General features: G+C 47.9%; 20 protein-coding genes, 1 non-coding gene and 1 pseudogene across 28 annotated transcripts in view; 11 read left to right on the top strand and 11 right to left on the bottom strand.

Moving 5' to 3' along the window:
* LOC112901041 (protein EI24 homolog) overlaps positions 1 to 5242 on the bottom strand; it is a 5307-nt gene extending 65 nt beyond the window's left edge. Inside the window, exons 1-11 of one of the 2 annotated variants that reach the window (XM_025969858.1) lie at positions 5047 to 5238; positions 4828 to 4893; positions 4179 to 4329; positions 3445 to 3497; positions 2565 to 2684; positions 2433 to 2496; positions 2212 to 2297; positions 2011 to 2093; positions 1386 to 1462; positions 499 to 611; positions 1 to 229 (exon numbers count right to left, since the gene is read on the bottom strand). The exon at positions 1 to 229 is cut by the window's left edge and continues 65 nt beyond it. In XM_025969858.1, coding sequence (XP_025825643.1) covers positions 184 to 229; positions 499 to 611; positions 1386 to 1462; positions 2011 to 2093; positions 2212 to 2297; positions 2433 to 2496; positions 2565 to 2684; positions 3445 to 3497; positions 4179 to 4329; positions 4828 to 4893; positions 5047 to 5219 — 1032 coding nt within the window. In that variant the 5' untranslated portion in view covers positions 5220 to 5238 and the 3' untranslated portion in view covers positions 1 to 183. Of the gene's footprint in view, positions 230 to 494; positions 612 to 1385; positions 1463 to 2010; positions 2094 to 2211; positions 2298 to 2432; positions 2497 to 2564; positions 2685 to 3444; positions 3498 to 4178; positions 4330 to 4827; positions 4894 to 5046 lie in introns of those variants that run through there. The other variant, XM_025969859.1, reaches the window with a different exon arrangement.
* Positions 5243 to 5409: 167 nt separating this feature from the next.
* LOC112898982 lies at positions 5410 to 7402 on the top strand. The gene is made up of 2 exons (XM_025967312.1): positions 5410 to 5597; positions 6951 to 7402. Exons 1-2 carry the CDS (start codon positions 5522 to 5524, stop codon positions 7163 to 7165), a joined length of 291 nt encoding a protein of 96 aa, XP_025823097.1. The 5' UTR covers positions 5410 to 5521; the 3' UTR covers positions 7166 to 7402.
* A 529-nt stretch (positions 7403 to 7931) lies between these two features.
* LOC112898981 (protein disulfide isomerase-like 5-2) lies at positions 7932 to 10634 on the top strand. Its single transcript, XM_025967311.1, has 5 exons — positions 7932 to 8230; positions 8755 to 8858; positions 8943 to 9313; positions 9479 to 9786; positions 10009 to 10634. Exons 1-5 carry the CDS (start codon positions 8006 to 8008, stop codon positions 10255 to 10257), a joined length of 1257 nt encoding a protein of 418 aa, XP_025823096.1. The 5' UTR covers positions 7932 to 8005; the 3' UTR covers positions 10258 to 10634.
* Positions 10635 to 14719: 4085 nt separating this feature from the next.
* On the top strand, positions 14720 to 17585 carry LOC112898980 (cytosolic invertase 1-like). The gene is made up of 4 exons (XM_025967309.1): positions 14720 to 15587; positions 15839 to 16270; positions 16378 to 16936; positions 17016 to 17585. The coding sequence occupies exons 1-4, from the start codon at positions 14865 to 14867 to the stop codon at positions 17309 to 17311; spliced, it is 2010 nt and encodes a 669-aa protein (XP_025823094.1). The 5' UTR covers positions 14720 to 14864; the 3' UTR covers positions 17312 to 17585.
* A 659-nt stretch (positions 17586 to 18244) lies between these two features.
* LOC112899332 (DExH-box ATP-dependent RNA helicase DExH7, chloroplastic) lies at positions 18245 to 33144 on the top strand. 2 transcript variants are annotated; one of them, XM_025967764.1, is made up of 34 exons: positions 18245 to 18703; positions 18803 to 18914; positions 19161 to 19360; positions 19840 to 19939; positions 20072 to 20445; positions 20550 to 20768; positions 20996 to 21107; positions 21198 to 21398; positions 21931 to 22010; positions 22111 to 22233; positions 23212 to 23298; positions 23595 to 23695; positions 23984 to 24041; positions 24239 to 24304; positions 24399 to 24481; positions 24589 to 24772; positions 25236 to 25394; positions 25483 to 25584; positions 25673 to 25825; positions 25886 to 25990; positions 26378 to 26518; positions 26919 to 27008; positions 27234 to 27290; positions 27412 to 27495; positions 28313 to 28411; positions 28486 to 28623; positions 28767 to 28837; positions 29694 to 29763; positions 30155 to 30253; positions 30720 to 30932; positions 31305 to 31397; positions 31767 to 31889; positions 32159 to 32245; positions 32716 to 33144. In XM_025967764.1, the coding sequence occupies exons 1-33, from the start codon at positions 18386 to 18388 to the stop codon at positions 32237 to 32239; spliced, it is 4296 nt and encodes a 1431-aa protein (XP_025823549.1). In that variant the 5' UTR covers positions 18245 to 18385; the 3' UTR covers positions 32240 to 32245; positions 32716 to 33144. The 2 variants fall into 2 exon arrangements, with proteins under 2 accessions (XP_025823549.1, XP_025823550.1); XM_025967765.1 differs by having other exon boundaries at positions 18386 to 18703; positions 32778 to 33144.
* A 189-nt stretch (positions 33145 to 33333) lies between these two features.
* On the top strand, positions 33334 to 36427 carry LOC112899333 (scarecrow-like protein 23). Its single transcript, XM_025967766.1, has one exon. It carries the CDS (start codon positions 34863 to 34865, stop codon positions 36315 to 36317), a length of 1455 nt encoding a protein of 484 aa, XP_025823551.1. The 5' UTR covers positions 33334 to 34862; the 3' UTR covers positions 36318 to 36427.
* Positions 36428 to 39631: 3204 nt separating this feature from the next.
* LOC112900225 (phosphoribosylglycinamide formyltransferase, chloroplastic) lies at positions 39632 to 41572 on the top strand. The gene is made up of 5 exons (XM_025969009.1): positions 39632 to 40104; positions 40189 to 40300; positions 40522 to 40698; positions 40995 to 41121; positions 41234 to 41572. Exons 1-5 carry the CDS (start codon positions 39765 to 39767, stop codon positions 41345 to 41347), a joined length of 870 nt encoding a protein of 289 aa, XP_025824794.1. The 5' UTR covers positions 39632 to 39764; the 3' UTR covers positions 41348 to 41572.
* A 385-nt stretch (positions 41573 to 41957) lies between these two features.
* Positions 41958 to 46978, bottom strand: LOC112900099 (serine/threonine-protein kinase SAPK7). Its single transcript, XM_025968834.1, has 9 exons — positions 46675 to 46978; positions 46508 to 46582; positions 46322 to 46423; positions 46142 to 46195; positions 45953 to 46045; positions 45640 to 45732; positions 42798 to 42902; positions 42609 to 42707; positions 41958 to 42533 (listed from the first exon to the last, which is right to left on the bottom strand). The coding sequence occupies exons 1-9, from the start codon at positions 46792 to 46794 to the stop codon at positions 42198 to 42200; spliced, it is 1077 nt and encodes a 358-aa protein (XP_025824619.1). The 5' UTR covers positions 46795 to 46978; the 3' UTR covers positions 41958 to 42197.
* Positions 46979 to 53206: 6228 nt separating this feature from the next.
* Positions 53207 to 56280, top strand: LOC112899731 (nucleoprotein TPR). The gene is made up of 4 exons (XM_025968315.1): positions 53207 to 53471; positions 53626 to 53832; positions 55365 to 55475; positions 55814 to 56280. Exons 2-4 carry the CDS (start codon positions 53716 to 53718, stop codon positions 56051 to 56053), a joined length of 468 nt encoding a protein of 155 aa, XP_025824100.1. The 5' UTR covers positions 53207 to 53471; positions 53626 to 53715; the 3' UTR covers positions 56054 to 56280.
* A 172-nt stretch (positions 56281 to 56452) lies between these two features.
* TRNAQ-UUG lies at positions 56453 to 56524 on the top strand. The gene has a single exon. It is a non-coding gene; the product is annotated as a tRNA-Gln (tRNA).
* Positions 56525 to 57034: 510 nt separating this feature from the next.
* Positions 57035 to 60778, bottom strand: LOC112900701 (annotated as a pseudogene).
* A 2893-nt stretch (positions 60779 to 63671) lies between these two features.
* On the bottom strand, positions 63672 to 67727 carry LOC112899730 (U-box domain-containing protein 33-like). The gene is made up of 7 exons (XM_025968314.1): positions 67367 to 67727; positions 67002 to 67230; positions 66477 to 66909; positions 66269 to 66391; positions 65633 to 66178; positions 64223 to 64948; positions 63672 to 64117 (listed from the first exon to the last, which is right to left on the bottom strand). The coding sequence occupies exons 1-7, from the start codon at positions 67587 to 67589 to the stop codon at positions 63917 to 63919; spliced, it is 2481 nt and encodes an 826-aa protein (XP_025824099.1). The 5' UTR covers positions 67590 to 67727; the 3' UTR covers positions 63672 to 63916.
* A 710-nt stretch (positions 67728 to 68437) lies between these two features.
* Positions 68438 to 69500, top strand: LOC112900372 (acetyltransferase At1g77540-like). 2 transcript variants are annotated; one of them, XM_025969201.1, is made up of 2 exons: positions 68438 to 68894; positions 69156 to 69500. In XM_025969201.1, the coding sequence occupies exon 1, from the start codon at positions 68512 to 68514 to the stop codon at positions 68875 to 68877; it is 366 nt and encodes a 121-aa protein (XP_025824986.1). In that variant the 5' UTR covers positions 68438 to 68511; the 3' UTR covers positions 68878 to 68894; positions 69156 to 69500. The 2 variants fall into 2 exon arrangements, with proteins under 2 accessions (XP_025824986.1, XP_025824985.1); XM_025969200.1 differs by having other exon boundaries at positions 68442 to 68829; positions 69156 to 69478.
* Positions 69501 to 69662: 162 nt separating this feature from the next.
* LOC112900371 (F-box protein 7) lies at positions 69663 to 75034 on the bottom strand. 2 transcript variants are annotated; one of them, XM_025969199.1, is made up of 11 exons: positions 74668 to 75034; positions 73361 to 73447; positions 73096 to 73202; positions 71917 to 72033; positions 71743 to 71839; positions 71050 to 71123; positions 70840 to 70893; positions 70645 to 70749; positions 70494 to 70552; positions 70199 to 70409; positions 69663 to 70051 (listed from the first exon to the last, which is right to left on the bottom strand). In XM_025969199.1, the coding sequence occupies exons 1-11, from the start codon at positions 74678 to 74680 to the stop codon at positions 69992 to 69994; spliced, it is 984 nt and encodes a 327-aa protein (XP_025824984.1). In that variant the 5' UTR covers positions 74681 to 75034; the 3' UTR covers positions 69663 to 69991. The 2 variants fall into 2 exon arrangements, with proteins under 2 accessions (XP_025824984.1, XP_025824983.1); XM_025969198.1 differs by lacking the exon at positions 74668 to 75034 and having other exon boundaries at positions 73361 to 73478.
* A 221-nt stretch (positions 75035 to 75255) lies between these two features.
* Positions 75256 to 77562, top strand: LOC112898806 (protein GrpE-like). The gene is made up of 3 exons (XM_025967104.1): positions 75256 to 75511; positions 76253 to 76714; positions 77112 to 77562. Exons 1-3 carry the CDS (start codon positions 75302 to 75304, stop codon positions 77298 to 77300), a joined length of 861 nt encoding a protein of 286 aa, XP_025822889.1. The 5' UTR covers positions 75256 to 75301; the 3' UTR covers positions 77301 to 77562.
* Positions 77563 to 77790: 228 nt separating this feature from the next.
* On the bottom strand, positions 77791 to 82238 carry LOC112899719 (uncharacterized protein At4g26450-like). The gene is made up of 4 exons (XM_025968292.1): positions 79984 to 82238; positions 79098 to 79278; positions 78921 to 78969; positions 77791 to 78222 (listed from the first exon to the last, which is right to left on the bottom strand). Exons 1-4 carry the CDS (start codon positions 81927 to 81929, stop codon positions 78170 to 78172), a joined length of 2229 nt encoding a protein of 742 aa, XP_025824077.1. The 5' UTR covers positions 81930 to 82238; the 3' UTR covers positions 77791 to 78169.
* A 609-nt stretch (positions 82239 to 82847) lies between these two features.
* Positions 82848 to 84983, bottom strand: LOC112901218 (putative magnesium transporter MRS2-D). Its single transcript, XM_025970077.1, has 6 exons — positions 84511 to 84983; positions 84230 to 84391; positions 84004 to 84132; positions 83698 to 83843; positions 83437 to 83590; positions 82848 to 83332 (listed from the first exon to the last, which is right to left on the bottom strand). The coding sequence occupies exons 1-6, from the start codon at positions 84874 to 84876 to the stop codon at positions 83051 to 83053; spliced, it is 1239 nt and encodes a 412-aa protein (XP_025825862.1). The 5' UTR covers positions 84877 to 84983; the 3' UTR covers positions 82848 to 83050.
* Positions 84984 to 86689: 1706 nt separating this feature from the next.
* Positions 86690 to 91190, bottom strand: LOC112900051 (uncharacterized protein At4g26450-like). Of its 4 annotated transcripts, none has more exons than XM_025968773.1 (5): positions 91084 to 91190; positions 88962 to 90892; positions 87737 to 87917; positions 87559 to 87607; positions 86690 to 86857 (listed from the first exon to the last, which is right to left on the bottom strand). In XM_025968773.1, exons 2-5 carry the CDS (start codon positions 90839 to 90841, stop codon positions 86805 to 86807), a joined length of 2163 nt encoding a protein of 720 aa, XP_025824558.1. In that variant the 5' UTR covers positions 90842 to 90892; positions 91084 to 91190; the 3' UTR covers positions 86690 to 86804. The 4 variants fall into 4 exon arrangements, with proteins under 4 accessions (XP_025824558.1, XP_025824560.1, XP_025824561.1 ...); XM_025968775.1 differs by having other exon boundaries at positions 88962 to 90889; positions 91084 to 91188; XM_025968776.1 differs by lacking the exon at positions 91084 to 91190 and having other exon boundaries at positions 88962 to 89148; positions 89233 to 91064.
* Positions 91191 to 92748: 1558 nt separating this feature from the next.
* On the top strand, positions 92749 to 94498 carry LOC112899851 (thioredoxin M3, chloroplastic-like). Its single transcript, XM_025968488.1, has 2 exons — positions 92749 to 93082; positions 93950 to 94498. Exons 1-2 carry the CDS (start codon positions 92833 to 92835, stop codon positions 94282 to 94284), a joined length of 585 nt encoding a protein of 194 aa, XP_025824273.1. The 5' UTR covers positions 92749 to 92832; the 3' UTR covers positions 94285 to 94498.
* Positions 94499 to 97411: 2913 nt separating this feature from the next.
* On the bottom strand, positions 97412 to 100191 carry LOC112899850 (subtilisin-like protease SBT1.5). Its single transcript, XM_025968487.1, has one exon. It carries the CDS (start codon positions 99938 to 99940, stop codon positions 97625 to 97627), a length of 2316 nt encoding a protein of 771 aa, XP_025824272.1. The 5' UTR covers positions 99941 to 100191; the 3' UTR covers positions 97412 to 97624.
* A 6452-nt stretch (positions 100192 to 106643) lies between these two features.
* LOC112899910 lies at positions 106644 to 109194 on the bottom strand. Its single transcript, XM_025968569.1, has 2 exons — positions 108176 to 109194; positions 106644 to 107311 (listed from the first exon to the last, which is right to left on the bottom strand). Exons 1-2 carry the CDS (start codon positions 108926 to 108928, stop codon positions 106985 to 106987), a joined length of 1080 nt encoding a protein of 359 aa, XP_025824354.1. The 5' UTR covers positions 108929 to 109194; the 3' UTR covers positions 106644 to 106984.
* A 1609-nt stretch (positions 109195 to 110803) lies between these two features.
* LOC112899909 (probable receptor-like protein kinase At1g49730) lies at positions 110804 to 116608 on the bottom strand. Its single transcript, XM_025968568.1, has 9 exons — positions 116430 to 116608; positions 114717 to 115265; positions 113715 to 113990; positions 112727 to 112985; positions 112605 to 112657; positions 112459 to 112526; positions 112153 to 112242; positions 111987 to 112080; positions 110804 to 111863 (listed from the first exon to the last, which is right to left on the bottom strand). The coding sequence occupies exons 1-9, from the start codon at positions 116512 to 116514 to the stop codon at positions 111271 to 111273; spliced, it is 2067 nt and encodes a 688-aa protein (XP_025824353.1). The 5' UTR covers positions 116515 to 116608; the 3' UTR covers positions 110804 to 111270.
* Between the last annotated feature and the right edge of the window lie 17108 nt (positions 116609 to 133716).

Genomic DNA, 133716 nt, shown 5'->3' with positions numbered 1-133716 from the left:
CAATGTTACAGGGTATTTACAGTGTGGCGAAGATATACACAGCCCATTCCGCATTATGGAGAGGCATGCAGCTTATCGACAAGCGGTGTTGTGACAAGCACAACGCAGTGTCTTCTTTGAAACCGCGGCGTTGTGATAAGCACAACGCAGTGTCATCTTTCCTTGACTATTCCTGTGGATCTTTCATTCTTCTTTCTGCACCGCTGGAAACAGCTGCAGTACCTGTGTCCTGTAGGCACCACAATTTCAGACATGTTTTGAACTGTTGATATCAGGCCCTTACGGTACCAACCAAAGTAACAGTGATGGAGAAAACCATGAGGCTCAAAACTAGGAAAAGGATTGAACATCAACTATGCATGTAACAGTGCTTGAGAAAACCATGAGGCTCAAAACTTGGAAAAAGATTGAACATCAATTAGGCATGACTTGCTTATGCAACTCGCTACTTGAAAGGGAACTGAACACCCACTGATGAAGGGAAAGTTGGGAGCTCACGTTAGTCGCTTTGCCACGAAGAACACAGGTATTCTTTGTAGTTTCCCTTCGTGTGTAGGTTTCAGTTCATCAATCACTTGCTCAGCTTGAGTGCCTGCAGCAGTCAAGACAAACTGGAAAAGCAATGCTGTCAAGTTGGACTCCTGAAATTTGGTGCATATATGTTCGATCATAAAACAGATAGTGAGCACTCTTATCCAAAGCATATATAATCTATGAGGCAAGAACTTCACCCTGGAAAGAGGAAATTTCAATATCTCAAAGCTCCTCCTCCAGGGCAACAAGTGGAAAACAGAGAGAACATCAAAACAAGGAACATACAATTGATAACAAGTGTACATTGCTGTTCTATTTATTCTTCCCATACACACAAATCTGATGTGCCATGAAGTTCAGTACTGATATTCAAGGAAGGTATGGTGTAATTCAGTGGCGGAACGTGAGCCATATTAAAGGGGGGCCAATTTGAAACAACAGTGTGAAATAGCTAAGAAATAAAGAGCATTTGCATGTGTACATCATGTATGGAGGCATGCAAGAGAGAAATTTTCATTGGAAGGGGGGCCGGGGCCCAGCTTGGCCTCCACTGTGTTCCGCCAGTGGTGTAATTACTATATGATCATACTTTCAAAATGGAGGCTGCAAGGTCTCATCCAGTACAGGTTTCCAGCTAAATATAGACCACACACAGACTTATGAATTCTTCTTTTTAAGGGAAAAACAGCAACGAAGGAACATGCTGTGGTATATAAAAAATAAAAAAAATGTACAGACTGAAAAAAAATCTTGAAGATTGGAAACTCTTAAAGTTATCAAATGTAATGTACCAAAAGAGAACATATAAACGTCAAAAGTAAGAACTGCAACTGAAAAGTGTTTAACCTTACCAACGGGTAAAGTATGGCCATAAGTCCATAACTTGTAAGAGGAGAGAAGAAGAAAATTGGAAGGACACATGGAGCCCCTACATAGGAACAACAAACAATATGTCAAGATTACACAAAGACCAGCTAGAGCATATAAATTATTTAAGAATATGAAGAAACAACATGATGCCGATAAAGCAAAAAAAATTACATAAAAAGGTAAGGGAAAGCAAAACAATGCTCATTTACATGAGGTATTTGACTAAAACCTAAAGTACAATGAAAGCTTACCAAATTACAGCAACAAAATGGTTCTGAATGGTTTGGAACCTATTAGACGAATGGTTGTCAAATCACATTTGCAACTTATAATGAACATCTTGTGTGGGAGCTTTCAGCACTGGGTACGCCCTTTTAATGAAATGGTTTCAACTTGGTGCAAAAAGTAGCGCCTATCGTTTTAATGTATGAATAAGCTGAACAGCTAAAAAGATTTAGTAATCCATAATCATGGAAACACTTCAGTAACAACCTAAAAGCGCCCCAAACATACATACCCAAACACATGTAAAATGGATTAAGTCATTTCAAACAGACAAAATGCGTACAAAATATGTAGTTGTCAGATAATGAATTGTCGACATACCAAATCCAGCAAAGAAGGCCCAATTTGATTCAAAGAACTCAAGCCTGTTATTCAGACTCACTGCAAAGAAGTTCCACTTGTACCTGGCAAAAAGTTTACCAAAGTTGAAGGTAACAGAACTATGGAAGTAACCCTGCAAATGCATAACACACTGAAAAAGAATAATTGGAAGAATGCTGAACAAGATTCAGACATACTTACTCGAAGCAGTAGTAGGCATACATTAATGACAGGAGCAGGAAGTTCATTGCCTTGCCAAAGTACGGTACATAACCAATCACTGAAACCTGCATGGCATTTCATGCAAATATATGAAAAACAGCAAATGACAAACCACGAAGACCAGGAGAAATGAAGTTCAAATAGATATCATCTGTGGAATTGTGTGTCCAATAATACATGAAGGGAACATAGAATCATACCTCAACAAAGAAAATGGTCAAAAGGAGGATTGAATAGACCTGTTCCCCTATACCAAGGGCAACCCTAATACCAAAATATCAGCAACAAAACAAGCAATCAGGCACCACCCAGTTCCACATGAACACACCTACCTGTCAAATCCTTCAGGTTGGTCTCCTGGTTCAGTTATGTTGTGAGCATTCAACGCTCGAGTCGAATCTAGGCTCTTCCTTTTCACAACATCCAAAGCATGCTTGGCAATGTCATTATACCTGACATAAGATGGTCCGCATCACAAAAGGGATAACAGGGTGTTCCCTTGTTTAGTCTCTGAAATATGCATAATTCGAGGATAACAAAATGACAATCCATACCTGTAACAACAAGTGAGTTCATTAAATACAAGAATAAGTTTCCACATAATCAAAATTTGAAACTTCAAAGACCAAATCCAGGTCTGTTTTCATGTGCTGTGGAAAGCTAACTAAGAATGCAGCAACAGACAACACTTTTTTTTATTTTGAGAAAACATAGACTGAGAAAATTTGCCTGCCTGTTGCAAATATATAAATGATTCCAATGTTTGCTAAATACATATCTCCGAAAGCAAATAAAAAACTTACGCATAGAAAGACCTATTCTGATCATGTTACTCCCAGATACTGCAAAACAGTAGATCTACCTATTGACGAGGTGATCAAAAATTGGCTGCAACTTATCGTGTCACGGTGCACCCAAAAAACAAATTTTCAATTGGCTACAACAAGGTGCTTGCATGGTTAGCTGGAATATTGAACCATAGTTGCTATAGTGAACAAATTACTGCATTAGAGAGAAAATGGGCAATTTTTTTTATGGTCGCAAAAAAAGGGGCAATTTTTAAACCATAAACTTTAAGCATATTAGCTTATATAATGTTTGATGATCCCATTATCGACTGAAACCAACAGCGTACTCACAGAAAGAAGAAAACAATTTTTCTGGCAGTATAAGAGAAGTTAGAGAACATGTATTGAAAAGGACTAAACATACCAAAGCGTACTTAATATGAAGCTGAAGACGTAAAGTGGATAAAACCAAAATACCTGAAATAGATATTTAGTTATGTGAAACCAAAATGTAATAATAAACAATAAGCAATGCATAAATATTTAAAGAAAGGAATGTAATAAGAAGAATATGGAGATTACAGTGCCAATAAAAAAAAAGAGATCACAGTGCCAATGCCACACATATTATAAAGTAGTAAATGGCATGATAGTAACAGTAAGCATTATTCTTAGGGAAGATAGTAACAGTAAACATTATTTTTAGGGAGATAGTAACAGTAAGTTGATATGGACTTGATAGTTTGTCCCAAGGGATCCTGCAAACTAGTGGTGTATGCCATACAAAACTTTGCAGCATATGAAGAGCCAAGCATGTCACTAGGAAAACATGAGTGATGCTTTAACAAAATAATATGTATTATGATTCGTTCCTATCTCACGTTCTACTTACATGAATCATTGCAAAGGTAAGCATCCACCGACATATTATTTTTATGCCAGTATCTGTAATTCCACACATGTTTCTTAAAATAAAAATAATCCAAATACTAAATTTCACATTAGCCAGATAGCATCAATAAATCGTGTGTTGTTCAATGCAAATTAAATAACTAGTGCACCAGAATGGACTTGAAATTTGAGTGTTAATGTGAACAGAAGCATGAGCAGTAACATTTTTTTTAAAAAAAATGCCAGCATATAAAAGGTAGCACTTACATAAAAAATCTCAACAAGGCCCGAGCGTAAGAATGAATAAATAGCTATAGCTGCCTTGTGATCACAAAGATGTTGTCCACCCATTTGATTGCATTGCTCAGGTAGAATCCACAATAGAGTTGGAATGACCACCGATTTCAGGGTTAGCAAGCTATGAATCACAGAATTATTTAGAAGGTTGAGAAACAACAGAAAAATAGGCTAGGCAGGAACATTGAAAACAATATCATGAGACAAGTGCTGAGAAGTCACAACTGACTTGATTAAAAATAATATATTTTCCTTATGTTTAACACAGAGTAATTGAATTGAAGTGACAGAGAACTAGGAGAAGTCAATGTCCACTATTCCCTGCATAACTCCAAACAGCCCATCAAACTCCACCCTGTTCACTTTGCTAGTTCATTGGGCAAACCGGCAGAGGCAAATGCATAACACCATTCCAACCACACAACATTCTGATGTTATTTGCTATGCTACCCTAGTAGCCGCAGCACAAAGGACAACTATAACTTGTACAAAACAACACTTAGCACAAAACTGTACAATCTACTCAAAAGTTCTAATAACCTTAGGTCTTACCACACTCCAAAGCTACAAAAGACACATAATTTAGTCGAGATTCAAACTCAATCACCAACCACCGTACCTCCCCAGGAAGATGAGGCCGTTCAGCAGGAAGCACTGTGCGATCCTGATGGATAGTGCCCTCGAGCTGCACCCAAACAAAAATCGACAAAGTTATACTAACGGAGCAAGTAATCGATGCTTCGAGCGGGGTCAATTAGCTCTAATTCTTACCCAAAAAAATCAAATAAAATTGTAAAAAAATGGATAGAGAAGGGGGTGTTGAACAGAGGCGGAGGACCTGGCGCAGAAGGAGACAACCCGGTGGAGGCGCGCGGCCTGGAGGAAGCCGGCGAGCCAGAGCACCGCCGCCGGCCTCGCTTGCGACGCAAGCGACTCCATCTGCGAGGGGAAGGGGAAGCGTCTCTCGTTCGGATTTGCTTCTCGAGCATGATTTATTTGATCGGCAATCATCGGACGATTCGATTCGAAGTCATCTGAGGCGGAAGGCGGACTCCAATAATACGTGTTCCACTGTCGAAAGCGTTTTTGTTTGAGCACCGGAGGCGTACGTGTTCTTTGCTCTCTGGGCCGGGCCTCTTCGCTAGGAAACACAAGCGGCCCAAACTGGCTCTCTAAGCTCTCTCTCGGTCTCTCCACGCAACGCAACCCCCCACGAAGCCCAACCGCAACGAATCATCACAGTGAGTCACTCTCTCGCCCACCACAACACACCTCCGGCGGCGGCGGCGACCCCAGTCGAGAACACGAAGGCGATGGCGACGGCGCTCAACCGCGGCCTCCGCTCCGGGATCCGCCTCCTCGCCGCCGGCGCCGAGGCGTCCAAGCCAGGCAAGTGCCCCTCCCATCCCGCGTCCCCTGGCCTTGACCTCCCACCGCGGGCCGATTTAGGGTTGCTGCGGCACGATTCGCTTGGGTTGGTTGTTAGTTTTCCGTTGGTCGTGGTGGTATGGATGCGAGCGGTGGTAGATCCGTGGGTTACTTGGAGGATAGTTCTGGTCGCGTGATGAAGTGGTTGGGGTAGATAATGCGTATTTGGGGGCCAAGATTTGTCTGCGCTCCCGCTGTGACTATGCTTTCGATCGGCGTTATAAGATCATCAGTCGGTGCGTTTATTTTGGTGAATGAATCAGGCGATGCACTGAATTAGGTTTCGCTGCCCTTTCGGTCTTACATGTGGTGATTGGGAAACGCCTGGCCTTTGGGCTTTGGCCTTTTCGATCGAGGCTTGCCGAATTTACAGCATCTGATCACTCAGAAATCAGTAAGCATAACAGTGAACAATGCAGCAATAACAACTCTGTTTATCCTTTTGTATTGTTCCAATTTACCCGAGAAGAGAGTGATGGAGCAGTACCCTTGTACCCTTGTGTTTTATATTTCTTCTTGTGTGCTTACCGTTCCTCTTATCAAAGTTTGTTCATTTATGTGTTTTAAAGGAGGTAGTATCAATTTGTTTGATGTCTTTGGGTCCAATTCCATTTTGTTGTCGTGGACTGACAGGTCTTTGAGGGCTTACAACTTAGAAATAACGGTCTGAAACTATTGACGGTTAAACAGGGGTGCTGGTTATTCTTTTGCTGTGCTATGTTATTATTTATCCTTTGAAACAAAGGAGGCTTATGCTATTTACGACGATCTCACACCTTTTATCTGGAACCCAGCTGGTTGTAATCAGTGTGCTGGTCCCATGGTTTAATCAATAGGATTATGCAAACTATTTTACTCAGAAAGAAACCAATCATAGCTTCGTTTATACATTTCATTTGTATCAATTGTATCAATGCCCACAGGCTAAAATTCCTGTGTTTCTTGACCACATGTTTTAGAGGTGAAAAAGCGGCTTGGATATTGGACTTGTGGAGAACTGGAGATGATGGTAGTTGTGAATGAATATTAGTGCATTTTAGTTTTTTGGTTTAATCATTGTATTTCTGATATCGGACCATTACTATTAGTACCTTTTAGTGGTTTGGCTTGATCATTATATTTCTAACGTCAAATGCATTTGTGAACTTTATATTGTTTAGATCACTTCAAATTGCTGATTAGTAGATATCTGTGGATGCATTGATCTATCCATTATACTTTTGATTGTTCCTTTACTGTGAAATGAAGTTGTGAACTCGTTTGTTTTCTCGCTCCCGTAATAACCCTGATTACTGATATTCTTGGACTCGCCAGCTTCTCGTGGATTCCATGCCACTGGTGTGAAGAGAATGGGAGGGCACGGCCATGATGAGCCATACTATCTCCATGCCAAGCACATGTACAACTTGCACAGGATGAAGCACCAGGGTTTGAAGGTGACTCTTTCCGTGCTGGGAGCAGTTAGCATCGGCGTTGGAGTCCCCGTGTACGCAGTCATTTTCCAGCAGAAGAAGACCGCCTCAGGTTGAGCGATCATGGTCTCAAGGCCTACATATCGGAGACTTATTTTCAACAACATTTTGTGAAGTTAGAAGCTTGGACTTCATTCTACCTTGGTTGTTGCTTATTACCGCGTTTTCTTACGAGAAGTTGTAACCTCGTTTCTTGCCATCATCAGTAGGACCCAACTTTCTGTTAATAATATCGTGGCTTGAACTTTCCAGGCTGTGGAGAAACCTCAGCAGTGATATCATTTGTTGTTGTGCTGTTTCTTGTCAGTTGTCACGCTACTTTGTGCTGAGCACGGGTAGCCGGCGTTACCTTTTGAGGTGTCCCTTGCTTACCTATGTAGATGGCTAGATGCTATGGATTAGAGTATTGATTCTGGATATGAGATTCCGTGGTGATCCTCGTCACATTACCGGACCAAAGTCTCGGTGACGGTGACAGTGCAGTTTTTAGCTGCAGAAATATTGCTGAACTTGTAGATTTGGAAGACGAGGCAAATTTACCTTTATTGTCAGGTTTTTAGGAGCTTTTCAGAAATATAGAAATAAAAATTGGTGTTCTTAAGTTTATTTTCAGAATTTTCATTTAGTAGAATCAATAAAAAGATGCTAGACATCAAACCGTTCGAAAGTAAGGCGTTGATGTAATCTTAAATTAATGTAGGGCTTAAATTCAGAAGAAAAAAAAATCAGAAAAAAAGTAGTACTGTCTCCCAAAAAAAAGTGATAAAAAAATATCAGATTCGGGAGAAGGATAAATCTGAACTTATTCCCCAATAAACCCCTCCCCTAGGAAGCTGGTCGAGTCCCGTGCCCCTCCTTCCGACGCGGCGGTGATCGAATCGAGCGCCCGCCACGGCGATGGCGACTCGAGTCCTGCCGCCGGCGCTGCTTCCTCTCCTCCTCCTGCTGCTGCTCCCGCTCTCAGCCCGCGCCACCGCCGCCGCGGGCGAGGAGTTCCCGCGCGACGGACGGGTGATCGACCTGGACGAGAGCAACTTCGAGGCGGCGCTGGGCGCCATCGACTTCCTCTTCGTCGACTTCTACGCCCCGTGGTGCGGCCACTGCAAGCGCCTCGCGCCCGAGGTACGACCGCTGACCCTGTCCACTGGGCCTGCCGACCTTGCAACTTGCTGTGGTGCTAGCCCTGCGAGATGCGATGCGAATTAGGATGTGCTGGGAGTTGGGATGCCGTGGGGTTGTCTCTGTGGATCTTGTTGCCTCTTTAGTGCTGTGGCAGCCGGTCCATTGGGATTCTGGGATCGCGTGTTCTTTGCGTGGTCCCATGAACTCAAGCAGGCGAAGTTGGGAGTTGGGACAGTGCAGAACTTACTATTTTTCAGAATATTTGCTCGATTTTTAAACAAAGCCTGTTATTATCCAGTTATTAAATAAACAGTGAGATAGGAGTGTGACATCACCTGAATTCAGGTAGATTAGCTTATATGGAAGAAAAGAAACTAAGCGCAAGTACAGTATGTTTGTGGCCAATTAATAGATTCTCAAACGATATGTCTTGCACTTCTATAAAAGACAGGAACTGCCAGTGGGTTATCGTGCTGAGGACTTCTATCTTGGAGAAACTGAAAAATTCTATTTTGTTAATGCAGTTAGATGAAGCTGCGCCGGTGTTGGCAGGGTTGAGTGAGCCCATCGTAGTTGCCAAAGTAAACGCTGACAAATACAGGAAACTTGGATCAAAATATGGAGTAGAGTAAGCTCGTGTCCCTAAGTATTTTGGTTTCACTGTGGAGTATAGATTTTTAGATTGCTGATGCTTCTTAGTTTGTAAATGCAGTGGGTTCCCTACCCTGATGCTTTTTATCCACGGTGTCCCAATTGAATACACTGGTTCAAGGAAAGCTGACCAGCTTGTCCGCAATCTGAAGAAGTTTGTTGCGCCAGATGTTTCTATCCTTGAGTCAGATGCTGCGATAAAGAACTTTGTTGAGAATGCTGGTACAAGCTTTCCTATGTTCCTTGGTTTTGGGGTGAATGAGTCGTTGATTGCTGAATATGGAAGGAAATACAAGAAAAGAGCTTGGTTTGCTGTTGCAAAAGATTTCTCCGAGGACATGATGGTAGCCTATGATTTTGATAAGGTTCCAGCACTAGTTGCAATACATCCAAAGTATAAGGAACAAAGTTTATTCTATGGCCCATTTGAAGGTATTTGTTATCCCTTTCTTGTGGTCAGGACTGGATTTTTTCTGTTATGATGCTTTGTTTGCGAAGTAATTCGGAGTACCATATATCATCTTATGTCCAGTTGAATATACAATACAAAGACATTTTGCTTTCCCAATAACTGATGATATTGTTTTTTGGACTTAGGAAATTTCTTGGAAGATTTTGTACGACAATCCCTGCTCCCTTTGGTTGTCCCAATCAATACGGAGACACTAAAAATGCTGAATGATGATGAGAGGAAAGTTGTTCTCACAATTTTGGAGGATGATTCAGATGAAAACTCTACACAACTGGTACGAGTCTTGAGATCTGCTGCTAATGCGAACCGTGATTTGGTGTTTGGATATGTTGGAATCAAGCAATGGGATGAGTTTGTGGAGACTTTTGACGTTTCCAAGAGCTCACAGCTGCCAAAGCTGCTGGTGTGGGATAGAAACGAGGAGTATGAGCTAGTAAGTAAATCTTCCTCAGTAATCAATATCTACTCTGTGTTACTGGTTGTGCACAATTCAATAAAAAGCATAATTTTATTCTTTCCTGTTTGTTGACCTTCTTAAATTCCATGAAAATGTTAATGCTTGATTAAGATAGAAACTGCTATTGTTTCTCTGCTCATCATCAAATGGAGAATTCACTATGTTCCGGGGTTGAATTAAAAATGCTTCTTGGTGAAGGTGGATGGTTCAGAGAGATTAGAAGAAGGTGACCAAGCATCCCAAATAAGCCAATTCCTGGAGGGATACAGAGCAGGAAGAACCACAAAGAAGAAAGTCAGCGGCCCTTCTTTCATGGGTTTCCTGAACTCTCTGGTCAGCATGAATTCGCTGTACATCCTTATATTTGTCATTGCCCTTCTGGTTATCATGGTGTACTTTGCTGGGCAAGATGATACTCCTCAGCCAAGACGAGTTCATGAAGAGTGATGGAAGCTTGGGGTGCTTCTTGCTACTAAAGATGGCAGATCTACCGGGAGATGTAGCTCAGAGGTTAAATCTCAAACTTTCAACTGACGTGATTCCTGAAGAAGTGTGGTTTCGGAAAATGATGCTGACATTCTTCAATTTCTATTGGCAATCAACTTCTACATTTTGCCTGTTTGCAGTTCTGCTTTCTGTCCTTCGATTTGTTTGTTGTTTAGAGCTTAGAAACTAGCCTCTGCTTGTGTATTTTAGAAACTGCCATTTCTGAGTTCATCCTGTGCATTAAATATTTACTGTGAAAATATATTTGTCATCATACTCGGCTACTAAGCTTTTGTAAAATTAATACAGGATATATAGAAGTGTGTGCTATTATGCTATGCTCCTTACTGGTTGTCAGTTTGTCACTAAAACACTGAAACGAGCCATTTTGTTGAGGAAGGTTTTTTCAGGGGTTCAGCTGTATAGCCATTTCACCGACAGAATATTTTTTTTCCAAAAACAGGAGCTCTGCCAGCCTTGATCAATAAAGGTTTTGTGTTCGGTTTTGGTTTTTCTTTGATTGGTTCATTGGAAAACAAACCCAAAAAACAGAGGAGAGTTTAGTACAACAGACATCCGTGTTACCAAGAATTAAATCTTGGAGCTTACCAAATTTTGGTAGCGCCAAATTTCATTTTTATGGCATATTATGATTTGAAAGGACAAACTTTGTTATTTTGACAGCCACTTAGTCAAATTATATGCATGCTTAGAGCAACTCCAGCAAACCCTCTAAATAGCTCCCTACCTCAAGTTTAGCTCAAGTTTAGAGGGTTAGAAAAAGATGTATTCCAGTAGATTCTCTATTCGGCTCTCTATTTTGGGGAGGATTCCAAATCCCATCCTCCAACCTCCATTCGTAGGGCCTCTCTAGATAGCTCTCTATTGCTGGAGTTGAATGACATTTAGAAGCCCCTAAAACATAGAGGCAACCCCCATTTAGTATTTAGAGGGTTTGATTTAAAGACGCAGCCCCCATTTAGCATTTAGAGGGTTTGATTTAAAGCCCCCATTTAGCATTTTTAGAGGGTTTGATTTAAAGGCTATTGCTGGAGTTGCTCTAATGAAATTTGTGCCGGTAGATCCGTACTTGACAAATCTTTTAATACGACATCGATTTTGTAGCAGCTGATTCATGATATATTGTCAAAAAATTGACAGTTAATGTGTACAAAGATTTGTCCAAATTGTAAGATGCCTTACAAAAAACGTCCTTGTTGAAGAAGGGTGGTAAAGTCGTGTGATTCTGTGTCCGTTCGTGCATGAATCGGTCACCTGCTGTTCTGCCCAATGTCTATTTCCTTTGGGTCGTCTTGCGAAGTCCTGGGCAGTACATCTCGTTAGAACTCCGGGAACGTACTCCTCTTGGTTCAAAATGGAAGTTCTTTCCTAGCATACAAGGCGAAGCCGTGAGCATCTCGCCGAGATAGTTGAAGCCCTTCTCGACCGTACACAGAAAGGAGTTCTCACGTCCTCCCGCAAACCTCACCCGTCCTTCTCGTCAGTCTTCTCCGTGAAGTTGAAGCTCTACCTTGAACCCAAACGCGGCCGTGCTCCTACACCCATCTGGCCAACTCCTGCTGCTCGATCGACCGGACCGATTAGCCATCGCATCCGCCGTACCGCGTGATTAGACCCGACGTGACCGTGATCTGTGCGTGCCGGGGTCCCGATCCAAGCGAGCGAGAGGATGCAGAGCACCGAATGAATGAACGAACGAACACACGCACTGAATACTGATCCGGGCGGAAGTGCCCGTGCCCCGGTGGTAAGGGCACCGGCCGCGCGGCGCCGGCGCCATCCTGCGGAAAGTGCGCGCGGATGCATGCATGTACCTTCTACTCAAACCGTGCCCCGAGAACCCCAGAGAGGCAGAGACACTGGCAAGCCACCAGTCAGCGAAGCTGCCAGCCGAGGTGCCCTGCGCCGCGGGACGCCGGTGGCGGCGTCGGCGGCGAGTGTACGTACGCGGACCGGCGGCGGGTGTGGCCGTGTTGGTGGACGCGTCGGCTGCTGCCCGATTCATCATCGTGCGTGCGGTGCGGGGGCGAGATTAGCCGTAGCTTCGCGGTTGCGCCGCCGGCGCCCGGCCGGTCTCGTCGTCGGCGCGCGGTCACCGTGCCTTGAGTGCGCGCGCACGTGCGGCCGGCCGGCGCGCCGCGAGCCTAGACGACCTGGTCACCGACCTCCTCCGCACGTGAGTTCGGTTAGGCCCTGCGTCACAGCAGGCTGTGCGCAGTGATCCGCAGCAGGGGGTCGCCATCGCGTAGGCTGGGCACTGCTGGTTCTGCTCCATGGCTTCCATGGCCTGCAGGCAATGCTCCTTATCTTCCTGTGAGGCCACCAGATACTCCTGCCCTCGCGAAGGTACTGGAAGGCCCACGGCCCTTTGACCACGAACCATGATCACGAGGAGTAATCAACGCAGAGGTCCATGATTCTAGTAGCAAGGTTGTGACTTGTGACATCCGGCTTGATGGCTAATCATGCTCGTCGAATCATGCACTGCTTGTGCCGGACGAACGGCCACGTTCAACGGTGCCGAGCGGCCATCATTCCGCCGATCGCCGTCGTGACATTTGCGGGGAGGCAGACGGCCGGGCGAGGGACCGCGGGTTCCCGGATAATAAGGCAAGGCTGGTCAAAAGGGACGCCGCGGCCAGCGGCAGCAACCAGCCAGCTCCCCGCGCGGCTCCACCTGGCCGCTCCACCTCCGCGCGCGCCGTCGGCGTCGCCATCTCGCCGCGCCCGCTCGCGGTGGCCCGTCCAGCTGCCGGTGCGGAACTCGTGCTTGGCCTGGGACCAGCGTTCGCGCGCGGTATGAGATACAACAGTGGCCCGGCCTTCTGATCTTGATACCGGAGCACAACACCCGGTTTTCAAGCAGCGACGTCAAGGCAAAAAAACAAAAAACAAAAAAACAACAAACGTGAAGGGCATGGCAGGCGTTGTGGTCGCACTCACAATTGGCTCGGCGACAACCACCGCAGGAGACGATGTGCGCAGCCGACGGCCTCTCGCTAGCTCCGCTCACGATTCCGCGGTCAAGTAATCAGGCCAAACCACACGGCAGGAGGACATCCGTATGCCTGCTCCACGAGACTCTTGTTTTGTGTTCTTCTGTATCTGAAACTCCTAGGTGTTAACTGTCAAGCTTCCGTACCAAACACAGGGCTTGTTTCGCGGTTCCTGACCGTCGTCTTCCCCGTGATTCCGTCTCACGCATCCACGGACCTACCCAAGACGACATTCCCTGGCCTCCATGCGGTACTTGGTTCCTTACTAGATTTCAAGTGTCATGCTCTGACAGTTGAGACAGGGAGCCTGTGTTCGCGTGGCCTACTTTAATCTTTCTCCCACGGTTCCGTCCCGTACCTACGTGCCTGATGACAGGATGACTGACTGAAGGCATCGACCATTCTGCGTGCTTATCAAATTTTCTTCAAATGGTTCACTCGGTTTCCTTTTCAGCAATGATACATTCGCTAGCCGTTTCATCTCCCCTTCTGTGGAGAATGCTAGCCCGGAACCAACACGACGTGACTCGCATTAAATTTACTCGCTTCTGAACATGTGAAGCTGATGAAACGAGCAAATTGTCTTTGTGGGGACTGATGGCCTCGGCCATGCTGGTATTACCGCAGAAAAGCACTAGATTTCTTGAACGCGAATCATTCGGTTCGAGATATTTTCCCGTTCTACCTGATGGCAACGCGAGAAGCGAAGAAGTTAAAAGAAGATCGTGTCCGAGCCGTCAAGTAAACGTACAGAAGCGAAGCGCCTGTGCTAGCAGAAACCTCTGTTCTGTTTCCTGTAGAAGGTTGTTTTTGTGCCGTTGCGGATGGGTAATCTACGGCTACAAGCCTCAGGGACAGGTATTCAATGCAACTTCAATCAATGGAAAATGTGCAAAAACGAGGCTTTCAACTGACGCTATGGAGCCTTGAGGATCCATGGCTCTTAGTCAGAAACCGCCACGGTGTCGCATTATGTCATGACGATAGAAACCCTAGCTACACTAGTTCCTGAAGCAGAATCACGAAGCATCTTAAAGAAGAACCCAGCAGCAGTGAGAAGACACCCTCTGGCGTGGGAGAGAAAAAATATCGAATCCTTTTTAATAGAGATCGTATGAAGTTATTGCATGAGTCTAACACCGATCTGAAGGCGCATTCAGAGCATAAAAAGCATCCTCGGAAGAATTTCTCTTTTCCCGCTGAGTGGTTTTGCACCGTGAGAGAAGTTGGTAATTTTGTGTAAGACCACAAACGCTGCTCAAACAGAAATAGCCCCAGAACTATATGCATGCTTGCTTCTATGTTCATCCATAACCTGTTGAGAACCCTCGAAGAGAAATCCGTTGAGAAACCGAGGCATCCCCTGGTCATTCGGCACTACCCCCAGAACTACATGCATGCACACGCAAACGGCGAGCGGAGCCGAGCCAGTCCCACTCTGACGCCGCGCCACCCCAGCGGCGGCCCCACAAAATCCGACGCCGACCACCACCAGCTGCTCCCCGCCGGTTGCCCGTCCCCGCAGGTCATCCCCCGGGCGCCGGGGCCTTTATGTACCCGCCCCAGTCCACAACCCCCTTCCCGCGCCGGAGCAGAGCCAGACTCCGCAGCGCGACGCGGCTCCGACCGCGACCACGACTCGCCGGGAAAAAGCGCACCCAGCTCCGGCGAGCCATATACGAGCTCGGCCTATCCCTCTCTCCGCCAAGCTTTCCGCCCCCACTTCCTCTTAGCCGTCGTCTCGCCGCGCGGCTAGTGGTCGAGACCGTCGAGTCGCTCCTATCCTCGTCGCGCGCGGGGGCAGGCAGGGGCGCAACGACGGCGGCGGCGTGCGAGATGGAGCCGGCGGCGGCGGCGGCGGCGATGCGGAAGGCGTCGTCGCAGGCGTCGCTGGCGGACCCGGACGACTTCGACCTGACGCGGCTGCTGAACCACAAGCCGCGGATCAACGTGGAGCGGCAGCGCTCGTTCGACGACCGCTCCCTCAGCGAGCTCTCGCTCTCCGGCGCGGGCGCGGGCGGCCGCGGGGGCTGGGGCGGGTGCGGGTACAGCGCGGGGGCGGAGAGCTACGAGAGCATGTACTCCCCCGGCGGCGGGCTGCGGTCCTACTGCGGCACGCCGGCCTCCTCCACGCGGCTCTCGTTCGAGCCCCACCCGCTCGTGGGCGAGGCCTGGGACGCGCTGCGCCGCTCCCTCGTGTCCTTCCGCGGCCAGCCCCTCGGCACCATCGCCGCCGTCGACCACTCCGCCGGCGAGGTGCTCAACTACGACCAGGTAGGTATGCGCACGGCACGACAACGGCATGCTGCCTTGCGCGACCACACTTTCCTGCTCGTGCAGGGTAGTTGTTGGATTCTGTTATGTCGATCGAGATCTTTTCCTCTCTTTTTTTTTTGGTTTGGAAAATAGTAATTTAGGCTTAATGATGTTTTATGATAGCAGAACAAACAGCTCTGGAAGAATCTCAATTTGTTGTATCTTAATTTCGGCATGTGCTCATTTCCTTCCTGGATGCGTGTATGCAGGTGTTCGTGCGTGACTTCGTGCCGAGCGCGCTGGCGTTCCTGATGAACGGGGAGCCGGAGGTGGTGCGGAACTTCCTGCTGAAGACGCTGCTGCTGCAGGGGTGGGAGAAGCGGATAGACCGGTTCAAGCTGGGCGAGGGCGCCATGCCGGCGAGCTTCAAGGTGCTCAAGGACCCCAAGCGCGGCGTGGACAAGCTGGTGGCGGACTTCGGCGAGAGCGCCATCGGCCGCGTGGCGCCCGTCGACTCGGGCTTCTGGTGGATTATCATCCTGAGGGCCTACACCAAGTCCACCGGCGACATGACGCTCGCCGAGGCGCCCATGTGCCAGAAGGGCATCCGCCTCATCATGAACCAGTGCCTCGCCGAGGGCTTCGACACCTTCCCCACCCTGCTCTGCGCCGACGGCTGCTGCATGATCGACCGCCGGATGGTACGTAGGCGGCCGTAAGCAGCGTGGAGACATGATCGGCCGTCATGCGCCGCCGCCGGGAATCGCCAGCTTCTTGATCCGCCGTGTTTTGCTGGCTGCTGCTGCAGGGCGTGTACGGGTACCCGATCGAGATCCAGGCCCTGTTCTTCATGGCGCTGCGGTGCGCGCTGCTGATGCTGAAGCCGGACGCGGAGGGGAAGGAGATCATGGAGCGGATCGTGACGCGGCTGGCGGCGCTGAGCTACCACGTGCGGAGCTACTTCTGGCTGGACTTCCAGCAGCTCAACGACATCTACCGGTTCAAGACGGAGGAGTACTCGCACACGGCCGTCAACAAGTTCAACGTCAACCCGGAGTCCATCCCGGACTGGCTGTTCGACTTCATGCCCACCCGCGGCGGCTACTTCGTCGGCAACGTCAGCCCGGCCCGGATGGACTTCCGCTGGTTCGCGCTCGGGAACTGCGTCGCCATCCTCGCCTCGCTCGCCACGCCCGACCAGGCCGCCGCCATCATGGACCTCATCGAGGAGCGATGGGAGGACCTCGTCGGCGAGATGCCCGTCAAGATTTGCTACCCGGCCATCGAGGGCCACGAGTGGCAGACGGTCACGGGGTGCGACCCCAAGAACACGAGGTGGAGCTACCACAACGGCGGGTCCTGGCCAGGTCAGTCATCTCATCTTCCTGCAGTGGTTTTCATTTTTTCCCCCCTCCACTGATTGATTGTACTATTCAATTCCTGCAGTGCTGCTCTGGCTGCTCACCGCGGCGTGCATCAAGACCGGGCGGCTCAAGATCGCCAGGCGCGCGATCGAGCTGGCGGAGGCGAGGCTGGCGAGGGACGGCTGGCCGGAGTACTACGACGGCAAGCTGGGGCGGTACGTCGGGAAGCAGGCGAGGAAGTTCCAGACGTGGTCCATCGCGGGGTACCTGGTGGCCAAGATGATGCTGGAGGACCCGTCCCACCTCGGCATGATCTCCCTCGAGGAGGACAAGGCCATGAAGCCGGTGCTCAGGAGGTCGGCCTCGTGGACGGTGTGAGGTGGCGGCGGCCGGCGGTGACAACTCGTGCGGTGCTGGTCAGATAAAGAAGACACATTCCCTTCAGAAGTGTTTCTTTGGGCTGGCAGCCGGCGTGCATTTCCGCTCTTCAACTCCATCCTTGTTTTTTCCCTATGGGGGAAGCGCGCGTGTTCAGTGTTTAATTTTGGTGGGCTCCCATGTATGAATCTCCCATGTACAATTATGTAAGTCTCGTCGAAAATAAGAAAGGCGTCGTCGAAAAGATTTTTTAATATATATTTCATTTCCATGACAAGAACAAGAAGATGATAAAATTTAGGTGAACCTATAGGGCTTCTATCCTCACAGTTTAACTAAGCCTTTTCGCTGAATTGCTGTATGAACGGAAATGCTGAATATACGCAGTAGCTCAATTCGGTGTTTCCCAGCGAGAAACACAATTCTATTTTTGCAAGAATAATGAAGATAATTTTCTACATGTCCACTTCTGTACTGTTCGCCCTCTTGATAGCCTGATAGGTAATCAGTTCCAATATTCATGAAATGATTCTAGAAATTAAGCTCTATTCATGGAACTGTGACAATAGCCAATCAAGAAACTGAATGCTAGTATTTCCAGGAAATTTGCATGCGACCATGCAACCCATGGTCGCATTAAGAACAAGAAGATGAGGAACGTTGCTACGCAGCTTGATCCGATCAAAATTTCCCCGAGGGGACGATCTGATCAAATTTGCAAAAGGCTTGGGAATTGAGACACGAGTTCCTAAAAGCTCTCAAATTGTGGCTTCAGCATCGTCTCACGTCGAAATGAACGTTGAAAAGTTGAAACGTCGAATTTGCCGGCGTGTCTACGCGAGAACAATTTGCGAAAAAGGCCGGTAGCAAGGCCCAAACCCAATCGCCCACGAAGGTACGGATGCGGGTCCCACAGTCATATCGGCAACAACAGACCGCTTGTCGCCGTCTTCCCAGCTAAGCGCTAAACCCAGCAGCAGGCAGCAGCCCCCCGCGATTCCGGAATTCCGAAAGCCCGCCGTCGCCGGAGACGATCGGGGGCAGCGCCCCCACACTCCGCGCGGCCGAGGCCAAATGGCGCCGAAGAAGAAGCAGCCGGCATCGAAGCAGAAGCAGAAGCCCAAACCCTCCTCCTCCTCGTCGTCGTCCTCCTCATCCGCCGCCGCCGCGGCCCCGCGCCTCCAGATCTCGTCGGAGAACGAGCGCCGCCTCCGCCGCCTGCTCCTCAACTCCTCCGCCTCCGCCGCCCCCTCCCCGGCGCCCACGGACGGCCCCGGGGCCCGCGGGGAGTCGAGGGAGCAGAAGGCGCGGCGGCTGCGTGGCGTGTACGACAAGCTCGCGCTCGAGGGCTTCTCCTCCGCGCAAATCGAGCAGGCGCTCTCCGCTATACCCGTGAGTATCCCCCAGCGCCCCTGGAACCTCACCGTGTGTTGGGACTTCGAATTGGCTGTGAGCTGATGATTTTTGTGCTCTTTTTTTTTTCGGGGGCAGGATTCGGCGACATTTGAGTCGGCGTTGGACTGGCTGTGCTTTAATCTGCCAGGCGACGAGCTTCCCCTTAAGTTCTCCAGCGGTGGCACCAGCACCACCTCCTCTCGCGCAGGTACGAAATTTGAAGGGTTTATGGTTCAGTGCTTCCAGGCGGTGAATACTGAGTAGTACAGCATGTGTAGACATACATTTCTCTGTGCGTGGGCTTGTGTCCTCATCAGTCTGCGTGCGTGCTCTTGAACATGCATTTGTGATGTGTGAGTGTTCTCCTGCATGTGCACACAGAATACACGTTACATTACATCATTGATCATTTGCTAGAATCGTGCGCTGATTGCATTGATGGTGTGTGTTGCAGGAGCTGAAGGTTCTGTTAAAGTACTGTCCACAGCCAAGGAAAATTGGGTGCCACAGAGTCGCGAACCTGAGGATGTGAAGGCTAGCACTGAGCAGTTGGAAATCAGAATTGGTGGGCGGAGAGAGGAGAATGTATCATTGGATGATGGGCGGTCGTCGCAAGCTGCTTGGATTCGGCAATATATGGAGCAACAAGAGGAGGTATTGATGTACGAACAAGTAATTTATCACTTGAGTTGAGTCATCGAGTCTTTGTACTTTTTGAGCATTAGTTGGAGTTTGTTAACCTTATGTTTAATACAGCTTTGACTATTACCTGTAATAGCTCCATTCTAGTTAAATTGGGGAATATAATGGAAGTACTTGTGATGACACGTTATTTATGTTATTTTCTTGTTGTTAATGTAAATGATCATTTTACACATTAGTGGGAAAAATATTAAAACTTGACGGCATCAATGTTGTATCATATGGATTTTTGTATGACATTTTTAACTGATGCTGGGATTTAATGTACACAACATCGGAATACCCTACACATATGAATTCACGACGAATTAAATTATTCGTCTACCAAGTTTTTTCAGATCTTCCTCTATCAAGGCTTTCTGTTCTTCCATTTATTTCTTTTTATGTCTTGTTTTATGGTATAATTTTTTTTGTGGCTGCCATTGATATAGGAGGAGGATGCAAATTCTAATGATTCCTCCACATGGGAAGATCACTGCTTACAAAGTTTTGAAGTTGTTGATGCAAAACCAAGTAGGCGGAAGAGCAAGGGTAACTTAATTATTGTATTATTATATTCATGTTATAACTCATCTACTATCTTAATATCATGGTCGTGATAAGTTTTTGAGATTTTTACGTAGTTCAGACAGATCTATCTTATGATTTCGTCCCACTTTACAGCTGCAAAAAAGAATTCCAAGCATGGAAGCTTGAAGGAAGATACAAGCCATTCTGCACATTCTGTCTCTTCAAATTCTGAAACTGCAAATGTTGAGGCTGGTCAGAATGATTTAGGGGTAGCTGAAAATAATTCTGACAGTCTAGGAAATATTGATGAAGGATCTGATTTGAAAAAGGGAACTCCTAAGGATGCCGTCGAAACTTGCACAATGGAGATAGAAGAAGAGGAGGTAGAGCTTGGTAGCATGTTTTTTGAAGACTCATCTGCTTGGGACGCAGTGGCTCCAGAAATATTGAAACAGCAAAAAATAGAGAAATTATCACATGATGGTTATGGGCATCTTCTTGGGAACATAGATGATATATGGAAGAAGGTCCAAGTGCTTTTCCTTTTTCTTCATATTGATGGAACATGTTTCATGCTTGACTTGTGCTTCTGCTCTGCACTTTTCTAACTGTTCACTTTTTCCAACTACAGGGAGATTCTGGTAAAATGCCAAAAGCTGTTCTACAAAAGTTTTGTCAGAGACTTGGTTGGGAAGCCCCCAGATATAGTAAAATATCTGAGAAAGGTGGTAAATTTGTGTATGCTGTTAACGTGTTGCGGGGTGCTACTGGCCGTGGTAAGAGTCGGAAGGCTGGAGGCTTAACCAAAATTCAGTTACCTGAAATAGATGAAGAATATGGATCTGTTGAGGTCACTTTTCTGTTACTTTGTATGATAACGCTTCTTATAAATATTTTATGTCAGCTAATTATTATTCTGATACATATGTTTATGGTTGTCAACTTGTCATGCTTCGTGATAATAGCTATCATTATACCTGCATGATACAGTGAGATGTCAATTCATAACTACTCACAATAGAATAACCTTATTTGTCCTTATCTAAATTTGCATTATTAAACTGAACTTGTGAACAGGAAGCACAAAGTCGAGTTGCAGCTTTTGCTCTATATCAATTCTTTGCTGACCTTCCCTTACGTCAGCTGCTTACTGAGCCATACTCGTCACTTGTTTTAAGATGGCAAGAAGGTTGAAGCTATTGATTCATATTTTCTTCTTTACTGACTTTTGAATCATAATGGGTCTTTGTGTTACACATTGCATGTTTCCATAAAACAGGTGAATTATTGTCAACATCAAGGGTGCTGGATACTGAAGATAGTCGAAGAGCTGGCTTTGTAGATATGTTATTGAATATGGATGCAGATACATCTCATATCGAAGATTCTTCTGCTGGTGGAATATTTGTAGATTCTGGGGATACTGAAGACAACAAATCTGTACATGAGAAGAGAGAGACTGCCATGATGAGTTGTACGGGTAAGCTGTCAATACAAATCATCAATTCAACTACTTGTTTCTGAAACATATTTCTGAATAATGTCATAAACAATCTTGCTTGTGGATGATTATCATCCCCCCCTCCGACACTTGCTTGGTTGTCACTGATGGCAGACATATTACTTACATTTGGCATATTGAGTAATTGCATTCACCTTCATTTCCTTGTACTTTCTGGGCAGTGTGCACCATCAAGGTTGCTATCATATGGAATTTCTTTCCTTGCCACTTTTTAGGATGAATCATATGGAACAGTGTCTTATCTATTAACATGCACGACATAAGCTTTGATTCCCTACCACATATACATTCCTTGAGTTAATATTTTTTCTCTTCTAAACGAAATGGTCCATAAATCAAAACTATACTTCATTATTGTATCTCTATTTCTTCTATCTGCTACCCTTATAATTAAAATGGTCAAATGTGAAAGCTATAATCTCATTATTGCAGTTCTAATTCTTCTATCTGCTAATAATTAAAGTGTGATTTGTTGTTCTTCCACAATCAGGAGTGAAATCCCCAGAGCATGCAGAGAGTGCAATTTTGAAAAAGCAGTTGGAAGAAAAAAGGAAGCTACCAAATTACTTGGTATGCAATGAACATGCAATCTAATAATAGTATTTTTCGGAGTTACGTGCTGTTTCTTTGTCTTGTTAATGATGAATTCTTGTGTTTACATGGAATTTAGAAAATGCTGGAAGCGAGAGCTTCTCTACCAATAGCTAAACAGAAGCAACATTTCCTACAATTGCTGAAAGAGAACGATGTAATTGTTGTTAGTGGAGAAACTGGATGTGGGAAAACAACTCAGGTACCTGTGCTTCCTTTTCATTCAAATTCTTTTACATATCAAATATCAATTATGTTCTGTGCCAATAGTTCCGAGTGGAAGACAACATTTCATGCATCATATCATACAACCATTCGCTCCCTTTGTAGATGAGTCTGTTATGTCAATAATTCGTTACAGTCTCATTTGTCTCCTTTTTCTTCTCAAACACGCAGGAGAGTAGTGTGTCATTTTACTAAGAAAGATAACCCAGCTGTCCTAAACTACTCACACATCACACACACCCACATCCCTTGATACATAAATACATGCACCACTGAAATAAAAGGAACGGCCCAAACAAATGCAGCAGTAAGGCCCAAACAAATGCCCTGGTAGCTGTGTAAATGGGCAAAGCTCTGTTTAATTTTAGTTCTCTCAAAAGTTTCTTAATATTTGCTAACAACATGACGCAGCAGCTAGTGTAGCAGTAACGCTCTTGCCAGTCCTGGGCAACGTCCTCTGGTCCTGGGTTCAATTCTCACATAACAATTCAATATTCCTTCAAAGTTACAGCAACCACATTGCAGGTGCCCACTTAAAATGGTAAAGTTTGCAATACACGGTGGGAGTGAGCCCGGCCTTCATACTGTTCTTTGCAAGTGCACATTGTACAAACCAGGCTAGTGAATTTCTGTATCAAAGTTAGGATCAACAAAAACTGAATCGGCAAGGCTGGTAACCGGGCTCAAGCCCTTAACAGTGGCCAGCGATATTTTTCTGGAAATAGTAGTATCAACAATGTTAATTAACTAATCTTATTATTAATCTCCCTTTCTCAGTAAACGATTTTTATATTTTGTTTCATGATATGTACAGCAGTGTTTCTTGATACGATGTTTATATTTGTATATACGCTCTTCTCAATACTTTGTACTGAATATGATGCAACTTGAACTTGTGTAGGCTAATTATAAATTTCCAGAATTATGAATTCGTGAATATTTTTCATATTTGCAGGTGCCACAGTTTATTTTGGATGACATGATTGATTCTGAACGTGGAGGTTATTGCAATATAATTTGCACGCAACCCCGTAGGATAGCGGTAAGATCAAGATGCAGATCTTTATCTTTTCTTCGAGGACAGCATCATAACATTAGCAGTGGTATTATGCAAAAGTTGCATGCCTTATTCATGAAATCACTTGCAAGGCTATATATTAATTGAATCTCCCATCACAACTGATTTGCATTATCAGGAGATCATTTGTTGTGGTGATCGCTCTTTTCATATTTGCTAAAGCTCCAAACTTTACTTTACATAATCACAAACTACCTATACCTTTAATTTATCAAACAGATATAATCGAACGTAACTTGGATTAGTCTACATATGTATAGGCCATTTCTGTTGCGGAGAGAGTGTCTGATGAAAGGTGCGAATCTTCACCTGGATTGAATGATTCACTGGTCGGATACCAAGTTCGTCTTGACAGCGCACGGTGCGTTTCTTTCTCATGCACATGCTCAATGTGCACAGTGCTTACAATTTGGCACATGATTCCTGAAGGTTTATTAGTATAACTTGTAATTTGTACATAATATGTCTGATGTTTTCTCTTGGGTAGAAAATCCTTTCTTATGTGTTAACCCTCCCTCTTTCTCCCCTTGTACTTTTCCTTCCTTCCTTTTTTACCTCTTTGTTTTCCTTTCCCTTGGGCTCTGTACCATTTAGTTTTATATATATATACCACATGTCTTTCAAAAATATAATGCTTTTTTTGTTTTAGGAATGAGAGGACAAAACTTTTGTTCTGCACTACTGGTATCCTTCTCAGGAAATTATCTGTGAGTAGTGTCCTCATATGCATAATAATTATTGTTTCATGCATTTTTCTTAATCAAAGATGATATCTGTTTTTTCATTTGGTCTGGTCTAGTTAAACTTGAAGCTGCCTTTCAGCTAATAAAAGGAGGAATCTAATTTTGTATCATGTCCTGATGGTTGCTAAAATATAATCTGTTATCCATGCTATATATTTCAGGGAAACAGAGACTTAAGTGATGTTACTCATGTTGTCGTAGACGAAGTACATGAACGTACTATTTTGGTATATACTCATGTGTTTTATCCTTTTTCATGTTACAAAATGTCGTGTGTGTTCATATGCTAATGAGGTAAACAATCTTTATTTTCCCCTTCAGAGTGACTTCTTGCTTATTGTTCTTAAGAACCTTGTTGAGAAACGCTCCAATGAACAAGGAAGGAAGTTGAAAGTGATTCTCATGTAAAATCCATCCCCTTTACTTCTTTTAATTTTTGCATTCTCTTTCTTACTGTTTGCATTTGTTGTCTTGCTAATCTTGTTTTTATTCTAATGTTCTTTATACTCAGGTCTGCGACGGTAGATTCAAGCCTATTTGCACGATATTTTGGAGAATGCCCTGTGATTAATGTTGAAGGAAGAACACATCCGGTGTCAACTCACTTTCTTGAGGATGTTTATGAGAAGATGGAGTACTGTCTTGAATTGGATTCTCCTGCATCAGGAGCATACTTCGCACAACATGGGGAAAAGGTTTTGTATTCCGAATTCTCACACCTGATAGTGTGCACATTCTTCATCTGTTGGAGCCATGACTATTACTGTTTATTTTGTATGGCTAGAACCTGTATATATTTCTGTTGCTCATTGTATTTGTAGATATAGGGTTGTTCTGTTAGTCTTCTGTGTCCGTTACAACAGTATGGAAAATCTTGTTGGTCATGCAACTTCTTTTGCAATAATGTATAACACAGTTTACCAGCCCAACATGAACCAAGTATTTGATGTGTTGCCTGTAATAAAGCTGGGAATTCCCTGTTTGGTACTTATAGGACTACTTTATGGGTAAGAGTATGGTATGTGTTTCCGCAACTGTATGTTCTGTCACTGCCCATGAGATCCTCAGGGCTAACCAATTGAAATCCATTATACTTGGTGTGTGTGTTTTACCATTAGTGCTATACTTACATTTATTGTTTTTTTGACTCTTTTCCAGTGGAAGCATTCTAGCAGCTCAGTGAATAACCGACGAGGCAAAAAGAACCTTGTCTTATCCTCATGGGGAGATGAGTCAACTCTTTCTGAAGGCTATGTTAACCCTCATTATGTTTCTGATTACTATAAGTCATACAGTGAGAGAACCAACCAAAATCTAGTGAGTTTCTTTATCTGAACCATACTTTGCACCCTTCTGTTTTTAAAATATTTTGGTTCCGACTGAATATTTTCTGTTGATAACACAGAAACGGTTGAATGAAGATGTGATTGATTTTGATCTGTTGGAAGACTTGATATGCTATATTGATGAGAACTGCCCTCCTGGCGCTCTTCTAGTTTTTCTTCCTGTAAGGGATTTACATCAGCTAAATGCTTTGTTTGCTAATATGTATCTTACATTAAAGGGCATATCCTTTCCCACCATTAATGCTGCAGGGAGTTGCAGAGATTGACATGTTGATTGATAGATTATCTGCTTCAGTTAGATTTGGAGGGGCATCATCTGATTGGATCCTTCCTTTACATTCACTACTTGGACCCTCTGATCAAAGAAAAGTGTTCCAGTCTCCACCAGATAACTTCCGCAAGGTGATTACGCCCACTCCTGTCCTCACAGATATACTGTGTACTTACTACATGATGTTGCAGGTTATTGTTGCCACAGACATAGCAGAGACCAGCATTACAATTGATGATGTAATATATGTAGTTGATACTGGAAAGCACAAGCAGAACCGTTTTAACCCACGGAAGGTCAGATTTCTCTTATTTTCACCTGTAAACATGGAAAAAGTAGAAGATTATCTGTTATAAATGAGTTTGAAGAAATGTTGTAAATGAACACTTGGGCTAGTGCTTGACATCTTGGCGCTAATACTGGAATCAATGCCAGATTGTGTTCATCTCATGGTTTGCTTGCACACTTAGACTTTTAAATTCATTAGCCAACGAGTCCTAAAGCAAAACTCAAATGGTGCTCAATATGGCTGTTTGGTTAGCCGACAGTTCTAGTGTTTGTGCATGAGCTCTCTTTACTTCATTATGTGTCACTGTTGACAGAAAGAAATTCCTATGAAACAGTATAATCTTAGAAGGTGGAACAAAAATATTTAAAAATTCTTTTATCTTGTATGTTTGCAGAAAATGTCAAGCATAGTAGAAGATTGGATTTCTCGTGCAAATGCAAAGCAGAGACGCGGAAGGGCTGGTCGTGTGAAGCCTGGTTTATGTTTCTGTTTGTATACCAGGCATCGGTTTGAAAACATTATGCGTCCATTTCAGGTTATCACTGGCCCTAGTTATGTTTTTCTAATGGTTTCCTGGTCTGCCTCTCATATAAGCCAGTTATCTCTCCTGGTGTCTTTACCTTTTCGTTATTCCCTATATGGTGACCATTCTTTCTGATAGGCTTTCCCTGTTCCCTGTTTGCTACCTCATCCTTCTAATCCGTCTCCAATATATCAATCAATTCTAGGGTAGTTATATTAATTAATTGCAAACCCACATCCTGCACAGAAGCGAGGAGGCTGTATTGTTCATTTGTAATATGTAGAAAAGATGTTTCTTTGACACAAATGAGTTATGTTTTATGTTGTTGTTAATACCATTGCCAAAGGCTATCAAAAGTTTCCTAAATAGCACATGCAGTCTTTGGGAATTTATATTCAGTCTATGCTTGAAGGTGCCTGAGATGTTACGGATGCCTTTGACTGAGCTGTGCCTGCAAATAAAATCACTTCATCTCGGAGACATCAAATCCTTCCTGCTAAAGGTACATTTCCCTCTGTTTTTCGCAATCACTCTTTCTTTCGATTTCATCACATTCTATGCAGTATCTGCAAGTTTTATGAAACTTCTGCCCAAGAGGTTGAGTTTCTGTACACCTTTTTATAGAGTTGTCGCGACTTACTTAGTAATAAGCTATATTTGTATTAGTTCTGCTGTTGTGCTTATCGTTGTTAGTGATATGCTCACATTTTATCATGTCTTGTTCCAGGCAGTAGAACCCCCTAATGAAGAAGCTATTTCCTCTGCAGTTGACTTGTTATACAAGGTTCTATTCTTTCTGTTTATTAACCATGTATACATTGTAGTAAGTGAAAGTATGCATAGCAATCTTGGCATTCCTTTCTGTAGTTCTCAACTAAACACTATGCTGCCATTGCTTTATCTAGGTTGGAGCATTTGAAGGACATGAAGAGTTGTCCCCTCTTGGGTATCATCTAGCAAAACTGCCTGTTGATGTTTTGATCGGAAAGGTGTGGCTAATTGACATGAATAGTTCCAGCAAAGTAACTTGATTGTGCTGTTTACAATGTGGAGTTTCTCATTAATACTTCAGTAACGCTTAATAGCAGACTTTTGTCACATGATCCAACACAAAGTACATTCTATTCTCTGTTGTCCATCTTGCATTGAAACTTTGCCCCTTGAAATTTCAGTAAACTAATTCTTTAATTTTTGTTACACATCTTGAGAATGTTCCGAGCATATTGCCTTATTTTCTTCCTTTTCTGTACAAGAGTTCACATTAGGCTGTCAAAGAGTCGAGCTTGAGCCAAGCTTGAGTAAGCCGATGTCGGAGTTCGAGCTTGTCTCTAGTGAGCTAACTAACAGAACAATACGTGAACCTTTCACCATTAGGCATTACATATGATAACATAAACTTGAGGTCGGCTTGAGTAAGCTTGAACCTAAGCAAACTGTTTAAGCTCAACAATTTGCTTTGATGAAGGCTCATGGCCTGCTTACTTACAATAGAGCCATGCTAAAGTCTCTTGTCGAGCTTGAACTCTTCTGAGAGTCCTATTCACTTTGATTTGTGTAGGCCATGCCTCTTTGCACATCTATACCATTATAGGAAATTATCATGCATTATTTTTCATATCTGTTGGCCTCTTGTGCATTTCTGTATGTAATCTGCAGTAACTTCCGGGTTCTTAAAAATCAATAGATGCAGTTAACTTTAGTATTTAGTTTTTCTGCTTTATACATCTTGTTATGAATTTATAGTTCTGATGGATCCTTTTTTTTCGCATGCTGATGATCTGATTCATTTTTCATATGCGACTGCAGATGATGCTTTATGGTGCTATCTTTGGTTGTTTATCACCAATTCTTTCTGTTGCTGCTTTTCTGAGTTATAAATCCCCATTTATCTCTCCGAAAGATGAGGTATTATGTGACTGCAATGATGAACAATTTACGTGACCTAGATGCTGAATTTCATGACTCTTTTTTTATTACAGAAGCAAAATGTAGAGAAAGCAAAAGCTACACTGTTGAATGAGAACCTTGATGGGTCTACTTCTGCAACAGATAATAAACAATCAGACCACCTGTTAATGGTAATTGCGTACGACAAATGGTCTAGATTACTGCTACAGGTTGTAAACTACTTCCTTCTCCTTCTAGAATACACTTTTTCTGTTGTGTGTCAGCTTTTAATGTGTATTTAGGATCATGTTACTTTATCATAAATTTTACTGTGTGGTTGGAGGATTTCTAATAAGCTGGTTTTGAATTGCAGCATGGAGCTAAATCTGCTCGTCAGTTTTGCCATTCGTTTTACTTGAATAGTACGGTGATGCACATGATCAGGTTCGTTTCATCAGAAGCTAAAATCATGTTTATGCAGAACCTGATGCAAAAAGCAGATATTCTAAGGCTTTTTTGGTCGTTTGCTTATCAAACTAGTGGGGCTGTTCTCAGTCTTCAAATGTGAGATTGGGGTGCTATTATATTTCAAATGGAGGAACTAGTTCTATAATTCTATTGCCTGTTTTCTAAAACAAAATTTTCTCCTTAAACCTTACCCAACGGGGAAACAAATACTCCAATCCAATCCAATGAAGGTAGTAGATATATGAAGATGCTCAGCAGCTCTTTTTAATATCAGTTCTCATTAAATATGGAAACTGCATTTTTGTTTGTGGAGAATATTTAATTACATATTTAATTGAAATCCATTTGTCTGTTTTTTTTCGCTGTCATTATCTATGCACTTTATGTATGCCATATGTGGTTATGGTGCACAACACCTGCAGTTTAGCGGGTAACATTGTGAACCAGGTGTTGATAAGCATAGGTTCCTAAATCATAAGTATACTCCTGAGGGATCATTGTAATTGTTTGCTTTCAAATCTCATAGGTGGACATGGAAAACCCAATTATTGGTTAGGAATGTTGCAGCTCCCTTGTATTAATTATGGAAATGCGACATTTTGAGTTGCTACTGATTATGAGGAAGAAACTGTTAGTTTTTTGTTTGTTATGTTGTTTTCCTTACTTACAGATCTCTTATATTGCATAATGAAGTCAATTCAGAAGCTCCTTTTTGGCTATCATTAATCAGAAAGTGTGTTCAAGCTTACCATTAAAATGTAGAAGTTACTAAGATTCTCATGTGATATGTTTATCCACTACAAGTATTTAATCAGGTAGATTTTCTTTGCAGGGACATGCGTCTTCAGTTTGGCACATTGTTAGCTGATATTGGACTTATTGATCTTCCTAAAGATAGTATGGTATGTTTATATCATAGAGTTGGTTTGTATTTTCAATGGGATGTTTGGGTTGAGAACAAGTCTGTTCTCTCTCCCTTTCTCTCTTCCTCAGACTGAAAACATTGAACATTTAATTAATAGAATAGAAACAAACTTTAGTAGACTGCAATCCATGTACTTAACTTACAAAGTTGATCATGAGTCGCTTATGCTTTAAATTCAGTTCAACCTAAGTCTTACTAAAAAACTGGCAAGTTCATAAGCAATGATATGCTAACGTAGTTTGGTTCAGTTCAATCCAATAAATATCACATACCTCTTTGTCAATGCTACTGTAAATACATTTTCTCTAATCTGAATGGAAAGACATCAAAGTCAATCTTCAACTATGAATTGGTATTTCTATTTCCAGAGGCCTAAGGAGGGGAGTAGGAAAAGTAATCTTGAGATCTGGTTTTCTAATATGTCGCTTCCATTCAACACGTATGCTCGCTGCACCTCAGTTATTAAGGTAATAGCATGATTTCTGGCCCTTGTATACTGATACTAGTCATTTCCCTTTGTTTACTTTCAAAAGGAAGAACGGCACATGATTAATTTGGAGAATATTGATTCCGGTTGCGATATTGCAGTGTTGTTGGTCAAATGACTGTATCTTCATGTATATGGTTCAAAAATTGATCAGATCTAGTGTACCAAACTGAAATGAATGCAGTGTAAATTGAAAGCTTACTTACATTAGATAGGAATAAATTTACTGCATGACTTTTGTTCTTGTTTTTGGTTTGAATGAGCCTGGAATGCTTTTCAACTGTCAGCAACTTTTGGACATGTACCAAAAGTATGTTTAACTGTGTCTATGGAATGATCTTGTACCGCTGCTTGTTGTAAGTATAATGCTATCATTATGCTTGGTAGATAGATATGATGTCAACACATTGTACGAAAAATGCTTACATGACATTTGTGTTGTGCAGTCGGTCATATGTGCAGGTCTATACCCTAATGTTGCAGCATCTTTGGAGGGTGTTGATCCTGGAGCTCTAGGTGGAAGAAAGCCATCTGATATTCTGTTCAGTAAGGACCGTCCTAGATGGTATGATGGAAGGCGAGAAGTCCATATACATCCATCATCTGTGAACCACAGCTTGAAAGTTGTTCAATATCCATTTTTGGTGTTTCTTGAAAAGGTATATGCTTGTTTTTCTGACGTAAAAGGGATCATTACCGTCTTATTCCATAGAGAAGTTTGTTATGCATTTGGTATGCTTCTATTTATATGGCTTTTGTGGAAACTGTTATCAATGGCAAACAGTCTAGACTCTAGATATTACCTTTGCTTTCAGATTATGCATAAGAGTGGGTCTTGTATACCTGATCCTTAGAAAATTTGCATATCCAAATTTATTTTGCTGAGAGTTAAGTACTGTCCAATTTGAGTATATTGTTGTACCAAGGATTATGGATTTATGATCACCACACCAACCAAAATGAACTCGAATTATCAATTTCTGATGTTGACTATTCATTCTAATATTCTATCTCTGTTTCTTATTTTTCAGGTTGAGACAACAAAGGTGTTTTTACGTGATACTAGCGTCATTTCTCCCTACTCACTCCTTCTGTTTGGTGGTTCCATGGTGATCCAACATCAGGTACTTTGACTCTCATCGATCACTAGACATACTGGAACGTCATCATCCTCGTTTTATCTCTACTGGAGGCACTTGGATCTTAATTTTCTGATTCTTTTGGAAAGATTTTGTCCATGTGACTTTTCCGGGTTGTTGTATGTTGGCACTTTTCATGTATTGTCCATATTCTATGCGAAAATTGGAAATGGGCACCACATTAGGAAGAGGTATTTTGGTTTGACCCAGGTCTATATGGTCATGTGGAATTGTGGATCAGATAGAAACTTTTTTTTTTCTTTTTGGAGAGGTCCTAGAAAGCTCGTATGTATGGTCATATAATATATGGTATCTGAATTCTCAGAAGGGGAAACTGATAGTCCCTGTTTCCAGACAGGAGTGGTTGTTATAGATGGATGGTTGAGGCTGTCTGCTGCTGCACAGACTGCTGTTTTATTCAAGCAACTCCGAATAACACTTGATGCTGTTCTGAAAGAACTGACAAGAAAGCCAGAGGTATGGTGTGTCTTCCTGTTGTTGAACATGTGAAAGGGGAAACATGGGCAGCTGATGTAATGGAAATGTTATGCTGCTGTAGCATCTCTGGACCATCTCTTTATACAGTTGCTTAATATCTATTAACTGTATATGTAAGAATGTATAACTTTCTTTGAATAATAGACAGCTTCGCGAAATGTAAAGACATTTTCTTTGTACACAGAACATCTTAGCCCTCACGCTGCAAATCCCTTTTCTAATTAGCTGATTTTATTTTCTTGTTTCAGATGGCAACATTTGTTGACAATGAAGTAGTCAGGTCCATCATTCATTTACTGTTAGAAGAAGACAAAGCCCAATTAGCATGAGTCATGGTAATCCTATTGATCTTTAATTTTCTTGGAACTATATCGAAAGTAGGATCATGCAGATGGAATAATCATAACCTTTTTGAATATGGATCATTAGGATTTTCATGGAAAATGTTTCCTTCAAGTTTTGAAGGATTATATGGTTACATTGAACACTTGATTATATATAGAAAAAGTTAGATCTGATGACATCCATTTAACAATAGGAAGTAGTACAGCAATTCTCATGATTAACATTTTGATTGATCAAATATAGCATGATTAACATTTTAATTGATTGTATGTTATTATTCCTCCAATGTTCCAGTAATTTTAGTTTCAATGGCTTTTTTCTGTGATTAATTTTAGTTTCAATGGCTATTTTCTGTGATTCTACATTAGGTCATCGAATTATTATGTAGATAAAGGTTGCACCCTCAGATCATTACAGAGTTTGCGAGTTTGGTCATTTTGATATTTTGGGTTCTGTGTAGGCATCAATTTTGATTCTTGCCGTGCACGTCTGGGCTTATATCTGCAAGCACTCTTACTGCAGTGTGGGTGATTTCAATGTGGAAGCTGCAAAGCGGAAAAGAGGTTTGCAATATATTGACGTGTATGCTTGATTTTTATGTGCAAGAACTTTGCCTGGATCTAGTGCACCCTTATCCCATTTGGGGAACTTAATGCATCAAAATACGGAGCAGTAAAATCCCACAAAAGTGTGCATTAGTCAAATCTTACATTTGTCGACCAGAAAAGAAAATGAAAAACCATACATGTACAGAACTACAAGCGGATAGCATAGTTGGTGATGAAAGTTGTATTAGTATTTGGAAGCGTAGAGTTGCACCTTCTGCAATTCACGAAGTAGTGATCCATCCTGGATGACAGTTGCAATTGAAATTGGGATTGCAAACGTACATCTTGTACAAAGTTCTCTCCGTTCCGAAGCACTGTTATTTCGCAAGAATTTTCTGTCCTAGTTACACTCTTTTCGAGTTTCCAGAACCCCACAAAGTTGACTGCTATGATGTAGCGCGCGATAGGGTACTGCTCGATAGGCTCTGAATGGATGTTACTTGCATTCTAGAACTATTGACTAATATAGAATGGAACCGCGCAGAGGGCAGTGAACAGGACGACATGACCAACCGAGGATTTGTATGGTGCGCGACAGTCTTACGTTGGGAGCTTGCACTTTGCGAAGTTTCCGAGACGAGCATGGTGCTCAATTATGCTACCACATCGTGGACTACTGCTGTAGAGAAGTACAAATGTTTTATGCCTGCCAAGTTCTATTGTTTCTTCAACCACGGGCTCTTGACACTTTCAGAAGTCAAACTCGTACCGGTGGGATGAACCAACCATTCCTTTTCTTGACCTTTCCCTTTGCCTTGCCTACCCTTTGTGCTTTGGTCGTCATGTCTTACCATACAATCTGCACCTCCTACTGGACGACAGTCACCAGGGATTCACGTCAGGAAAACACCTACTCCCGCTCTCCCAGCGAAGTAGCCAAAGGTGAGGAAACCCCAAAGATCTAAAGCAAGGCTAGCAGCTCTACGCGATTTCATTTTCTGAAACTCTAGAGAGAGAACAACAGAATGATCCAATCCGACTGTCGCATATCTGCAGGACCATTGTTTCTAGAACGGAGGACAGTGACCGGTGGACCTCATCGATGGTTGATAGCCTGTCTGATAGACTCGAGTGTCACCGTCTCTCAGATGCCCTTTCTGCTCCTTTTGCCGGTCATGTATGCTCCACACACCCTTTGGCCAAAGCGGGTGGTCCACTCGCCTTCCCTTCGTCGCATCTTCTTGCCGGCTCCTTTTCCGCTTCCCTTCCAACCACCCCTTTCCACGATTTTTACCGGTTCCATGTCCAGACACAAGGTCAGGTCCACAGAACGTAGGCTCCATGGGCCTTGACGTATACGATGATGCCTCCTGAAGTCCTGAGTCCAAAATCTTGTGCTAACTTAAAGTAGAGAATCTACTAGCGTCCCAAAACCGAATTATAAACCGTAAAAAAATTGTACACATCGAGGTTTCTCATAGCTACTATTATCATAAGCCAAGTGGTCGGTGTAGAAGCACACCTTTCAGCACGAAAAAGATGCCATCTGAAGCACACATACGACATACTACACCCACATCGTACAATTAAACTGGTCTCTATTCTCCATTAGTCCCACATTGTTAGCACTATCTTTGAACAATGTTTCCGAGTAAGGCCAGGGAGCCGTGGCCTGGTGCCGGGCAGACGGGACAGGAGGATCCACCCGAGCACAGAGCAAAAAGGCAGCCAGCGAACGCTCCGGGCATATCCTATCCTTGGAACCCAAGGCCGCGTCGCCGGGGAGCAAGAAGCCAAAACGAACCGGGCAGCATATCGGAGCATTTCTTGCGTCCAAAGCTACACCCTATTCCCCTCCTCCTCCTGCCTAGATCTCCTGGATTCCTCCCCTGGCGGCTTATATATAGCCTCCGCCGTGGCCGAGACCGTCCCTTCTTCCTCCCCTCCGGTCCCCCTCCTCTGGTGCCGCCATCGCCGTCGTGTGCGTTGTGGGTTCCTTAGAATTCTTGGAGAGGCCAAGAGCTGAGGTCTGTTGGGCCGTGGAAGCTGGAAGGCGTGCATGAACCTGACGTTGAGTCTAGCCGTCAATGGCGGCACCGGCACCGGCACGGGCAAGAAGCGCAAGGTGCGGGACGGTGTTGTCGACGACGTGGTGGGCGATGGTGGTGACCGTGGCAGGGTGGTGAGGCTTCTCCAGGCGAGGGAGCGGATGGTGGCGAGGCTGGAGTCGGACGATCAGAGAGTAGCGCCCGATGATGCTGCTGGCGGCGGTGGCGGCCTGCGGCTGATGCATTTGCTCCTCTCGTCGGTGGCGGCTGGGGAGGCCGGCGACGTGCGGGCGGCCACCGCGGCGCTGCACGAGGTCTACCGGCTTGCGTCCTTCGGCGGCGGCGATCCCGCCCCGCGTGTCGCCGCCTACTTCGCGGACGCGATGGCGCCGAGGCTGCGGCTCCGTCCGCCCGCGGAGGCCTCGTCGGCGCCGGCGCGCGGGGAGCAGTTCCTGGCGTACACCATGTTCTACCGGGCGTCCCCGCTCTACCAGTTCGCGCACTTCACGGCGAACCAGGCGATCGTGGAGGCGTTCGAGGGCGGCGGCCGCCGGAGCCTCCACGTCGTCGACTTCGACGTGTCGTACGGGTTCCAGTGGCCCTCTCTCATCCAGTCTCTCTCGGACGCCGCCGACGCCGCGAGCACAAGCGGCTCGCAAGACGGCGACCGCAGGGAACGACCGGTGTCCCTGCGGATCACCGGCCTCGGGACGAGCGCCGACGAGCTGCGGCAAACCGAGGCGCGGCTCACGCGCTTCGCGAGCGGCTGCCCCAACGTTCGGTTCGAGTTCGAGGGCATCGTGACGAACGAGCAAAACAGCGGCCGCCATGAACGCATCAAGAACGACGACGACGCGACGGTGGTCGTCAACCTGGCGTTCCCGGCAGCGCAGAGCTCGAGGGCGAGCGCAAGAGAAGCTTGCAGCGCGCTGGCTCTCATCCGCTCCCTGAACCCTTCCCTGGTGTTCTTGGTCGAGAGAGGCGGAGGCGGCAATGCCACGTCGAGGGGACGCTCGAGCTTGCTTCCGCCGTTCACGGCCAGCCTCCGGTACTTCGCCGCGGTGTTCGACTCGCTGCACGAGTCCCTGCCGGCCGACAGCGCCGAGAGGCTCGCCATCGAGAGGAACTACCTCGGCACGGAGATCCGCAACGCCGTGGCCTCTCTAGACCGCAGCCATGGCGGCGACGATCGCACGGCGGCGGAGCCTTGCAGCAGCAGCGCCAGCTGGAAGGAGATGATGGAGAGCGCGGGGTTCGAGGCCGTGCCGCTGAGCTCGAGAACGGTGAGCCAGGCGAAGCTGCTGCTGAAGATGAAGAGCGGGTGCGGCGGCGGCGGGGGGTTCCGGGTCGTCGTCGAGGGCGACGGCGGCAGGGCGATGTCGCTCGGGTGGCGGGACAGCGCGCTGATCACGACGACGGCGTGGCGGCGCCGCCGGCGCCGATCGATCAGCAAGACATCCAGCTAGTGCATGCAGTGTGAAGCCGAAGACCTCAGTTCATCGACCCGATGGATAAAGTATACTTCTTCTTGGTTTGTTCAATTGGTTCGTTATCGAGAGAGAAGGGTTGGCTGTTAGTTTCTCTTGTGCTTTTCTTCGCTGACGCGTTCATGTAAACTAGATGCCAAGAGCTGCTATACGATTGATACGTACAGAAATATACAAAGCATCATTAGATTCGAAGCAAAAGCAATGTCCTTTCTAGTGGTTTCCTCAAAAATGTCGTTTCTAGTGATCAATCGTTCAGATCAACTATAATAATTTCAGTGATCTGAACTAGTGGCTTTAATACGCATGATGAGCTGACTAATGCAGTACCAGCTCACAACCGATCCATCCAAACAATGTTAGTATCGATGCTTGAGTCAAGCTGGGCTGATTCTGAAGTTGACCTTCTTGCTTCCATGCGATTTCAAGCCCATATAGTAATAACGGAGACAAGTTAGTAATGCTTGAGCTTTGACTTCTAGCTAGCTAAGTACTTTATAACAAAAGTTGCAGTCACAGAAAGAAAGGGCATGCATCGATCATACGCTTTGAACACACGACTCTGCGCTTCACTAGCATTTGCGCGGAAGTTACTTCACTAGCTCGCATGGTAAATCCTCTCCCTCAAAAGGAGGAAGAAGAAAAACTTTCCAAGGTACTAGTAAACATCGATGCAGTAAGAAGGATGGTTCTACCTTTCAAATGATGAACACAGGACGGTCGTCTGACCTCGCCAGAGAGTGGTTCACCAAACCGTTGGTCCGCACCTACTAAAGATCCGCCCGCGGGGACGACGACGGCGTCGCGGAGACGCTGCCATTTGTGCCCCCCCGGACCTCGCGCTCGAGTTTGTTAAATCGGCTGACGGTCTCCTTAGCTGGTCTACAGTGTGGGGATAGGGATGATGCATCAAAGATAGCGTGACCGCCCTATCATCGTCTGGCATTCTAGCTACCGCAACGCATGCACTGGCCCCGCTGCACGCAGGCCGCTCTGACTTTGTATGCCGCTGGCCATGTTTGTCTCATACGTGCGGCACACTGATTGCCTGAATTCATCGGGCCAAAAGAGTCCGTACATTCAGAAACCAAAAATGAAAAATGAAATGGGTCCCCGGATATAAAAATCAACGCTAAATTCGGCCTAGCAATCGTGTTTGCTTGCGTGGAAATACGAACCATCGCGCGATCTTCGATGGTTGTATTATATTACGATATCTAAAGTTTTGAAAAGTACAAATAGTACAGATTCATGGGGGCAAATGTTGAAGAGGACGGAGGAGCCGTGGACAATGCAAGGACGGACGAGGCTCCAGCTCACCTAATGATAAGGCGCGACCTCCCTTCTTCGTCAGATCATCAAGAAGTAACACACCACCATTCAAGGAAGGTCGTGTGAAACCCAGCTCGCGTCAGGCGACCAGCGCGCCACCGCTGGCACGCTATGCGTCTTCCAAATTAAAGATGCTCCAAGATCTTGGCCGGAATACTTTAGCCCCGGGTTGATCGGCGCCGGACCGACTTTTTTTTCTTCATTCGTTCCACGACGAGGAACGGAACGACAGCGTTGAATCCCGTCTCCAAAGTCCAAGCGCCAGCCCGGTCGGAATTCCCAGCCCCGGCCGGGGGCAAACGGCAAAGCTGTTCCTCCTCCTCCTCCTCCGTCTCCAATCCCATCGCGCCACCAGAGCTGGTCAATGGAGCGGCGGAACGCAGGGGAGCCTGTGCCTGTCCGTCCAAGGGCTAGCGGACAGAACGCGGGTCACGTCGTCGGAGCCCGCCGGCCCGGGGTGGGAGATTCCGTCTTGGGCAGGTCGAGTGGCGCCGAGCAGCCGCCAGGGGAGGGGAGGCAGGCACGCGATGGAAATGGAATTGGCATCGCCGGCCGCCGTCGCTTTTGGCTTCGCTCACGGGAGATCTCTCGGATCCGGCTTTGTCCTCGCCGACCGCGTCCGCGCGCGCTTGGAGGGGAGGCTCCCCGGGCCCTGTCGTCTCCGGGGTGCAGAGCACGCAGCGGCAGCGACCCAAAAAATGCGCGCATGCGCGAGGGGAGGTCTCGCCGTCGGCTTCCGGGGAATATCCCAGTGCGGGTGCACGCGACAGCGACGCCCCCGTGATCAAAATGTTCGGGGACACATATTGCTCCAGATTATTGTCAGTTTGGTTTGCATGTTGTTGCTCTAGGGACAGGCCCATTCAGATGCTATATTGTACTAATACTAGTGCTAGCGAGTACTCGCTCTGTTCCAAATTATTTTTATCATTTTAGTGAAAATATAACAAAAAACAATAACCAACATTTTGATTCTGATCGTGGCAACCAACATTTACAACATCAAATCTGTTTCATTTAACACAATATGAAATACATATATTCACATCGCATTTGTCTTTTGATATCGCGGAACTTCATATTTTTACATGTTGTGGTCAAGTTTAGAGATGTTCGGTAAAACTAAAGATAAATGCTTTGCTCTCCGCGCGTGCTCTGCTCTCGTTGCCATCGTTTTCCGGGACTAATGATTTTATCAGTCCGGGCTTAACTCCGACCGGGACCAAAATGGGTGGATGAAAGGTCTATATTCTGTACCAGTGGTGCGATTATCTGGCTAAACTATTACGCGGAGGTATCCACTCATCCATCCATCGCAAATGGTCGAGGTCGAGGAAGAGCACCGCCGCCTCCTGGTGTTTGCGACTCGTGAGGTTTTTATGTATGTATATATCGAGCAAACCACAGTGTAATATCTCAGGTCGTTACGAACAGAGGCCGCAGGCCAAGCCTCTGGTGCTCCTGGAAACTGCCGAATCCGATGACGCGCCGGAGATCGCCTGCTGCTTTGTCCTTTTCTATTTTTAATTATTTTTGTTTGCGAGGATTATTCAATTAATTAAAATCTTCCACGATGCGCGCGCACAAGCTAGGCCAGTAGGCCTTGAAGTAGCAACGGCCAAGGGTCCGCGATTGGCACAGCCAGCGCGACCAGCATTTCGGAGTCCACAATTTCCCTGCAATTTTTAATCGATTTTTTTAAATAGCCGTTTCAAAAATCACTAAACTAGGTGCATTTGTCCGGGAGACGGAGAAAAAAAAATCTCCTAGGGCGAAAATAAACGGGATAGCTACCTCATCGTAGCCCAATGGAATGATACGCGGGCCGTCGGCTCGACGATTCCGCCGGCCCGTAACGTAAGGCCCATGCGTCTCGCAGCTTCTCGCGGGCTGTAGTATCACTGGGCTTGGGCCTTCTGCTGTTCACCACCCACCCTCTCTCTCTGTGGCGGCCCTCTCGCTTTCCCCCCGATTGGACGGGTCGGCTTCGAATATTTGCCCTCCCAAATCCCAATTCCCACCGCGCCGCCGCCCCCGCTGCCGCCCGCCGGAGCGCAGCCTCTGCCCCCTCCGTCCAGCTCCTCCACCTTGTCCATGGAAGCGGCCGCTGCACCACCTTCTCTGCGCCCGCGCCGCTCGCTCAGCATCAACCCCGATCCCGCCCCGCGACCGGGCCCGAAACCTAGGCCGTGGGGACTAGCGGCGAACCGCCAGGCCAACGCCGTCAGGTGCGAGCTGCCCCGGCGCCCAGACCCGCGCCTCCTCCGGGCTCGCGCGATGGTGGGGGACGGTGGTGACGCCGCCGGGGCCGGGAGGAGGAAGCGGCTGGCGGTGTTCGTCTCCGGCGGGGGCTCCAACTTCCGGGCGATCCACGAGGCCGCGCTGGCCGGGGAGGTGCACGGGGACGTCGTCGCGCTTGTCACCGACAAGCCAGGTGAGGAAAACCGCATCCTGCGTACTGTTCGGCGGGTTGCGAGAGGATGTTTTTGGGTTCGAGAGTGACACTTCCGCGTTGCAGGCTGCGGTGGTGCAGAGTACGCCAGGAGCAACGGCATTCCGGTCGTTGTGTTCCCGAAGTCGAAGAGTGCGCCGGAGGGGGTCTCGGTTCCTGAACTGCTTCATACGCTGAGGTTGTTTCTTGCTAATATCCCCTCTCCATGTGTCTTTACTGCGTCATTCTGAAAGCAACGATGTCAGGAAAATAAGAGGGGTGAAACGTGTAGTTTTGGACAATTCGCATATCCTGCTGCCATTGTTATAGTTTACTCTTGACTCTGGACACTCTGTGGTGTAGTGCATTCCTTGTTCCTGCCCTTTGGAGATTCTTGGCTCATATTTACCAATGAAACAGGGAACATGAAGTTGACTTTGTTCTTCTTGCTGGTTACTTGAAACTTATACCTGCCGAATTGGTTCGGGAATACCCAAGATTCATATTAAACATCCATCCTTCTCTCCTCCCGGCATTTGGAGGCAAAGGCTACTATGGTTTAAAGGTTCATACGGCAGTTGTTGCCTCTGGTGCAAGGTAATTCAGAATTCTCTAGCATGTTGAAGCAGCATTCTACCTATGCAATTCACCTGTGGATTCCCCAATAAAACATTACATGTATGCATAAGCCCGTGTAATTTCAAGGAACATGGCACTACATTTTGTTTTAAACATTCTTCTCAAATTGAGAATAGTATTTCCAAATTATGTTTTAAAATACATTTTGTTTTAAACATTCTTCTCAAACTGAGACTAGTATTTGCAAATTATGTTCTTTGATTTTGCGTTTCGATTATGTGGCGTCTGTCGTTTGACAATAATTTTCGATACAGATACTCGGGTCCAACTGTACACTTTGTGGATGAGCACTATGATACAGGAAAAACATTAGCGCAGAGGGTTGTGCCAGTGTTTGCGGATGACACACCAGAGTTATTGGCTGCAAGAGTCCTTCATGAGGTAAGAGTTCAGCCATCCAGACTAAGACAGTTCCAATTCCATCGACGCACCATTGAAGTTAATCTGCAACCCAAAGTATTTATCGTTTTCTTGATTGAAATCTGTCATCCAGGAGCATCAAGTCTATGTTGAAGCAGTTGCTGCTTTGTGCGATGACCGCATTGTATGGAGAGAAGATGGTGTTCCACTCATCAAAAGCCGGCTAAATCCAGATGTGTACCTCTAATTGACAATTCTGGCACCCTTTTGAAGCAATAAAAATTTGTAAAGCCCCGCCAGTTTTCCCCAAGGCAAGGGGTACTTAACAGTTAACATAGGCTGATATGGTGCAACTTAGTTGTCATCTAAACACTTCCATGTGTTGGAAGTGTTGGAAATGAGAAACAGTGTTTGATGAACTGCGGTACGCATACTACGTAAACCATGGTTGGCTTTACCTTGATTTGAGATATCTCTTCTGCAATTAAATAAGGGCCCACTAAATAATGTGTTTGCTCCTCCTGGAATTCTTTTTTACTGTTTGAAATTTTAGATGGGCAAAACTTATAAGCGCCTACCGAATCCTATGCTCTTCCATTGATGGAAGGTTCTCTACAGTACATGATACATAAATTGATGTTCGTCCCTCTGAAGAGATGGCAAATTTGCTTCTAACATTACCATCACCAGAAGGTTTCCCTGGAAAGTTCGTGGAGGCAGAAATGGAAGGCAATCTGTGCCGAGGATTTAACAGAAACAGGTGCATTTGGTTATTCATGGTTTCACCACCTATTGTCATTGTCCCAGCACAAGTGGACAGATGACAGATCCATAAGCCCGCGCAAAGGCTGCCAGAATACATGCTCAACGAGATGTTTTATTCCATAATTTTGTTGCACTTGCTACCTTAATCAGTCCTTACAAATACAGTTTTGGAACCACTTCAATAATTTACACTGTTGCAGCATCAAAGAGGGAAAAATGAAGGAAAACTTGAAATCAAGACCACAAACTATCAGGAATGTAGGTATGAGGTTCATCATCAGTTGCTACCACAGTACATCTCCTGTTTGTAATCTCTCTCAGTGGCGAAACCCTCAGCTGATCTGAAACTCGCCGCTGGCATGGACTTGCTTCACTTGCTTGTCATACTCATCCTCGCCGTCCTCTTCCTCCTCGGCCTTCTCCTCTGGTTTCTTGCTGTCCTCCTGCTCGTCCTCTTCTGCCCAACCAAAGCCAGCCACAGGGGTGGAGGAAGGAGGCGGCGTCCGCGCCTTCTCAACAATCTTCATGATCTCCTCCACAGACTGCACGGAGTAGGTTGGGGCACTATTGTCCTTCTTGTAGTACATTGCCTGTGCAGCTTCTGTGAGCTCCCTAGGCAGGTTCTTCAGGAACCAGGGGTGGTTCCTGATCTCCCTAATTGTTATTCTCTGCATGAAGTTTGGAAATGGAATGAAGCCATTGAACCGCTTAGGCTAATCTGAGCTTGAAATATATAGGGTTACCTTCGCAGAGTTTGCGACGAAGATTCTTGAGAGCAGTTCCTTGCAGTCTTGGGATACATGGACGTACTCCGGAATTTTATATTGGATTGACATGATCCTCTATGAAAATAAAGAATGCAGCAAGAACAACATTAAGAGACAAGAACTTGGGGGTTTAGATTAGCAAAAGGAGGTCTTTTTAGTCGTTACCCCAATCGTCTTTCTGAAATTCTTGGGGTCGTCAGGGTCCTCAAAAGGATAAGCACCGACCAGCATCACATAAAGGGTCACTCCACAGGACCACACGTCGGCTGACTGAACCATTAATCAAATGATGCAAATATGTGAAGACAAAATAAGTAAATAGATATAAAGGCAATGACAAAGCAAGAAAGTTTGGAATAAAGAACAATTCTTGCCAATAGGATATTAAGATGCAGTGTGGTCGTCAATACAACCTTCAGTAGGGCTACCTATTATATTATGACACAGGCCTTCTAATGACATGCAAATGATGGCTCTTTAGCACCATTTGGCTCTATTATGGAATTCTAGATATTATGTGGGAGTATTTATAGACTGTATTTTTATTGCTACAACCTATGCATCCCACCGTGGCATTGGCTATATGCCTATATGTAGTTCACTCAAAATGCCTAAAAAGGTGGCATAGAGGATTCAAGAGCTCTTTAAAGCACACAAAACTTCAGCAACGTTACATTTGCATCAAGCTTCTAAAATATATATGATTTCGTAGAGCAACAATTTTACGTGGGTGAACATTTGACCTATATCAACTCAGCTAAGATACAATGGGGAAAAAAATCAAAGCTGTAAAGCATCTGTGTAATATGTTCAGATGAGGGTTTGCTATTGGGCTGATGTATATTCTGAGGGCAGGTGAAAGATGGCATCAGAAAATCAGTACACTTTTGTAACTACATGGCCTTTTCCACATATTTTCATGCTGCAGGGTTTTGAAAAACAAAGCACGAGCCCTGTAGTAGTTAAGGAGTTTAGGAGCTCGTTTTTCATCAAATCATTAAAACTACAACTCTTTTAGGATCCGTGCTGTGTTTCTTTTCGCCTTTTGGGAAAGAAGTAAATAGCAACTGTGATCATTCTGAATTCTAAATAATATGTATTCTCAAGCATCTGTCTCAAGAACTGCTGCAGGCAGGGAAGTCAAATTCACCCAAACAAAAATCAGGTAGACGTGAAGAAAACTAAAGAAAGTCACTACAGTATTGTAATGCAAAAGCAGCCAAAAAGCACAGAGCTTTATGACATAGAAGTGGGCACCATACGGTTGGGCAGATCCATGCCACTTTGGTCTCAGCATAGTGTTGAAGGGGTTCTAGAAATCAACAATTAAATAATATACTTGATATTGTGTCCATAAACTATTTATCTCTGACAAGCAAATGCAACCAATTTCGTGGTGCTGGAAAGGAGAAGTGCAAGCAGACTGATATTGTTTCTTGGATAGCAACGGAACAAAATGCAATCACTGTTTGCGGTAGCTGACAATGAGGAAAATAAAAAGGAGTAGAAAATAGCTTCAAAGGACCACAAGAGGCCAAAAGAGAGGTTCAGTCTAACATGACTGCTTGAAAAGGATTGGGCTTGAGGGCCTCTTGTGATAACATCAACCAGATGGTCTGCAGCACTAAAACCATGATGGTAAAATGGCTAGGAAAAGGACATAAAGCGTGAATTGAACCTAATAAGAGGACATGTCAAGCAAAAACAGCGAGTTGCCCAACTTGATGCGCCTTAGTGGTGTGTTGTTATGCCAACAATCTTGTCTCAAGCATGGATTCACCTAATTTTCGTAGTCGCCTCCTTTCAAATTCCTAATGATGGAAAAACAAAAGACTGTTTGAACATCGCATGCTCCTATAGTCCTATATAAAAAGGCACAATTCTGCATCGCCATTCACCATCTTCAACCTCACCCAAATCAAGTAGCGCCGCTGAACAATATCTTTATCTACAGAATCTCATGCTTTTCCTCCCAGCTGATCTAACTTTTCTTTCTGGCCACAATTTATTAAAGCAAGCGGGAGCGACCGAGCGTACAGACTACAAATTCTTGACTGCTAAACCGGTCTGAATCCGATGAACCTAAACCTTTCGCTCCCCCATTTGGCTGTGCAAGGCGTGCAGGGAAAGCAGGTGGAGCGAGTATCGCCATCAAAAGCGGATATGTGATCCCCGGAGAAACAAGAGAATGTGAATGTCCAAATCGAGATCACACGGGATGCAAGGAACATACGTATCCTTGCATGATCTCCTTACGCTTTTCAGAATGATTTTTTTTCTTCTTTTTCAACACTACCCACTGGGATACCAGCACAGATCTCATTAGCTGGGAATCTAACTACAGGAGCAGCAGCGAGTAAGTGACAGCATGACACTGACACTAGTGTGTGAGTCAGCATGGTCTCCGGGCCCACCGCACAGACTGTTGGCTCCCAGCTCGGCCACGGCCAGAGCCCAGAGCAGGACGCCTGCTGTGCTGCGTACCTGAAGCCCGAATCACACGGCGTGCGCACTGCGAGGTCACGGATCGCGATGCACCGGAGAGGGGGCAGGGGCAGACACGAATGGGCCTCGGCGGGCCCCACTGCCCGGCGGCAGGACGGGCCTGTCTGCCTGGCCACGGGCAAGCAAATCTCCATCTCGGACAAATCCCAAATCCATCATCAGCCAGCAGAGCCCAAAGATCTCTGCGGCCAAGGGACTGACCATAGACTAGTACTCGACCTACAGCGGTGGCACAATGCGTGGACCGGGGTCTATAGACTAATACCGTATGTCAAGCCGGGCCCAGTTGCTGACACGGCTGGGCTCTCCTGTGCACCGGGTGCACATGGACTCTGGGGGTGGCATCGAGGACGGCCCGTTACGTGGACTCCAAGCGGGCGGCACGTGCACGCGGGCTCGCGACAAGCGAGACAGTATAGTCACTGCGAGCGGGCCCCACCCTGGTACGTCACAGAAAGAGAGAGATAGGAGAATCTGGCGATGGAGAGAGAGACTGACTGACCTTGCCGTCGTATTCCCGGCGGGAGAGCACCTCCGGGGCGATGTACGCCGGCGTGCCCACCGTCGACTTGGGCTTCGAGTGCAGCAGCGACGACTGCAACCAAAAGGATCGCAGCGGCGAAGAAAGCATCAGTGCCACAGCCAGAGCCAATGATTTCTTGTTGCTTGTTCAAGCGAGAGAAAACGAAGAGATTTTAGGCGGCGGAGCATTTCCAGGTGAGCAAGCAAAGGTGAAAAAAGGGAGCGCCTTTTGACGGAAAGCTCGTCCCTTTTTTTTGGAAGGAAACCACCGATCAGGAGGGAAAGCACGGCACCTTGGAGTAACCGAAGTCGCAGATCTTTAGGCGGGGCGCCGGGCTGCCGTCCAGCAGCGTGTTCTCCAGCTTCAGGTCGCGATGGCAAATTTGCTGCAAATCCACGGCGGATTTCGCATTGGACACTTGTTTGGTGTACTAACTCTTCTTGCTGAGAAAAAAAGTATCGATCTTTTTTTTGGTTCTTACCATGAAGTGGCAGTAGCTCACGCCGCAAATCAGCTGCTGGAAGAAGTACCTCGCCTGCAAGAACAGCACGGCCGCCATTTACACGGATTAGCACGAGAAGAAATCCCCCCAAAGGAGGAGCAGCGGGCATGAGTTAAGTTACAGCAAGGCGCCTGATTCGAGCAGGCGACTGATCCCGACCTCGTCTTCGCTGAACCTGCCGGCGTTGCAGATCCGGTCGAACAGCTCGCCGCCGGCGGCGTACTCCATCACGATCGCCAGATGCGTCGGCGTGAGCACCACCTGCAAAAGAGGAGGGGGCATTTGAGCACAGGTTCTTCATCTGCAACATCACATTTCCCAGACGGTTCGGTCCGTTCCCCGCACCTCCTTGAACCTGATGATGTTGGGGTGCCGCAGCGAGCGGTGGTTGATGATCTCCCTCGCCACATTCTCGTCAATCTGCAAGCCGCAAGGAACGCGCAGAGGTAGCACCCGTCAGAAAAACACCATGAGTCTCGAAAGAGCTATCAGAATCCCGAGCGCCGCCGCACCTTTTGGCCGCGGGGGATGTACTTCATGGCGACGAGCTCCTTGGTCTCCTTGTTCCGCATCAGCCGCGCCACGCCGAAGTTGCCGGCGCCGATGTCCTTGAGCAGCTCGTACTTCTCCATGGCTCCGGCGAGCTCGGGGGAGGGCCGCGCGCGAGAGCTCTCCGATTGATCGTCGGGCTGGCGAGGGAATCTCTCGGGAGGGTTTGGAAGGTTCGCTCTTCGCTGGGGTGAGAAAGGGGGTGGAGGAAGAAGAGGGAGAGGGAAAAGCGGAGGGGGAGGGATTTGAAGCTTTGCTGCTGGTCCGGTTCGTCGCTGGGATGAGTACGAGTGAGGAAGAGCCCGTTTTATATTACGCGATTACTTTAAGCTTCGCCATGATACGGCGTGCTTAACTGATAATTAACTTTTTGGGGTGCTCCTCGATTGCATCCTGAACCTCTGATTTCTTGCGTTTTGTGCTACGGTCCTTCCGTGACTTGCCGATATCATCTTTTGGCTGGTCGGTCGACTGAACCGTGGAGGAGCTAACGGTAACTGTTGCGCAATTAGTTTTATAATTAAATTTTATTTAATATTTCTGTGATAGGATTAACATTTAGCTCTCAGGAACCAAACATCTCCTTTAAACCAAGGGAGAAAAGAAAGATAAAATCTGACTGAACTTTGGAACGGTCTGTCCAGAGTCCAGACTAGGCCTAGTCCAGACTCGTTTGAGATCTTGAGTACCAGACCCTGCACTCAGCGTGCCACGGGATTGGGGGATGATGGCCTGGTCTGCCACCGGTTGACCCGCGGAGCGTCAAACCCAGGGGGAGACGAGTGGCGGCGGAGGGCGGCGAGGGATCCCGCCATCCGCGCGACGACGAGCAGCGCATCCCTCGCATGGGCGGCACGTGAGGGCCCCGCCGCGTAAGAGTACGATGCCCGCCGGCGCCGGTGCGGCCTGTGCTTCGCTTCCGCTTCTTCGCTGGCTCGCTGCTTTGCTACGCTCTCCCTGTTCACATTCACACCTGTTTGGGCATGGAGGTGCTTTGCCTGCTGGCCAAGCAGGAGAAATTATGATGGCTTGTTAAAATGCGTGGCCGATGGAAAAGATATAGAGGAACTATACCGTTGGCAAGATCTAGCCGTAGATCGTTCGCGGGGCCGTGGACCACGCGCATCGACGAGCGTGCGCACCCACGTGCGCCCGCGTCGCCGTCCATCCACGCGTGCACGCACCGCGCGCCGACGCCGTCCGCCGGGCGATTGAACAGGGAAAAATTAAGAGCCGGCAGGGCCGCGCGCGGGGCCGGGCGCACGACGCCGCGCCGCCCCGCCCGGAGGATATGGGCGCCGCGCCCCGCGGCCCCGGCATGGGGCTCCCCGCGGCCTTGATCCCTCCTACCTGCTGCTACGACCACAATCACAAAAAATTTCAGTATGTAGATACGAGAAACGTGGTACGTGGGATGTGTATCAATAATTTTAAATTTTCGGTTCTTAGAAGGTATATTTTTTCGGAACGTTTGGTTCGAGGTTAGGATTACGATCCCCTAGTTAATTAGGACGATGTACCTGGAATGAGGAAGTTGATCCCGGTATATTTCCATCTAAATTTTTTTACCATTTTCCTCTATTTTTTTAGAGTTGGAAAGCCCTGATTTTTTAATCTCAACAGGCTTTTCACATTTTCCTCTTTTCCCTGGACCCGCACGTCAGCCTCTACCCCCAGCCTCCCACGCACCTCCTCGGCTCCTCGCGCGCCCGTCCGCCAGCTCGGGCGGTGGCGTCATGCCGGCGGCCAATGGTGAGGTGCTGCGCCGGCCGCTCGCCTCTTCCTCCCGGCCGGCTTCCCTAAACCCTAATCCCCTTCCCTTCCCTGTATTGTCGTCGCCACCATCTCCTTCCTCACCTCCGGCTACTGTCGATTCATCCTCGCCGATGAGCCATTTTCCAATTCCTTGCCATCACCTCCTCCTCCCTTCCCTCAACCGATTTAGGCACTCACCCGGCCCTCTCCTTCGTCGTGCAGGGCCCCCACTGAGCTCCTTCCTCCAACGCCGCCACTCCTCATCGGGGCGCCTCTCCACCATCGCTCTCCGCCCGTCCAAGCCATGGGTGAGCTCGCCGCCGTCCGCCTTCCCCATGCATGCGGACAGGACTTGCTGCCGCCGTCCAACGTGGGAAGGCCGCGCCGCCGCTACCGTCCGACGCTGCTGCTGGTGCGCCGTCCTTTTCTCTCCTTCTCTTGATCCGGTTCACAACCCAGACACATTCGTGCAACCGTACCGCGCCGTTCCCTTTCCGCGATCCGGAACAAAAGTTCCGGAAACAGGGAACGCGGCACCGTACATGATCCCTGTGACTGTGGCTACGACCCATGCATCTCGCCGCCGGCCAGAGGCCACCGCGCGATCGCTTCATTCCCTAGAGCCTGTTGACCGAAACGGAATGAAACGCGCATCCGCGGGGCGGCCGGTGGATCAGATCGCGACGATCAGAAGACGTCCTGATGAGGCGAGCTAGGCCGGCCCGGGCCGCGCCATCGGTGACGGCCTCTGCTTGCTGTTTAAGGCCTCGTTCGGCAGGACCAATTTTCAATCCAGGCCAATTTCCAATCCAGATCTGGATTGAGTTATTCCACTTGTTTCACTCAAACCTGCTGCTACCGTGATCCTGGCCAAGAATCAAACCTGCTGCTTGTTTGATTGTTCGGTAGGAATGGAACCTAATGGAAAATTTCAGCTAGCTCAGATAATCAGCTAACCAATTGGCCAAGCTCTATAGTATTAATAATCCAAACAATACACGAAATTGTCCAACAAAGGGATAAACAGTAAACCTAAATATCACAAGTACAACCATGACATGTGAACTTCTCAATTCTTGGAAGCTAGAGTCTAAGTATTGACTAGGTCTGCAAATACATTATAATATATTTGAGGACTAACAAACTCCAGAGTAAAAGAAAAGATAGGTTGCTCTTCCAGCCAGCAGAATGTTCTGAGCCGAAACAAAGCTACAAAATGCTCAAATTGGCACCTACTCTTCCAAAAGAGTGACATGATTCACTCATAAATTCGGTCTATGTATACATGATCTGCATGAAGTGGATGAAGAAATAAAAAATGGGCACATGCCAACGTGCACGTGGATATGCACATGAAGCTATGAAAAGTGGAACTCCTCTTGTAATATTAGCCAAAAGTTTAAAAAAATTGTAATAGACCCTCTTAAAATGAACACATGAAACTCATATGGTCATATTCTGAAGCTATCGCTGAACTACGACCAAAGACAAAACTTTTGGGAAAAAGTAAGGGCTAAAAGTCACCGCTATCAAAGATGAAAAATGAGAAAGGACGACAAAGCAAAGGCATGGAACACTAAACAGAACTGCCGCATCAACGGCCTCGTCTCCTCCCAGAGTAAGATCAACATGAATGTCTCTTGTGATGCCTAGAACTCCGAACCACCTGGCAATAAAAGAAAAAACACAAAATTAAAAAGAAAATAGATAAAATGCATGTGGATCTTTGTCTGAAACAAACCTCTTTTATGGAATTCAGTATATCCACAATCGCTGCGAAGGCTGGTCTTAGAGCCGGATCTTTCTGCCAGCATCACTGAAGCAGATCCGCAAGCATAGGATGAGTATTAGCAGCAATAGTAGGCCTCAGATCCTGCAGGCAGAGATATTGGGCCTAGCTTATTTGTATTCCAAAAAGGAATTCTCCAACAATGTCCCAAGGAGTAGTTCAAATCCAGCAAGCACTGAAAAAGATTCCATCACCCTAAACAAATCTGCAATTCAACATATGCTCTTTTTATTGTTTTCCCTTTCAGCAAATTGACGTGTAGCCTGTCTTCTTATGGAAGCTGAAAAGGAAAAACCAATTCCACAGTCAGCAAAATTACAATTCTGCACTACCATAATGCCTGAAAATAAGAGGCTGGTGGGAGTAAAGAAAGTCAGCAGCTCCTAAAGTACTATCCCAAAACTGAAAACATCCACCCTATGATCATACGGCAAGTGCTCAATGACCTGCAAATATTTTCTAGTGAAAAAGATGTTACAAGCTTAACTCTTCCAGTGGCACAAATCTAAAGCGCAGAGTGAAGATGGCGCATCAATATGACACCTCCTAAGGAACTCATTAACACCAATACACCAATAAATCATCTGTTATGATGATAAGAGTTTGTTGGACCGCCTTCAGTTTGTCAGGCCACTATTTTACTCTAGTTGAGACCTGCAGTGTCATCCAACAAAAGGATTTGTGCATAGAGCAACCAATAGGACAAAGGCAAACGCTCTATTCTCTGACCACACAAGCATCCATTTTAACATCAGTGTTTAACAAAAATGGCAGAAGTATTTAACAAGTTCGGGTATTAACTTGATGCTTGAAGGAAACCACAACTCACAACACCAGCAGTAGAAGATTACTTACAGCTACTCTATAACGAACCAGAGTTTACTCTCTAAGAAACTACCGGTGCTTGCATTCAATTTTTACCACCATAACGAACCAGATCATGCTAAGAACCTGATCAAGCATCGGATTTACCACCATAACGAACCCTAGAGCAAGAACTAAATTGAGAGCAGATCGACCACGAGGACCAAAGCCAAGAACACCCAACCAAATCGAGTCAACGGCAATGGGTTCCTCCTCCTCCGAGCTGCAAGCCAACGCACTTTCCCATAGTGACCTCTCCTACAACCTGACGACCAAGAAGAAGAAGAAGCCCACCACCCATGGCCTCACCGCACACTCCCTCCTGGGCCACCTCTCGGCGTTCCTCAAGAATCACACACCCACCCACCCTAGCGCCGGCAAGAACCCTAACACCGGGAAGAGAAGAGGGCAAGGAAGATGAGGGCGATACGTTACCAGCGAGAAGGCGGCGGAGAGCGTAGCCGTCACTGTTGTTGTCGCCTCGCGTCGCCGCCTTGTCGCCTCGCGTGTTGCCGCCTCCAGGTCTTCACGTCGGAGCCGTCGCCTCGCTTGGCTTCGTTCCAGGAGGGAGGAGGTGTGGATTAGTTCCGGGCCGTGGAGGTGGGGGAGGAGGCTGATCCGGCCTAGGTTTGGTTCCAGATCAGGCCAACCGAACAGCGATTTCGGGCTAGGTCTGACTTCATTCTGGGCCATTCCAATTCGTCCGGATTGGGCCTCGTTCCGGGCCATTCCGGAGGAAACGAACGAGGCCTAAGACTGCCCGTGCCTACCCCGCAGCCGGCCATGACTCGCTGCTCCCCCGCGGATCGCTCGATCGATCGCTGCGCGCACGCGCTCACTGTCTGTCCCGGTCTCCCGGCTCACTCCTCAGGCGCACCGAGCTGACCTGCTCGCGCGCTCCCGTGTTGACTTTCCCGGGGAGATTCCCCCGCGCACGGGGCCGGCCGGGCCAAGCATGGCGCACTCGCACGCAGCCCCCCGCCGCCCCGCGCCTTTTTGCATCGCATCATTGCATGTGTGAATGTGTCCGGCATCGATCGCCTTCGCCGTTGCCGGCCAAATGCAGCAGCCGGCATGGCTGGCTGCTCACTGGTCAATGAGGACTGAGGAGGCACGAGCGAACCCTGTTTGCGGGTATGTATGCCGATACACGCGCCGTCTTGCACTCTTGCGGACTCTCACCTGCTGCCTTCGGTGCACAGCCACAAAGCGAGATCCGGCCAGCGGGCATGGTCGATCTAATCACAATGGAGGTTTCATGGTAAGTTCCATAGCATTAATTACCATAACACATCAGCATTTTTGATGATGTGACACTGATTTAATGAGGGAAGAGAAGGAATCAGTTTCATCCCCACGACACTCTGCTAACTCCTTTTCAAGACGTTGGAAATGGCGTGAAACGACCACTGTGACCGCCGTTGTTTCATGGGGGATCCCATGCACCACTAGATCAACTAGCATTTAATTGTACTGGTTAGCTTTGGAAACAGTGAAATGAAACTCTCCATTGAGGTATAGTGTTTCATTCATCCCCCAAGCTGATGTGGCATTCTTGAAAATAGGGATATGAAAGCCCCCATTATAATTAGCCTAAGCCTCTAACCTCCGTGGGTGGCTCCATGCCTACTCAGATTTGCTTTTTCATTCAGCATCGGAGGAGTGTTGGGATGGGCTCAAAATTTGAGGTTTGGATATTCAATTTTTTTAAGTAAAAGTATTCAAAGGATGATTTTCTTTTGACTACATAAAGTATAAAGTATAGATTTATAGCACATAACTAAATACCAAAATGAGATTAAGAAGTGAGCTATTTGGGCCCAAAAAATAATATGAGATTGGAAAACCTATTTTGTGATGTTATTTTCTATTTTTGATATATATACATATTATATACTATATATAAAAAATTTTTACCAAAAATTATAAGTATTGAGCTGAATACCCATACAGGCGCACCCCTGCCGGTCCGTGCACCTCAAGGCTGGCCAAAAACCCAGCTGAACCGGGGCCATCCGATGAATAAAATGCGGTACAGCCGAGCGGTTTTGTTCGGGGACATGACATCAGAGCCCCTCCGTTTCATCGTCATTCTGCGATAGGTTCAGGGGCAAAGCCGGAAAGACAAAATCTGCACAACGGGACGGTCTCCCCTCTCTCCCTCCCACCTGGTTCTACCGCCGCCAGGCCCGCCACCGTCGGCGACCTCACCGCCGGCGCTTCCTCATTCCGCTGAAGCCCTTTTCCTCGTCGGGGCACTCCTCCCCCCCCCCTCCTCCCAGACATCTGCTTGGAAGGTACCGGCGTGGGGCGGGGATCCGTTCGGACTTGGATCGGCGCCTCCGTTTCCTCGTAAGTGACCCACTGCTGCCTGGGCGGATTGTTTGTTCCAGGGGCTTGTTCTTCAAACCCGATTCTTTTCCTCCTATCTGTTCCGCCAGCCGCCGATTCGTTTGTGGCGTGGTAACCTGCACTAATTGAGCACATCCATCCTTGGATCAACTAGGCCCTTCTTCTTCGTCCTAGCGCGCGAGGCCGATCTACATCTACCCTAGGCGCTGGGCGTCGGCGGGCGCGTGCTCCCGTTCACGGAGGGATGGACAAGCTGGTGCAGTTCGGGAGGAAGGCATGGTTCATCGTGCGCGTGATGTCCGGCTACGAGGAGAGGCGGATCCGATCCTACAGGCTGCAGCTGCAGAAGCGCCTCGAGATGGCAAGTATTTTCTCCACGAGATTTCATTCGAGATATTGTAGCAGTGGGTACCTGTCCTGTCTAATTCTATGGTGTAACCGACACTTGCTGGGAAGTGTAACCAATTTTGCCTTTTAAGCCCGCAAGGAACCAAATCTTCTAGTTGTCCTCTCTTGTTGAAAATGGGATAAGGTTAAACAGTAGAGGTTCCATGGTGGAATTGCCATTACCTGTTCAATTTAAGTTGTGACGTTTAGCTGATTTTCAATCCATGTCTAGTGCTTAACATTTATTGTGAAACCTGCTTTTACGCAGCGGTAGGGGGTAGGTACAGAAAATCTGTATTTTTGGTCAACATGATTGATCTGAAGAGGTACCCGGTGCATATCAACTTTTGTTTAGTTCTTAACTTTGAGGACAACTGATTGTTATATATATCATACCCATTTCGAAATGATTGTCATTTTAATGTCTTCCCTACATGATAATTGATCTTTAGAAGACAGAGTTAGTTACTCATATGCAGAGTTCTGCAAAATACTCTCTAGTGTAGTTTAATGATGTGGTAGAATTCATCCCTTTAACTTCCAACAATTTGTTGTTATATGATGTAGTTTTATAGGAAAATCATGTGGTTTTCTCTTTGGTCATGGTTTTGCACCGGGGTATCTTGCAGATTGCACTGGTCTGAAGTTGAAAATGCTCATTGTTATAAAGCGTGGTTTTGACTTATGATCTCCTTTATTTTGAGCAATGACGATCATTCAACAAAGAGTACTATTGCACTTTTTTTCTGTATTCTGCATCAATCTTTGAACATTGTTTTAAAAAAATATTAACATCTCCTAGACATGGAAAATATTTGAATTATTTAGTTATTAACTGGCTATCATAAAACAGGATGTGTCCTTTTTTCCACCTGTCCGCTTCGATTGTTGTGTAGCAAGGCTTCGTGCAACACAGTTCTTGGATTATTCATGTTGCCACTGTTAGTTATGTTGGCATTTTAGCAACATAAATGTTGAGTGGGCAAAGCTGTGAGTTGCTTAGTGTATTCACTTCAATGATATTGTACCATTATGTAACTGTTACCAGAGGGGTTCGGCAGCCCCTTTGGGCCTTGGGTATATTGCCGCACATGCTTGTGCGTGTCCCATAAGGGATAGTTGATTAGGTCCTAATTGCATTAGGCAAGAACTCCCGATTGGTTCTGTTTCCATAAGCCATATCCTAGGGTTCCTTGCCTATATATTTGTACCCATGCTTTGCACCTATAATCAATCTATTATCCCGAGCCACATTTGCTTTCAGTAAAGAAATACTGGTATATATGATACTACGCTTAGAATGTTAGCTAGTACGAACACCTTCATGTAATGCAAATCGGTGTTCTGTCCCAAAAGGTAAGGAGAGAAAAGGGTTGATTGTTTGATGAAGATGCAGAAAAAGCTAGCTTTCATATCAAGTGATATCTGCCTTAACAATTACAAATATCAGTTCTCGCCTATCAGTTAGTCAGTGTAATCCCTTTGAATGTACTATCATTCATTCAGGCCCAAGCTAGGAAGGAAGAGCTGCGGAAACAGCCAGAAAAAGTTATCTTGTCAGAGGTTCGTCAAGTGGTTCAGCAGATGCAAGCTCTCAATCAGCATCTTGAAGAAGCTGTAAGTTTACACCTAAAAATTTAGTCAATACATGCCTTGGAAACTTATACTGCATTTTGCAACAACTTAGTTTCTTAAAAAAAATGTATGACCTGAATGAATTCCTGTGTGCCGACAGAAGTGAGTCAATTAGACAAACTTTGGTTATCGTGCTATCGGCATGCGGAAAACAATGCAATTGTATATGTTTGATTGATGTGAAATGTTTTGAATATATACTAAAAGTCCAAGTTCAGGTTTCTGATGCAGTTTCATGGGACTGCGCACACGGCAATAAGATGAATGCTTCCTGGGATATGCATATCCATTGCTAACTTGTTTTACATTGTAATTTTCAGGAAACTTCCATAGATGAATACTTCAAACCAATTGACAAGAATGCTAAGATCATAACAAATATGCAGTTGGAGAAAGAAGAAAAGCAAATGAAGGAGATGGCGAAAGTTATGCAAGAGCAAATAAAAATGCAAAGAGAAATCGCAATGAAAAGAGATGATGCCGCCAGCCTAGAGTCTAAGGAAGCTCAAGTGAGTGAAAAAACAGCTGAAATCCCTCTGAAACAAGAGACTGTAAAATAGATACTATGTATTTTTCCTTTTCTCAGGAAGTTAGTGTATGTGTGCATACTCTTTGCACTCGTTTTGGGCTAGGTAATAAGTATGCTTACATACTTCTCAGAGGCTATTCTTTACATACTTCCTTTTCATTTTTCTATTACCATGGAAGATTTGTTTGGCCCGATGATGGGCTATGAGATGGATTGATGGAATAGTGTTCTGAGCATTAACATGCTACTTTATCTCTATATTGAGGTGCCGAATCTGTCACTTTTTTTTGTAGAGGAGCTGTTGAATTCTGCAACTTTATGATTCTAGGTGATTTGATCCTTGAATGCGATCTATGTTTCTTTTTTGAGATAAAAGCACGTCAGTGGACATACGTATAAATAACTAAAGCAGCGAAAAATAACATCAAGCGGTTCCATAGTGTAGTGGTTAGCACTCCAGACTTTGAATCTGGCGACCTGGGTTCGAATCCCGGTGGGACCTTTTATTTTTGGTAACTTTTTGATTTTGGATTATGCTCCGGTCTTCAGATTAAGCTCACTAATGATCACTGAAAAAAGCGATGAATATCTGTCTTTTTTGTACTGGAGTCTTGAGTATGAAATCGAGCGCTCTGTTGTTCCATTCGTATTTCTGCTTTGGAAGGGTCATAAAAAGAGCGATGAACATGTGGTTTGGTTGTTTGGTCAGATCCTTGGAAGCGGAATTTTTATTCCAAAGCGGCAAGGACTGAAAAAGTAAACATTGCAGCTCATACGAACTGCGGATTAAGAGGAAACAGAGCACGCAGGCAAGGATTCTGCATGGTTCACAGACATGAAAACAGAAACTGTCCCCGTACTCGAGCAAAATTAAGAACTCGTCAGAATGGTGCCATTTCAGTGTCGCATCACAATCCACAAGCTAATTCTTCTGTTGATGGCTATGCCAAAACATGTCCCAAGTGGAAACAGATGCATGGGTAGAAACATCTCCAGCTGATGCTCGCAAGAATAATTCACACACCACAAACACCATACATTGAAGCTCAATAAATGGTTCACAAATCACAGCAGCCGGCACCAGACACACAAACCGGCTGTCTCCTGGTTCATCAAACATTACATAGCAAGCAAACTCAGTGCATCCACGACAGGCGCGCGCGCGCACACGCAGCTGCTGCTTATTAGCTCCGCACTCCGTTTCAAACGGAGTAGCAGGCACTCATCAAGCCACACAACATCAAACACACGCAGCAGGTGGGCAGCACACACACCCAGACCCAGCTACTGCTGCTGCTTCATTGTCTCTGATCCAATCGCAAGCCACACACTCGAGCACACACGCCGGCCGGTGTCTGACCGTCCGTCTGAGCGCAACACGCGCGCAGGCAGAAAACCCGGCGGCATTTTTATTCCAAATACAGCACGCGGCAACCGAACGCTTGGCCAACTCGGCCAGCATCAGCGCAAGCAGGAAGCCAACCTGAGGCCCCTACCCTTCTCGATCAGCAACAAACTCCAACCAAATGCAGCTGCTGCAGCCTGACCAGCGTCCATCGTAGAGGGCGAACGAGTCGCCCATCTCCAGTGGCAGCTAGCAGCGGCAGTGTGGACGCAACGCACGGTTCAGGATTCACCTAGGCAATGCGAGAGGCAGAGAAGTCATGAAATGGCGAGTGAGTATGCAATCGATAGGAAGAATGAAAGAGAGGTTACACTTCCCCAACGTAATCTTTCAAAAAAAATCACCAATGTACACTTTTTTTTGAAGAAAATACCAATGTACACTTGGTGTACAGGCTACAGAGCTTGGTGTACAGACTACAGAGCAGTGTGCCGTGTGCGTACCTGAGAACGGTGCCCCTGAGGAGGCGCCTCCGCCTGTAGTAGCGCGAGTGCACGGGCGGCTCGAAGAGGCTGGGGTGGTGGCCGGCGGCGAGCCCGTCCCACTCCAGCGCGTCCCAGACGTCCTTCTCCACCTCGACGGCCGGCCGCTTCACGCCGGGCTCGCGGCCCTGCAAGGCCGGCAGCCGGCGCAGGCTCCAACACCCCCTGATCCTGAGGGTCTCGAGCGCCGGCGCGAGCATCTTGACCTCACATATGTGCCGCAGTTTGGGCAGGTCGTGCAGGTGGATTGTGGTCAGCTTCGGGAACGGTACGCCGCGGGCGACTCTCCCCTCCGGATACCATTCGTCCAGCACGAAGACGTGCGTGAGGTCGCCGCAGCGGATGATGTGGAGGGTCTCCAGGCTGGGGAAGGAGGCGACCCACACCGGCAGCGCGAACTGGAGCCTCGGGCAGGAACGCAGGTGCAGGTGCTGCAGATTTTGGAAGGAATGAAAGACACTGACACCTTGGCTCCAAATGCACCGGGCCATCTGGAGATCCGATGCCCAAATGGTTTGCAGTTGATTTCCACCGTCCGCCTGTGCAGGGAAGATCGTATCCAAGTTGGGGCACCTCTCCACGTGGCACCACTTCAGGCGATACGATGAGGGCATGCTAGCGCTGGTTGCGGCATCATGCACGTGCAGGGATTTAGCCAACACTCTTATTAGCCGACTTAAACTGCTCGTGAAATCTGCCAGCTCACTACCCAAACTTCGGCTCTCATTACTAATCTCAATAGGACGATCTGACCGTTGAGTCGGTGGCTGTGGAAACACCAGCGTTGGGACATTGTTGCCAATCTCGGTGCTTAAATCACCATACGGGCTAGCTATAACAGTATGGTGCCGGGGACTATTACTAGGTTCAGTCTTCTCCTTGACTGTCGCTTCGAGGTGAACAACCCCACTGTACTCGTGACATGGACATTGAAATGGACACCCCCATAGCCTCTTTGAACTGCATAATGGTGCACCAGGCGATACAAGGACCTGCCGAGCCTCGCGTCTGCAAGAACAGCATGCAACTGCAAGATGAAATGTTTATAGGCACACCTCTTCCAGCTTTAGCTGTTCCATTGAATCATCATCCGATCGCCAAATTATTACGCGGAGGTTCTCACAACCTAGCAAAAAGAGCCGCTTGAGTTCTGGGGCATCTACCACCATAGTTTGGAGGTCAAGTACCTTGATTGCACTTCCTGAGAGGTCTAGCTCCACAAGATTAGGTAGTCCGCGTACGAACAAATTCTCCAACTGCGTGCAGCCTTGTAAGGATATCTTGGAGGTTTTGGCATCCCTTTGATCTGTATCATGCGACTGCTTAGGTTCAGACGAAAATTCTAGGGGCAGCTTGAAGGATGACGTCCATTTGTTTGCCGGTCCATATCCATCAAAACTAAACAACCTTAGGGAAGAGGGAAGGCCCGCCTGGCACAGCAACATTCTCTAGCCCGTCGCAACCATCAAGGATAAGCATCTGGAGGCTCTTTGCCATTGATAAGTTTGCTGGCAGACTTTCCATGTCTCTATTACCTGACAGATCAAGTATTTGCAGATCTACTTTGTCCACGAATAATGAGTTGAAGCAATCTATTGATGTCGTCTCTGCTTTATGAGTTGTGGGTTTGATTATCCTAAGCTTTTGGAGGTAATGCAACCTTCCCTGTAATCTACTACTGATTAACTGACAACACAGGAATCCCTCAATATTTAGCTCCCTGAGGTTGGTCATGATATCCATAGTTTCTTCAGATAAGATATCATCCCATTCTGCGTAACGTAGGGTCAAGCACCCATAGGCTTTGTAGACACACCCAGTTTGCATTGTTCTCTCGGCCTTCGCTTCTGTTGTCATGTGTGCAGTGATCCAATCCGAGGAATCTCAATCCCTCACACTGCACTGGAGGAAAGGAGGTGACATGAAACTGAAGCTGCAATGAGAGAGAATTAGCACGCCAAGGTTGCAGCAGTGTTTAAGAAACACATTTGGTGAGCCCTGTGGGTTCTCAGACGACTTGTCAAGTGCTACGAACAAAGATGATGCCCTTTCCAATATAGCTTTTGTATCTTCTTGTATTGTCAGATTCTTTGAGGTCATACAAATCCAACGACAGTATGGGCTCTCTCTAGAGAAAGAAATACCATCCCTGATTACAAAATGGAGCCTTCGGGTCTTCCATGAGTCTTCCAAACACTTCGCCAAGCATAGAACCATCACACATCCAACTTATTTCCTGATGCAGTGTATCACTAATCTTCCTTGTTCCATCACCCTTAATGATCCCATCACACATCCAGTAGTTTGGCGCATGAGCCACCCAATCAAATCCCGTGGCCCTGTGAAAACTATATTGCAAGAACAACTCGCACAGGCAACACTCCGTTACCATTGTTGGGTCGACACTCTGCATCCATGGGTTGCGAGCAACTACGTTAGCTGCTTCTTCACGCAGCAGTGCATGAAACTCTGAAGTTCGTATTTCGTCGGCCGACCACCTACTATTGAGAAAAAGGTGGGTGTATCTTAGCTTGCTTGCTATCTCATCATGGTGATAATTTATAGTCAAAGGCCGTCTTTTGAATGTCCATACTATTACGTGGTTGCAATAGTCAGGAATAATGCCAAACTTACATACATCAACCTCGTCATCACTTCCATTAAGGAAAACCATCACAAATTGTCTATTAACCAGGGTTTGGTTAATCACTTGCGAAACACTAGGTATCACATCCCTAGAGCCAAGGTCCGCGCCATTGAAGTCATCCTCTTCATCCTGCTTGTCAAACGTGGCCATTACTGTTTCAGGGTCTAGTTTTAGCTCCTCTGCGATTTTCCTCTGCATCACCCTTGTACTTTCACTCTTGAAGATAGATGACCTTTTTGTCACTCTTGATCCGGATATGCTCAAGTATCTCCTCTCTGGCGCCATTAATGTCTCTTCCATAGCTATACTGCAGTGGAGTTAGGAGGAAGCAAAATTAGGCTACATTATATTAATCAGTTGCAGCTTCAGTTAGTAACTAACTAGTCAATCCGATACGAATGCATATGCTCTGGTAGTGTGCATGAGATGTATACGAATCAAAGGTTGTTGGCGCATGATTAAACCAGCAGCTAGCAGAGTGCACTGGCTTCTGCAAAATTGTTTGAATTAGATGTACCAATGCTTACAGCCACATGAATTACAGTAGTGCCGTACCGTTTTTTCCACGATGAAATTCCTCTTGCCTTAGAAGACCAACAAGAGGCAGGAAATGCGCGCACGAACGCCGATCTAACCCATGAATCCGCTGGTTCGATCAACACCTGCGCACAGCATTACTATAAACGACCATCACGGTATGGCATGTTGGAAAAATTATGAGTTTCAGTTTTAAATTAATCCGAAGATAAATCATGACCACGATGAAAATTGTGTACAGAAAACGTATAGATCTAAACATGCTCATAACATGATAGAAGATAAAATATTGCAGCAGCAATATCAACCCTAACCAAATCATACTAGGTATGAAAAGCATAGTTAGGAACAGAAAGTCGTACGTGTCTTGCGTAACTGGAATAACCAGGCAAAGATGACGACGTCGATGATCAGCACCTTCACGCGCTTGACGACGCCGAGTCGCGCCCCACTGACGAGGAGGTAGACGAGCCGTGGCGACGAGGATGCAGAGCCGATGTGGAAGCGTTCGAGCAGTCGCGCAGAGCGCTTCCCAAAAACCTTATTCGCCCTCTCCCGGTGCAGGATCGCTGAGGACGAGGTTCCGGAGACCTGCTCTCCCGATCGCCGGTGCACGCCGACGAACGGGATGAAGTAGCGTACGCGGCGGCGCAACAAGCAGGCTGAGGCGTGTTGTGCGTTGTAGGTCTTTCTCTACGCTGTTTTGCTTGTACTTTTTTCTGTGTTGGCACCCGTGCGTATTTATATGGGGAACCGCTAGGGTTTTGGCGTCCCAAAACTTAGTCAGTTACGAGTCCCAAAAATCCGCGCGTGAAATCCGTAACAGATTCAAAGTGGCAAAAGGAAGGAAGCCGCCGGGCTTTCTACAGCCTTTTACCCGAGACTGGAGAGCCGATTCATAGGAAACAATCGGCTCTTTCGCCCGAGTCTGAAGAGCCGATCATGGGAATGATCGGTTCTTTTACAGCCGTAGTAGTTCGCCCGAGACCGAAGAACAATCGGCTCTTTCGCCCGCAAGAGACCGGAGAGAGCCGATCGGCTCTTTACCGGATCGGCAAAAAGAAGCCGCATGCCCGCAAGGGTTGGACCCGGATTTTGGCGGACCATTCACGCGCACGTCGCGTGCGCGCGCCCTTCGCCCGAAGCCCGAGCCCGAGCCCGGCGAGGCGAGCGAGCGCGTGTGTTCTTCCTTCTTCTTCTCACCCACACTTGCAAGAGCATGGAGAGCATCCAACTATTTAAGTTAGGTTCCCTCCACCTCCACTAGCAAGGTGGGACTAACCTGTTGCCATGCACCTATGCACTAATGGGCCTTTGAGATTTTACAGGAATTATTTGGATTTACATGGACTAGGCCCAAATATTCCAACATGGTACTAGTGTACTATGAGTAGTATTTCCAAGGGAGCAAATAATTAATGCGAGCATAGAGAGGAGCACACACCTGTTTCAGTTCCTGTGGAGAAGAATTAAAGGAAGGCGCATCGATCTAACCCGTCATTACATTGATGTGTGCTCGCCCTCAGATCGAACAGGAGCCGGCTGGGGCGGAGGTCGGCAGGACTTAGGAGTGTAAGCAAAGCATTCTCCCTTATCTTTTTTTTCCAAAGCAATGGATCATTTCCCTTTGCTTTTTGGAAGATGGTCGGCAGTAGCTGTAATTTGTGTTAAAGACCGTCATGGATGGCCCAATAGAGAGCAGCAGACATTTCTCCTTTGTTTAAAGAAGAGACTGCCAATTCTTTTTTCGTTTTCTTCTGGCCTGGGTGTGTGCGCGCGCGGGGAAGTGACAGATAACTGTTGTGCTCGCCCAGTAAAATCGTTGGTCAATCCCTTCAGAATGATAGGGCCTTATTTATTTCAATCATTGTAAAATTTTTCTTATTTATATATTAAAGAAGGGCAGAAAGTGTTAGAAGTCGAACTCACGAGTTAGAGTTGTGTGCTGCGAAGAACCGGCCATTGTTTGTATTTTCCTGTAATTCCTATGCTCTTCTGGCTCGACTTGCGGGTGATCTTGCACGGCATCGTCAGAATATGGGCATTGGCAGCAGTGTGGTTCGTGTGGGTATTCTGGTGGCGTTAGTGGCAGTAGGTCGAGATCTCTCTTCAGTCACGGTGGTGAAAACTTCGACGCTCGTTCATGGGATCCTAGTATGATTTTTGAATCCCTTTGGTCCTCGGCTCGAAAACAACTCAGGTGTGGTTCATGTGGGTATTCTGGTGGCGTTGGTGGGATCTCTGTTTAGGCGTGTTCGGCAAAAACTTCAACGCTCGTTCGTGGGATCCTGGTGTGATTGCTGAATTCCTTTTGCCTTCAGCTCGAAAACAACTTCATTGCAGGTAGGAACACGTAAATCCATGATGGAAATGTGATGTACATATCATCTACGTTATCTTGATGGTTCCATCGATCTCACTAGGGATGTAATTATGTATTGTAAGTCTAGATGTGTGTGGAAGTTGTGAGTGGTGCACTTGTGTAATAAGTGGTTCTGCTTTTGCACACATGATCAGATACAGTGGCTATACCAAGATAAGAGATAAAAGAAATCACCAAAATTCTGAGATTAGTAACTGAAGTATGAGGGCATGCTAGCTGTACATCTATGGGCAAAAGTATGTGATCAATGTGATCCTGCAGCTGCAATGCCGAGCTTATACATACAGATACATTCCGTCAAGCACTAAGCTCTTGGTCAATTCGTACACAAATACCTTAAACCAACTACTACAATTATTCATATATACAGTACTACATGTCCCTATTCTTTTTTTTACAAGTGAATCTATACAGATCGGAAAAACAAAACAAATGCCAAGCTAGAGCTTCATCGGGGAGTGAGAGTGACGAAGCCAATCTTGGATAGCAAAGCGAAGGGCGTGGTTGGGTGTGAGATTGCGATGCTCTAGTTTCAGGCTGGTCACCGGCGACATCTCCCTCCCAGAATCCATCCACTCACGGATCGCCCTCCCTTCGTACGTCAAGCCATCAGCACACACCTGAGGATCATGCATTATCTCCTGCAGGAAACAATAAAGGGGAAGATACCAACTTTTTCATTACTCATCACATCCAGTCCCATACCCTTGCCCAAATGAACAATGGTTCAAGATGATGGTGCTTGCCTGCAGAATAGGGCATAGGAAAGAGGAGGGTGCTCGTCCCTCCCTCGTAAAGTATAGCTGTTCTAGATCTCGTACGGTCTCAAGAGTCAGCTCCAGGCGATCTTGGCTGCTGGTTTCACTGTACCTCAGCCCCAACTCTGCTAGCTTTCCAGCCACCTCCAAAGGCCACTGCCCGGCCGTAGGATCAAGAATTGATGATAGCTTCCCACAAGACATAGCATGCCTTACCTCACCAGCAAGCCCTACAAGCTCCTGTTTTCCAGTCAGTAGCTGGAGTATCACCATTCCGAAATAGTATATATCAGACTTCGATGCCAATATTTTGCTTCTCTTGTACTCTGTGTCTGCATGGGGAAAGGACCCTTTCAGCTCGGAACCGCAGGCAAATGATGGGCAATCCTTCATGTCGTCCGTGAATAGCTGAGAAATACCAAAATCGGCAATCTTGCAGTGGCATTCAGTATCTAGAAGGATGTTCTCAAGCTTCAAGTTGCCATGGATGATCATCTGGGGTTTACAGGAATGCAAGAACAGCAGTGCACCCGAGATCTCAGTAACAATGCGGGCACGGATTTTCCATGGCAACCAATGGCTGTTGCATCTGCTGAAAAGGCGGCCGTGAAGGCTCTCACTTGGCAGATATTCGTAGATGAGACACAGCGCTTCTGGGCATGCTCCAACCAATGTCAGAAGATGAGGGTGCCTGGCCTTGCTAAGGATATAAACCTGAGACAGAAAACGGAAATAAGTATCTTCAGCTAGATGATACCCTCCTAGGTACACATGAAACTGATAAATATGTCCATAATCCAATAGCAATTTCTAAAACTATCTACATTGCCATCAGACCTAAGATATGCAATAAATAAGCAGAAAATTTGCAAGCGTGGTAGGCCAAATTAGCCTATCCCTTAATGCTACATTACGTCGCAACTAATACTTTAAGGAGTTAAGTTCGCAAAACTACAACTTTCTTTGACAGTGTAATAAAGAAATACAATTTTGGGTGGCAATTTCACAGAACTGCAAGCTATTCTCATCCCTCGTAACACAGAACTACAGCTTTTGAAAACCTGTAACATCTCCAACAGTGTGTCCCACCTATCATTCTGATACAGCTCTTGTTTTTTATTAACTACAGATTTGTTTTTCTATTAACTACAACTTTATTATGTTAACTGATAAAATGCATGTGAAATTAACTCTACTTTACTAGCCCAAAAATAATATTTGCTACGCCATTCTTGTTTTTTATTGATGAAAGATAGATAAATGGATAATGTGTCACACGCCAATACCATGTGCTCACGTGTCTGAAAAATAACTTACTTAAGTTCAATAGTGCCATATTGACTAATTAATAAATGTATCAAATGCAAAAGGTGTGGGAAGCGGGGAAACATGGAATACCTCTTGCTGAAATTGCTCCACGCTCTCAATGCTGTGCGAGTGCAGCTTATAAATCATCACAGTTCTGTTCATAATTTCTCCTTTGTAAACACACCCATGACTGTGTGACCGTATCTTGAAGCTCTCTGAGAATTTACATGTTGCGGACTGCATATCTAACAACGTAAATTCTTCGAAGCTGTACAAATCATCTCCAAAAGCATTTGACATGCATTTGGACAGTGTGGCATGGCTGTATGTTAACCCCCTAGCCTGGTCAGTATGTCTGTCTTCTAGCTTTGGTAGTTTCAGTTTCTTCTGCCTGAGACTTTCTATGGATGATTGGATCACTTCAAGCTCTACTGAAAACTCATCCATCTGAAGCTTTATCTTTGCTGCACGGGCATCTAGGATGGCCAATCTTTTCATAGAAGATTCCAGCGCTGCTACAGCTCTCTCTTTATTTTTTAGAAGATCTTCATGCTGCTTTCTTGTGGCTACCAATAAAACTTCAAGTTCCCCCCTCATCTCAATTTCATGCTTTTTAGCAGAATCAGAATCTTTTGCCTGCACAGAGACCAGAAGCTGGTTAAGCAAATGGATACATGCGATAGGAGTACATGATATCTTAAATGGTGAAGAATAGATATTGCATACCCTGGCAAAAGCACTTGCTACTTTTGACTCTGTTTCTTTGCGCTTCAGCAGCTCAACAAAAGCTTCTTTTCTTGATCCATCAGCTACCATCATTACCTGTTTGAGATTTGTGTCCAATACTTCCTGAAAGAAACTATCCACATTATGTTTTACACAAGTCTCAAGCATGAAACTACGGATGAATATATAAATGAAGCAGAGGGACCACCTTAGAATGTGAGGGTAATGTGTTCTTATGTACAGAAGAATCAGAGCAGAAGGTTGAGTTGAGTGCTGCTGATTCTGCATCTTGCCAGTTTGCAATGTTCATACTGTAGAAATGATTGGCTTCATGTTCCCCAAGAGCTTCATAACCATCATAATCTGAAACAATGCCTGGACTAAGATTGGCTGTCATTAGTGCCTTGCCCGTGGCATGTCCTTCATCAAGTATGGTTCCGGCATTGTTAGAATATGAGCTGAACCTAATTCTTTCAGCTGTCATGACATCATCCTGGTAGTGAACTGGGGCAGTGTTGTCGGTGGCTGCACTCGCCTCTCTGGTCCAGATGTGCCTTCCTCTCCACACGAACCAGATTTGGCAAAACGCAGGAGCATTGCTAGCCATTAAAGACTCTTTGCCATACTTCAACTTGAAGCAGCTGCACGCGCCCAGCGCACCAGAACACGGTTCAGACAAACAGTCGAGCACAACATATGCAACTGGCTCCGTCAAGAGATAGCAGAAGCGTACCTATCGGGTGTAGAGCCCATCACAAGGTTGGCGATCCTGTACTGGTTGACCAAGTCGAGGATGCCATCGTGGATATGGTCGTTCTCCGTGAGGAGGAGTTTCGCCTGCACCTGGGCCCTGCGGCAGAAGGCGAGGTAGGCGAGGAGGACCCTGTCCGTCTCTTCCTTCTCGGACTTGCGATGGGAGAGCACCAGCTCCTCCGTGGCTTGGGCCGCCGGGATCTTCCCCACTGCATTTTTTCCAGTCCGTTTGGGGCGATTTCAGTTCATTTGGGCGTTTCAGCAGCGAATGAACGAACGACTGACAGAAACTCTTGGATGAAACGCAATGGAGGACGTGAGCCGTCCACACTCTACGGTACTCACGGAGGGTCGGGATGAGCGGCGACGGCTGGTGGACGTGGAGGAGGACGATGCGGCATTTCCCGAAGCGGCGCAGCGCCCAGCGCAGCAGCCCGAGCGTCTTCTCCGGGGACCTCCCCACGGCCACGTGGACCCACGCCTCGCCGCGGTGCTGCCCCCGGCGGCGGCCGCCGCAGCGGAGGCGCGGGCAGGGGCTGGGCAGCGGCGACGGGCCCAGGATCTCCATCTACCGCCGCCCGCCCGGCTCGCTCTCTCTCCCCGCTGCTGCCGGTGCCGGGAAGAAGCGAAGCGAAGTCAACGTCGCTCTCGACGCATGCGCCCCGGTACTTAAGGGGATCATTAGGCCGCCATTCTTCGCGCCATCGGACATTATTTAGTACTCATAACAAATGCTTAGCCGGGCAAGGGGGGGAAATCCAACCGGATCTTCCAAGTAATATTCTCCTGCCACCTGCCAGCGGACATTAAAAGAAATCGTATACATTTCCGGATCGAATGTTCATAAAAAAAATACTAGCAACAGGTCGGCCGGGTAGCTTGACGACGCCAGGAATGGCCTTCCATTTCTACACTGCTCATGCTTCCCTGCCTCCCTGCCTCACCGACGCACAACGCCCTGCACATCGATCAAAGATTTATCGATCTCTGTTAGCTGATGCAAGCAAAACCAGTGCGATGGATGGCCAGAGTTAACTCAGAGTATGCAATGCTCGACTGAGTTCTCCGGAGGAAACGCCAAGAAAGGAATGGTGCGTGCAAGAGAATCGACATTTCTCATGGCTGGTTCACCAATTCACAATAACTTTTCTAAAAGCATTTTACGAGAATTGTACATAGCTGGCTTGCTCTCTTCTACATTATTTTAGCCATCCATCTACTGTAGCACGGTCTCAAACACTGTAGTAAGTAATGGAAAAAAAAACTTGTGAAAGCTATATAGGCTTTCCTCAAATTCCGGCCCTAGCCCAGTTTATACACGCAGGCCCAAGGAAATTCTGGTCCATCGAAGCTTTTGTTGGGCCAGGCCCAGACACAAGCTGCCCGAGGGGTTCGGTCATCATCAGCGGCCGCCGGCACGACCAAGTAGCCAACGAGCTGAGGAGTCCGACTCCGTGAGCAGCAGAGTCTCCGCCTATCCGGGCGATCCGATGGCGAAGGAGGGCGGCGCGGGCGAGCGGAAGGTGGAGGCCCCTCCGCCGGAGACGGAGGGCATCGTGTGGAGGGAGGACGCGGGGAGGTTCGAGACGCCCGACGGCGAGGCCTTCCTCCAGTACCGCCTCCTCCTCGGCGGGGACGGGGGCGGCGCGCCTCCTCCTGCTCCTGCACCGGCGGTGATGGACATGGTGCACACGTACGTGCCGCGGAGCAAGCGCGGGCGGGGGCTCGCCGCGCGCCTCTGCGACGCCGCCTTCGCCCATGCGCGGGGCCGCGGCATGCGCGTCGTCCCCACCTGCTCCTACATCTCCGTGCGTGATCCCCTCTTCTCCTCTGCAGCTCTGCTATTGTTCCCCTGATGCTTCTAGGAGGATTGGTGAGTAGGAGTAGCAGCTCGGATCGCCTGCAGTGAGTCGATGACAGGGAAAATAGATCGAGGGCACCCTTAAAATCGACAAATTTACCTGGTAAATCGACACTCAATCGGCAGGTGTTCTTCTTTTTGGTGGAATTGGTACTCAATTGACACTCAACTGCTGAGCTCGTGACATCATAATTTAGCAAATTTAGTCATTCTTGATTGATTTTTTTTTTTTGCTGAACTGCTGACACTGTCTCCTGCGGTGCACGGCTGCAGGACACGTACCTGCCTCGTAATCCGGCGTTGAAGGAGCTCGTGTACAAGGGTGGCGACCCGCATCCCAAACCCAGCAGCATGTAGCTCTGTACAAGGAACACCCATTTCACTGTATCCAAAGGCGGCAGCTGCTACTAAATAAGCGGAAATCCAGTTGATTGAAGTGGAAAGTGTATGTTTTGACGGCGCCTCGTGAAAAATCCTTGATGTCAGTCGTGATTTCGAGAACAGAGGCTACATAACTTATGCGAAACAACGGGTGTAACATCCCTGTCCTGCTAAACGTCAACGAAATAAATGGACAGACATGTGTTTCCTAGTCAGCAATGAGCATTTACGAATGAATCATCGGTATAATATATATTGGATTGTCATTGCCAGCATTCTAGACAAATTACACAAGAGAGTATATTTCTGGTGTACTTACTCAAGTACTCGCTTATCATTCATAGTAGCTAGATGCAAAGGTTTCGCTTCCAACCAAAAAAAAAGATGCAAAGGTTTAACTGTACAATCAGAAATACATATTCAGATTCAGGAGTTTACAACGATAGACTGCTTGTTTCTATAGTACAAACCCACGTAACTTCAGGAGGGTGGTTCCACTCGTTTTATAGCATCAACAAACAACTTATTTCTTCCTACCCAGTTTTCGAGCATCAACAAACACATGTATAATTATTCATACAACTTCATGCAAGCAACCCAGAAGGGGAAATAAAACAACACTGCGTATTTACATATTGCTCTAGCAAGAATCCATGAGGAAATGAAATCGCTTATCATCTCCACCATCATCATCTCCATTCTCCATCATAATTTTCGCCATGAGTAGCTCACCCAGGGACATAGTAATCCATCTTCTCCACTGGGAGGTTTAGCTCCGAAGTATCAGCCTGAACAATATACACACTCCAGTCTATCATACTATGTTTGGTATAAGAAACTGAACTACAAGCTGCAGTTAACCCTCCCTCCAATAGCAGTCTGACCACAGCTAGATCAAAATCACATAAACTTAGCCGTAGATCAAAATCACATACCTCCTCAAACGGAACAAACACAAAGGGAGATAAACCCCTGCTGTGGGAAACGGCAGGCACATCTGGGTCATGCGTCTCATCCTCCTCCCAGCCCTCAACAAGCTCAAGAATGCTGCCTGTCCAGTTTTTCAGCTCAGTTGCATTCACTCCAGTGGTTAGAATCTTTAGTACATCCAACCTGTTATTCGCACCAATTGTAGTGCCTCTAAGCCTGCAGAATGTCGGCACAAATTTCAAAGGCTAGGAACTAGAACCAATCATCAAAAACCTGGGCAACAAATTTCATATGGAATACCTAAGGCGCATCCTAACAAGTGTGTACCGATGCCCGGGATACAGGAGTGCCATTTCTATCTGCATGCCAGAAAGAGTAGCTCATATTAGGAAGAATGTGATGGATTTTGCTGAAGAAAGCATAACCAACTAACCAAGTCTGAACTTTTCACCTGGCCATCCTCTGACAGTATATAGTCGCCTTTAAATACACAATCAGTCTTTGATGCCCGGAAATGCATGCACTTGACGGCATCTTTAATTTTATCTGGGGAAATCTGCCATTCAATGGGACAGAAAAAACAAGTCAAGAGCGAGAATCGTGCTGTGGAGTGCCAACAGTTGACACCAGGAGTTGCGATAGGGACCTTATAGAGGAACTTCCCGCTAGGGAAAAATCTCAAGTAACGGTAGTAGCAAACCTGAACATGAAAGGAACGTAATATCGTTAATACCAACAACTTGGGAACCCTTAGAACATGAAATCAATAAGAAAACTGATCATAGCACGGCCATAATGCTCAGCGTTTGTGAACGTGAGTCACAGAGTTCTAAAAAAACAAACAGTGTGATCATACCACATTGACAGTTTTCTTGAATTGCCACTCTGTAACTCCAGTATGGATATATGTGTTCCTGCTCACATAGAGACCTGAAAAAGCAACAAGTATCAAAGTCAGCGCAAATATAATACACCCACATTACTGAAAGCTCTATCGATTAGACAGCAATAGCAACAGAGAAAATCAGGGATTAAATCAAGAACTTTCAGCTGGTTTTCAAAGAAAAAAATATTTATCAGAGAAGAAGCATTGCAATGGATGAGGTTTGCACCTAAAACTAAAACTAAGACTTCACAGGATGCCTTCATTTTAACTAATCATTGAGTCAAAGGAGCATGGTCACTGGCTCACTACAGATCATACTGACGAATGACAGATCTATATTGTATGTAACATCCATGATGCATCAAAACTCAGTGTGCAAACTAAGTTGGGCACGCTAGAACAAAATGTGAAGTCATACTTCTGTGTATCCACTTAGCCCTCTATATGAGATTTTAATTTATATAACAGATAGATAAACATCTTAAAGAACCTTGCAATAATCATTCAGTAATTGCCATGGTGATATTTCATCGATGAAATCGGCGAGACACTCAGCACTTGGCACGGTTAAAAAATTCGAAACGCATAAAACACTCTTATCTTAGAAACATGATTTTTGATAATGCACCATACTGTATGATATACGCCTTCTTGAATATTTACCATCAATTCGGATTCTTGGTCTCTGCAGCCACATTCTCCTCCAAGACGAATCATACAAGGACCAAACCATCATGTAGTTTGCTTCAGTTCCACTCCTCTTCATAATATAAAATTGGGTCCGTCAGAAAGCGTAAGAATATGAAAAGTGAATAACAAAAATATAATTACACTAACCTGCCAAGTTTTCAAGCATGCAGCGCGCCACAAAGCAGGATTACGTGCAGTATATTTCCACTTGCGGCAGACACATGCAGCCCTCCCTAACGTATATGGGTTCATTCTTGTGAAAATCTGTTGGAACAAATAACCATGAAACAGTTGAGCAAAGCAGTATTCCATAGATCACTGGCTTCTTTTCATCCTGAAGTCATGATAGGATGAGGCACATGGGTGACACTTATGGCTTATCTACTTAGCAAGAAGGAAAAAAGTCCATGTTACTCCCTCAAAGTATCGATTGAGTCCGCTTAGCGAACTAAAGTATTGTTTGTTTACTTCACCCCTGATTATAATGATGGTTCATAACAACCCTATGCCAGTTTTGCTAGGCGATGTTGATGATGTGGAAGGTTGTGTGCCATGAATGGTGCCATGTCATCCCCATTTCATATATTATTTTTAATGTGGACCTACTCTCATCTCTCTTTCTCTCTTCTAGCTAAGATCAGTACCCAAACATTATCACCGATTGGATGCATGGAGTTACACGCAGATTACATCATATTTGCATTGTACTTTGTATCATCATTAACACACGGCATGCACATGTGCCAGAAACGATTGCCAAGTCCCTTTGGCAGTGTGCATGTTACATCATGCCATGCAAGCATGCCGTGGCCTGCAGTATGCATGCATCTGTGGAAATCATGGGCTGTCAGGAACAATTAAAAAGCAGAACAGCAGCCGGATGCTGGCACAAGAATAACACGACTGGGATGACTAAATAAGTATGTAGCTGTGAGAGAGAATGAGAAACCAAACGTTATGGCCATATAACTTTCCATGTCATCAAAATAATTTTAGCAAAACCGGCATAGGGGGTGATGTGAACTGGTATTATAATCTCGTCTAGGGGTTAAGTGAACAAAACAATACTTTAGGGGGTTATAAGTGGACTCTCATGATGCTTCCCTGGAGCATAAAATGGACTTTATTTAAGCAAGAAATATATTATGGATCAATCAAAAATATTAGTTCCTCTTCATGATGATACGATAATATGATGAGATGTACAGAGATACGTAGCAGGAAATACAAATGAAATGGATATAAATGGAGAACAAGTCAGTAAAGTGTTTTCTTTATGCATTAAGAAAATGAAAATAAATGCTCCTCAGTTCAGATAATCATCACCTCAAGAAGTAGTTCATCAGGTAGGCAATGATGAATGAGTGCCGGATCAGGTTTGCAGCTCAAACTTCTGAATGGTGGCATAGGCTGAACTCGTATTCCATATAACTCTGTTAAAGCATTAGATAACAAAAGGTACAAACTGGTTAATCTCTCTGAACACAAAAGAAGCTAATGTTCAACGGTCATTCTTCAGTTAACAAAGAAAAGGAGTGGCAGACAGCCAGTTCAATATTCAATTCAAGTGAGAGCTTCGTGTTATACTTACTCAGCCAGGGTCTATCTGTTGCAATGTATCTCATGCTTGGGAAATGATCCAATGAGTTAAAGTCGGGCCGAATATCAACAGAGATATCTGCAGGAGAGGACATTATCATATCACATAAGTGTGTGAGAGTGAATGGTAAGAACAAATCCAGAATTCAGCAATAGAAACATGATGTCCTGCGGACATGCACACTCTTGATGCAAAATACCAATCCTTAGATACAATTGAACGATAAGCAGCAAAGAATTGTTTTTTCCCCTTAATATGACTGCTTTCGAGGAAAGTTCAACGTGACTGTGCATCCGCTAAACACTGTATGATATATCTGAAAGAATAGCCTTTGTCATGCCCTAGCACAGCACAATCCTAAATGAAGAGTTGTGATTGCAGTTTATCTCCTTAAGTAACAGCATTAAAAGTAGCTCTAATTAAGTATACAAACACCTTGTCAAATGATATCCAACACAACACAACTGTGCATCCCCTTTATACTGCATATGGTATATCTCACAGAATAGACTTTGTCATGCCTAGCAGAGCAGAATCCTAAATTAGGAGTTATGATATGATAGCAGTTTATCTCCTTAAGTAACAGCAATAAAAGTAGCTCAAACGATATCCTACACAATAGAATTTACATTGACATTATGCGCTCAAGCGATTTTTCTTATTTCCATAGGCCTGATACAGGATAGCAACTTTCAACTAGTGATGATGACCTCAGTGCACCTTACTGGATGTCTATTAGAATCATAATACTTTATAGTCTACTTCAATATAAAATAATGCAGTATCGCATGAACAATTAGAGGAATGAGGGGCAATACATATATCTATGCTATTAGGTAACAGGATCCCTCCATCCATTTTACTTGTTTTCTGACAGACTTGATACAAATTTCAAGTGTTGGCTCTCTCTAGCAAGTAGTTAAATTTACATGAGCACAGAAAACTAAGCACCCTGCAAACAGCTGGATTTCCCATGTGATCTACAATTTGACCCACCGCATATGAATTTGGGGAAAAACTTAAGAACTCCAAAAATAAAGATGCACCAACAATCAGGACCTGTGCCTGGTTAGAAATGTAAACTTCTATTTATTTGAATCAAGGAACAACAAATCGTGAATAGAAAAAGGATTCTAATAGAATTGCACCATAACTCAATTCATTCTGAGCGACTTACGCAATCACTGATACCGAATCATTACATTCACACGTGAACCCAAAGAAAAAAAATCAAAGAGTAGGTGGAGGAAAAGGATATTATCTCCAATGAATCCCACAAATCGGGGGGCGAGGAATACCTGAGGAAGCCATTAGGAGCCGGGAACTTGGAGGAACTCCAACTTATTCAAGCAGAGCCGCGCCTGCGGGCGAGGGCCGGGGAAGCCCGTGGCCTCTACAGAGCAAGCTAATTTCCGTTCCCCTTTTATGCCCCCTCAGCTGCAAATCAAGCGCGGGAAATCCAGGCCCACGAACCAAGGCTCGGTTGCGGAGGCGCCACGAACCTTGGACGGCACCAGGCCTCGCGCCGCGCCGGCGAGCGACGGGAGCGGCCTCGCCTCTAAGAGCGGCGCGTCGGATCACCGCACGGACACGGAGGGCGTGGGCGGCCGGCCGCCAAGGAGCGCGCTCGAGATGTGGCTGGGGAGCGAGCGAGCAGGCGAGGGAAGGGAAACGAAACGAGATGGTTCGAGGCGCGGCAGCGACCTGCTGCTGACGTTGCCGGCTCGCCCGCCTCTAATTGTCTGCCGAGAGGGCCCCGCCCCGTGATCAACGGCCCAGATGGCCCGCCCACGCAACGGACGGCATCCAGAGGCCTCCGAGCACGAGGGGATTAGCGAGGGCCAATTTTACATGGCATTTACTTTTTTTTTCCTTTTTGTTTTTTCGGGTACTTTCCGGACAGTAGGTGGGGAAGACGATAGATAGGGCAGTATGGCGGCGACCTTCTGCGCCGGCCCCGCCGCCTCGGCCGCGGCAAACCCTAGCTCCGCCGGCCGCCGCCTCCAGAACCCAGCTCCGGCCTCCGTGCTGCAAGCTCGCTGGATACGTAGCCGGGGGGCTCCCGCTTTTCTGTCCCTCCGGCGCCCCAATGCCGGGCTGCGGCCGCTCCGCGTCGCCGCTAGCGCTGGCGTTGACCCGAAGGTGAGATGTTTGAGACATCTAATTGCTGTTCGTGGTTACATGGGTTGGAGTAGAGGTCTCGGTGGAGCAACTAGCTCGCGGAGAATTTCGTCCCTTCTGGGTACTTGTAATATGGTTGAGGAACGGAGAGAGTGAGAGAATAGGGAAGCACTGTTCTTGGAGAAGTGTGAAGATCGCTCTGTGTTAGCTCAATGTTTTCTTATGCGTGTGTGCTCTTATATGTGTCTCATTCTTCAAGAGTTGGTTCCGTGATAAGCTGCAATTGGAGTGTAGAGTGAATGATGAACGTGTGTTAAGGTGCATTTTCTAATTTTGCGATAACTACCCATCTTTAGTATGCTCTTTATATGCCCTGGACGACAGGAACTTGCAGTGTTAGCCTATACTGCACGGGAATGGAATTGGCCAAATAGAGAAGATGAGCTAAAATTAGACTGCCTTGCTACTATTCTGAAAATCACACGAATATTTGGAGTACATTGGGAAATGCCTTTTTAATATCTCTCTTTTAGATAGATCAATTAGTTTGAAGCACGGTGTGATAAAATTGAATTTAAGCTACTGTTGTGAATTGTGAGCATTGAGGTGTGGTAATGATATATTAACATAGCTGGTTGCGATGAAATGAAAAAAGAAACAGAATTGTTCAGAAGTGTTCATGTTCTTTGTTCAAGCTTTTATGCATTTTGATTTTGATAAGTATGCTCATCAAGTTTCATCAAAATGAGTGCGTCTGTGCAGATTGTCAATGGGGAAGATGTCCCTACTATGAAAGACCTCATTCAACTATACAAGACCGCTTTTCTAGATGGAAATGATGAGGTTCTTGGCGAAGTTGAGAAGGCAATCACTGCCGTGGAAAAAGAGAAGAGTAAGGTAGCTTCTCAATTTGAAAGTGTTGCAGCCGAAATAACTTCTGGGAAGGAAAAGTTCATTCGCTTAAATGCCGATCTGGAGAATTTCCGGAAGCAGAGTGAAAAGGAGCGAGCAAAGTTTACATCAAATATACAGGTAGAAGTTGTTCAGAGTCTGTTGCCTCTGGTTGATAGTTTTGAGAAGACAAATTCAGAGAACACCCCAGAGACTGAAAAGGAACAAAAGATCAGCACAAGCTATCAAGGCATATACAAGCAGTTAGTTGAGACGCTAAGATATTTGGGTGTAGGAATTGTGGAAACAGTTGGCAAGCCATTTGATCCTTCGGTAAGTATAATTACTGTTTCTGCCATCCCTTTTGTTTACCTTGTCAGTGGCTCCTCCTTGAAAATTCGGATACAAACAACATATTAATTCTTTCGAACATGCAAAACAATGCATTCTGTACTAGCAGGTGCATATGATATCTAGTTTTTTATGGCCTGGTTCATACTCATTAGGTTGAGCTTAGCTTTCGTGCAATTTCCTGATAAGTGTGGGTATCATACAGCATCTACTTTGAAGTATAGCTCTTGATCAAAATAATCATATTGGATATTGGGAACAAAAAATAATCATCTACTTTCCATGTTTGTGACTAGAAAATGTGTAGATATGCATGAAATTGAGAAGATCGCATGAGGCACCACTCTGGGGGGCTCATACCTTATATTTTCTTATGCAGGTACATGAGGCCATCGCACGAGAAGAATCCTCACAATTCAAGGCAGGGATTGTCTCGCATGAAGTCCGCCGAGGGTTCCTCTTGAAGGAGAGGCTGCTGAGGCCTGCTACTGTGAAGGTTTCTACTGGGCCTGGCAAACAAAGCGCGAGCTCAGTGGAAGCGGCCAAAGATGCTGCTGTGGGAATCTAGTTGGGATGATCAGCTGCGAGCCTGCAACTGATAGCCAAAACACCCTTTAGTATGAGGAACTTTTTTGTGTTGATAACATGACGGAGGCATTTGATCTTGAATGAGGGTCACCGATGTATACACTTCTGGTGTTGCGAGTTAGCACCAGCTTAAAGTTTTGCTGTTGCTGTGTAATCTGCTGGAATTTTTATGTCGAAACAGTGAAGCATTGGACGTACATAACCAGATGTATTGAATGATCGATTTCTCCAGTTATGAGCGATAACCCACTCGTTCAATGGATTCCATCTACCTTCTTGCTATTGGCACATTCCACAAATTAACATCTTGATTGAAGACGTTACTTGAATAAGCAGTTTGTTTTGATGTGCAGGGTAATAAACCAATCCTCTACTAGGAATTTCATTCAAATCATCTACCCAATTGAAGGAATATTGATACATTTCCAAACAAGCCACATGCAGCTTACATCACTATAAAAGAACACAGATACAACAAAATAAACCATTTATTTTGCAGAGTATTGAACTGTTTACAGATGACGAATTGTTTGGGATGAATATCGGGCTTGGGTTCAATTTCCCTTGAATTACATGACAGACAGCTATACGACAGCGCTTTACACAAGTGTGTTATGTGTCGGGTAACAAGCCAGGGCAAGTGAAAGTCTACTGCATTCTGACGCGGACCCTGGTATCACAAAAGTGCCAATATGGCCTGGAATATGCATTGACATGCTGCTGGCGCATGGGCATGTGGAATTATATGTGTTTGGCACAATTGCTGCTTTATTTCTGTCTATGCAAGTGTTGTGTAACTCTATTTATCTGTCAAACTCTGCGACAGTTTCAGCAACACAAGTTCATTCCTCAGAAGAACTTCTCATAGTCATGAGGTTGCTGGTCCCAAACCTCCATAAAACCTGAAATCAAAAGGAGTAAAATTCAACTAAGGTCATTCAAGGATCTTAGGACAGGATGCATTCTAACATACTGTACTAAGAAACAGTTCCGGGCTTCCAGTGAACTAGACAGAAAAGGAGCTGGTGCTGATGATTTGTACACAAGTTTGAGTCACATTTCTGGGGAATGACAACCAGAAACGACTCAAATTATGAGAACATCATACATTAAATTACCTTTCTTAGATTTCCCGGTTGACATATACAGCACAGGAAGTTACACAGACTAGAGATGGCTATACTTTGTCAGCCTGCCCAAAAAAAGATGGCAAAAGCTACCTACCAACTGCATTTCCATTGGAACTATCTATCTGCATTGGATTAAAAAGTATATGCTTCTAGACGTGAGCAATTTAAATATATCTATATTGCATTAATTTCTGGAGATTGGAAAATATAATGACCACATATATGTCTCCTACTCGTGTCACCTTTGTTATCCCATTCAGAAAATTAAGAAATTAAAGCTTAGGCCTATCTCTTGTGTCCTTTTCAAGTTTTAAACAGCCAGGCAAAAAAACTGACAGAATGTCAGCAAAGCCACAAATGGAGGCACCATGCCGTCGTGGCATACAAATATGCATTACACATCTACCAACAAAACGACAACATAAAGCGCACACTTGTAGAAAGACTAATTGAAGATGCAGAAAAGTTACCTATGTCGCTAAGAGAACTATATATTGGATCATCCATGACAGTTATGCCCTGCAGGAACAATAAAAAAAAAGGATGTAAGTACTCCAGTACAGATGACACATATGAGGCAAGATCTGACTCTGAGATATATATCGCAAATGTATATGTGATGGTCTAAAAATAGCAGGAAACCTCACCTCTGAACCATTTAGGTCCATCCCAGCTTGAAGATCTGTTTGTATTGATTGGTAGCATGGCATATCAGCACCAAGGTAATCTGAAATCCCAAGACTATAACCATCTTGGATACCATGAAGGGCATCGGTGTTTGTGGGCGGGTTCGTCATGTTCTCCATGCTAGAATACACCATTTCACCTCTGATTGACAGTAGATTGGATTAGTACACTAAAATGCATCATTGAAAGTATATGGTAAGATGCCACATGGGACAAATAAGCATATCCAGTAAGCAACAGTTAACTGGTGCATAGACTAACATGGCCGGTGAAGGCTGCTCCATGTTACCAGTGCACCATGCACAAATAACTGTGGCATGGGCCTATAATAATTAGATTGAATTATTGAAAGACAGTGACCAGTCAGTCTTCAACACTGCTACGACATAGTTTCTGTAATCAAAATGCAAGCTGGCCTGAAATCTGTAACAAGTCCGATCAAAGTTCTTAGGGGTAAAAATTGATTGCACTATAGCCCAAAGCCCACATGCTGCAGCAGCTATGAAGGGGCTACATGTTTTACTCTACTAAACATAAATGAAAACGTGCATATCTTGCTGTTGATTATTTGACATAATGGCAAGATTTACAAGCAATCAGCCATGAACCGAGTGCTCGCACGACAGCTGTCGACCTTGTTTGCCAACAGCACCGTATTTAGCAATAACTCGTAGCTATCACTCATAATTGCCTATAAAAAGATGGTCACCTAAAGGTAACTACTCCAAGTTTCCCATAGGGCTCTGATTCCCTGTATTTCATAATATCAGAAATAAAAACAAGACATTCACTCTATGACTCCATGTATCTTTCACCAGAAAGAAACAGCAGAGAAGAACAACTCACTTTGCTTTTGAAGTGTCACAAGCAACAGCTTCAATTGGTGGGTCATCTTCGATGTCAATAACTTGAACTGCCTTATTTCCCAATATAAATGTGTCAGTACTACTTAAATTGTTACCGAGAGTTGTTCCAAAGTCAACTTGCTGGGTATCTTGTTGCTCCACTGAACATCCAGCAGCGGAGCTTTGGCCTAAACGAGGATCAGCTCGCATGTCAGCAACCTCTGGACTACCAACCAGGTTGAGATCACGTATTTTAAATGAGCTAGACTGATCAAGCTTTTCCTCTTCAATTGTGACAGCAGCTTCTGCTTTGATATTAGGTAATAACTCCGAATCAACTGTTTTTCCTTTATCGGGTGGATCGATCAACACTTCATCCTGTGGTGGCGTATCTAAATTGTAAATTTGAATTCCTTTCTCAACTTGCAAACTGAAGCTATTCTGGTGAGAAACAAATGGAGACAGTTCATTGGGCTCCTTATTATCCTCGAGTCCGTAATGTTGAGGGATGTTCTTCTGTTCTTCCATCTCTTCAGTTTCACCTAGTGTTCCCTTTTCATTGAATGTCAGTGATTCTGCCACATGATTACAGGTAGTACTTTGTTCGGCATGTTCTTGTCTGACCACCTCATCTTTGCTGTCTTCCTGGATACTAGTCATGGAGTTGGTGTTAGCTTCCCCATCCATTGCCGTCTGGGACATTTCTTCAGTGGTAACCAGACTGACCTGTCCAGACACAGGAAATTCTCTTTGGGCTGGTCGTGCATTCCTGTTTGCAAGCACTGATCGCAGTCTTGTTGGAACTCTTGCAAAACTACAATAGTTTAGCAAATTTCTAGGATCATTAGGTAAATTGTTCTCCATAACGGAGACTTCATCTGACGTCGTATCATCTTCAGCCTTCTCGAGCAAAGTCTTATCATCTTCAACCTTCTCACTCAGAATGCCACAATCTTCAGGCTTCCCATCTGAGACTTTTTCACCTGAGGATACTGGCAAATGTTTTGTCTCAGCCTCTTGAACAACACCAGAAGAATCATTGTTGCCATTACCCTCACAATTCAATGTTTGCTCCACTACCTCTGAATTAGACACCACACTGTCCTCCTGCATTTTATTTGCCTCATTCTCATCCTCCACCTTATGCGGAGCATCAGCTTTCTCATCCTGCCGAACATTGCTGTTAGAACTAGCCTTTGATCCAGTATCCTCCAGTTCCGACTCCCCCATCGCCTCCACCTTCGATGATGGCCCCTCCCCAGCCACCCCTGACACGCTACTCCCAACCTCATCAATCCCACCACTGCTTCGCCGCTCCCGTTTGAACCCAGGAGCCCCATCCTCATCGTCCTCATCATAACTCCGTGAATCTGAATATCCCCTGCTCCTACCCCTATTCCTCCCCAAATCCGAATACCTATTGTCAGCCCCAAACTTCCTCTTCCACCTTCCATTGTAGTTGCTGCTGTTGCCGCTACTGTAATCGCCACCACGGCTCCGCCGCGAGCGGGCGTTTCGAGTACCACACTCATCATCGACCTGCCGTCGGCCACTCCTGGCGTTGTAGTACGCTGGGGCTTCATGCCCTGCCGGCAGCGGAGGAGGGGGCGGCAGCTGGCCCCATCCCCCGGCACCGACCGCGCCGCCGCGCTGCTGCAGGGAGCCCGGCGGGAGCACGCCTTTCGCCACCAGGTACTCTGCGGCGAGGCGGCCGGCCTCCAAGAGCACCTCATACTTGTTCAGCGGCGGTGGCGGAGGCAGCGCGGCCGCCGGGAGGGGAGGCGGCGGCGGGTAGAACTGCTTCGGGCCGCGGCCATAGGCGCCGCCGCCGCGCGCGAACGTCGGCATGCGGCTGCGGCTGCCGCCGTGCTGGTACTGCATCCGCCCCGGGTGGAGCTCGGATCGCGGCGCCGGCAAGCTCACGCCCTGCTCGTGCGCCCAATCCATTCCGCGGGGGGCAGACTCAGATGCAACGAGAGCAAATCGAGCGAACGAAAATTGGAGACGGGAAATGGATGGTAACGAAACAAATAAGAGGGGGCGTGAGGATTCCGGCGCGCGGATCGAACCCTAGGCGAGGGGGCGGGGCGAGGACTCACGGGATGACCGCGGCGGTGGGGGCGGCTGAGGCGCCGGCGGCGACCATCGGAGCCGCGCCAAACGGAGTCCGGGTTGGTCTTCCTGGATTATAAATTTCCCTGCCCTGTTTCCTTTTCATAACAATGGAGGGAATTTTGAGAGTGATTTGTGAGAGATCCTTGCTTGACGTTTCGTAGTCAACAAGTTTGTTTTCTCTTTCTTCAGCTTTTCTGGCCGGTCGGTCGGTCGTTTCGCCTGGTGAGGGCGCGCACGGTGCACGCGTGGTTGTTCATCAGCATGGTGGGAGCGGGGGTACATGTTGTTGGGTCACAGACAGGTGGGCCAGAGAACCATTTGGGTGGATTTAGCAGCGGGAGAGATGGGCCAGTTGCGTGCATTGTTGTCAGGGTTCGGTTGGACACGTCTAGCTCCTTTCAAATGTCATCATTAGTACAAACTAGAAAAACACAGTACTACTAGCAGCTCAAATTCTGGAAAATAGGAAAAATGCACGAGTGACTGCTTGGATGGGGCACGTGAACAACACGTGAATAGAAAACGAGGCACAGACACAAAACAAAACAAAAAAATTCCAAGAGGTCTCATGGAAAAATCTGCTGAAATCACAAGGTACTTCATAGAAATTTCATATATTGTATCCTCTGTTCGAAACGGCTCTAAATATTTTCATATAGGATTCAAAACCAATGAGATTTCTCTATTTTTCCTTTGTTCTAAATTTCAGATCGATGTAGCAGCGACGTTGCAAGATAACACGGTTCCCCGGGCCATGGAAGGAACCATGTTATTTTTTTGAAAAACAGGAACCATGTTATCTTCTGACGTTAAATAAGAAGTTTTCTCTAGCACGAGAGATGCGAACACAGCAGCTTATTCAAACACTGCAGCGCCTCTTTCCGCTCCCACCAGTCACCATCCCATATCACTCATTGCATTCTGCACGTCCAAGCCCGTTCCACACTCCGGTGTCACTGCAGTATGCCGCTCCTCCTGTAGCAGAGCAGCGCGACGAGGTAGACGGCGGCGGTGGCGCCGACGATGCCGCCGGTGACCTGCCAGAAGACGCCCTCGGTGGCGGCCGTGTAGAGCGGGATGGTGATGTTCATGCCGAAGACGCCCGTGACCGCGATGGCGCAGCTGACCACCAGCGTGCCCGTCGACAGCATGATCCCCATCTGCAGCAGCTGGTTCTGCTTGTCGTCCAGCATGATGTTGATGTAGTCCTCCGTGTCGTCCACGTACTCGCGCAGCTTCATCAGTTCGGAACCCATCGATCAGTTCGTCGCGATCGATGCATGGCAATAAGCTTTAGCAATTTCGTTCGTCAAAGGGAGCGATCGCGAGATGGGCGTACAGTGGAGAGCTTGTTCAGGGTGCCGTCGATCTGCACGAAGTAGGCCTCCAGCAGGATCTCCAGCTCGTCGATCTTGGGCGTGAAGACGGTGGCGGAGGTCCCGTTGCCATAGCCGCCCTCGGATGATCCTCCCTCTTCTTCGACCTCTCCGTCCCTGCATCACGCACGCATTGGCACATTGATGCTACCGCCTGTGTTCTGTCTGACACCGAGGCATCATCGTTCTAGCTTGGAATTCGTCAGCTTTATTTCGATCGGTACCTCTCTTCCTCGAACTCGCTCGGCTCGTTGTCAGCGTCGGGCCTCATCGAGTTGCCGTCGACGGCTTGGTAGGCGAGCTTCTCCGATAAGTGCATGGCGGCCATGTCCACGTCGTCGTCTAGCAAGTGTTCGAGTTCATCCCTGACCTGCCGATAGATGCGCGGCAATGGTGCATGATCATACAAGACATTTAAGAATTTGTCATACAGACTGTCTTCGAACGACATTGGAGATCATCTGCATGAGATTTTGACATTTTGTGCAGCTAGCAGCAAGAGAGACAGAGTGATCGAGCCACTTATTTACCTTCTGAACTCTCCCTGAAATCGCAACTAACCGGCTCTTTATCTGCCTCACGCGCTCGAGGTTGAGAGTGCTGACATTGGAGCTCAGCTCGTCCAAAGCCGGGTACGCCTCCTCCTCCAATGTGCAAGTCTGAAGAAACATAGAAGTTTTTGAAACAGAATGAAATGAACAGCAGAACAGTTGAGCGCTGCGATCTGGCCACTGACAGGGCGGCAGGCCGTTGTACCTCTTGGTCAAGTGACTTGCACGCGAACTCGAGGCACACCTCGAGCGCCCTGAACTCGAATGGCAGGACCTTGTCGCTTCCCAATGCTTGCCCGTCCTTGCCGTCGCCGCCCACTTCAGGTGTCGGCGGCAACGCACCGACGTTATCCGCCGCCCCGTCCTCCTTCCACCGTAAAAACCAAATTTTGTTTCAGCAAAGAGTCCAAGAGAAACGGCCAAGGAGGCCGGCGCGCGAGAGAGAAGAGACCGAGGATCGGAGGAGGGGCACGGCAGTAGAGAGACCTGCGGCGGCGGCGCGGGCGAGGCGGCCGGGGCGGGGGCGGGGGCGGCCATCAGGCGCGCGCGGAGCTCGCGGACGAGCGGCGCGACGGTGGGGTCCCGCGGCCCCGGGACGAGCACCTCGGTGGCGGTGATGACGGCGCGGACGCGCTCCAGGTTGACGACGACGGCGCGGTCGCGGCCCATGATGCTGGACGGGTAGGACAGCGCCGGGTCCAGCGCGCGGAGGTCGCGCGCGGGGAGCCCCGTCCGCCGCATCAGCTGGTGCTTGCCGACCGCCTCGACGCGCCACGCGCCCGCGCCGGACACCGCCGCCCACTCCCCCGCCGCCGCCCCCGCCCCCGCGTGCCTCCGGCGCGTCGACGCCATGGTTGCACGTGCGTATACGGCTCGGAGCTGCTGCGGCCGGATGCCGGATGGGGGAGAAGGCTCGCGCGCTCGTCCGGCTGGCGCGCGGTCTTGGTGTCCGCGGCTGCGGGCCTGCGGCTACTTGTGTAGTACGTATGCACGCGCGTGTCGCGTTGGTGGCGCCGCGGCACGAGCAAGGGAACACAAAAAGCTTCAAGCTGCGGCCTCCTGCGGAGACGGCCAGGGCGCCGCCCTGTGGGCCCTGCCGCCCTCGCGCCTCGCGATCTGCCCGCCGGTTTGGTCTCTCCGCGACTCCGCTGTTGCGTAGCCTAGCCGTTGGTCGATGCCGGGAACAAAAGGAAAAAATGCGTGGCTGGAGCAACTACTTCCGGAAGAGGTTGCTGCCGTAGCCTGCAGGCTGAGCTTGTTTTATCGGCAAGCCGTTAGGAACAGTAGCAGGGCAGTCGTGGATCATTAGTGTTCGTCCCTGCGAGCTGGCGACCGAGCCTAGCTTACTGGCTTGCTGCAACTGCGTCACTGCGTGTGCGTTTTGATTCGTCTGGGCTAAGGACCGCCCAATGTGGAGCACAGTGCTGCTACAGCCCGATAAAAGTAAAAAGTGAACGGATTGGTCTGGTGCTTTGTAGAAGAATCTGTCTAGCCGGCCGGGTTTGAGTGCACAGCTAACTGTTCTTTCTATTGGTGGGTATGTTGGTAGTCGAGGATGACGCGTGCGTGGTGACTCTGTTACCATCCCGATACGTATGCTGGATTCCGTCATGATCTCTTGAAAGTACTCGTACGGATACATAGGATGCGCCCGCATTTATTCATAGGATAGGATAAGTATCCATATATGTTGATTGACTATGTAAATTTGTGATGTAAATACGGGCCGCGGTTAAGTTCACTTGATGTCCTTGTCCAAAACGTCAACAACTCATATAGTTTAGTTTAGTTATTTGATTTAGTAAATTTCAAAGGACCGTTAACTAATTCCAGATTGAATATATAGGTTTTACTGTCAAGGTCTTGTAAATCTTTTCTGTTCCACGGGACCTCGGCGCCACACCTTGGCTTTAATCACTCATCGGTTACGGCCATCACCATTAGATAGGTCACAATAGCCTGTACTTGGTTTCTCTTCACAGACGACCCATATCGCTTCTTGTTTGATCAATAAGCACCGAACTTCCCATCTTGCATTGATTGCAGTAGTATGGTAAAGAGATTCAAGAATAAACCCCTGTTTAGCTATGGTCTGATTTCGGTAGACTAAGAACTTGGACACGAGACTTCGAAATTGATCCTTTTCCATCTGCACCTGGACAAAAAGGTATCGAGAGTGTCGACAACCTTGCATAAACTAGAACCAATAGTTTTGCTTATTTGAATTCGTGCTCCACTTCTCACTAAAAACCCTTTTTAAGCAAAGCAATGGCGTGTGCTAATGAGAGAAAAATGAGCCAGAGATTTTCCTATGGAAACATATAGTATATCTTAGAGTCGCATCTACTTTTCACCTATAATGTGAAAACATTTGAACTTTGAAGCAAATCATCAAATAGAATGGCACAAACATAAAGTCACCTTATATTTACATCACATGATGGCTCATCTATGCGAATGCCACACTATATAGTATATAGGCAGGATCGTTTCTAAAAGGATATAAATCAGTCGTAAGTCGCATGGTATATTTCGAGAGTTTACGTGTCCAATGTTTAAAACTTTATGCAATATTTAGAGAGTTTCCCTGTCCAACATTTAAAATTTTATGGATCTAAGCGAGAAACTGACAGTCTCTTCTGCATGCTGCTGCCGCACGGGCATATGGAATTATATGTGGTAGGCACAATCTGCTGCTTTATTTCTCTCTATGCAAGTGTTGTGTAACTCGTATTTATCTGTCAAAATCTGCGACAGTTTGAGCAACACGAGTTCATTCCTCAGAAGAACTTCTCGTAGTCTTGAGGTTGCTGGTCCCAAACCTCCATAAAACCTGAAATCAAAAGGAGTAAAATTCAACTAAGATCACGCAAGGATCTTAGGACAGGATGCATTCTAACATACTTTACTAAGAAACAGTTCCGGGCTTCCAGTGAACTAGACAGAAAAGGCGCTGGTGCTGATGATTTGTACACAAGTTTGAGTCACATTTCTGGGGAATGACAACCAGAAACGACTCAAATTATGAGAACATCATACATTAAATTACCCTTCTTAGATTTCCCGGTTGACATATACAGCACAGGAAGTTACACAGACTAGAGATGGCTATACTTTGTCAGTCTGCCCAAAAAATGATGGCAAAAGCTACCTACCAACTGCATTTCCATTGGAACTATCTATCTGCATTGGATTAAAAAAATATATATATGCTGCTAGACGTGAGAAATTTCAATATATCTATATTGCATGAATTTCTGGAAATTGGAAAATGTAACGACCACATATATGTCCTACTCGTGTCACCCTTGTTTTCTCATTTAGAAAATTAACAAATTAAAGCTTAGGCCTATCTCTTGTCTCCTTTTCAAGTTTTAAACAGCCAGGCAAAAAAACTGACAGAATGTCAGCAAAGCCACAAATGGAGGCATCATGCTATCGTGGCATACAAATATGCATTACACATCTACCAACAAAACGACAATATAAAGCGCACACCTGTAGAAAGACTAATTGAAGATGCAGAAAAGTTACCTATGTCGCTAAGAGAACTATATATTGGATCATCCATGACAGTTATGCCCTGCAGGAACAATAAAGAAAAAAGGATGTAAGTACTCCATTACAGATGACACAAATGAGGCAAGATCTGACTCTGAAATATATATTGCAAGTGTATATGTGATGGACTAAAAATAGCAGGAAACCTCACCTCTGAACCATTTAGGTCCATCCCAGCTTGAAGATCTGTTTGTATTGATTGGTAGCATGGCATATCAGCACCAAGGTAATCTGAAATCGCAAGACCATAACCATCTTGGATAACATGAAGGGCATCGGTGTCCGTGGACGGGTTCGTCATGTTCTCCACGCTAGAATACACCATCTCACCTCTGATTGACAGTAGATTGGATTAGTACACCAAAATGCATTATTTAAAGTATATGGTAAGATGCCACACGGGACAAATAAGCATATCCAGTAAGCAACAGTTAACTGGTGCATAGACTTAGGGGGTGTTTGGTTCCGGAGGGCTAAACTTTAGCCCTGTCACATCAAAGAGAATTTTATCATTTAGAAATATTAAATAAAGTCTAATTACAAAACTAATTGTAGAACCCCTAGGCTAATTCGCAAGACGAATCTAATGCAATATATTAATCCATGATTAGCGGATGTTACTTTAGCATCTCTGTAGCAAATGATAGATTAATTAGGCTCATTAAATTCGTCTCGCGAATTAGCACCCATCTGTGCAAAAAGTTATGTAAACAGATTTTCTTTAATACTCCTAAATAGCGAGATTCTCTTTGATGTGACAGGGCTAAACTTTAGCCCTTCCGAACCAAATGGGGCCTAACATGGCAGGAGATGACTGCTCCATGTTACCAGTGCACCATGCACAAATAACTGTGGCATGGGCCTATAATAATTAGATGAAAGACAGTGACCAGTCAGTCTTCAACACCGCTACGACATAGTTTCGATAATCAAAATGCATGCTAGCCAGAAATTTGTAACAAGTCCGATCAATGTTCTTAGGGGTAAAAATTGATTGCACTATAGCCCAAAGCCCATATGCTGCAGCAGCTATGAATGCGCTCCATGTTTTACTCTAGTAAACATAAATGAGAAATTGCATATCTCGCTGTTCACTATTTGACATAATGGCAATATTTCCAAGGAGTCAGCCATGAATCGAGTACTTGCACAACAGCAGTCGACCTTGTTTGCCAATAGCAACATATTTAGCAATAACTCATAGCTAACACTCATAATTGCCTGTAAAAAGATGGTCACTAAAGGTAACTAGTCCAAGTTTCCCAGAGGGCTCTCATTCCCTGTATTTCATAATATCAGAAATAATAACAAGACATTCCCTCTATGACTTGAAGTATCTTTTACCAGAAATGAAACAGCAGAGAAGAACAACTCACTTTGCTTTGGAAGTGTCACAAGCATCAGCTTCAACTGGTGGGTCATCTTGGATATCAATAACTTGAACAGCCTTATTTCCCAATAGAAATGTGTCAGTACTACTTGAATTGTCACCAAGAGTTGTTCCAAAGTCAACTTGCTGAGTATCTTGTTGCTCCACTGAACATCCTGCAGTGGAGCTTTGGCCTAAACGAGGATCAGCTCGCATGTTAGCAACCTCTGGACAACCAACCAGGTTCAGATCACATATTTTAAATGAGCTAGACTGACCGCGCTTTTCCTCTTCCATTGTGGCAGCAGCTTCTTCTTTGATATTAGGTAATAACTCCGAATCAACTGTTTTTCCTTTATCGGGTGGATCGATCAACACTTCATCCTGTGGTGGCGTATCTAAATTGTAAATTTGTATTCCTTTCTCAACTTGCAAACTGAAGCTATTCTGGTGAGAAGCAAATGAAGGAGACAGTTCAGTGGGCTCCTTATTATCCTTGACTGCGTAATGTTGAGGGATGTTCTTCTGTTCTTCCATCTCTTCAGTTTCACCTAGTGTTCCCTTTTCATTCAGTGTCAGCGATTCCGCCACATGATTACAGGAAGTGCTTTGTTCAGCATGTTCTTGTCTGACCACCTCATCTTTGCTGTCTTCCTGGATACTAGTCATGGAGTTGGAGTTAGCTTCTCCATCCATTGTCGTCTGGGACATTTCTTCAGTAGTAACCAGACTGACCTGTCCAGACACAGGAAATTCTCTTTGGGCTGGCCGTGTGTTCCTGTTTGCAAGCACTGACCGTGGTCTTGTTGGAACTCTTGCAAAACTACAATAGTTTAGCAAATTTCTAGGATCATTAGGTAAATTGTTCTCCATAATGGAGACCTCATCTGACGTCGTATCATCTTCAGCCTTCTCGTGTAAAGTCTTATCATCTTCAACCATCTCACTCAGAATGCCACTATCTTCAGGCCTCCCATCTGAGACTTTTTCACCTGAGGATACTGGCAAATGTTTTGTCTCAGCCTCTTGAAGAACACCAGAAGAATCATTGTTGTCATTACCCTCACAATTCAACGTTTGTTCCACTACCTCTGAATTAGACACCACACTGTCCTCCTGCATTTTATTTGCCTCATTCTCATCCTCCACCTCATGCAGAGCATCAGCTTTCTGCCAAACATTGCTGTTAGAACTAGCCTTAGGTCCAGTATCCTCCAGCTTCGACTCCCCCATTGCCTCCACCTTCGATGATGGCCCCTCCCCAGCCACCCCTGACACGCTACTCCCAACTTCATCAATCCCACCACAGCTTCGCCGCTCCCGTTTGAACCCAGGAGCCCCATCCTCATCGTCCTCATCATAACTCCGGGCATCCGAGTATCCCCTGCTCCTCCCCCTATCCCTCCCCGAATCCGAATACCTATTGTCAGCCCCAAACTTCCTCTTCCACCTTCCATTGTAGTTGCTGCTGTTGCTGCTACTGTAATCACCACCACGGTTCCGCCGCGAGCGGGCGTTACGAGTACCACACTCATCATCGACCTGCCGGCGGCCACTCCTGGCGTTGTAGTACGTCGGGGCTTCCGGCAGCGGAGGAGGCGGTGGCAGCTGGCCCCATCCTCCAGCATCGACTGCGCCGCCGCGCTGCTGCAGGGAGCCTGGCGGGAGCACGCCCTTCGCCACCAGGTACTCGGCGGCGAGGCGGCCGGCCTCCAAGAGCACCTCATACTTGTTCAGCGGAGGAGGAGGAGGCAGCGCGGCAGCCGGGAGTGGTGGCGGCGGCGGCGGTGGTGGGTAGAACTGCTTCGGGCCGCGGCCGTAGTTGCCGCCGCCGCCGCGCGCGAACGGCGGCATGCGGCTGCGGCTGCCGCCGTGCTGGTACTGCATCCGCGGGGGGTGGAGCTCGGATCGCGGCGCCGGCAAGCTCACGCCCTGCTGCTGCGCCCAATCCATTCCGCAGGGGGGGGGGGAAGAATCAGATGCAACGAGAGAAAATCGAGTGAATGAAAATTGGAGACGGGAAATGGATGGTAACGAAACAAATAAGAGGCCGTGAGGATTCTGGCGCGCGGATCGAACCCTAGGCCCGGGGAGGGGGGGGGGGGAGGGGGCGGGCGGCGAAGACTCACGGGGTGACCGTGCGCGGTGGGGGCGGCTAAGGCGCCGGCGGCGACGATCGGAGCCGCGCAAACGGAGTCAGGATGGTGTTCCTCGATTGTAAATTTCGTTGTCCTGTTTCCTTTTCACTGGTGGAGAGGCACGTGCCACGAGAACACGTGTTAAAGAAAAATATATTTAAAAATAATTTGATTACACCAAATAACTACTAAAAAATTAACATTCTTTATAGATACTGTAGCAATCCACTCTGATCTAAATTAAATGAACTCAGTATGAATATTTTTTAATTTTTATTCACGTCACCCTGATGCAGACCTACCACCGCATTGACTCTCTGCTACAAAATTATACCTCAAAATACAACACACTTTATTGCATAGAGGTTGCTGCCATAATTAAAAACACACTTAAAACATCCATGATGTTGATAGATATTAAATGATGAGTCATACCTTCAAATAAATTTGACATAAAATTGGATAAGTGGATTCTATCTAGAAAGAAATTGTATTCAATTGCGTAATGGAAAGAAGACCGTACAGAAATTTTATTTGCTTACCGGTATGAGAAGACCGGAGAAGATAAGGACTGCAAGAGCAAGGCTATGTGTCCCAACCTCCACTGCTGTTTGTGTCTGACCATAATCACTCATTCTATTAGGTTGAAAGATTCAGATATCCATAACAAAATAATATCATCTTAAATTAAATTTCTTGTTTCTATTCTCTTTTGATAAAAAAATGGAGGAAATTTTGAGAGTGACTTGTCAAAGATGCTAGCTAGATGTTTCGCACTCCCTCCGTTCCAAACCTCCGTTCCAAACATAGATTATTTTATCTTTCGCTAAATTTATAGTGTTGGCTAGAGTCTAGACATATTTAATTTGCAGTGTTTACTATGAATCTAGATATGTTCTGGATCCACTGTCTAGAAGATATAATTTAAGCGAGAATATATTTCCCACAATTTTAAGTTTATTTTTAGTTTAATTATATTCTGACGTCCAAAATATTTTTGTTTTAGGGTCTGTTTGTTTGGGCTTATAGATTATACTATCCAGCTTATTTGGTAGCTTATATAATCTAGCTTATTTTTTCTCGATTAAATAAGCTGAGTCTTGCTGTTTGTTTGCGTAGCTTATTTGGGCCCAGCTTATTTGTCCTAGACGTGTAAAGACAACAATGCCCTTAGGTACTAGACTTATTCATTTGCTTACTATTTTCACAACATTAGCAGTTTTAAATCACCACCACGCGTGGGGAGGGGAGGAGGGAGCGAGCCAGAGAGAGGGGCGCGTGGGGAGCCAGCAGGGAGAGGGGCGCGTGGGGAGGGGAGGAGGGAGTGGGCTGGTGGGATCCAATGGCAATTGCGGGTAATTTGCTCCTCTTTGCCATGGGTAGTGGGTCTTTTGGTAGAAATAAGTTGAAATAAGCTCCACTTGACTAGCTTATGAGATTATGGTATTTTTGACTCTAGATTATATAATCTGAGCAAATAAGCTGCCTGTTTGTTTCCTTTATAAATTATTTAAGTTGGTTTGTATAATTTACAGCTTATTTAAGCTCAAACAAACAGGCCCTTAGTGAGACGCAAGAGAAATGGGAAGGGTGAAGGGTCCGTTGGGCGTTCGCACGTTTTCGCCGTGAGTCGTCAACCGTCGCTGTCTTGAGGCAGGATCGGCCGTGTGCGGCTGTGTCGTGAATTTCTACCAACCGCATTTCTCCGCCACGGCTCGAGCTCGACTCGCGAAATCACACATGGCCGCCGCCGCAGCTTCCTGCCCCGCGCCGCCGCGCCGGCTTTGCTCCGCCATGGCGCTGCTGCCGGCGCCCTCCCCCGCCGCGTCCTGCCGCCGGAGGGCGGTCGGCTACGGCTCCTCCTCCGCCCGGCGGTGGCCGTGCCGCCGCTGGGCGCACCGGCCGGAGTCCGCGGCGTCCCGGATCCGGCGCCCACCGCCGTCACGGCGCGCGGCGGCGGTGAGGGTGAGCTGCGCTTACTCCCCCGGCGGTAAGGACCTAGCTGATTGAATCCCCGTTCTTTACTTCTGTGAGGCGTGAAGCTTTATTTACCATGCTCTCTTACTGCTCGCTAACCACCTGTCAGACGGAATGTGCCAAACTGCAAATAGCCTGCTTCAAGTTTCTATTGCAGTTGCCGCTTGCCATTGCTTTGTTAGCTTACTTGCTTATGGATGTTCTGTGCTCCGACGGTTCGTCCTAAATGCTGTGGTGAAACGCAGCCTGCTGAAGCTAACCCCATGGAATGAGGCAGACTGGCAGATACAGAAGAATTAGGCCAGTGCAATTGATCCTTTGAGTTGAAGCTGTGATTGGCTGAGAATGATGGACTGTTAACCGCCGATACATGTTGAGATTAGCTTATGTCTAGCAATCCGCCCCAACCCCCACCCCCTAATAATATAGTAAACAATTCTAGCAATAAAAATTGAACTTGCCTGGAACCGTGTTGAGATATTCTGATAGCTGTTGCTGTTCCCATGCAATGAAAATTTCACGAGTAAATGGATTTTGTTATCTATGTGTGACATATTTTTGAGCTACATCCATCATATTTATGATAGTTTGGTGTCTGCTACTGTTCCTACAGTTTGTATTATTGAGTAGATCTCATGCATCATTTTATTCATCTCCTTTGTGTGATAGGGAACACAACAACTTAGGTCATCTTTTGTGGTCCACCCAAGTAAAGACTCTCAGATGCCCTATACAGTTTTTTACCTTTTCAAATTTCCTGTTACATGAGCAGAACAACTGCTTTATGTTCGAACAAATGTATTTTCAGAATTTTCTCAGTGAAGATTGTCTAGAAATATATGAAAAATGTCTAATGACAATATTCTGTCTGTTTCTGCAGCTGAAAGAATTACTGCATGCTCTTGGAACGAATATGTGATCTGCAGTGATGTACCTGTCCTTATTGAGTTTTGGGCCTCCTGGTGTGGACCTTGCAGGATGGTCACACAAATTGTCGATGAGATAGCACAAGAGTATGCTGGGAGAATAAAATGCTATAAGCTTGACACTGATGATTACCCGCAGGTTGCTACTGCTTACGGTATCGAGAGAATTCCAACTGTTTTACTCTTCAAGGATGGAGAGAAAATACATAGTATTACAGGGACACTGCCAAAGGCTGTTTATGTGAAAGCCATTGAGAAATCTATTTCAGACAATGATATATTTGATTAGTATTCTTTGGTCCATATTAATGAATCTGTGTACCTTGTCTTGCTACCAGATAGTGCAGAGTTTACAACATGAGCATCTTACCTAGAAGTATGAGACTGTGGGTTATCCTTTTGCTATGCAATAACAAGTGTAAATATAATGTGTTACAGGGCTGCATATTTGAGGCCCTCAGCAATATCTTATTAAGTGAAGTCAAAGCAGATTTTCCTCATTTTCTTGTGGTATCTATCATCTACTTTTATCTGTTTCATCCTTCATGCTTTCCATCGATAGTACAAATCTTGCAGCAACTTGGTTTTCACAATCCTTATTTCCACAAAACTTAAAACCTCTTATCACACCTATATACTCTACAGCAGCTAACCAGTTGAGTTTTTATTCTCAAAAGGAGCGCCACCACTATGTGACTATGTGAGTACTAGTTTTGCTACTTATTTACACCAATACCAAGCTAATTTTCTCAGCTATCTCTTCAAGGTATGTTCCACTAACCTAACCTTTTGGCTACCGTCTTCGTTCTGTTCAATGTTGGATATGTATAGAATCAACTGGCAAAACTGTAGTTCTTACTTGTTAGGCAGGAGATATTTTTCTATTCCCTTCTAGGTTATCACACCTATATGTAACATATATTAAGGAACCATAACAGTATTATGGAAACAAACTTACCTGTTGCAAGAACATAACTGGAATCCTGAGGGATAATTTATTTTGTTCAAAACATATGTATATATCTTCTGCTTGTGCTAAGGTCATTTTTTTGAGAATATGTGGTATATACCCGTCGCTCCCTCGCTCTTTTGAACTGAGCCGACAGGAGCTCTGAACACTGTTTTGTTAACCCCAGTTAGAATGCCCATGTAAATATTTTGATTGGATGTAGATTACATAATGTTTCCCAAGATCCCATTGAGTATTGCAGAATTGTTTGCTCTTCTCAAGAATGATCAGGAGAGATAGCCTATATCAAGATTGGGTATCTGCAGAGTTAGTGTGGGATATCTTTGTCATTACTGCCCCCAGAAAGATTTGTTGAGGCACAAACATAACTACTCTAGTCAAGAAACATGGATCAGGTGCATAATTTATATTTAATAAAGTTTACATGAAGTGTTAACATGGCACAGCTATTACGTAAACACTGCAGAATTGTGCCTACTCTACTTTGAGTGCTGTTGATCTTGTTACTGGCCTTATTGACCAAATGTGCTATTATCATTACTTTGACCAAACATGTTGCATGGCAGACTGGATAGTTACTGCCCCATACTTGCATGCATCTCATGTGGCAAAGCGAGTTTGTATGGTTATGTGGTGATGATAGATGAGTGTGTACTGGATGATCAGCTTGGTGTCACTTATCTCCATGCATTCTTGTTCAGCACTCAATTCCCTAAGCAGAAGCCCATGACTCATGGTGTTCATTTCAGCCCCAAGTCAACATGATGAAATGGACATTGATCTTTGGTGCACTTGTTGCTGGCTTCCATTATATAGTTCTTGGTGTGTCCATCATTTAAGAGCCATATATACAGCCTTAGTATGAGGAAATCACTTAGTTCCTGGAGTACTTGCACACCATCTGCCACAACGACTAGTTGACCACTTGATGGCTGCTACTAGAATTTATCAGCTTCTGTCATGGCATCATAAGAAAATTATTGGACGACTTATATACAATGTTGGTGATAGATGTCAATTGGTACACAATTTGGTCCGGGACATTTATGATGGTGTACCCTGGGGAGGCACACCAGCTGAACATGTCACATATCACCTTTACCGTGGGTATAAGACATCCTGTGGTTATCAGACTGTTGGAGACCTGAGATCCTGATAAACATTGGACACTCAAGTGGATGCTGCCAGTCATTATCTGATCCATTGCAGTAACCATGAAAGTAATTCTGGACTGCTGATGGAAAAGGAAATGCTGAGAATATAATTAGTGCAAGACTGTACTTTTTATGGTGGTAATGAACAGCTGAAACAGCCCACCGTAATGCAGGATGAGTTGTTGAAACCATGGAATGCGTGATTGATGACCATCGTAGTCCCTGGGTGCATTGTCATTGCCATCATCAGATGTACTGCTATTGGTGTTTATGTCTCAAAAACTTCCTGAGCCTTTGGGTGCTTAGTGAGGCATTACCTGCTAGTATCATCTCAGAATTGTGCTGGCCCTTCTGCCTTGCCATTACAAGAGATACACCTGTGTTACACAGGGGTACAGGGCACTGGACCTCTGAAGCCGCACAGCTAGCAGTCAGGCCACTCAATAGCTCATCTATGCTTTGATTGGGCAATAGTTTTTCATCATGTACATCTCCCGTGCTAACATGGTCAACAAGAGCATGGAGAAGTATCTAACTGTGGGTGGCAAAGGACTCTGATGTGATATGGATTATCAATTGCAGGTCTTGTTCTGCTGACAATGACTTTGATCCTAAGGTAGAAGTTGCGAATGAGTAGGATTATGGACTAGTTGTACGAATGGTGTCCAAGGACTGCAGACCTGCAGTGATGTGGTAGCAGCAACCAGCAAGATGGCCATGAGTTTTCAAGATTGTTGTGCTGTGTAGCAAATTGTCTCAGTGGAGCCAAGTACACAATAGTGTTGGATACTTTGGAGATCAAATGCCTTTGTGTTTAATAGTATCCACTATCCAATTAGATTTATCGTTGATAGTGTCAATAGTAGCCCCACTTAGCAGTTCAGTCGACTGTGGAGATACCGGGTTTTTCTTCTTGCTCAACTTTGGGGAACTATTTTCTCACAACAATGATATGATTAGAGCTTGGAAGTTGCCTTTGCTTTATCTTGTATCTAATCTTTCACTGCCCATTGGTACGAATAGTCGAAGTGAAGGCGGAGATGTACCTGCCTCCAACTCATTGTATGAAACTTATTAACATGTATTGCCGCGTCTTGACTGTATGGTTTTGTAGTTTATGGGTAGTAAATTGATGTTCATGGTGTTCTTGATGATGAAGAGCAGAACACCCATCTGATTCTGAGGTTCCAAAGATGTGGTGCGGTGCCTTCTCAATTTTAACCATTCTTCATTTGTGTTCTTTTGAAGCAATCCAAGATATGGATGCAGTTCATTTGCAGCAGAGTCTGATATGGCTGGAAAAGAAAACAACTGAGAAATCTATAATTTGATTATCAGATATAAATACACTTGCCAACTGTAGCAATTTAGTATCTGGTGAGGCTTTTCCCCCTTTCTTCAGCCTATATTTTTTTCTGTTCTTGATCAGGATTAATTATAAATATAGTATATTTTCTACGATCATGCTTTTTTATTTTTGCTCCTGTTACGCTAGCATGTCTTCCTCACTGGGCAAATGCTGAGACTATAGGGCTCCTGACAACATGCTTGCCTCCAACTTCATTCCAGCTCAAGAACCCATAGTTCCCAATGAAGCTGTAGTCATCTGAGCTTCTTTTCACCTGGCTGACCTGCACCGTGACTGTGAACGGTAGCTTGCTCCCTTTGCCGCCGAAGGACAGCGCCGTCGGTGACACCGTCACCTTCATCCCCGCCGGCGCCGTCACCGACGCGCTGTACTTCGCCGGCGAGGCCGCGACGTTGGTCAGTACCCTCTTGAACGTCCGGGTGGCCGAGTTGGTCCTGTTGAGGATGACCATGAAGGACGGGTAGTTGAGGTCGAGGTTTGCTCCGGCGCAGCTGGGGTTTCGCCGGCCGGTGACGGTCGAAATCTGACGGCTGCTGTAGCGGAGGCCGCACAGGAAGTTGACGTAGTCGTCGGCCGCCACGTCGTACACGAGGCCGGGGTCCGTGGCGTCGTTGGGGCTGACGTGGCCGCTCCCAAAGTCCAGCGGCGTTCCCGGTGACCCGTTCGGCATGCTGACGATGACGTTGTTGGCGTTGTCCTTAACGTAGGCCGTCGTCATCATGGCCGACCGGATGGCCGCCGGGCTCCAGTCCGGGTGCGCCGACCGCAGCAGGGCGACCACGCCGGCGACGTGCGGCGACGACATGGACGTGCCGGAGACGAGCGCGTACTTGGTGAAGAGCTTCTGCTTGCCGATCTCCATGATCTCTTTGTTGGGCACCCACGCCGCGAGGATGTCCACCCCCGGCGCGACCACGTCCGGCTTCAGGATCGTCGGGCTGATCTGGCCCGGCCCGCGGGCGGAGAAGTAGGACACGGTCGGCGCCGGCTTGACGCTGATCGCCGTGCCGCCGAACCGGAGGCTCGCCATGGGCGCTTTCCTGCCTGACGCTGCCGTCACGTACTTGGCGATGGCCGCGCCGTCCGACATGGTCACCAGCACCACCGGCATGGTGTAGTCCGCCGGCTGGAGGAACTCCTTCATGTCGCTCGCGATGATGGCGCCGCGGCCGCCGTTGCTCTGCACCTCGTCCATCTGCTGCCCGATGCTCACGCCGCCGGCGGCGGTGCAGAGGACGAACTTGCCACGCACGTCCTTGCTACTGAGGCTGGAGTACTCACACCTTTGCTTGCTCCTGTTTCCGTGGCCGTAGTAGAGGTTGCCGCCGACGACCGGCGTGCTCTGGGGGTACACCGACTTGCCATGGATGGTCGCACCGCTGCCGAGCGTGACGGTGGCGGTGAAGTCCCGGTCGATGCTCGCGGCGCCGACGGTGGTGATCCACGGCGCGCCGTTCATGATGGTGTACCCGTCGGAGCCGTCGTTCCCGGCCGAGCACGTCACGAAGACGCCCTTCTGCATGGCGGCGAAGGCTCCGATGGCTATCACATTGGTGTCGTAGGACGTCTCCGGGAAGCCCAGGGACAGCGACATCACGTCGACGCCGTCAGCGATGGCCCGGTCCATGGCGGCCAGCACGTCCGTGGACGCGGACTCCAGCGTGTCGGCCGAGAACACGGCCTTGTACATGGCCACCCTGGCCATCGGTGCGATGCCGGTGGCCGTGCCGTTGGCGTAGCCGAAGTAGCTGGAGCCCCTGACGGCGGCGCCGGCGGCCGTGGACGACGTGTGCGAGCCGTGGCCGTAGTAGTCCCGCGGCGAGTCGTAGTCGTCGGGCGAGATGGTGAGGCCGCTCTGCTTGAGGCCCTTGCTGAAGGAGCGCGCCCCGATGAGCTTCCGGTTGCACATGGAGGGCTTGAACGCCTGGCCGGCCTCGCACGCGCCCTTCCACCTCGCCGGCACGGGCTTCTGGATGCCCGCGTCGCTGAAGCTCTCGCTCTCCGGCCAGACGCCCGTGTCGACGATCCCGACGATCACGTCGTCGCCGTACTTGGACGCCGGCCAGATGCCCGCGCCGGCGCTCAGCCCGAGGAACTCCGGCGTGCGCGTGGTGTGGAGGCGGCCGTACGTCTCCGGGAACGCAGCTACGTGCCCCTCCACCCCCTGGAGCTCCTCCAGCTGCCGCGCGGAGAGCGCGGCGCTGAACCCGTGCATGACGTGGGTGTACGTGTACAGGTGCACCGGCGCGCCCTCCGTCGCCGCCGTCGCGGACGCCAGCGACGACAGCACCGAGAGGTACCACCCCTCGTGCTCCACGAACGGCGCCGGCATCTTCTCCACGTCCATGTGGACGATGTACGACCTCCGTTCGCCGCCGCCCGCCGCCGCGGCGGCGCACGCCAGCAGCAGCAAGGGGCTGATCGCCCCGAGCAGCACGCCCCGAAACACCATCGCGTCAGAAGCGGGCAGCTAGCAGCCGCCGAGTGACTTCAAGCGAGTAGATGAACTGAGCTGAGCTGAGACACTTGAGCTCAGAGCTGCCGCTTCTTATGCATCCGCGGCGGAGGTGGCGAGCTGAGCTGAGTGAGAGTGAGTGAGTGGACGCCACGACTGGAGAGCACTCGCGCCCGCGGTCGCGTCGTCGCCGGCGCGGTGGTGCCACCCTACCCGATGCATTATATACATAATGGGTTCCATGGCGGCTTTGCCATCCATTTGACTAACCAACTGTCAGTCTGTCAGACAACAGAAAAGAACCCCAAGAAGAATCTTGGCAAGATCACCAAAGCAAGCTCAGCCTCCTGCGATTACCGGCGACGGGTGGCCTGCATGTTCGTCGACGTTGCAATCATTGCACAGTGCCATTAGCTTGGCACGAAAGCATGCATCATCGGCGTTAGTTCGGTGCGCGTCCTTGTCACCGGGCTTGCTTTCCTCCCACGACAACGGGCTCTCATTCGCTTCTGCACGAGCTGATTTGATTACCGTCCTATAATCCCCCTGCCTTTACAGGGCTAATCCCATGACACCTTGTTTACTCGTCATTCAGTTCGTTAAGCAGTGGTTTCAGGTCACTTGGCAGTAGTGCTGTAAACATGGAAAAACTAAGAGGGGAAAGGGGAGCATGATTTGGAGATGGATTTGTTATCTTATCCCTGATGGATGTCGATATGGTCGAATGGAAATGAAGCTGATGCAGAACAGCAGGGCAGGGAAACAAAAGCACACTAGTGCAGTGCAGGGTTGTGTTTGCGCCTTTGTGGGTGCTGCCTGCACTCAGGCTGCCATTCCATCCTGACTTCCCAGGGACGGGTCGTCGCGTGCGTGCTGCCCAGCTGCCTCCCCCGTTCATGCGCTCCAATCCTTTTCGGGCCGTGTGCTCAACGGCCGGCCGCCGCCTTAGGTGGCGGCGCAGAGCCCTCCGGTTGACCGGATCACTGGAAGCCTGAGGCGGAGAGTGAATCGAAGCACTGTCACTGAGAGTGACTGAAACCGCTGAGGGTGGAGGAGCGCGGCACGGTTGCGTTCTTCATTCAATCCTAAGCTCTCGCGTAACGGGTTCTAATTCCCGGGGTCGCGTTGCCCATTCAATTCCTTTTTTAGCGTACCAGACTCTGATTCCTGAATCCTGACGGTGATGGCAGCAAAATAACCTGACATCCATCCCTGTCAGTTTGCAGTTCGACACCGAGCAGATCGTCAGGTTCTCAGTGGGAAGCTGTGGATGCGGTGCTGCATCGTCGATCTTGCTTGCTGCGAGGTTCAGATCAGCTAGTATTATATCGACTGAAACTCTGAGGAATGGGCAAATTTTCAGGCGGAACAGTGCAGCACAGTTGCATGATGCCTATTCAGTTCTGAGTTTTTTTCGCGTAACGGATTCTAATTCCTGACGACGACGGCGCCTGAAAGCGATCTGAACTCCCTGTCAGGCTGCAGTCCGGCGTCGCACGAATCATCAGGTTTCCAGGGAGCGATCAGTGGACGCGGTGCGGCATCGTCGGACTTGCTTGTTGCGAGCTCCAAACCGAGCATTATACTATCCGAAACACTTGAGGCTTCGAGTACTCCACCTGCCATGGCACTGTTCCACCATACAGTCCAGTTGAGTACTCCATCTGAATGAAAGCCTCAAAGACCCCATTATTCCAGTCCAAAAAAGCTTTGCTTCTTGCAAACTCATTGCGCAGGTATGGCGCATCACGCTCGTGATTTCCAACTCCATGAGTGCAGCAGCTGGGCAGAAGTTACAAGGCAAAAAGTATGGGATTCGTACCGTGTTGTATAATAATGGCAGTGGTTGCAGAGGCTTGCAGGGTGGCCATTGTCCTGGCAAAGCCTTTCTTTTCAACGGCGATTACTGATGATTGGTGTGATTATGAAGCGAGAGGCCGGCAGCATGATGCAAAGGTGACCGGCGATGATGCTGCTTTGCTGAGGTCGATTACTCTTGAAGCGGTTGGTGTGGCAGGCGCGCGGCTTTTGCTTGTTGCGGAGACAAGGATACCGAGGAGGAAAAAGGAGGGGTGATACCGTGAAAGATCACTTTGTTTCAAGGCCTTATTAAAGCTGAGCAAATATGTGATCAAACTATATGCTTGATGTGTATGTGCTCTACAGAAAGTTTGATGTTTAAGTGTCCTAAAACAAAGTTTGATGCGTCAATGAGTCGCCTTCCAGCTCTCAGGTTGTATGGTCCTGGACAAACAAGACCTTAAATAAAGCTATTAGAAAAAAAAAACAAAGAGAGAGCACAGGGGAAGGAGGTGATAGACTTGGCCCAAGCTTCTTGTCTCTCCCGCGTTTGGGCCCATCTTAACTAACAGAACTACCGAACTTTACCACCTTTTAAAGAAGAAATTTTATTCCAGCCTCTGAATCATGCACAATGCATGTACACAGACACAATCACTCATTATTATCTTACTATTACTAATTAATTAAAGATTTCTTTTAAAGCCTTCACATGAAGCCACTTAGGATCCTAAATGGACACTCTTGAAAAAAATAGAGAAATCCTAGAAATTCTCATAAAAAATAAAAACAACGGGCAATCTATCCGATAACTCTAATCATAATAGGCCAGGATCTGTTATTTTTCTAATAAATTACCCACATATGCCATTATAAAAATAGGCTAAAGTAATCTCCTAAATATGTATCTAAATTACCCATATCTGCCATTATAAAAATAATCTAAAGTAACCCCCTAATCTTCATGCAAATTACCCACATATGCCATTATAAAAATAATATCAAATAACCCCCTAAGTTTGTATATAAATTATCTAAATATGTTATTATTAAAGTTAAAGTAACTTCTAAATCTAAATCTAAGTTATATAAGTATAACAAAATTTTAAAGTGCACCGATGAGTTACTGTATCTATCATTATTAATATATTATTTATGTTATTGCTTATATAAAAATACTACCCATGGTACGTGTCATGTATATATGGGGAAGATATAAGGTTATCAATTTTTATGTTGTTCACATAGCTTAAACATATGATTCAATTAAATACATATCAAATACATATTATAATTAGATAATGATGAGTATGTATCTTTAGAGTATTGCATATTAGAATATTTAATAGATGAAAGAGGGCATGGGATATATTATTATAATTATTAGCTATAAGTCTTATTTTTATATTGACTTTAATTAGTCCGTGCGGGAGCACGGGTTGATAGGCTAGTAGTCTTAACTAGTGGATTAAATAGAAATGCTACCAAACAGCGGTGTGCCAACAAAAAGGGCAAAATTTCTTTTCCAAATTAAGCAGGAAAAGGATCACTAAGCACAGTTCCTATTAATAACCATCCATCCGTGCTTTGCAAAGATTTTTATAACCGTCGTATATAAGGTATGATATATATGCTGTCAATGCTTATGCCCAATCCTTTTCAACCCTGATGTAAGTTTGTTGCAGTCATTTTCCAGACAGTAGTGAGAAAGAGCCCACAACGTGATAGTTGCAGCGTAGCACCCAGTGATCTGATTTTAACTTCCCATGAGAGCAAATTTCTAATTAGGTTATAAAACAACCATTCGCAACCCTCACCACTTTCAGAGATGTACATGTGTCCTGCAGGCACATCCTGGGCAGCGTAGAGGGAGCCTTCGGGATCCTTTTCTCGGTCCTGCAGCGAGAAAATTCTTCTATTGCTAATGCGTTGGGTGAGGGTTTCTCTTAGGCCAATCTTAACAAACAGACTACCAAACTTTACCATCTTTTAAAGAAGAAATTTTATTCCAGCCTCTGAATCATGCGTTGCCGGTGCCGGGCATGTCGCGACCAAATAGAAAACTCCCATGCTGCCTTTAAAAGAAAGTGAATAAAATCATTATCATTCCCCAGGGAAAGGAGGAACACAGAGACGCACATAAGTTACATTTTGTAGAGGAATGTTTTTGCTCATATTACGGATTACTGGTAAACAAAAATGTTAGGTGGATAAATTTAAAAAGTGATTAAGAAAAATCACTTGATATTGTCATTAAAGAAAAATAGAAGCACTATATCTAAAGAGCAAAATAGACACTCTGCAACTGAAAAAAAAAAGGAAAAATAGGAGGACAAACCAGCTGCACTGTTGTCTAACTTGACCATTTGTTTTTAAATTAAGCAAAAGTTGTTAGGGATCGTAGAAGTACTCCTTGTCGAGCAAAGACAGAAGAAAACATCAGGTGATGTGCTGTGTCTGCTCGAGTTTCCATGGCGTGTTTGCCATCACATTCAGCAGCCATCACTCGTTATCGGCCGGACGCACGCCCTCCGTTGTTGTTCGTAGCACTAGTCTGTTCATGCTACTCCACTTTGCATGTTTAGGTTGCAACAATATTATGACTATGAAATCGGTAGAATCAATGGAAAGCCGAGCTGCGTGCAGTAAAATCTGAAGAGAGTGGATTGTGGATAGTAAGGTGAATCGGGGTGCGTCTCTGATCAATCGCTCCCCTCTAAACATTAGTTTAATGCGCCGTCAGAGTTTAAAACTACTCGCATTAGTTAACGGATCCGCGGCTTCAGCTGGGACGCGGTCAGGATAATACACTGGCGCATCTAGAGCAGTGCTCCATCAGTGGTTCAGTTTGTTTATGCCATGCCTTGGCAAAAAAAAAGCCTGAGTTCGATATCTAGATATCACTTGAATGATGATGCTATGTGGAAGAAAATTGTAGACTTCAAATATAGAACCAACAGCCCTAACCTGTTCTTCCAGAGGTGGGAGCTTCTCCTTTTTGGAAAGGAGTGCTCTGGGCCAAACAAGCAGCACAGATGGGTTACTCCTGGCAGGTGAAAGATGGGAAATCTGTCAGATTCTGGGAGGACAAATGGTTTGGTAACTCCAGCCTTGCCATCCAGTACTGGCCATTGTATGTGATTGTGAATGAGAAAGGTAAAACAGTGGCTGAGGCGTGGGATGGTAGTTCTCTGAAATTCACATTCAGAAGGAACGTCTCCCCTCAGCTAATGGAGATGTGGCTTGAGCTACTAGGTATTGCAGAATCCATCAATTTCTCTGAGGAACCTGATGCCGTTGTGTGGAGGTTTACCTCCAATGGCAGGTACTCAGTGCAGTCGTTATATGCGATAGTGAACTTCAGGGGGGTTACCCCTGTCTATTCTCCTGCAATCTGGGATCTCTGCATCCCACCCAGGGTCCAGGTGTTCCTCTGGTTGCTAAGCAACAATAAGTTGCTGACAAGAGATAATTTAGAGAAGAGAAGAAAAACTGGAGGATAAAACCTGCCTGCTTTGTAATGAACCTGAAAGCATTAATCACCTGTTTTTGAATTGTTGTGTTATCTCTCGTATTTGGACCTTCCTGTCTGAACTTGTACATGCCCACTTGAGTGGGGGCTTCAAATCAATTGCCAGGTGGGAAAAAACAGGCTGTGCTCAACATGTGTACTTCTGCTGTTCTTTGGTCGGTTTGGAATCTAAGAAATACGATTTGCTTTCAGGGGGTGTGCTGGTCGGACGAGAAGATGGTGCTGAGAAAGATCGCGGGGATGTTGCGAAGATGGAAAAGCATTTGCAAGGAAGGTTCGGCGGCTGGAGGAAATCGTCGAGGGCCTCGAGTCAAGAATACGAGAACCGCTGCTGATCGTATGGGAGCCGCGTCTGTCAATGTCCTGTGATGCCGGCACCAAGCGGGGGGCGCGCATCAGGCAACTTCATCAAATTCTGGCATTCCTCCATGCCTGATACTGTTGTCTTATTGGCTCCGTCAGTTTTAGCTGATACTGTTCTTGAACCTGGCAGTCGCGCTTAGAATACGCCTCGACTTACATGTACTTAATCGTTTTTTTCCTATATGGAATAAAACGGGGGAGACTCTTTCTCTAAAAACAAAAAGCCTGAGTTCGATCTCTGTTATAAGAACTCGATCTCTGTTTGTTTATGTCGAGAACTAGCAGGATGAATTCCGATCTCTGACTGGCTGTCTGAGCCTGACAGCGTCCATGTGAGCTCCATCCCTTGACGCCTTCTATTCTCTCTTCACTGAACCTTCAGTGCGCCAGGATCGGCCGATCGCTAGAACAGGGTACTGCAGTTGACCGATGCATCGCTCGCATCTTGTGCATCGTAGCCACTGTTGCATCGCCTTCCTCCGCAAATGCCGTGCTGGTCAAATCGCACTCGTCCTGGTTCCCGTCGCAGTCTCACATGCCATCGTCTTCTTCGCTCCCGTCGGCACCCAGCATGCTCTGCAATCGCCGTCCAGCCTTCAACGTGCTCAGAATTCGATCTTCTGGTGGCACGGCGTTCGGAGCGCCCTGTTTTTTATTTCTGGAGGCGTGGAGTCCTCGGTCGAGGACATTGTTGCTGGAGGAGAAAAAAATGAAACAGCTGGGCCACGTATGGACGATACGGCAGGAATTTAAAATTTTTAGGAGTTAATTATTGGAAACTGTTGGTGAGGAGGCTCCTAATAATTTTTGCCAAGGTCCCAAAACTAGATTTTAGGTATTAAATTTTTAGATACTTTTGGAGATGCTCTTAGGGAAGCAAGCCTTTGTTGTTGCATTTGTTACAATCAGATTCAGATGAAAGAACAAGACCTGAGTGGTTGAGGTAAAACAGGGAGATTTTTTCAGGGCCCCTGACGCAATCTCCAAGTGCTGAAACGGTAGCTGTTGATTTGAGCCATCTATCTGTTGGAGAGATCAGATGGCTTCTGAAACATGACTGACATCTTCTGATCCAAATCACATACGAACGACGCATCATCAAGAAAAAAAACAAACGTTTAATTCTTATTCCATCCCAAACTCTCCCACATCAAAAATTCCTCTGTACATAGCAATCGACTAATAATTAATTCTCCCATCCAAACTTCACGCACGCACCCACGTAGTATACCCGACCGACGGACCGAGAGAAGTTCAAGAACACCAACAACGACGAAGATCACGACGGAGACGGTAGCGACGCCAGCCTGCAGATGATGGAACATGGATGTCTAGCGGGCTACCAGTCAGTGGGTGTAGGTGCAGGCCTTGTTGAGGGAGACGGGCTTGCCGAGCTTGGTCTGGTCCATGGTCACCTTGCACCGCGCCTCGCTGTGGAACTTGGGCTTCACCAGCCTGCCCAGCACGAACGCGCGCGACCGCAGCCGCACCGTCAGCTCCAGCGGCACCGGCGGCGGCGGCACCACCACCGGCGGCATCTTCTTCTTCGGCGGCGGCAGCGTCGTCGGCGTGCTGCTCAGGCCCGACCCGCCGCCATACAGCGGCACCTTGTCGCCCACCACGGACACCGTCAGGCTCCGCTGGCTCTTCCGCGCCTGGTAGAAGTACTTGATCTGCAGCAGGGAAGCGGCGGCGACGCGTCGCCGTCAGCCATCATTTGGCAAAGCAAAGATCTTTCCCATAAAAAAATAAAAGAATTCGCCTCCGTTTTCCTGGGGATCAGGATGGGGGCGATGCGATCATGCGAATGCGATGCAGCAGCCATGCAGGATCGCAGGAACGCGACCGGGATGAACTGGATGACAGCTAGAGATGGAGACGGTGAGGGAAACTGCGAGGGGTGAGCTGTGCCTGCTCGAGTTTCCACGGCATGGGCCGCGGTGACTGTGCTCTCGTGTTCCCGTCAGCGGTCGCTGTCGACCGCAACTGCTACCGCGCGTTGCTCGGGTCAACGTCGGTGTGCAGCTGTAGTCCACTGTTCATACATCTACTGCCACAAGCAAAGATAATGACTGGAAAATTGGTGCCCTGTTCTTACAATATTCATGGGCAGACTTTTTTTTAACCTAGGCGATCTATTGCTAAAATTTGAGGTTTAACTGCTCCTAACATCAAAGAGATCTCGCAAGATATCCTGAAAATTGGCATGAAAGTGACAAATTTACAGTGTTTCTCCTAGCTCAGTTTCATTGCACTCAGAAATCGCTAGGACTACAGCGACTCTGCTTAGTTCAGTCCTTAGCTTCTACTGATACCATCGAAGTGACAAATTCTGAAGCACGCTACTCATCCTCAAATTATTAGACTTTGGGAATCAATTTTGACTCAATCGACCCCACAACCGCGTTGTTGAGCTAAACGTCGCGCATTGATCGATCGATCATGAAGTATGAACATGCAGTAACAAACAGATTGGTACTGTGGATCAAAGTACGGCGGAGAGAAAGAACGGAGGAGGCAGACGAGCAGCAGCTTACATTGCCGGAGGCGAGCTGGAGCTGGGTGTAGTATAGCGTGACGGGCTCGGCGGAGACGTGCACCCCGAAGAAGGTGCCGGTGTTGCGGAAGGTGAGCCTGACGGTGGCGTTGAGCGAGGCCATCTCGGTGGGCACGAGCGAGGCGTCGGTCCCCGCCTGCACGACGAAGCGGTGGAACGTGGCGGAGTGGAGGGTGACGACGGGCCGCTGGTTGCGGCTGGCGCCCCAGAGGATGAGCGCGAAGAAGAAGAAGAGCCCGAAGAAGGCCCCCACGAAGAGGATGCCGTACCGGACCCGCTTGGGGATCCCGCTCCACCCCCCGCCGCCGCGGCCGCCGCCGTATCCGTCGTCGCCGTCGTCGTCCATGCCGAGGAGGCCCTCCTCCTCGATGGCCGCCTCCTTCATCCACGCGCCGCCGCCGCCTCGGCGCCCGCGCCCTCCTCCCCCGGGCGCGGCGGCCCCGCCGGGCGCGCCGGCGCCGGCGCGGGAGGAGGGGCCCTTGGCGCTGGCGGAGAAGCGGGAGGAGGAGGAGTCCCTGGACGCCCGCCCCAGCGAGCGCGGCGGGGACGCCGCCGGGGAGGAGTGGAAGGACGAGGCCGCCGTCTTGTTCTCCCCGTCGTCGTGGCTGGGCGACTGCACGTAGTAGGCCGCGCGCGGCGGGGACGACGGCGCCATGCTCGACGTCACCTCCGAGTCCGTCTTCGCGTGCCGGTGCGGCGGCGGGGCCTGCTGCTGCTGCTGCTGCTGCTGCATTTTGTTCGCGTCCGCGCTCGCTGGGCTTGGTCAGCGGCGGTACAAGTAGAGTAGTGCGCGCCCACCACCCCGCGCCTCGCCCCGCCCGCCCTGGGGGTTGCTGGTTTCCGCGAGGCGGGGTCTGGTCTCTGGTGGGAGCGGGCTCCCCCGCGTGTCTGTGATCTGCCGGCTGCTGACCGCTCCGGCTCGGGCGCCGCGGGCGATGGCAACCCGGCACCTAACTGCAGGCACCGTCTGAATCCAGCGTCGCTACACTTGTCCGTCCGGGACAGCGAGACGGAAGGGAGAACCGCTGCCGCAGCGCAACGCAACGCCCATGTGCGGGGTTACTTGCGGGGCGGCTGCAGGGAGTTGTTTTTTTTACAAGTAAGTACAGGGAATTGTTTACAGCCCAGGTATTAGCTGGCCGATTAGAAAAACGGGAGCGTCCCCGGGTTTGGCGGTTACTCTGCTGGTCTGCGACCCAAATCGATCCATCAGGTCAGTGCACTTGGGCTAATCGGTCGGTCTTATCTGTTCCGATCCGGCTGGTGTGCCCGTGGCTTGTAGGCTTGGACCTGTCTGCCTTTTGTCCCCCCCCTCGCACAGTCGCACCTGCTCCTCCTCGCACTTTCAGGTGACGACGGGAAAGGGAGCCACGGCGGGCACGTGTCCGTCGACTAGCATCGCATCGCCAGGTCGCCGTGTTGCCGGGCGCAACTGCGCAGACAGACTACTGGGTTGCCGTTCGCGACGCGCGGGCCGCGGCGTGATGGTAGCATTGACTTCCCATCCTGCCGATGCGATGCGATGCGATCCCTAGACTAATCGAAATGGCCGCCGCGTCGACCTCTCCTGGGGTCCTCACGATCGATGCGGGCGCCCGTGCTCTCCCGCCTCTCTCCTGGCCCCCGATCTCTCCCCGCCTGACTCGCTGGCCGATCGATCTAGGCTCACGTGCGGCGCGCCCCCGATCTAGCCTGTACTCCCATCCTCTGCGACTACGGGTGCAGGGCGCGGTATCCGTATTTGACTCGAGTAACTCACAGGGATAGGGGGACTGCTACGGCCAATCCGGTCAGCCTTGCCGTCGGCTGCCACGGCACGCGTGCACGCCGACGGGATCTGGTCATCCGGCTGGCGTGTGGTGGGACCGCCGGTAGTGCGCCCCACGGCGCGGGCGTCACCGGCATCCCGGCCCCGTGTCCCTGCCTTGCAGCCAGGCACACGGCACGCCGCGCGCGTGCGTGCGGGAGGGCGTGGCCGGCTGATCATGCCGCGCACCTCCGGTGGTGGAGCTGGAGCACCACCACCCCTCGCCGGCAGTCGGCCGGTACGGCACTTCTGTTACAACCGACAAGCGCGTCCGCCGTTCGGGTTCCAACCGCAACCTCGAACCTGGAAGTTGGAACAATGCGGCTGACCGCACAAAAAGGACCGGTCCGAGCCTCCAATCCAGCAGCTACTCCCAACCAATGAGCAGCGGCAAGATCACACGCTCCGCACGCCAAACTACTCCAGTTTTCAGCCCGGGATCCCCGCATCCATCTCACCTTTCCACCGGCGCCATCCACGTGATACTCTCAAGTTTCAACCACGGCACGCGATGGCGCTGTATTGCCGTGCGCGTGCCGCCCTGCTACACTGGCAGGACCCGTGCACCGCAGGCCGCATGGCCGCCCATGACGAAGAAGTACCGCCTCGCCGTATCACGCAGGGGTCGTACCGCACGCCGCCGGTGCGCAGCTCTGGGTTTATCCCTCCCAAGAAGAAGAATTGCGCCCGAAACTTGGAGACATGCGGTGCGCTCTCAAAACGGAAAGAACGGGCACCGCGCGTCGGAGTACCGCTGGTGGAGTAGGCCAAGAGTATCGTATCCTGGTGAAGCCTGCATCACGACTTGAATGCGTAGCCATGTTCCACACGCACAACAATGCAGCGATCAATGGCAAGCAACCACCCAGCACCTAGGGAACCGAACGACAGTCAGACACCAGTCAGTCGCTCTCACGCGTGGCGCCTCGCTTTCCACCCCCATCACTCCTGCGCAGAGGTCACAGGTCAGGCTCCCATGGCCGCCTGGGCACTGGCCCTCCCGATCTCGCAGGCAGGATCCTGCCCGGCGTCAGCGCGTGCGCGTCGGCACGGCCCGGCCATCAGTCATCACGAGCCACCCGGAACCATACTCCTCTCCGTACCATGAATAGTCTCCTCGAAAAATGGCAGGCCCTGGCGTCACCGCATCAGCCAGCCAGGACTGCAGAATCCGTCGACGCAACGGAGCAAGCTGCAAGCAGCACTAGCCGCCGCCGCTAGCTCCACCACGGACCCAAAAAGAACGGACTGCACCGCACGGGCCGGTGTCAGGCCGGGAAAGCGCCGTTGCCGTAGGCCGGCGGCGGGGACAGCTGCTGCTCGGGCGAGCTGCACTCCAGCAGCACGCTGCGGCTGCAGTGCGACCGGGACGTGCTGCTCGACGACGGCAGCCACGACCGCGCCGCCTCGCCGCTGAACTGGATCGCCGCCTCGCCACCGCCGCCGCCGGCTCGCTTCCCCTTGGCCCGCCCGCCGCCGCCGCCGGCGTAGTAGTAGTACCCCTCCTCGCCCTCCACGGCGCGCGCGAACCGCCCGGAGAGCGGGTCCAGCCGCTCGTGCAGGATGCGGAGCACCTGCTTCATGGACGGCCGCGCCGCGCCGTCGCGGTGCGTGCACCAGTGGATCACGTCCGCCACCACCTGCAGCTCGTCCAGGTCGAACGCGCCCGCCACCGCCGGATCCACCAGCTCGTGGAGCCGGCAGTCCGTGCCGATCAGCTCGCGGGACCACTCCACGAGGCTCCGTTCGCCCTGGACCACGGGCTTCCCCGTCACCAGCTCCAGCAGCAGCACGCCGTAGCCGTACACGTCGCTCTTCGGGGTCACCTCCTGGGTCACCGCGTACTCGGGGTCTACGTACCCTGCTCACAAGAGATTTTGATGGCATTGCTACTGAGATACTAGTACACAGTACAGTACTCATGAAATTGATTCTTTTTATTGAAAATATCACAAATGCCATGAAAACCCAGAGTGTGCCTTACCAGGAGTTGCTTGGATCTTGACATTCACAGGCGTGGAACTGGGAGTTGTATTGCCACTAGTTGGGCAACGGTGCCCGAGACTGCAACCAGCAAGCTGTTCAAACGCAAACAGTTGGTTTATGCAGAGTAAGGGTTGCAAATTGTGGCAAAGTTATGCGCCAATTACCTTCGCAAGGTAATTCTTGTCCAAGAAGACGTTGCTAGGCTTAACGTCTCCATGGTATAGTGGAGGATCACAATAGAAATGAAGGTACTCCTGCAACCAAACATTGCAACAAATTAAACGTAACATTTGAAATATGTTTAGTCACGACAATGAGCATGATAAAGATTTATGTAGGCTTGACACCCACTGATCAAATTCTAAGAAACAACTAATGTGTCTAGCACTATAAGGATCAATGACTTCTGAAGAAAGAAAAAAAAGAACAAGTTGAATCATAATCGAGATCACTGCTTTCCTGAAACTCACCAAAGCATTAGCAACATCAATGGCAATTTGGATCCTGTTTTTCCATGGTAGAAGATGTTTACTTGGCGCTGCAAAGGGTCAAATGCTTTTCAGTACGCAGTTCAAAAAATGATGCGCCATAAGACAGAATGAGCATAACATATTACAATGTAGGTGATCTTGAAGGCTTCCATTTTCCATGTATTCGTGCACCTGAAACCTGAATTACAGGGCACTGTAAGAACCATAAATTGGTGGATATCTAAATTTAAATATGACAGATATTAACCTCTCAAATCTTGTTAAACAAAAGCCTCTTAGTCCGACAAGATGCCGGTGATGCAACCGCCCAAGAAATTCCATTTCTTTACAAAATTCTTGCTGACTTTGTTTCGGCGAACTATCAATGCGTCTGATAGCAACCACAGATCCATCAGGCAGTTGGCCTCTGAATACTGTACCATTTTCACCTCCTAACACTGTGCTGAAGTTCCTTGTCGCTTTCTTCATTTCTCTGTAACTAAACCTGCCGAAAATGGTAGAATTACCTGCAAAACGCTCCTGTTAGGCAAATAAATTGAAATGGCTCTTGAATTGATTCTGATTGTAAAATAATTTGAAGAATCAGCCTCAAGCGAATCTATTCAGTTTTCAACCATAAGTTTCCGAAATAAATTGCCGGAAGTCCATCATAGTTTAAAGTATGATGAACTGTAGAAAGAAAAAAATTCAAACCACACATAATTTTCCATATTATTGATTAATAGCTTCAGGATAATGGCTAAAAGGAACTGAGCCTAGCTCAATTTATGCAAGGTGTGAGTTCAGTCCTTCTTGGCTCGAATTTCCTTCATAAGTAAGAATCACATAGTTCCACCTAGGTAGTTTAGTTTTCTATTTAGGATAATGGGTACAAATGGCATGACTAATGGACAAGATATTGATGTGTAATGGTAGATCTTTATATTTGATTCAAAAAGCACGGAAGCAGCCAAACATATGACTGGATCTAGGGCTTTATATTTTCCCTCATGTTTGCCATGGCCCATGGGCTAAAACTATCATTTCCCATATCACCACTTGGACGATGATTTCATAAATGAGTTTTATGTCATCTAAAATCAACCATATTTCGCAAAGGAACGGAAAGCTAGTATCCAGCACTTGTATTGTATGCAACATAACCTCATTAATTTTAAAACCAGTTGGACATCTAAATGAGCAAATATTCATGAAAGAACTACAGCAGCACAATAAAAAGATCAGGAAATAATTACCTTCTTGCCTCTTCTTGACAGCAGAGAAACTCCATGCATCCAAAGGGTTATTTCCTTCTATCTTTTTGAGTTCTTTATTCTTTCTACGGATTAGCAGAATCAGTATTATCACTAGTAGAATGGCTAATCCAGTAACCAAAGCTCCAATAGCTGGGAATAGAACAAGCTTGTAGCTGTGATGATGCTTGGGTGGCACTACAGGAACATGCACCGTAAGTGGACTGGGAGATATATCTGGCGCAAGAAGTCCATCTGGGGCCGGTCCAGAGATGTTTGCTGCATTATATATTCAATACTGAGAAGGTCACATACTGGACAAGGCCAAGCTACAAACGACTGAACTACAGCAAACAGATACTTTTAGGCTCAGTATGTGACCTTCTCTGTAAACATTATATATTCTCTTAGATGATCTCTTAGATTCTCTTAGATACTTTTAGGAGAGTGCATTTTAATACACATAAGTACCTAAAGTGTAAGAACTACGGCTACAAATTTGCATAACAAAAGCAGATGTAAAGCAATAGCTCATCTTTGCAACCAATATATAGAAATATATAACTTTTTAATATGAACAAATGCAAAGATTAAAACAAGCAGTTTGTTCATACCTAACTATTACAACAAAAGCTAAATATCATCAGAACAGCAGTACTAATAAATGCTTATTATGAATGTTTGAAGATGGATACCTACTGTTAGTTATTTATATTAGAATACCGACATGCATAAACTTGCTTCACAGAATTAGAAGAAATATCCACAGAAATCATTTGGTATTTATCCATTGAAATAAACCTATGAAATGATCATGTGAGGTGCCAGGCTTATGACTTAAGGAGACTCGCTCCACGAAACAGAAAGAAAAGCCATTTATGACAGGAAGAAGAGGAGCATGGCTAAGTTTACAGAATTTAAGAGAATTTCTGCCCAACAAAATTCTAATGACACCAGCCATTCTACAGAAAAGGAAGGCAAGTTGATTTTATCAAATATGCAAACCTTGAAGAGCACTAAGCCCCTGAACGCTAAAAAAGCAACCGGCCGTATCAACAGTAGATATGTTCCCTTGACTCACAAATGCAACAAAAGCAGCATCACGGCAGGTATTCAACGTGACATTATCTTGTTCCCCCACGAGATGGCGGAGGTACGACAGACCAGAGTTTAAGCACCTCTTGCAAGTGATATCATCTGAAAGTGTAGTTGCACAGCTTCTTGTGACATCACTGAAATTCGGAGACTGCAACATCTGAACGATGGTGGTCATCCCAACACATTGATAGGACACTTGAATTTTGATCCCAAGGCCACAGAACGATGCGGCAGTGGGCAGAATCCCCTTTGACACCAATTTATCAGAGATGTTGGCAATGCAGGCATCAGAAAATTCATCCGGAACCCCAAGTGTGCCTGTCGTGTTTGCATACATGGCAGATGAGACCGCAAGAACAGCATTGATGTAGCGGCAACACTTTGAGTGTCCATTTTGATCCGAGCAGACGGAAGCTATCAGTCCGTAGTTGGGCCAACTCAAATCCAAAGGGCAATCTGCATGATGGAAGAACGATTATGAACAATGAATGGTGCTGCAAATGAACAGATACAAGGAAGCTTAAAAATAATAAATAACTTTTTAAGACCAGCCTAATCACTCCATATCTATACTGAAATTGGGGGAGATATTACAAAGAAAGAACAAAATCTGCAATGAAGTCGTGCAGCTTGCTCTCTCTGTTCATGACGCGAATTGCATCTTAGGAAACAGAAACTGAAGTGAATGCCTCAGATCACACGACCAGTACAAGAGATAGTATCTTGCATGACCAACAGAACATGCAATAAATTCCAAATCCAGTCCCCGATTTCATCGAGGACGATCCAACATGCTATAACCAGATATTCAGAATGTGGCGTACCTAGGGATAAGCGTGCATGGATTCAAGTCAAGAAATTCAACTATTCAGCAGTATTCTATAGAGCACAAGTCTGAAGACCCCACGTGAAAACATCAGTTGAAGGTGAAGTCAAACAGATTAGTGATTCAGTAACGCCAAGTGAGACGACGGAGCCTGGGGAGAGCGAAATCCAACGGCTACACAAGCAGGCCGAGAGGCCTGAGCGCTCCCAAAGGCACACAGGCAACTGTGCAGCCCAGCGCAGTACAGCAACCCTATTAGGTAAGGCGAATTGAATGGCGCGAGGACTCCAAGCTGAGAGCGAAGCGAGGTCCCCCATGGCAAACGACGCGTGCGCCGAGCCCGAACAATTTCTGCTTATGACATTTTTCCCCAGCTAGGTGACCCCGTCCCAGACCCTCGGCGGGAAACAAAGGTAATGACCTCAATCATTCATTCATTTGGGATTCTAATAATGCAGCCTTGGGGCACTAATGCGAGCCGGAAATGCGGAATCGTCGCCAACAATCACCAGCAAAAAAAAAGGGTGTCATGAACTCCGAATCACCACCGGATAGAGCTATGGGAGCAAAGAGCATAACAAAATCGAAGCTCCGGTTGAGGGGAGTGTGCGTCTGCTTCACCACCGCGGCGAGCACGGCCGGCGCCCCCACCATATCAGGCCCCAGCACCCAGCGATCACCGTGTGGGAAGCGAACGCCGCTTGGCCTGCGCACTAGCAAGGCCTACCACCGGCGGGAGCACGCGAGCGGCAAATGAGGGGAGGGAAAGGGTGGGGAACCCGGCGGGCGCTTACCTGCCGCGATCGCCGCTTGGGGCGGGCGCGCCGCCAGCAGTGCGGCGGCGGCGAAAAGCGCCACCAGCTCGAGGCGCCGCCGCATCGAGCCGCGCGCGCGGCCGCCGGAGGAGGGGGAGGGGCCGCGGGAGCGGACAGTGGAGTCGGAGCGCGTGCAGTCAGTGGCAGTGCGAGTGCGGGTGGGGGGAAACCCCCAAAAAGAGAGAGAATCCGGCGGAGAGGGACGAGGAGGAAGGGCGAAGGCAGGAATGGGATGCCAGGCTGCCCACCCGACGCCACCCCGATACCCCCCGGGCGGGTCCCTTTCGCTCGCCGCTTTTTCGCTTTGCCGTGCCGCGCGCAGGCAGGCTCCCTTTTCATTTGGTCGTGGCTGGGTTTGGGCTCACGGGCGCACAAGCGCAGCGGGCGGGGTGGTGCACGTGGCGTGGACCGGCCCATGCGGCCAGAAGAACAGCGGGTAGCACCGTGGCAAGCAGCCGGGCCGCCGCGCGCGAGGATTCGAACCCCCGCCGTCGCGACGCCTCCCGTGACCGGCGGTCTCGTCGGGGCTCGGGGGCGCGTTGACCGACGAGTCGACGACCGTGGTGTGCTCCGAGACACCGACCGCGGACGGGCCGCGGGGTTGTCGTTCAGTGCTGGGCTGCTGCTGGTGCCGGCGATTCGTTAGTGGACGCCGCTGCAGCTCGCTCGACGCCCGGCAAGTTCCTCTCGGGGAACCCGGCGCTACACCGCCGAGCGTACAAGCCACGCCGGGAAGAGCCTGAAAAGGCGCGTTACGAGGGCAGAGAGCAGGGACCTGTACGCCTATCCGCTCTGCCGCTCTGCAACTGAGGAACCAGTGCCACCGGTTTTCTCTGGCCACAGGCACTTGTCCGATACTCCGATCTGAATCCAAATCCAGTGACCCAGTGGCCGGTGGTGCCCAAACACGCGGCAGGGTATCCAGTATCCCTCATCCCCTCACACCCAACTGCTTTGAGTTCCTCGGGGCCAACGTGCGTAAACACACATGCTGGAAAAATTATTTATGGTCTCATGGAGCAGTTGGTAAGCTCAGGCATGTGTCCACATTCAATCAACAGAACTCCACAGCTGAGTAGTCAGTGTGCGTATATCATATACAGTATGATCTGGCTGGAATTCATTTCGTCACTATTTCCTTGTATTTGTTTAATCGTCCTCTTCGCATTCAACCAACCGCTTCATGACTTGGCATGTAGTACAAGACTACTGGTGCGTCCTTCTTTTATGCCAAGAGCCCAATACTACGCATCATAAGTGTAGTACTTGTCAATTACAACGGCGATTATCACGCTGAGATCAGTTTTAGTGGGAATTTTATACGACTTTCATGATTATTAAATTGTATATCACATCAGTAAATTTGCTCACATGACAATGTTATTATAAGAAAAGAGAAGATAAGTTTTATAAGATGAGAGAGAAATTTCATCATAAGGATACTCATCTTGCTTGGTTATCAAATTCTAGATTTTATTAATTATACAATAAAACTATATATTGAGATTGGACTAAGAGGGTGTTCGGATCCCACGGGCTAAAGTATAGCCCTGTCGCATATGTTTGATGCCAATTAGAAGGATCAAATATAAGCTAATTATAAAACTAATTGCAGAACACTAGAGCTAATTCGCGAGACGAATCTATTAAGTCTAATTAATTCATAATTAGTTTAGGGGTTATGAAATTAGTTTTATTATTAATCTACATTTAATACGTCAGATTAGTAACTAAACATCTAATTTAATAGGGTCTAAGAGCATCTGCAGCAGTCTCTCTTTTCCTATAATATTGGAAAGAAGATATACTCCAGCATTTCCCCAAAACCTCTCTCTTTCCGTAATAATTATTGGACTGTTTCAATATTTCACCCCAACTCCTCTTAAATAGAGGGAGAATTTTAGCTCTCTCAATATATTAGTTATATTGGGATGAGATTATTGGCGAACTGTAAAAGCATGTCTCCCAATAATCCATAAAAATAGTATTAAAACATTCTTGCCGGTACATACGGACAGGGGTACCTCCTGCTAGGGTGTCCAGACCCTTAGCGCGTTGCTGCCGCCTCACAGGTAAGGGCGCGATGGTGTCCGGCTCTGGCGTGTGCACCAAGCGCATCGTGGTGGACGCGCGCCACCACATGCTCGGCCGCCTAACCTCCATCATCGCCACTCAATGATCAGAAGGTCGTGGTGGCCCGCTGCAAGGAGACCTGCCTCTCCGTGGGCCCCGTCTGTCAGTAAGTCGACTGGCAGAGTCTTCAACCAGATGGGCGCAAGGTTATCCGTGACCTCGCCCTTGTCCTATGGGCGACGGGGCGTACGGCCTGACAGCTGGGATCATGGTCTCCGGACCTCCTCCCGTGCTCATATAGGTCCGGCGCCTCCACGTGCCCACGAGGACAGCATGCTCAGGAATGGCCTCCACAGGCCCGGACCCCCCAGGAGGTCCTGTGCCGCCATGTGTGGGAGCCAGACCCTTCTGGGCCTGTCTATCTGGATTGGCCTTGGGGGGCCGGACCTCCCTTCCCCCCCGGAAGGAGTCCGGTACCGCCACGTGCCGTCAAGGTGGTGACCGTAGGGCCGGCCCTACCATGTGCTCGTGGCAGAAGGACCTCCTCGGGACGCCGGCCAATTACCGCATTTAATGCGGGTAGGTGGACTGCGCGTGCCCAAGACAGGGCATGGCCTGCCCACTGATATGCTGGGCAGGTATGTTGACACCACGGTAAGCCTGTCTGCGTCGCATCACCGCACACTGTGCGCGGGCAAAAGGTGTACAGTCAACTCGCAGCGCCGCGCCGTGGGTAATGATGGTCTGCTGCCGGTGAGCCGAGGCGTGCGCTGCTACAGTGTGCGCGGAGGCGACGGCGCGGCGGGTCAGCGCGGCTTCTTCGTCTGTCAGAGGGTTCTAGCCCAACAGTGACAGCACGTCTTCCACTGTACGTAGACACTGACAGCAGGCACTGTGCCGGTAAGGCGGCACAAGACCATATCCTGGCTGTAGATACGCACATCAACTTTCCGATATAGAGGACTACAGGAAGGAGCTGGAGAAGAAGATTACATATCTCTCGTATTGCAGGCTCCAGTTGCCGGGCCCACCTGTCGGGGTCCCGCTCAGTGTATGCACCTCCCTTAGTCTATAAAGGGGAGAGAGCACTCGTTAGAACAAAAAAAACTTCTAAGTCGAGAAGACTCCCATCCACACAACCAAGCTTTCTCAAGCAATACAACACACAAGTGGACGTAGGGTATTACGCTCCGGCGACCCGAACCACTCTAAATCCTCGTGTCCTTCCCGTGTTCATCCGCCCTTTGATCAAGCACTCCTAGGTTTCCCCCAAACTCTTCCTAAATTAGGATTAGGCGGGTGCATTCCGCCACCCGGCTGGAGATTTTCTCCGACAATCCTAAAATTATTTTATTAGGAGATATTTATCGGAAAAATGCTGGAGATGCTCCAACTCACACAGCTAATTTGTATGGCAGGATGGCAGCGGCCGCCCGCCCGAGTAGTTAAATACCGAGTCAACTAGGCATAACCCACCTTGACAGGCTGACATGTTGTCATTGTATGTTGACTAGCGCGGTCGGATAAGGTCACATGGTAGGGAGTACGAAAAGAATGTTGTGTACTCCTATCCTATTTGTGTTGCAAGATTTTGTAGCTGTGAACGTGTTTTTCACCCCTAGGGTTTGTACGTATTTTAGTATTGATATTTCTTTTAGTGCTGTAAGTATAGAATTTCATAAAACTATCTTTCTCTATTTCTTCTCCCATATTTATTCACCCCCTCATTTTCTACCGGTTCTTCTATTTCTATTGGATTCCCTAATTGTGAGAAAACAATTTAAAGAAAGCTCGATCTAAAATTAGGGAGTAGGCGACTCGAGCGGCGCGTAACCACTAGCCACTGCCCCCTCCCCCAACGACTCCTCTCGCCGCGCCGCCACCCGAGCGGGCCGCCGAAAGCCCGTGCACCTCGCGATGAGGACGGCGGCGAGGCCTCTTCCCCGTCCTTTGGCAGATGCGGTCAGGCGCGGGTGCTGAGCCGTCTGAGGGGGCTTGCTGGCGTGGGCGGTGCGCCGCGACGGCGGAGCCCGAGGGCCACGGATCCGGTGGCTGCGCGGCTGGACGCATGCGAGGAGAGGTGGAGACATCCCGGCCGGCGACGGAGCAGCAGCATGAGCCGTCTGAGTGGGCTCACTTGTGCGGGCGGCGCCCCGCGACGACGGAGCCCGAGGGCTACGGATCCGGCATTGTGATGGTCGGATCCGGTGGCTGCGGCGCTGGGCGCGTGCGAGGCGAGGTGGAGGAGACGCCCCGGCTGCGCGCGTGCGGACAGCACCAGACCCCGGCCATGGGGCATGTTGTGGCGCCGCCTGGTCCCACGACGGCTTCGCACGCTCGTGGATGCGCGGTCCCAGCTGCCGGGCGCATAGGTGGGTCCCGGCAGCTGTGGGGGAGGAGGAGGCGCAGTGCGATGACGGCGCCACGATGATGACCAACTTCTGAGCATGACGATGACGGTGAAGATGACACCGGCTTCCTCGGCGAGTCGACGGCATGGTCGTGGAGACCTTGTATTGGCGATCCACGAGGAGTTCGCAACCGCATGGTTGGCTGCGATCCCGTGGACTGGCACCATAGTGACTGGTCGCGCATGCTAGCGACAAGTTCATTGTGGTAGCAACAACCAGCTGAAGGTGACTCCTCGCGGCTGGCAACCTGTGAAGGGATTGGTGACGATGACTGGAAGCTAGCTGGGTGAGCAACCATTGCCCTTGTGCGGTGACTTGGTGTGGCCAATAGTGGTGGCTGGTGCTCGCGAGTTAGTGGCTGCTCTTGGTGGTTGGCGCCGCGTCGACAAGACACGCATGTCTGTGCCTTGGTCAGCGCGGCAGCATCTTCCCTGTGGTAGCAGCTCACTGCGGATGTTACCTCAGCGGTTGGTCTGGCATGGCGATGACTAGTTCGATGCGGTAACGGTGGGCTCCTGTTCTTGGGAGGGGGATTAGGTTGTGGAGATTTTCAGGCGAAAGTCTTGCTTGGCATTGGCCAATACTAATAATGGTGACCTCTTTGGTGTCACTTTTCTCGTTGGAGGCATTATCGTGAGATCTTCCACCTCCTAAATTTTTCTTTTGGTTGAAAAACTTAAGACCGTCTACGGTTGGCGATGACATCGTCTGTGGACGTCGTGTCCTCCTTGGAGGCATCATTATGGAGAAAACCTTCCTCCCTAATATGGTTGCTTTGTGATTCAGGGTGACGCTTCCTCTTTGCCGCTGTTTGAGTTTTTGGTAGTTGTTGTTGTGGTGGTGGGGGTGGTGTGTGAGTGTGTTAGGTGTTCTTTCTTATGTGTAACTTGTAAGTTCTCCTTCTCCATAAATTCATAAATTCATGTGTCGGTGTTTTACCGGCTGCCCACCAAGGGATATACCCAAGGTGGTAAGTTTTAGGTGAGAAGACACCGAGATCAGAAACTCGAAGATGCAAGGAACACAAAACTTAGACAGGTTCGGGCCGCGAGGTGCGTAATACCCTACGTCCTGTATGGTGGTTTTTATTGCATTGGGTGTAGAATGATCTGATGATCTTGGTTTGAGAGGGTCCCTGTCCCCCCTTATATATCCGGGAGGCCAGGGTTACAACGATCCTAACCGATACTAGCTAAGGAATCGTACCATTACATATCTCGAGTAGATTCCCTCTGTACCGACTAGCTTTATCTCCTACTCATACGGGATAAATAAAAGATAAACGAGATGAATAAGATATAAGACGGACTTAATCTCTTAAACATGTTTAAACTACGTTATGTACAGTCCCGTGGCTCTGGGTGTGACAAGCCGCCGAGCTCTTCGTAGCTGAGTACTGCAGGCTTATCGAGTACTTTTCGAAGTAGTCTTCAGCTTCTTTGAAGCTCCGTCTTGAAGTCCTTCTTCGAGTACTCACTTGGCTGCATCGAAGCTATGAGGTGCTCCTGCCCCCGAATTATATTTTTGATATGGTGTGCGATTAAAAAATCGCACTCCATATGGAGTAGCCCCCGAGCCTTAGGTTGAATCAGAGAATCAGGCTAACGGTCGCATTAGTCTTGAATCTTCTTTACTTACGTTTTCAAATAAATTTGAAAAAATAAGTAGTCGATGCCACGTATCCCGCAGCCTCCGAGCCTTGAATCCAAATCTCTCAAGTTTGGAAATAAGGATCGAAAAGTCGTGGCATGCAATGTAAAAATGTCTATATGGTAAAGAACCGGTGTGATGGCATAAATGATGGAAGTTAGATCTGGAATTCGAAAAACCCCTTTTTTCGGGACAATTAGCCCTGAAAAAATGATTAATCGAATATTTTATCTAAACAATCAATCAAATAACCCCTCAACTGCCAAACATTCTTTGAAATGACTCTTTAGCTTCAAAACAGTAAAACTACACCCAACCGCTGGTTATTTAACCCCGCGGTAACATTGAGTAAAAAACTGTGCTTCCAAGCCGCCAAAATCCCCCAAACAGAACCGCGCTCCGCCTTCATCCTCTCGAAGAACTCCCAATCCACCCAGATCTCCCCACCCCTCTCCTCGCAGCCTCCGAGCAACTCGTGGCAAGCGGATCCAGAGATGGCGCCCAAGAAATCAGAGAAGGATGGGAAGAAGAAGGAGGCGCAGCCGCCGTCTAGGGAATGGACACACAGTAAGTGCTCCCTCAACGATCTTAATAGGCTTGTTTCCGAGGGGTTGCTCCAAGGCAAGAATCTTGTCAATTGGCACCCCTCATTCCGCGAACCTATCCCCATGGAAAATGTTGACGAAATCATCATATTTTACCATTTTGCCGAACGGGGTCTGGCCCTCCCCTCTTGCTCTTTTTTCCGTGGCCTTCTTTACTATTACGGGCTTGAGCTCCATCACCTCAACCTGAACTCTATTTGCCACATCTCAATCTTTATTCATTTCTATGAAGCCTTCCTCGGAATCGAGCCCCATTGGGATCTTTTCCGGTTTCTCTTCCGAGTCAAACCACAACCCACCTCGAAAAATCCTTCTATTGTGGGGGGCGCCGGCATCCAACTAAAACAACAAGCCGGCGACAAGTACCTATCGTACAAATTCCCCTCCAATATTCCCGGGTGGAAAAATCATTGGTTTTATATCGAAAATCATACCCCCCAACTCCTAGAAAAATTAAATTGTCCACCTGTTGTAAGGCCGGAGTGGAACATCAAGCTTTCCAGGGGGACATGGATCAAGTTGAGGAACTGTTAGACACCATAGGTACGCATAAGCTGATGGGAGTGACCAGCGCGTCTGTTATGTTCTCCTTCTTCAAACGCCGAGTCCAGCCAATTCAGCAACGCCACGTACTTGGATTCGAGTACAAGGGCACTGAAGATCCATCTCGCATGTGCGCAGAGGAGCTGTCAGACGAAGCCACACTCCTCCGAGTCAAGTAGGTGCTGTTAGACGTGGATGCAGTCCCCTACGTCCCGCAGCTGTTCGCATCACAGAATCGTCCGAAACCGGTGAGTATTCGACTACTTTTGTTGAAAATGATCTCTATTTTACCGCTGCTAACTGAAAATCTTCTGTAGGGACACACAGAATTGTACCGGAGCTACCCGCCACAACCCGACATCCCTCGACCGGACCACCTCCTCCCCAGCGCTGCAGCTGAAGCCAAGAGGGCTCGAGTAGCCGAGGCATTGCCCAGCAACGAGTCCACCGAAGGCGGAAGCCCCCTGGCGGAGAAAGGAGCCGAGGGGAAGGCAAGTAGAGGCAACTCCCCCAGACCATCCGTGGATTTGGCCGACACTCTGCCTGCGGTCCCGCAGGGTCGCCGGGTTGTGCGCAAACGCAAAGCGCAAGAAGTCGAGTCCACCAGGTATGAATATGCTGACTTGTCGTCATACAACAATATTGTTGCATGCTGACATTTTTCAATTGCAGTCCTCCCACTTCTCCACCCAGGCCCAAGCTCCAAGAAATGGGAACAGATCCAGCAGCTGTTGCGACCGTTACCATTGTCATAGCGGGCACCGCGCCATCAGCTGGTGTGACCCCACCGCCGGCGATGAGTACCCAGCGACGGGCTATGCGGGTGAAGAAGGCTGTCATGAAGAAGTCTACGGTGTAAGTTTGCAACTTGTTGAATAGTAAACATTATGCTCTTTTCGACTTGTATGATAACTAACTCGGCTTCATTAGGTCTGCAAGCGCCGTGAAGCTCAAGCCGAAGCTGGCCGCCACTACTCCAGCCCCAAGCTAGCAGCCCAAGAGGAGCCCACGCCCCAGGAGGCAGCCTCCGAGGCAGACGCCATGCTGCCCGACCTGCCACCCCCCGAGCCACAACAAGCCGAAGCCGGGGCTGGTGGTGTGGAACAAGTCGTGGCCCCTGACGCCGCTCATGCGGATGGCACAGGTAAGCGTCTGACCGCCCACGGCTAGCTGCCTAGACCCCAGGCGTTATGTACTGAAAGCATCTTTACTTGTAGGTGCCTAGCAACCACCTTCAGAAGAAGCCGCAGGGACCTCGTGTCCTGGAGAGCTGCTGATGGTCGGGCCCGGGTACCAGAACGTCATCACCACAGATCTGGTGGATGACCCAATGCTGACGGCCAGTAATATAAAAACCTTCAAGAGGGCCTACAAGGAGTTGTACAATTATGGCATGGAAAGACGTGATAACTCCTTTGCCTATATGCGTTGTCGAATGGCTTGTCTTAATCTCCTCCTCTATGCAAAACGTGATCACGCACTCACAGAAGAAATCCAAGAAGCTGAAAGCGTCGTGAGCGGTCACCAGGAGCTTGCTGCCAAGGATAAGCGCGTATCCGAGGAGCTGATGAAGAACATCTATCTCAGGAGAGAACTCGACAAGCTGAAGGCGAAGCGGACTCGGGAGATATGGCTCCTCAAGAACGACCTCCGCAACCTCGAGAAGGCCAACTCTGAGCTCCGGGAACAACTCGAGGGAAAGAAGAAGGCGCACCAGGAGCAGCTCAAAGAACAAAAGAAAGCGCACCAAGGCAAGCCCCTTCTTCCCTCGAGTACTTCCACTTAGCAATTTGTCTTGAATTCTGAAAACATCTTCACCGCAGAGCTTAGGAAAATCTTAACATATAAGAAAGAGCTGCTTACTGACGTGAAGAATATGCTGTATCACCGTACAGATGATATCGAGAGGCTGCAGAAGGTCATCGCCGACACCGAACAACAATTCTTCGGCAGCCTTCAGCAGATCAAGACGCTGAGCGAGAAGGACGCGCGGCAGCAGAAAGAGCTGGAGGACCTCAAGGGGGCCGCCCAGGAGCCGGTGGACATGGTGGATCCACTAGAAGAAGGCAAAGCAGACGAGCGGCCCTTACTGGAGCGACTTCGCGGAGCACCGCAGAAGGTCGTCAAGTTCCTCTCAGAAGCTCCGGTCGCGTGTGTCAACCACGCCCTCGCCTTCGTAAAATCCTTTATGCCGAAGGCTCAACTAGAGACATTTGCTCAGAGAGTGGCTGCGGAGTGCACAGAAGACCAATTCACTGAGTACCTCCGAGAAGCCCGAGGTACTGCAAGAGTAGAATGTAAAAACAAGTACTTGTTTCCTTGTATATATATTTTATTTGATGTCTCTACTTGTGTGTCTCTACTTATGTGTGCCTTAGCTGAATTGTCATCCAAGCTTAAAGGCTAAGCCGTAGACACTACCCCGGGTGCGGCGACCCTGGAGGTAGCCATAGCTCCGAGTAGGAAACCACCCCACAAGTTAGATACAACCCGATCGCGCGGGCCTAACTAGTTAGGAAAGAACGCGAGCATCGTCGTGGAATTGTCGTACATATGGCAGGGAGAAACGAAGCTACCCCGAGTGCAACGCCTCTGGGTGTAGTCGAAATTGCTCCTCATGTGAGCGCGTCCAACAAGTTAGGTATAAACCAATCGAGCGGATCAAAATTGTTGGGAAAGAACACGAACACCGTCGCGCAGCTGCCGTGCCTCCGGCAAGGAGTTGAAATTGCCCCGAGTGCAACGACTCTGGGCGTAGTCGACATAGCTCTGTATGCGAGCCCATCCAACAAGTTAGGTATAAACCAATCGAACGGATCGATCTTGTTGGGAAAGAATGTGAACATCGTCGCGCAGTTGCCGTGCCTCCGGCAAGGAGTCGAAATTGCCCCGAGTGCAACGACTCTGGGCGTAGTCGACATAGCTCCGTATGCGAGCCCATCCAACAAGTTAGGTATAAACCAATCGAACGGATCAATCTTGTTGGGAAAGATGCGATCATCATCACACACGACCATCAAAGGTTATGGCGAGAAGTCGATACAGCGTTGTCGTGGCCGTAGCCTCCGTCAAACTTGCGACAAGAAGTCAATAAAGCGTGGACGTGGCCGCAGCCTCTGTCAAACTCATGACAAGAAGTCATTTTATATAAAACATGCACGTGGCCGTAGCCTCCGTGTGTGCATAGAGAAATTTACAATCCGAATCTTGTGGCATGTATCCTCCAAATTGATTTGGAAGAAAAAGACCACCTGAGCGCCCGGAGATCAACTATCTCCGAACATTTTCTCATGGGTAGAACTTGCGCAAGTTCTGAATGTTCCAAGAGTTCGGAACATCATGGCCCTCGGGATATTGTAGTCGATACGACCCTGGTCTTGTGACCTGCTTGACGACGAACGGACCTTCCCACCTTGAGTTGAGCTTGTGTAGGCCGGACTCATCTTGGATGCGACGTAGAACCAAGTCGCCTATGCTGAATGACCATTCCCTTACGTTGCGATCATGATATCGCCAAATCCCCTGTAGGTATCGGGCTGACTGAACAAAAGCGGTGCAGCGAGCCTCTTCGACAGAATCAAGTTTTAACTGCCTCGCTTCGTCCGCCTCACCTTCATTGTACATTTTAACCCATGGGAATTTCCACATGATGTTGGCCGGTAAGATAGCTTTAGAGCTGTAGACGAGAAAGAATGGAGTTTGTCCTGTGGCTTTGGACGGCTGAGTCCGGAGCCCCCAGACGACATGTGGCAACTCGTGTATCCACTTTCCTCCTTTCTTGATGTTTTCATCATAAAGTCTTTTCTTGAGGCCCTCAATTATTATGCCGTTCGCCCTTTCAACTTGACCATTGGCCCTTGGGTGTGCAATAGAGATATATTTGATCTCGATGCACGCATTTTCACAGAACTCCCAGAACTGGTTAGCTGTGAAGTTTGATCCCAGATCCATGATGATGGTATTCAGGAAGTCAAAGCGATGCAAGATATCAGAGATAAAATCAACAACCCGATCTGGCGTGAGCTTGGCTATCGGCTTGTACTCTATCCACTTGGTAAACTTGTCGATAGCCACCAATACATGGGTGAAACCGCCTGGCGTTGTTGTGAAGGGCCCAATCATATCTAGGCTCCAGCAAGCAAACGGCCAAGATGGCGGCATGGGGATGAGACTGTGAGCCGGGACATGAGATTGCTTTCCAAAGAACCGGCAGTTTTGGCATCTCTGCACGAGGTCTTCAGCATCGATCACTGCAGTGGGCTACCAGAAACCAGCTCTGTACGCTTTTCCCACCAGTGTTCTCAAAGCTGCGTAGTTGCCGCAAACGCCCTCATGTATCTCCCGCAATATGTCGTAGCCGTCTTCTTTCATGACGCACTTTATGAGCACCCCTGATCGTGCGCCACTCCGATAGAGCTTGCTGTCGACCAGGACGAAACCCTTGCTTCTGCGCATGACACGAGCTACCTCTACGCTTCTTGCGTCCACCCCTGCTGGAAGTTTTTGATCCCGGATAAAGTCGATGTAAGCCTCTCTCCAGTCCTCCCCAAGCATCATAATCTCCCGATCAGGCTATTGAAGGCCATCATCAGTGGTTACCTGAGGTGAGGACTTAATGGATGGATATTTCAGCTCCTGGACGAAAACTCCCGCTGGAACCTATGCACGGGTGGATCCTAGCTTGGACAGTATGTCTGCGCCAACGTTATGTTCCCGTACCACATGATGAACCTCCAGGCCGAAAAATATATTTTCCAGCTTGCGCATTTCTTGTACATAAGCGTCCATCATCTCCTTGTTGTAGTCTCACTCTTTGTTGACTTATTAAACGACAAGAAGAAAATCGCCATATACAAGTAGTCGCTTGATCCCTAGTGATATCGCCAAATGTAGCCCGTGAAGCAAGGCTTCATACTCGGCTTCATTATTGGATACCTCCCAAAGGATCTGAAGGATGTACTTCAACTGTTCACCCCGTGGAGAAATAAATAGGACTCCGACGCCGCCGCCGTCGAGCTTGAGAGATCCATCGAAGTACATGGTCCAATGCTCTGGCTTGTCAACTGGAGTTGGAATTTGATTCTCTCTCCACTCAGCCATAAAATCGACTATAGCTTGAGACTTGATTGCAGTGTGTGGCTTGAAGTCGATAGACAAAGCCTCCAGTTCCACTGCCCACTTTGATATACACCCCGTGACATCTTGATTATGAAGAATATCCGCCAAAGGAAAATCCGTAATCACAGTGATCTTATACTCGTCGAAATAATGGCGCAACTTTCTTGAGGCAATCAGAATTGCATATAAAAGTTTCTGAACTGCGGGGTACCGTACCTTGGATTCGGAAAGTACCTCGCTGACGAAATATACAGGCATGTGCACTCCAAGCGCATGGCCTTTCTCGCCTCGCTCGACTACAATAGCACTGCTGACAACATGAGTTATTGCCGCGATGTAGAGTAGTACTTCCCCCGGCAGTGGTGCTGTAAGGACCAGCGGAGACTGAAGGTGACCTTTCAGATCTTGCAGGGTCCGCTCGGCCTCCTCCGTCCATTGGAACTTATCTTGGCATTTCAGGAGTTTGAAGAAGGGTAGTCCTCTGTCCCCGAGTCGGGAGATGAACCTATTCGGAGCTGCCATGCATCCTGTTAGCTTGTGCACATCTTTGATTGTGGCCGGAGCCTCCATATCAATGATGGCCGTGATCTTCACAGGATTGGCTTCAATTCCACGGTTGCTGACGATGAACCCGAGCAATTTCCCTGATGGTACTCCAAAAGTGAATTTGGTTGGGTTGAGCTTCCACCGAAATCTGCGCAAACTGCTGAACATTTCTTCCAAGTCTGCAATCAAGTCGTCGGAATTCCTGGTCTTGATGACCACGTCATCCACGTAGGCTTCAACGTTCCAATGCAGCTGATTAGCAAAGCACATCTGGATCGCGTGCTGATAGGTAGCTCGTGCATTTTTCAACCCGAAGGATATAGTTTTGTAAGCATATGTCACGTACGGGGTGATAAACGCGGTCTTGATTTGATCTTCCTCCTTGAGCACAATCTAGTGATAACCTGAATAACAATGAAGAAAACAGAGGAGCACACATCCCGCCGTTGAGTCGACGACTTGATCAATGCGCGGTAGCCCGAAGTGATCCTTCGGGCAATGCTTGTTGAGATCGGTGTAATCAGCGCACATTCTCCATTCATTATTCTTTTTTTTACAAGGACGGGATTAGCTACCCACTCTGAATGGATTACTTTAATGAATCCAGCCGCAAGGAGTTTAGCTATTTCCCGTTTGATTGCCTCGCGCTTGTCGTGAGCAAACCTCAGCAAGCATTGCTTTTTGGGCACGGCCTGTGGGTGTACATTCAGACTATGCTCGATCAGTTCCCTGGGCACCCCTGGCATGTCCGCTGGTTTCCACGCGAATATGTCTCGGTTAGCCTTAAGAAAACTGACAAGCGCGAGTTTCTATTTCTCACCTAAGCCCGCGCGCGATGACGGTGGTCTTAGATGAGTCACCCACTTGGAGCTGGATCGACTTGAGGGCCACGTCGTCAGTTGACTGGATGCTCGACTTGCTGGCCTTTCTCGAAGGGATCTCCAGCCCGGACTGGGAGAGCTGCTGCGCGGCCGCGAGTACTTCCCCTGAAGCATCTGGCACGCGAGTAGTCGAAGCATACTGGATCGCCTCCTGATTGCAATCGTACGACTTCTTCAAGTCGCCTTGGAGAGTGAGTACTCCACTTAGTCTTGGCATCTTGAGAAGCATATAAACATAATGCGGCACTACCATGAATTTGGCGAGTGCCGGACGGTCCAGTATGGCATGATAAGAATATTCGAAGTTAGCCACTTCAAATTTAATAAACTCGGTGCGGTAGTTCTCCCTCATACCAAAGGTGACTGGAAGAACTACCGTACCAAGTGGGTGCACCGCGTTACCCGGGATGATGCCATGGAAAGGGGACTTGCTCGGAACCAGCATGTCCGTGAAGTCCAGACCCATCTTCCTTAGAGTGCTGGCGAAGATGAGGTTGAGACCACTCCCACCGTCGATGAGCACCTTGGTGAGCCTGACTTCTGCCACCACTGGATCCAGAACAAGGGGGAACTTACCGGGCTCCGAGAAGCTCGTCCACTGATCGTCGCGAGAGAACGAGATGGGGACCTCCGACCAACGGAGTGGTCGTGGTACCGCCGGCTTGATGGACATGATCTCCCGGAGAAGCAGCTTCTGGTCCTGCCTGGAGCCGAAGTCTCCCTCTCCCCCGAAGATGACGTTGACGGTCTTCGAAGCATCCTTTAACTTCATGTTGCGCCCTTGGTCCTCTTGGTCGTCGTCCTCGGTGTCGGGTTTTATCCGGCTGCCCACCGAGGGGTATACCCGCGGTGGTAGGTTTTGGGTTGGGATGCGCCGAGATCAGGAACTCGAAGGTGCCGACAACACAAGATTTAGACAGGTTCAAGCCGCAATATGCGTAATGCCCTACGTCCTATATGATGGTTTGTATTGTCTTGATGTTGATCTGGTTATCTTATGTTTTGAGAGGGGTCCCTGCCCGCCCTTATATATCCAGGGGGACAGGGTTACACGAATTCTAGCCCGATACTAGCTTAGTAATCGTACTCAAGTACAACTCGAGTAGTTTCCTTCTGTATCGACTAGTTCTACTCCGCATGCGGGTAGAATACAACATAAATAAGGTATAGGACACGTCCTATCCCCTAGCCCAATACGGACTCCTTGATGTACACAGCCCCATGGCCCCGGATCTGACACTCGGGTTCCTTGTGCACTGGCTTCTTGTTCTTCTTGCCACCACCGGGGTTGTTGAATGTCCTCCGGAGGTGGTAACAGTCAATGGCCGCGTGATTGGCACCTGGATGCCACGGGCATTTCTTCTGTACGAGCTTCTCGAACTCCTCATGCGTCGTCGACTTCTTGCCTCGTGAAGGACGCTCAACGGCCACGATGAGATCATCTGGTCTGCGTTTTCGGGGTGGACCCGAATAGTCCCGCTGGCTTTTTATCTTTGCGGTTATCGTTTGGACGCCTCATATTGCTATCTTGGCGCCTCGGGAAGCGCTCCCGCATCTTCTCCTCTTGCTCGGACCAATTGTGCATCATATCACGAAGGCCCGCAATAGTTTTCGGCCTGTTCTGCCCGAAGTCTCTGTAGATGCCTAGGTCGGTGATGCCATTTGTCGGAGGAATTCTCCAGCCGGGTGGCGGAAAGCACCCGCCTAATCCTAGTTAAGGATGGGTTTGGAGGGGACTCAGGAGCGCTCGATCGGTGGACAGATGAACGCAGGAAGGACACGCAGATTTAGAGTGGTTCGGGCCGCCGTAGCGTAATACCCTACGTCCACTTTGGTGTTGTATTGGCTGCGTGAGCCTGAATGGAAAACAGCCTAAGCTTGCGTGTGCGCAACCTGGAACTTGGAACGTCTAGTGTGAGTGTTGTTTTATCCTTGTGTTCTAACGAGTGCATTCTCCCTTTTATAGTCCAAGAGGAGTGCTTACACTGAGCGGGACCCCGACATGTGGGTCCGGCCAACAGGAGCTTGTTCTACGAGAGATATGGAGGTCATCTCCTCGAGCTCCTCTCCGTAGTCCTCTCGATCGGGAAGTTGATGTGCGTATCCACAGTCGGGATACGGCCGTGTACAGCCTTGTCTTGTACAGTGTTCGGTGTCAGCGTTGCCCAACAGTGTAGCCGTGCTGTCACTGTTGGGATGGAACCTCCAGTCAGGGTGTGAGCCAGCGCTGGCTCGTACCATGCGCACTGTTACAGCGCAAGCCTTAGCACGCCTATTACAGACCATCATCACGCGCGCAGCACCGTGACGGGACCGCACACAGTCCGCGCACTGTGCGCGGTGATACGACGCGCCGCCTTCAGATCAGGCGGGCTTACCGTGGTGTCAGCTTACCTGCCCCGTGTGTCAGTGGCAGGCCGCACCTTTTGACCTTGGCGCGCCCAACTCAGCTACCGCATTAAATGCTGGTAGGTGGAGAGGCGACCCGTAAGGGGCCTCCGGCCGCAGGCACGCGGCGGGGTCAGTCCCGCTCCTCCCGCTGGGCAGCACATGGCGGCACCGGACCCCTTCCCGGGGGAAAGAGGGGTCCGGGGCCCCCGTGGCCGGCCGGAGCGGGCTGGCCTGTGATGGTCTGGCCATCACACGTGGCGGCCCCGGACCTCCCAGGGGAGGCCGGGTCCGCAGGGGTTACCCGAGAGCTCTCCCGCTCACGTGGGTGTGCAGAGGGCCCGGACCTCACGGAGCTCGGGGAGGGTCCGGAGACCGTATGCCACGTGGCCCAGAGGCGAGGGGGAGCGTGGATTATGAGAAGTCCCAGGGCCTGGACACCCTAGCAGGAGGTACCCCTATCTGTATGTACCGACAGAGGCCCCCGGGCCTACCTCGGGAGAGGGATGAACCCGCAGGTGGGGCCAAATCCCAGCATCGCGCCGGGTGTACAGCTCGTTCCCGCCAGGCGAGGGCACGGATGTCCTTTCGCCCGTAGCGGGATCCCCGAGGGACCCGTCTTCCGCGCGCACCGTGCGCGTCAGACGGTTCAGATTCTTGTCTCATTCGAGCCCGCCACGCGGCTCGGGCGGTTCGGATTCCGCCCTTCCCACGATCCTCCAGCGCCCACGCCAATGACTGGTGGACCCGAGCCCACCGGTCATTGAGTGTGAGGGTAGAGGAAGGCGGCGCTGGCGACCGCTCGGCTTCCCCTCGGTCGCCGCGGGACGCGAAGGGGGGAGCAGTCTTTTGCATAAAAGGTATGCGCCGAAGGGAACGGCTACCTTTTCGCTCTCGCCAACAACAGACGCCGTAGCGCCCCTTCGTCTCCGCATCCCTTCTCGCGATCAGCTTCCTTGCGCCCGGCTCCTCTCTCTTCCTTGCTCCTTCGCGATTCACCCCAACAATTTCCATGGCTTCACTTCCTTTCCCGCGCCGCTTCCAGACCCAG

Source organism: Panicum hallii, chromosome 7 (assembly GCF_002211085.1).
Source record: "Panicum hallii strain FIL2 chromosome 7, PHallii_v3.1, whole genome shotgun sequence".
Lineage (NCBI taxonomy): Eukaryota > Viridiplantae > Streptophyta > Magnoliopsida > Poales > Poaceae > Panicum > Panicum hallii.
Note: the sequence above shows the minus strand (reverse complement) of the source record. Positions and strands in the feature narration are given on the sequence as shown.

Bases quoted from the DNA above. Each gene is read 5' to 3' on its own strand.
- LOC112898982 (XM_025967312.1), top strand. From the start codon at position 5,522: ATGGCGACGGCGCTCAACCGCGGCCTCCGCTCCGGGATCCGCCTCCTC. The intron at 5,598-6,950 runs GCAAGTGCCCCT...TGGACTCGCCAG, and splicing joins CGCCGAGGCGTCCAAGCCAG to CTTCTCGTGGATTCCATGCC.
- LOC112898981 (XM_025967311.1), top strand. From the start codon at position 8,006: ATGGCGACTCGAGTCCTGCCGCCGGCGCTGCTTCCTCTCCTCCTCCTG. The intron at 8,231-8,754 runs GTACGACCGCTG...TTGTTAATGCAG, and splicing joins GCAAGCGCCTCGCGCCCGAG to TTAGATGAAGCTGCGCCGGT. The intron at 8,859-8,942 runs GTAAGCTCGTGT...TTGTAAATGCAG, and splicing joins GGATCAAAATATGGAGTAGA to TGGGTTCCCTACCCTGATGC.
- LOC112898980 (XM_025967309.1), top strand. From the start codon at position 14,865: ATGTACCCGCCCCAGTCCACAACCCCCTTCCCGCGCCGGAGCAGAGCC. The intron at 15,588-15,838 runs GTAGGTATGCGC...GCGTGTATGCAG, and splicing joins AGGTGCTCAACTACGACCAG to GTGTTCGTGCGTGACTTCGT. The intron at 16,271-16,377 runs GTACGTAGGCGG...CTGCTGCTGCAG, and splicing joins GCATGATCGACCGCCGGATG to GGCGTGTACGGGTACCCGAT.
- LOC112899332 (XM_025967764.1), top strand. From the start codon at position 18,386: ATGGCGCCGAAGAAGAAGCAGCCGGCATCGAAGCAGAAGCAGAAGCCC. The intron at 22,234-23,211 runs GTACCTGTGCTT...TCATATTTGCAG, and splicing joins GATGTGGGAAAACAACTCAG to GTGCCACAGTTTATTTTGGA. The intron at 30,254-30,719 runs GTAATAGCATGA...TGTGTTGTGCAG, and splicing joins GCTGCACCTCAGTTATTAAG to TCGGTCATATGTGCAGGTCT.
- LOC112899333 (XM_025967766.1), top strand. From the start codon at position 34,863: ATGAACCTGACGTTGAGTCTAGCCGTCAATGGCGGCACCGGCACCGGC.
- LOC112900225 (XM_025969009.1), top strand. From the start codon at position 39,765: ATGGAAGCGGCCGCTGCACCACCTTCTCTGCGCCCGCGCCGCTCGCTC. The intron at 40,301-40,521 runs GTTGTTTCTTGC...CCAATGAAACAG, and splicing joins GAACTGCTTCATACGCTGAG to GGAACATGAAGTTGACTTTG. The intron at 41,122-41,233 runs GTAAGAGTTCAG...TCTGTCATCCAG, and splicing joins CTGCAAGAGTCCTTCATGAG to GAGCATCAAGTCTATGTTGA.
- LOC112900099 (XM_025968834.1), bottom strand. From the start codon at position 46,794: ATGGAGAAGTACGAGCTGCTCAAGGACATCGGCGCCGGCAACTTCGGC. The intron at 46,583-46,674 runs GTGCGGCGGCGC...TGCGGCTTGCAG, and splicing joins ACATCCCCCGCGGCCAAAAG to ATTGACGAGAATGTGGCGAG. The intron at 42,903-45,639 runs GTCAGTCAGTCT...TTAATGGTTCAG, and splicing joins GCCGGGAATACGACGGCAAG to TCAGCCGACGTGTGGTCCTG.
- LOC112899731 (XM_025968315.1), top strand. From the start codon at position 53,716: ATGGACAAGCTGGTGCAGTTCGGGAGGAAGGCATGGTTCATCGTGCGC. The intron at 53,833-55,364 runs GCAAGTATTTTC...TCATTCATTCAG, and splicing joins TGCAGAAGCGCCTCGAGATG to GCCCAAGCTAGGAAGGAAGA. The intron at 55,476-55,813 runs GTAAGTTTACAC...TGTAATTTTCAG, and splicing joins ATCAGCATCTTGAAGAAGCT to GAAACTTCCATAGATGAATA.
- LOC112899730 (XM_025968314.1), bottom strand. From the start codon at position 67,589: ATGGAGATCCTGGGCCCGTCGCCGCTGCCCAGCCCCTGCCCGCGCCTC. The intron at 67,231-67,366 runs GTGAGTACCGTA...GAAAAAATGCAG, and splicing joins GCCGCTCATCCCGACCCTCC to TGGGGAAGATCCCGGCGGCC. The intron at 66,179-66,268 runs GTATGCAATATC...GTCTCTGTGCAG, and splicing joins TAGCAAGTGCTTTTGCCAGG to GCAAAAGATTCTGATTCTGC.
- LOC112900372 (XM_025969200.1), top strand. From the start codon at position 68,512: ATGGCGAAGGAGGGCGGCGCGGGCGAGCGGAAGGTGGAGGCCCCTCCG. The intron at 68,830-69,155 runs GTGCGTGATCCC...GCACGGCTGCAG, and splicing joins CCACCTGCTCCTACATCTCC to GACACGTACCTGCCTCGTAA.
- LOC112900371 (XM_025969198.1), bottom strand. From the start codon at position 73,469: ATGATAATGTCCTCTCCTGCAGATATCTCTGTTGATATTCGGCCCGAC. The intron at 71,840-71,916 runs GTTAGTGTAATT...TATATTATGAAG, and splicing joins CATGCTTGAAAACTTGGCAG to AGGAGTGGAACTGAAGCAAA. The intron at 71,124-71,742 runs GTAAATATTCAA...TTGCTTTTTCAG, and splicing joins ACCAAGAATCCGAATTGATG to GTCTCTATGTGAGCAGGAAC.
- LOC112898806 (XM_025967104.1), top strand. From the start codon at position 75,302: ATGGCGGCGACCTTCTGCGCCGGCCCCGCCGCCTCGGCCGCGGCAAAC. The intron at 75,512-76,252 runs GTGAGATGTTTG...GCGTCTGTGCAG, and splicing joins GCGCTGGCGTTGACCCGAAG to ATTGTCAATGGGGAAGATGT. The intron at 76,715-77,111 runs GTAAGTATAATT...TTTCTTATGCAG, and splicing joins GCAAGCCATTTGATCCTTCG to GTACATGAGGCCATCGCACG.
- LOC112899719 (XM_025968292.1), bottom strand. From the start codon at position 81,929: ATGGATTGGGCGCACGAGCAGGGCGTGAGCTTGCCGGCGCCGCGATCC. The intron at 79,279-79,983 runs GTGAGTTGTTCT...ACTGTCAATCAG, and splicing joins TGTGACACTTCAAAAGCAAA to AGGTGAAATGGTGTATTCTA. The intron at 78,970-79,097 runs GTGAGGTTTCCT...TTGTTCCTGCAG, and splicing joins TGGACCTAAATGGTTCAGAG to GGCATAACTGTCATGGATGA.
- LOC112901218 (XM_025970077.1), bottom strand. From the start codon at position 84,876: ATGGCGTCGACGCGCCGGAGGCACGCGGGGGCGGGGGCGGCGGCGGGG. The intron at 84,133-84,229 runs GTACAACGGCCT...ATGTTTCTTCAG, and splicing joins GCAAGTCACTTGACCAAGAG to ACTTGCACATTGGAGGAGGA. The intron at 83,844-84,003 runs GTAAATAAGTGG...ATCTATCGGCAG, and splicing joins TTTCAGGGAGAGTTCAGAAG to GTCAGGGATGAACTCGAACA.
- LOC112900051 (XM_025968772.1), bottom strand. From the start codon at position 90,907: ATGGATTGGGCGCAGCAGCAGGGCGTGAGCTTGCCGGCGCCGCGATCC. The intron at 87,608-87,736 runs GTGAGGTTTCCT...TTGTTCCTGCAG, and splicing joins TGGACCTAAATGGTTCAGAG to GGCATAACTGTCATGGATGA. The intron at 86,858-87,558 runs GTAACTTTTCTG...TTTTGATTTCAG, and splicing joins TAGTTCTCTTAGCGACATAG to GTTTTATGGAGGTTTGGGAC.
- LOC112899851 (XM_025968488.1), top strand. From the start codon at position 92,833: ATGGCCGCCGCCGCAGCTTCCTGCCCCGCGCCGCCGCGCCGGCTTTGC. The intron at 93,083-93,949 runs GTAAGGACCTAG...CTGTTTCTGCAG, and splicing joins CTGCGCTTACTCCCCCGGCG to CTGAAAGAATTACTGCATGC.
- LOC112899850 (XM_025968487.1), bottom strand. From the start codon at position 99,940: ATGGTGTTTCGGGGCGTGCTGCTCGGGGCGATCAGCCCCTTGCTGCTG.
- LOC112899910 (XM_025968569.1), bottom strand. From the start codon at position 108,928: ATGCAGCAGCAGCAGCAGCAGCAGCAGGCCCCGCCGCCGCACCGGCAC. The intron at 107,312-108,175 runs GTAAGCTGCTGC...TCCCTGCTGCAG, and splicing joins TCCAGCTCGCCTCCGGCAAT to ATCAAGTACTTCTACCAGGC.
- LOC112899909 (XM_025968568.1), bottom strand. From the start codon at position 116,514: ATGCGGCGGCGCCTCGAGCTGGTGGCGCTTTTCGCCGCCGCCGCACTG. The intron at 112,658-112,726 runs GTTAATATCTGT...CCTGTAATTCAG, and splicing joins TGTTTAACAAGATTTGAGAG to GTTTCAGGTGCACGAATACA. The intron at 112,081-112,152 runs GTAATTGGCGCA...GCGTTTGAACAG, and splicing joins ACAAGAATTACCTTGCGAAG to CTTGCTGGTTGCAGTCTCGG.